This window comes from Pelodiscus sinensis, unplaced genomic scaffold (genome assembly GCF_049634645.1).
Source record: "Pelodiscus sinensis isolate JC-2024 unplaced genomic scaffold, ASM4963464v1 ctg94, whole genome shotgun sequence".
NCBI lineage: Eukaryota > Metazoa > Chordata > Testudines > Trionychidae > Pelodiscus > Pelodiscus sinensis.
The window spans coordinates 287186-422500 of NW_027465874.1; the positions used below are offsets into that span (position 1 = coordinate 287186).

General features: G+C 51.9%; 2 protein-coding genes and 2 long non-coding RNA genes across 4 annotated transcripts; 3 read left to right on the plus strand and 1 right to left on the minus strand.

Moving 5' to 3' along the window:
• Positions 1-7432: 7432 nt before the first annotated feature.
• On the minus strand, positions 7433-13614 carry KRT18 (keratin 18). The gene is made up of 7 exons (XM_075915914.1): positions 13146-13614; positions 10314-10396; positions 9734-9890; positions 9408-9572; positions 8987-9112; positions 8403-8626; positions 7433-7699 (listed from the first exon to the last, which is right to left on the minus strand). Exons 1-7 carry the CDS (start codon positions 13536-13538, stop codon positions 7570-7572), a joined length of 1278 nt encoding a protein of 425 aa, XP_075772029.1. The 5' UTR covers positions 13539-13614; the 3' UTR covers positions 7433-7569.
• A 45787-nt stretch (positions 13615-59401) lies between these two features.
• On the plus strand, positions 59402-78177 carry KRT8 (keratin 8). Its single transcript, XM_006118888.4, has 9 exons — positions 59402-59831; positions 63401-63609; positions 64960-65020; positions 65110-65205; positions 65934-66098; positions 71782-71907; positions 73316-73536; positions 75071-75126; positions 76422-78177. Exons 1-9 carry the CDS (start codon positions 59493-59495, stop codon positions 76610-76612), a joined length of 1464 nt encoding a protein of 487 aa, XP_006118950.1. The 5' UTR covers positions 59402-59492; the 3' UTR covers positions 76613-78177.
• Positions 78178-82906: 4729 nt separating this feature from the next.
• On the plus strand, positions 82907-85215 carry LOC102450697 (uncharacterized). The gene is made up of 2 exons (XR_012899152.1): positions 82907-83664; positions 84880-85215. It is a non-coding gene; the product is annotated as an uncharacterized LOC102450697 (long non-coding RNA).
• A 31644-nt stretch (positions 85216-116859) lies between these two features.
• Positions 116860-121424, plus strand: LOC142824211 (uncharacterized). Its single transcript, XR_012899153.1, has 4 exons — positions 116860-117169; positions 117460-118316; positions 118617-119473; positions 119774-121424. It is a non-coding gene; the product is annotated as an uncharacterized LOC142824211 (long non-coding RNA).
• The last annotated feature ends 13891 nt before the right edge of the window (positions 121425-135315 follow it).

Below are 135315 nucleotides of genomic sequence, written 5' to 3' on the forward strand. Positions count from 1 at the left end.
GAGCGTCCGTGCCAATCTAGACGCTCTTTTCCGCAAATGCTTTTAACGGAAAAACTTTTCTGTTAAAAGCATTTGCGGAAAATCATGCCAGTCTAGACGTAGCCATTCAGTTTTGTGCTAGGTGCAAAGGGCCCTAGTGTGGGTATAATACTCTGCTGGAAGTGGCACAGAGCAGATGGACAGAGCTACTAAGTGTCTTTGCAGCAGTGTGCCCCAGCAATTCTGAGCTCCCACAAAGGATTGTTGTCACTGTGATGTTCAGAACTGCACTGGCCTGAGCTGGGGCCTGCATCAGCCTTCACAGCCTCTGGATAGGAGTAGGGCAAAATGTGTCCCCTCTGTCCCAGCCCTGGTGCTGAGCCTGAGCGGCTGTCACCTTTACATGGCATTGTGTTTTCCATTGTGCGTGATCCTGGCTCCCAAGCCAACTCCAGAGTGTGAACAGATCAAGTGCTGGGCTCATCCCTGGACTGCCCAGCCCAGCCCAGCCCTGTCTGTGGACTGGGGCAAAGTGTGCATGCCTGACCCTAAAGAATGCAATGATATGCTCTTGGTCAATTTTCCTAATTCCCTCTCCCATCCCAATCCTTGTCCATTTCACTGTGAAGTGGGGAGGAAAGGGGTTAGCTGGCTGGATTCTTTCAGGACCAAATTCTCATCTAAGATTCCCCCCTCAGTACAAAGCACATATGGGGAACTGAGATCCTCCCTGTAGCACCACAGAGGAAATGTTTGGCTGCACACCCTAGTTTGTTATGGGAGAGGGGTTCTTGCACATTGGCCTGCTCATGCTGATTTTATAGAACATAAGGCAGCTATCCTTTGTCCTTGGATGGACCCCAGCAGAGCCTAGAGTGTTTGCCACAGGCGCTGGGGACGCTTCCTGGATTAGGTGCAGAGACATGAAATCTAATGCTGGCTTATTATTCGTTTCTCTACAAAGCTCGCTTTGTTGGGATGCTAGCTCTGTCCCTGGCACTCATTCCACCTCCTTTGCCTGATCAGTGCACAGCACTGAGCCAGGCAGTGGGGTGAGCTTCACTTAGCCCACAGAGCGGCAGGGTTTATCTGGACTGGAGACCCAGGACCACAGTGAGCCGGCAGAGATGTTTGCACAGTAAACATGTGGATCCCACACTGGCTGGGAATCCTGTGGCTCCAGGCAATTGAATAGAAATTCCTGTTTGGCTGAACATGAGCTGCTGAAACAATGAGGAGAAAGGGCCAAAAGCAACTGACCCAGCCCAGCCCTGAAATTCCAGGGGAATCCAAATATCTTGTGAGAACAGCACTCAGGCCCCAGCTAGAGCCCAATTCCCCTACCTGCTGGAGCATGATGGCCTTGGGTGATCTTTCGGTAGTCACCAGTCAGGCAGGTGGATGGGTGTGGTGGGTTCTAGGGGAAGGCGTGGACAGACACTTGCCCAGCTGCTGCTCCTGTGGGGATAAATGGAGGATTTAGCTCTTTGGAGACTGGCCAGTCCACCTACACCAGGTGCATTATGGATTCTCTTTAGTGTGTGACAGTGGCACTGGAAAGACACTGGGGGCAGCTGCATCCTCGGGGCTGGGGGAAGGCCCATTTAAGCCTTAGGCTTCTCTCCATGCCAGGCAAGTAGGGAGAGGGGCGGAAGGCAAGGACTCAGGCTCATAACAAGCCCCTAGCCTGTAACAGTCTCAGCCCAGGCCCCTTCTTGAAGGCCTGGCTTGTTTTGACCCCTGCCACGCCCAAGTGTTTGCACTGGGCATGGGACCCTGGGAAAGGACTGTGGGGGCCAGACTACCCCAGGGTGATGCTCAATCCCCCTCTAGTAGCTGGACTGAACATAGAGGAGTTTGAGCAGGACAGATGAGGAGAGGGAAGAGCTGGTAGATGCTGTGTGACTAGGCCATGGGGGGAAGACTCAGCTCCTAGGAGCCTGTGGGGTGGTGATTAAAGGCACAGGTGAGGTGTATGTGCCCAGCTTTGCCTTAATCTTCTTCCAGGTTCCTTAGCTTTCCCTGGGGCTGTCTAGACTAGGGAAATTTGCAACTGCACTAGTGCAGTGATACTACACTAGTGCACAATGGGCCTGTTGCAGTGCAGTGCACATTGGGGTGCACCGTCCTAGTGCAAAGCAGCATAGTACTTCTCCACTGGGCAAAGGAATGCTCGTCACCCCTTCTAGACAGGAGCTTCCTCCACTGCAGGTTATTGCTCTGGGCTGAGAAGGATGGTAATCCCAAGGGAATTTCCTGCAGAGAGGCAAGGTCATGAGGAGCCCAACCCTGTCCTGGGGCTGTTCTCAGGTGAAATGAGCAGCAGTGGGAGGCCATCAAGAGGAGCGATTAGAGCTAACTCCAGTGCCTGGCATTGTGGTGGTGTGACCTTCATCAAGAGTGGGAATTTCCAGCATTAGGCAGGGACTGCAGCCCCCAGAATACACACCAGCCCCTTGCCCATCTGCAGCAGAAATTGCAGCCCTGCTGGGGATTCTGCCCAGGCATGGGCATGCAGGGGATATCCCCCTTCCTCCCTTTCCCTCCTTCTCATTGGCCTTCCCACTCATGCATCGAAGGCTCACCCCTCCAGCAAGAACACCCGGCTGTCTTGCTGTGCTGGGGCACTGCCAGCTTCCTGGAATACAGACTGGCCTAGCAAGAGGGCAAAGGGTTCCTATGGAATCCAGTGCCACTAGAGACAACTCCCTTGACAATATACAATTCTGTCATGGGCACAATGCACCCCAAATAAAGCCAAATGAATACAAGGCCCTGAACAGAAAGATAGATGGGGCTCCTGGGGATGTAAATAGTCACATCCAACAATATTTTCCAAATTGGCCCCTAATTCTGAATGCCTCATTTTGGGGCTCCCAGTTTGAGGCCCTCCAGGATACCCATGCAATGGACTTTCACCCTGCCACCTAAGCCTGAAGTTTGTTGAGTGCTAGGGGTCTTCTGCACCTTGAAGTTTTAATCCATCTGTGAGCCTTCTTCCCACCGCCAGGCTCCGGCTTCAGTTTTCTGAAGCTTTGCTGGCTGAGTTGTCATTAAAGCAGTAACAGGCAGCATGTGCAGCAGGACATGTGAAAGCCCCTGGCATGTTTGCACCTGTTTAAATTTTAACTGTGGACTACTCTCCTGAGTGCCTGCTAGCAGGGAAATGTTTGGAGTAGGAAGGTGTGCCAACTTTTGCTCTCTGGGCAGTGCCATGAAAACTGAATTGCAATGGGGAAGCTCCCAGCACTGGAATCCTGGCAGGACACTGCTGTGGGGAAGCTCCCAACACTGGAGGTTCCTCCTGGGCACAGTGCACTAGATATGCCCAGAGAAGGACGCACAGGGTCCTAGGTTGGGCATGCATTTCTTAACCTTGTCTTCCCCTTATCTCTGTGTGGTGTGTCTGATCCTCCTGCCAAGCCGATCAAGCCAACTGCATCAAAGGTTTTTGTGTCTGGAGATAAGGTGGGAGCACAAGCGGCTTTTGTTTATATATTTTCCCCAAGGCAACGGAGTTACTGCTCAAGGTTATCTCAGCAGTGACTCACCCTTGTGTGAATGCACACACAAACACACACACACACACACACACACAGATCTCTCCCTTCTTCCAAGCTGGCTACATGGTCTCTGGGTTGGCACCAGTCTTTGTGCTGCTTCTTTACTGTCACAGTCTGCACTTTGGGGAAAGTCCACCTTAGCTTTGCTCATCCTGCTGCAGCTAGGCACCCCGCTCAGTGCAGGGAGCCTCCCTCATCCTATCCTGACAGAAAGGGGCGTGCAAAGTCCCCCATTTCAGTGGCAGAGCAGGGACCCTGAGCATGAGTCATGCCAGAGCAGCAGAGGAAGTGGGTGTCCTTGGCAATGACTCAGGCAGCCATGGGACAAGGCAGGGAAGTCTGGGTAACTGAATCATCCAGGACTCTGACCTCTTGGTGGGGGATCCAGGGCCTGAACCTCCTACAGGAGATGGGACCTCTCGGACCTTTATCATCCGTTCCTTGGCTAAATAGGGAATTCTCCCCTGGGCAGATGGACCTAGTTATCCCTGCCTTTGCTAGGGCCAGGATCAGAACCCTGGTGCCCTGGTACCCAGCCCTGTGCTGTAATCTCTAGCTCATGCTGTCTGGCCAACCCCTAAGGCTCACAAATGGCTTCAAAGTTATGCCATTACAAATAATTCTGGGATCTTTTCCTTGGCCATCTGTTTTTTGATCCCGCGAGTCACATTTCCAATATCTCTGTACCACAGGACTCCAGAAACTGGGGATTTAAAGCAAAGCTAGCATGAGACTTGGTCTTGCTGTGCCTAGCAGGGGAGGCCCAGCGGTCTCTTTTCTGCAAACACCATGGTTCCCATGCACAGAGGGGTGATATCAGTGAGAATTCCCCATTTGCCCAGGTTGGCTTCTGATCACCAGCCCAGAGCCCCTTTCCAGCACGATTTACCACAGTGTTATAGTTTGCATCTGTCCCTCACCCAGGGAGGAGGTGATAGTCCTCCCCCAAGTCCTTACACCCTCCATGTACCCCACCTATCCTGTGTTTGTCACCAGTCTTTCCGCGGTCCTGATTACTCCTCGTGGCCCCTTTTACACGGAGAGGGAAGGGAGTCCTGGGCCCTCTCTCACTCCAGGTCTCAGCCCGGGACCCTATGAACAGGCACTACGGTGCCCTGTTTGGCCGGTGGGGCCGTACCGTAACTCACCAGCCCGCGGGCTACTCTCAGCCCTATCCTGGGCTGCTTCCTTCCCTCTCAAGTGGCTATCCTGCTGCCCCGGGTTTCTCCTCCGTCCGCCAGTCGCGCTGACAGCTCCTCTCCTTCGCCGCCCTGACTCTCTCTTCCTCACTCTCCACTCCTCCTTGCCAGTCTGCGTCCCCTCTTTTCAACGCTGGCACCCTTTTCTCGGACACTGGTGCATGCACTGTCCCATCAACAGGGTTGGCATGCTAGGAAACCCCTGCACATGCGCACGCCGCGGCTGCCGAGCACTCCCGGCATGGCTGCCTGCGTCCTGCGGCACAGGGGCCAAGCACCGCTTCAGTGTGGCATGCGGGGCTTGCTCCATCCTGCCCTGCCACTCCATCACAGACAGCAAAAAGCCACCTCTCCCTAGGCATCACCCCCAGAAACAAATATTTGTTTCCAAGGGCATTGTATCCTGCTGTGCCCAGTCAGAGTTATTTTAGCTGCTATCCCAGAGCTAAGGGGTTCTCTCAGCTCCACCTTGGCTGCTCCTGCTGAGCCAGTGGGAAACAGAGATCCAGGCCCAGGGGAAGTGACAATGACTTGCTGGCATGAGAGATGGGGAGTTGTAGCACCAGACGGCCCAGGAATGCACCCAGAGGTCAGCTTGGAAGGATTAGATTTTGATCAGTAAATGCTGAAGAATGTAAGGTTCACTGCACACACAGTGATGACAAAGGCCTGAATACACACGCACATGTACACATACACTGAACCTATGCACACAAACATGCACAGCTGAGCCTGTGCATACACCTATGCACGCACACAAACACATGCATCCCGAGACTGTGCACATGACCATGCAGACACAAATACACGCCCAAGCTTTCACACACACATACACACCTTGAGGCTGAACACACACAGTTGAGCCTATGCACACACCCTTGTGCACACACACAGGCACACCTAGCCTACACACACACACAGGCATACTCAAGCCACTGCCATTCCAAAGTACTGGGATTGATGTGCATGCCCAGATGGGACAAAGTCCCAGATCAGTGAGGGGCAATGTAGGCTAGTGAGTGGCCCTCCTTCATCTCAATGGGTCTCAAGATTGTCGACCGGTCTCCCAGGATAGGGGTTTTGCTCACTGCATTGGTGTACCTAGAATTTGCAGGGGGTGCCGACTGAACCCGGTAGTGCTTTGTTTGAATGCCGAGAGAGTGCACGGCTCTCACAATGTTCATAGAATCATAGAATACTAGGACTGGAAGGGACCTCGAGAAGTCATTGAGTCCAGTCCCCTGCCCTCACAACAGGACAAAGCACCATCTTCTAGACCATCCCTGCCCCCCCCTCACCCTCACCCCTATTCCTATCCCACTCTGACAGCCCCCTCCTACACACTGAACCCCTCATAGAATCATAGAACACTAGAACTGGAAGGGACCTTAAGAGGTCACGGAGTCCAGTCCCCTGCCCTCAAGGTAGGACAAAGCACTATCTGTCCCTGATAGATGTCTAGGAGACAGGCATTACTGAGCTCAGCACCATGAGAGGTCTGGAGCCGGCACCCTCTCCCCGCAGCACTCCCCTCGGGAACCTGTTTCCCTATGCTAACATGAGAGGAGTTAAATCCATGAGCCCTACTGCAGGGCAAGTGCCAGCAATAATGGGCCATTCAGAGACACAGCTGGAGTCTGCCATCAGGGGGCAGGACAGGAACCCTACGGGAGGGAAATGGAAGGGTGAGTGCTTAGAACTCCTGCTTAATAGTTAAAGCAGGGGGGTGAGGCTCAGGACTCCTGGGTCTTATTTCTGACTATAGGAGGGGAGTGAAGGTTAATGGTTAATGGACGCAGGACTCCTGGGTTCCGTCCCCAGCTCTGGAGGGAGTCCTATGTAATTATATGGAGGGGGAGGGGGTTGGGTCTCTGAACTCTGTGGCTTTGGGAGGGGAGTGAGATCTGATGGGTAGAACAGGGATGGGTGGTGGCTTGAATTCAGGATTCCTGGGTTTTCCTCCTTGTTAGGGTACATCTACACTAGCCCCCTAGATCGATCATGGGAGGCTAATAAGGGTGACCAAAATTGCAAATCAAGCCTGGGATTTAAATATCCTGCGCTTGATTTGCATGTTTCCGGCCAGTCGCCATTTTAGAAATTGACTAGCCCGAAGTAACTGCCTGCGTCTACACGCGGCAGTGAAACGGGATTCCGATTTAAAGCCCTAACTCAAATTAGCTTGTATTCCTCCTGCAATGAGGAGTAACGGGAGTCCAAATTAGGGGCTTTAATTCGAACTACCTAGCCCATGCTGCGTGTAGCCACGGGCAGGGAATCCGAACTACCGGGCATTTAAAAATGGCGGCGCCCGGGAACATGCAAATAAAGCCCCGGATATTTTAACCCCAGGCTTCATTTGCAAGTTCGAATGACTACATTAGCCACCTAGTTCGAACTAGGGTGGCAGTGTAGACATACACTTAGGGAGTTAGTAGTTTGAGCAGGGGACAGGACATCTATCCCAGCTCTTCAAGTGACTGACTTTGAGCCAGTCACTTTAACTGTTGCAAATCTCAGTTTCCCATCTATATGACAGAGATAAGGCTATACCCCTACATGACTAGGGTGCCAAGCAACAGCACAGGAAGCTCTCTGAATGCCTTGAGCAAATGACCACTTCCCAGCCTCAGAAACAGCCCCTTCTCTCTCCTGCACAAGGCCAAACAGAGCCCAAGAGACGTGTCTGGCTCTGTGGCCAACTGCATTTTTTATTGAGCTCTGCTGACCAAGCAAGCAAGGTGGCAGGCAAAGCCCATTGCCTGCACCCCACTCAGGGCCCTGCGACACTGTAAGGGAAGTGAGCAGGAACCATGGGGTACATCTTCTCAGTGTTTGAGCACTTGGGTATTGCTGGTCTCTGACACCACCTTGCCGTCCACAATCTTCTGGGTGGTGGTGAGAACCCTGTGGGTGGTTGACGTGATGCTGCTGCTGTCCACCAGGGCGTCACTCAGGCTGTGGGGCAGAAGGAGGGAAGGTGAATGCTCAAGGGGCCATTCCAAGGTCCCTGATCCATTGCGTGCAACCAGAGATGGAGACCTGGGGCCATGCATACCTTGCGGGGGGTAATCAGGGAGCAGCCCATATAAGATCAATAGCCTGGGGTGACATCATGCCCTGGTGAGCATTAGCTCCTCCCTTCCATACTCCATTGGCACCCACTTTCCACATCCATGGCTCCCTGCCAGAAGCCCCAAATCCAGGGAACGTGGAGCTCCAGGGATGAGGTTTCCCTGGGAGACAGACTCTGAGGATCCCAGGCGTGTGATTGGTCCTGTGCTACTCCTAGAGGGACAGATCCCATTCCTGGTGGGGATTTGGGTCTAACTGTCCCTTCCCAACCTTTCCATTCCTTGGAGAAACTCAGGGCCCCATGGCCCAGAAACTGTGACCAAACACGTGGGAGGGTGGGGGCTCTTGGATGCATTGGTCAGCTCACAGTGGCTTTGCAGACCCCAACCAGCCCTGCTGGCAATTGCTATAAAGTGAGTGAGGGGTGAGATGGACTATCGTGGGGCTGGGTTTCCGTGGCAGAACAAATGACAAAGTGCAGGGCCCCAGGGTTAAATCCTTCCCTTCCCACTTCTAACACCAATGGAAGGAGTGATGGGGCACTGGAGGTGGAGCTGCTGCTCCAACCCAATGCACTCCCACTCACTTGAACTCCTCTCCACCTTCCAACAGCCGCCTGTAGGTAGCGATCTCCGCCTCCAGCTTGTCCTTGATGTTCAGCAGGGCCTCATAATCCTCAGCCTGGCGCTGGATGTCGCAGCGAACCTGAGTCAGCTCCGCCTCAGCCCGCAGGAGCTGCCCGTTCAGGTGTTCCATCTGAAGGGCGTAGCGCTGCTCCACATCCTGCAGGTTTGCCTCCAGGCTGGCTTTCTGCAAGTGGAGGAGAGGTCAGTGCCACGCCTCTGTGGGCACCAGCCACACCTCTTGGGAGGATGCCATGCCCCAGAGGCACTAGCTCCTCCCCTTTGGGGGGCAGTATCGGACAAGGGGAAGCTAGGTAGTGGCCTCCTTGAGGGTGAGGGGATCCCCTTTCCCTCTAACCAAGCTACCCGTCTGAGTTCTGGGGTCAGACAGAGAAAGACCTCTCCTTGTGCTGGGCGGGGGAGAGGCAATGGAGAACCCAGGCGTAGGGCTGCGGGAGGAGTGCGACAGGGAGAACCTGACCATGGTGCTGAGGGAGAGTCTAGCTGCAATGCTGGTGGGGGAGCAGGAGAATCGCGGGGAGCATACCAGATTGCGCAGGGACTCCAATTCAATCTCCAGCGTCTGGACGTTGCGGCGTAGCTCGGAGATACTGCTGCGGGCCACCTCGATCTCCTTTGTGTTCTGGGTGATCTCCACAGTGCTCTCGGTGATCTGGGGGGACAGGCCAAGTCGGTTACTTTGGGGTGGAAGCCAGCCTGAGCCAGACCTCCTGGACCCTGGCACACCTGGGCGAGATATAACTCCAGAAGCCCTGTCTCCATCACAGGCCAGACCGGAGCCCCAAATCAGAACCACCCCTAGTTCTGGGCTCATCCTGAATGTACCACCACACTGAAGGGTAGGATGTGCCCAAAGGGGTCCCCTTAGGTGGCCTGGTTTTTGAGGAGGGCAGGAAGTGGAGGATCCCTCCAGGGACAAGGCATGGCAGCACCAATACCCAGCTCACCATCTGGCTCCATTGCTTGTCCAGGTCCTCCATGTTCTTCTGTGCCAGGTTGTCGTACTGAGCACGGATCTCCGCCATGACCTTCCCCAGGTCCTGAGAGCGTGTGGCATCCACTTCCACCGTCAGCCCCGAGCTGGCAATTTGGGCCTGCAGGCTTTCTACCTCCTGCGGGGACATGCACAGCCCAGTGAGGTCGTTTGCCCTTTTGGGGGAAGAGACCTCCCTACCTCCCACCTGCCACCCCTAGGCTGCCTGTGGCCAGTGGTTAGCCTGGCTGAGCCACACAATGCAGTCCTGCCCGTGGGCACTGCCGCCTCTTAGCTTACGTCCTGGTGGTTCTTCTTCATGAAGATCAGCTCCTCCTTGAGGGACTCGATCTCGCCCTCCAGCTGCAGCCGGGCCATGTTGGTGTCGTCAATCACTTTCCGCAGCCCACTGATGTCGCTCTCCACCGACTGGCGGATGGCCAGCTCAGACTCAAACCTGCAGGTGAGCAAGACTCAGTGTTTGGGGACAGAACTCCTGGTCAGCAGGAGAGCATGGGGGTGAGAAGCGTGCATTTGAGGGCCAGAGCCTCTCCCCATGTGTGGGGTCAGGGTGTATTTGGGTGGCCAATCCCCACCCCAATAAAGGGGTAGTGGAGGTGCATTTAGAGGGGGAAAACTCCCTCTCCCATACGTGAGGGTAAAATGGGTTTGTGTGTTTGGAGGGCAGTCTGGGTGCCTGACCCCTCCACCTTCAGGGGTGCAATCAGCACAGCAGAGGTGCTGCACCCCTCCCATATACCCTGGGGAGGGCTGGGTCATGACCCTCCCCCACAGCTTTCCACCTGCCGGGACAAAGGGAGTCAGGGTGAAGGCTGGGAACCAGCCCAGTGACTGGATGTCTGCTTGGTGGGACGCTCACTTGACCCGGAAGTCATCAGCAGCCAGGCGGGCATTGTCGATCTGTAAGACAATGCGGGCATTGTCTACAGCACTGGCCAAGATCTGGGAAAGAGAAAGACACAGGGAGGGGGGGATCAGTAGGTGCAGAGAGTAGCCCTGGGGCTGGCTGGGTGTAGGGTCTGGTATGCACAAAGGGCTTGAGTTCTGAGCTTGCATGCCCCCAGGACGGCAGCAGGGACCCACCTCCCTGGCCATGTCCCCTGAGAGCCAGAGGGCTAACTCCCCTCCCTTCTTCGCCCAGGCTCTGATCTCCTGTGCCAACCCCTGCCGGGAACCTGTAACCTGAAGCTGCTGGACTCCTGCCAACCCCTGCATTGTTTGTCTAGCTCGGCTCAGGTGCAAGGCAGGTGCAGTTTGCACAGCAACGGGAAGATGAAAGTGCTTAAAGAGACATCACCCAGTCTATTTCCAGGTGCTCGACATCCAGAGATGAGCCCTAAAAATGGGACTAACCCCCAAATTGCTACTGGTGATGAGCTCAAGCGAGCCAGGGTGCCTGGCTTCTGTTCACTGGTAGGATCATCTGTAGGACCCAAGTGTTCTGGCTCCCATTCCCAGCTCTGTCACTGGGTGACTTTGGGTGGCAGTTAGGCCCAAAGTGGTCTAAAATTTGGGTACCCCAGTTCTGCAGAGCCCAACTGGAGACTGAGTGAACAACACAGGCCACTTTGTTGTTTGTGGCTGGCTTTCCATGCAGGCTCAGCGCCGATGACGCCCCTAAATAACAGACAGTTTTACAGGCCTGCCCCCCAAGTGCCGAACTCTTGCTGAAAATCCAGCACATCAGAAATCTGTGAGATCCCTGCCTCACAAAGGAGGAAACTGAGGCACTGGGTGGTGGTGCAACTTGCCCACAGTGCCAGTAGGAGAGCCAGGAATACAGCCCACCTTTTCAGTCCAGTGCTCTGCCCACTGAGCCATGCAGCCTTCGCTCAAGGGCCCCTTTCTATCAGCCTCCACCCCAAGGGTTGCAGGGCTGTAGGTCATTGGCCAATGAACTCACACCACTAGCCAGCACACTGATACTTGTACATAAATCAGTGGGTAAACCCAGCCTCTCTCTTTGAACTTCCAGCAGGACAGGTGTGGAAAGGTGTTTAGTCCAATGCTTAGAGCAGGTTGGGGCTGGGAATCCAGACTTCTGGGCTCTGTTCGCAGGCGTGGAGAGGAGCTAGTGGGTAGAGTAGGAGCTGGAAGCCAGGACTCAAGGGTTCTTTTCCCACCCTGGGAGCAGAGAGATTTGCTGTGGATCACAGGGTGGTCGGTCATGCCTTCCCTACCCCCTTGGGAGCCAGTAGCATTTTTTTCAGATGGGGATTGGCACTTTCCCTCCCTCTCTCTGTCTCCCTCCCTTTGCACCTTTTCCTCTTCTTTTTTAGAGGGGACGCTGCCACCCTGAACTCCTGTTCCCACCACACCTTTGCAAATGGCCTCATTATGTCTTTGTTCTGTTTGCCAAGGGTGACTCAGCCCAGCGAACAAACAGCTGCTTTCCCCCCATCCCTGGTCCCTCCCCACCCTGCATCTGGCCCCTCGGGTTACTCTGGGAAAGGGTTTTCATTCAATGCACAGTGCTCTGAACAAAGAGACAAATGTCCCTGAGATCACTGGAGGGTGGGGCTGGTTCCGGAAACATGCACACACAAAAAGTTAAGGAGACTAACCCAGCCCTAACAGCAGCAGTGTGGCCTAGTGGATAGAGCACTGAACTGAGACCTGGGTTCTGTCCCTCGCTCTGCCACGGAGCTTGGGCAAGTTGTGTTGCTTCCTATGCCTCAGTTTCCCCTCTGTTTTAGATGGTGTCTGTGCAGTGCCCAGCACAACGGGGCCATGACCAGAACAATCATTTGCTTTGAGGGAGGTGCCGAGATCCGCTCAGCCCCCCCCCTTGGGTGGGGGGGGGGCGGGATTAAGGCCTTGGTGCCTTCAAAGGGCTGTAGCTAGGGGAGCCATGGCAAAGTGGGATTCTGCCTTGCCACACCCGAGGCACATGGCCTATTGGTTACAGCTCCTCTGTGCTGTGCTGAAGGTCAGGCTGCTGTGCCGGGGAGGTTAATGAGTAACTCTTTTGCAATGCCACGATGGAGCTGGCTCCAGACTGCCACCAACTGCCTGCCTCCTCTGGGCCTCATGCTGGCTGAGTTCACCAGCATACCCCCCTCCCCAGCCCACTTGGTCCATGGGGTATTTCGGGAAAGACCAATGAAGCAGAAAGGGGCTTCTGGGTAGGATTCCTGGGTATTTAAGGAGCAAGTGCTGGGCTCCCCCTCCTGCTCCCCCCCCTTAATGGGCATTGTGCCAGGTGGGTGCTTTCGCTTGTTGACTGCGGCTTGCTTTGTGCGGGTGCAGAGAAACTCCCCAGCTGTCCCACATCCCAGTCAAAGCTGCCCGTTGCCTCCCGGAGCGTGGGGTTTCAGTTTTCCACCTGGGGGCATACAGGGGCCTGGATTGGGCCCCTCAGCCCCAGCCTAGTTGGGTGTGACATGCGCAGATGCTGCATCGAGCTAGCTGCAGAGGGACCTGGGGGGGGGGGGAGTCCAGGTGGGAGGGCTGCTCATGGGAGGAGGTGAGGGGCAGTCACTCCCCTTGCAACACATCCCAAAAGGGGGCAGGCTTGTTCCGAGGCTTTCCCTAGCAAATCCATGCTGCCCCCTGCCTCTTGAGGGTGTATGTGTGGGGGGGGAGGGTGTGCAGAGAGCTGGGATGCCCACAGGTGCAAGACCCCTTGGGTTCCTCATAGTGTGTGTGTGGGTCTTGTATGTGCTAGGCAGGGCAGGAACGAGCACCTCACCTGGTTCCTCAGGTCTTCTATGACCTCAAAGTAGTGGCTCCAGTCCCTGGCCTGGGGACCCTTCTTCTCCATGAACTCCCGGATCTGAGTCTCCAGCTGGTGGTTGGCAGCCTCCAGGCTGCGCACCCTGTCCAGGTAGGCAGCCAGGCGGTCGTTCAGGTCCTGCATGGTTTCCTTTTCATTCTGCACCACCCCAGAGCCGGACAGGGACAGGCTGTAACTCCCTCCGGAGATGCTGCCTGGGAAGCTGGAGCCTAGGCTGGTGGTTCTAGCCACGGAGATCCTGGAGCCAGAGCCCCCTGCCCCGGCATAGACGCTGGCAGCGCTGGTGGGTGTCATGGGCCTCCTGCCCACAAAGCTCGGAGCCCTGTAGCTGGATCTGTGGAAACTCATGGTGCTACCAGCAGGTGGGGACGGCCAGAGAGTAGAGTTTGCAGCAGCAGCGCAGTCAGTCAGTGCAGGGCTGGACTGGCTGCAGATGGAATTTGTAGCCAGGACCAGAGGAGGGGCCAGGGAGGGCCGAGCCACTCCCACCAAGGCTCCACAGCGTTGGCTCCCAGCTCCAGGAAGGTGTGGCTCCGCTGAGGCCTGCTCCTGGCCTTTGTTCGCACAGCCAGCTCACCTGAGTTCCTGCAGTGGAACCAGATACAGGCCTGGAGCCACCCACGCCTGTTCTGTGGCTGGCAGAGTTAACGGAGGGAAGTGTCCAGCCACGGGGGAGCTGCCATCGGGCTGGGCCGAACAAGAAAAAATCTAAGAGTGGCCAGGTGTCGGAGCAGTGCAAAGATGAATCGGGCACAGAGATGCCTGTTGCTGACCCCGGGAGCTGCTCTGGCCGTCGGCCTGCAAGTCAGCCCTGGTAGCTCCCCAGCGGGGTTTCAGAGCCATTTGCAACCTGTCCTGCCTTCTGTCATCAGCGCATCCAGTGTTTGCCCAGAACATGCCACAAGCCCCTTTCTGGCAGCCACAGTACTGACAAATGTTTTGCCAGGGTTTCCCAACAGCCTCGGAGGTGGGGGAGGGGGCAATCTGCTGGGGCTGCGCAGAGCGCCAAATTTGGAAGGTGCAAAGACAAAGGGAGCATAACAACCCCCATCAGAGTGGGGCATAGGGGTTACAGGTGACAGTGTGTGTCAGCCGAGAGCAGGCAGCAATCTCTCTCTAGCCGGTGTCTGTGCTCGCTTAGCTGGGATCTCTGCATGCTGACCTGGCATGCAAACGTGGTCCTCTCTTCATGCTAACTGGCATGCAAACATGGTCCTCCCTGCATGCTGACCTGCAAGATGGATATTTAGATCCAAAAAATGCACCCACTTTATGATACTCCTCCCAGCTGGAAGAGAGTCCTGACTTTTAATTGCAATCTGCTTTAACGGCTGACCACCACTCTTCCCAGAGCTGAGAAATCCAAGAATCTTGAGGTCCACTTCCTCCCTATGCTGCAACCACTAGATTCTCCTAGCTGAGCTGCGGGTGGAACCCAGGAATCCTGGCCCCCAGCTCTAACCATTATACCCTGTTTCTGGCCAAAGCCACATCTACAAGCCAGGAATCCAACCTCACTAGCTCACCTCTCCCCCACCTCCGCGCTCTAACCACTAGACACCACTGCCATTTCAGAGCTGGTAGCTGAGCTGAGCCTGCCAGCTGATTCAATCTGTCTGTCCAGCCTAGCCTAGCCCAGTGGAGAGAGGGGTGATCAGCCCAGACCCTGAGATCTGCTGCCTCCTGTGATCAAAGCAGGAGACTTGTGCACACACAACAATGTGATCCCGCTAGCCTGCAAATAAAGCAACAAAGATCTCCATGTAATAGCAGAGGGAGAGAACTTTTATCCTTCATAGCCCTGCTGCATTCCTGGCTTATCACAGCAAGGGCGAGGCACAGCCACACATCCGTGCTGTAGCCCTACATCTCCTGCAGGGCAGGCCATTCCCTCTCCTCTCCAAACCACTATCACCATTAGGTTGTCTGCGTTAGCCAGAACCGAGCCCATGTGCCTGCCCACACATGGCTCTACTTGTGGACAGCTGGGATTTGGCAAGTGGAATCCAGACTCACTTCTGCATGTCACAGATCTTTTGCCCTGTAGTTGGGATGAACTGAAACCCAGGAAACCCAGCCCAGACCCCCCCACAGTAGTTCGGGGGCATGTCCGCTCATCCAGATATTTGTTTAGTTTTACAACAGGCTACATGAAAGCTCTAGTGAAGTCTGTACAAACTGCAATTCCAGACAATGCCTTGTGTCTATTGTTCTTGTGCTATACACTGAAATGGAAGTGCAATAATTATGTTCCAATGGATTTAATGTATAATGCTATGGTAAAAATGAGTAAGGGAACAATTGTCAGGACTAGTGTGGCTGTGACCCTTCTGTATTTCTATGTTTGCTGCTGGAAATAAGTCGTTTTTAAATGAGGTGAAACTTTGAGGTAGGCAAGACAAATCCGGCTCCTGAAAGGGAAACTGTAGTCTGGAAAAGATGAGAACCACTGGATGATAGGGTTTGTTGCAATCTGAAGCAGTGTCTAGTCATGGGAAACAGCAATAGAGATGCAGTAAGGATGGACCAGGCTCAGCTACATTACAGAGGGTTAGCAATTCCAAAGGGATCCGTGAGAACTGCTCCCTGAACTAGAAAGAGACTCCAGATCTTCTCACTCTTCTCTAAGAGCTACCCAGGGGTCCTGACTCCCTGCTTTAACCTCTAGACCCCACTCTCCTCCGAGGAGTGGAGCAAGGACCCAGGAGTCCTGGTGCCCAGTCTTCCTGCTTTAACCACTAGACCCCACACCCCTCCTAGAGCTGTCACCCAGGAATCCTGTCACTTGGCTGGGTATAGCATAAGGAAATGGGGAGCACCAGCACTTTGGGATTTGTGGATAAAAGTTGCCATGGACAAATCAACTGTACAGACCTGTCGGGCCCCTTGTTCCCTGGCCATGGACTGTTTCTTTCAGCATATTCTTGTGTCTTACTCCAAGAAATGGAGGATTATTTACTCTATTATTTCTTTTGCAATCGCATTCAGAGGTGAGCAGAGTTAGGGCCGCTTGTGCTGGGTGCTGCACAAACACAGGCTGAAAGATAGGCCCTGTCCCAAGGAAGTCACAGTCTAAGCAGAGGCTGGAGGGGAAACTGAGGCACACTGAGGGCAAGTGACTTGCCTGTGGCCATTAGCAGAATCAGGACTAAAACCCAAGTGTCCTTACTGCAGTGTCCTCCCCACCCTCAAAGACCGGCCTGCCAAGCACTCCTGTTGTTCTCCCGCCTTGGAGAGGATGTTAGGACTTGGGAGAGGAGAGGAGCCCCTTGGTCCTACCTCGGGCAGCTGTCCTTCCACCCAGGACAGGGCAACTCCCTATCACAGCTCCTGGGCTTCTGGCCCTTCCTTCCAGGAGAGGATGCACAAACCAGATCCAGATTCCTGCGGGGGAGCAAAGGGAGCCTTCCCTTGGGGCAAAGATTTCCCAGCTGGATCAGTTGCACAGTCAGGTGATCCCACTCCTGATACGCAGTCTGCATGTCCCCCCGTTGGTGCATTTCCTCTCAGAGCTCCTAGCTGCAGCTCCTCCTGTCCATGGCCCTCCCTAATGCCTCGCCCATCTCTGTGTTTACAGCCCTCACATATTTGCAGCCTGCTCTCATGTCTCCCAAGGGCCAGTCTCTTAGCTAAATTAGATAGATTGAGCTCTTGATCTTTGACCCGAATCCTCCCTTAACTGTTTTCCTGCACAGCCTCTTTAAGCTCCCTCCAGCTTGTCAGTATCCCTGGCACTGAGTTGCCCAAAGAGAGGGCAGTTTCCCAGGCATGGTCATAGCAGAACTGTGCTGCATGGGACCCAGCCCCACTCTTCTGCACCAGACCTTTGTGCTTGGGGGTGCCTGGAATGAAAGGCAACCATCCAGGCACCAGCTGTCAAAGAGGGGCCTTTCGTCTGCTGCCTGCTCAGTGCCTGGCACAGGGGGGCACAGCCAGTGGTTGGCTGGAGCCCATAGGTGCTTCTGCTATACGCATATTGCTGCTTGAGGTCCCTTTGCCCCCTGCACGTGACCTTCGGTAAGTCACTTCCCCTCTTTTTCCCACCGCCTCGCCATTGCTGACTGGGACTGTGACTTTGGGCAGTCCGAGACTGTCTCTCTCTCCTCAGCTGTGCAGCACCTGGCCCATGGAGTTCAGGGGCTACAATCATACCAATGCTCCGTCTGGACCACCTTGCAGACCCATACAAAGCCATGGGGGCATCCCATGCATGGCCTTCCTTTGATTCTACCCAGGCAAACCTCACCTGCCTTTGTACAGAGCAGAGCACCATCGCTTGTGAGACTGTCTAGAACTGATCAGTCTCTCAGGGCCTTGCCCAGCATGCTGGCCTGCCGCTGGCTGATGAAGGAGCTGTTTTGAAGCTATGCCTTCTCTCATTCCAGCCTGCAGGCAGGGCACATTCCACAGAGGGAGGTTTATCTGTGAGGGGATCTGACCTGAGAGCAGATTCTCCACCCTGGAAGCGCCAGGGTTTAGTTTGTGTGTGCTCGCTTGGGGCTGCACAGTGGGACTCAGGCTGCAGTGTTTGCCCTGCATGGCAGAGAGGGTATGTTATTTCGAATTCACTTTCCTAGAGTCTACACAGCCAAACTGCTATTTTGAAATACATTTGAAACAGTGGAGTGCTTATTTCGAATTTGGTAAGCCTCATTCCACAAGGAATAGCGCCCAATTTGAAATAGCTAAATCGAAATAAGCATTGTGTAGACGCTTATTTCAAAATAGGGGCCCTCCAGCCCTTCCCAGGGTGCCCTGGTGGCCACTCTGGGCACAACCAGGAAAACTCTTCTGCTCCCCCACCCAGCCCGAGAGTCCTTCAAGGGGTAGACTCTGGCCACAGTGCCTGTGCCAGCTGCAAGCCGCCAGCACAGAGCCAGCAGTCCGTGCACCTGGCCCAGCATGAGCCAGCAACCCAGTGGCACCCAGCCCTCCACCGCTCCCCAGGAGCAGGCTGGCAGCTCCCAGGAGCCTGCCAGGGGCTGCAAAAGGTGGGCGCCTTCCTGGTCTAGTGCAGAGATCGTGGACCTCATTGAGATTTGGGGGGAGGCCTCCAATGTCCACAATCTCTGCACTAGACACAGGAACGCGGCTGTCTACAGGCAGATGGCTGACAGCCTGGCCACCAAAGGCCACATGCACACCCAAGAGCAGGTGCGCATGAAAATAAAAGAACTGAGGCAGGCCTATGCCAGGACCTCAGGGGGCAGCTCCCAATCAGGGGCTGACCCAGACCCCTGCCCCTATTAGGATGCCCTGGACCACATCCTGGGGGGTCAGGTGGTCATCGACCCTGGGGCAGAGGGCCCTGCCCATGACACCTAGGAGGAGGAGGAGGAGGACGGCCTGGAGAGAGCGTGCCCCGCACCTAGGACCTCCGAGCCATCCCAGCAAGCCTGTCGCCGGTGTCATCCGAGGCTGGGGAGGCCTCGACATGTGAATGCCATCACTGTCCCCTTATGTGGGGAGGGCGGGGGGAGAGGGAGACCAGGGACCGCGCCCGTGGGCCTTGCTGACCACGGAGCACGCAACAACCTGTGCATGTGCTGTGCCATCCTGGGCATTTGGCCCTGGCTGGTTGCCTCATAGGAGCCCTGCCCTGTTACCCCATGCATGTATGTATGAAGGCACATGACATGCTCCTGACCCCAGGGAGGGACACTGCACGATGCCCTCCCTCCACAAGCCCCCTCTACACAGAGGTAAGGCACATTTCCCCTTCCCCCCCGCCCCACACACCCATACTATATACAACACAGGGGCCAGCTCACACTCCGGTGCGGACACCTGCCGTCCTCGCCTTGCAGGGGGGGGCTGGGCTTCACCCACTGTGTCCCCAGGGAGAACTGACCACTTCTTGTGTTTCTGCACAGCCGCAGCAGCTGCAAGTGTTGGGTGCACCACCCTGCCCAGGACATCCTCCGGCACCTGGGCCCTCAGCAGGCTGACCTGGAATCAGGAGGAGTACCAGCGTCAGCACCTGGAGCTCCTGTGAAGGCAGATCTGCTGCCAGGAGCACTGGGTGCAGGAAGACCTGCAGCTGTGGTGGGAGAGCTTCCGGGAGCTGCTTGACCGGGGTGTGCCATCTGCGACCACCCGCAGACTCTGGTGCAGAGATTGCTGCTGCTCCAGCCCCTGCAGCTGTGGTGGGAGAGCTTCCGGGAGCTGCTTGACCGGGGTGTGCCATCTGCGACCACCCGCAGACTCTGGTGCAGAGATTGCTGCTGCTCCAGCCCCTGCAGCTGTGGTGGGAGAGCTTCCGGGAGCTGCTTGACCGGGGTGTGCCATCTGCGACCACCCGCAGACTCTGGTGCAGAGATTGCTGCTGCTCCAGCCCCTGCAGCTGTGGTGGGAGAGTTTCCGGGAGCTGTTTGACCGGGGTGTGCCATCTGCGACCACCCGCAGACTCTGGTGCAGAGATTGCTGCTGCACTAGTCCCTGCAGCTGTGGTGGGAGAGCTTCCGGGAGCTGCTTGACCGGGATGTGCCATCTGCGACCACCTGCAGACTCAGGTGCAGAGATTGCTGCTGCGCTAGTCCCTGCAGCTGTGGTGGGAGAGCTTCCGGGAGCTGCTTGACCGGGGTGTGCCATCTGCGACCACCCGCAGACTCTGGTGCAGAGATTGCTGCTGCGCCAGCCCCTGCAGCTGCCCCAACTATCGCTCTTCTTCCCACTCCTGCTCTCCCTCCCGCTTCTTCCTTCCCCCCCACCTGCCCCACCCTCCATACCCACTCGCCCTTCCCCCTCCCCCCAGGGATGTCGAGGTTCCCACACCTACAGTGCTGGGAGACAGGTGGACCAGCAAGACCCCCAACCCTGAGCTTCTCCTCCCTCTTCCTCCCCTTGCCTCCCCCTACCAGCTCCCTCCTCCCAGGTTTCCCCCTCTCTCCCACCCTCATTCCCCCCCCACCCCAGTTATGGTCAATAAAGAGAGTTTGTTTTTGGCAACACATGTGTTTTTATTGTACATCAGGAAGGGGGGTTAGGGAGGGGAAAGTGGAAGGAGGGGAGGGGGAAATGAGGCACAAGCCGTCAGTGGGGCACATGAGGCAGACTTTAGTCCTCCTCTGGGTGGAAGCTCTCCCGCAGGGCCTCCTGGATACGGACAGCCCCCTGATGAGCCTCCCATCCAGCAGCCGTGCGGGGATGCGCATAGAGGCCAGCCAAGTGGTCAGCCTCTACCATCCAGGCTGGCAGGAAAGCCTCCCCCTTCCGCTCACACAAATTATGCAGCACACAACACGCTATCACCACGTGTGGAATATTCCACTCAGAGAGGTCCAGGCAGGTGAGGAGGCATCTAACTTGGGCCTTCAGCTGGCCGAAGGCACCCTCCACCACAATGCAGGGCCTGCCGAGCTTGGCATTAAAGGCCTGTTGGGAGGGGTTAAGGTGTAGGGCTTCATGAGCCAGGGTTGTAGTGGGTAGGCTGCATCCCTCACCAGGCACACAGGCACATCCACATCCACATCCCAGACCCTGATGTGGCGGTCGGGGAAGAAAGTCCTGGCATGCAGCCTCTGGCACACAGTGGAGTTGTGCTTTGCCGGACCAGCCCATATTTATGTCCACGAACTGGCCCTGGTGGTCAGACACAGCCTGCAGGATAAGCGAGAAGTATCCCTTCTGGTTGATGTAAATAAAGGCCTGGTGGTCCGGGGCATGGATGGGGATGTGCGTCCCGTTGATTGCCACCCCCCCATAGTTGGGGAAGCCCAGGGCCCCAAATCCCTCGATTACCGCGTCCAAATCAGTGAGGCGGATGTCTCTGCGGAGCAGCACTCTATTGATGGCCTTGACCACCTGCAGAGGGACGCACATTTAAAACAAATAAAAGGAAGATCTTCTTCACATAGCACATTGTCACTCTGTGGAACTCCTTGCCTGAGGAGGTTGAGAAGGCTAGGACTGTAACAGGGTTTAAAAGAGAACTAGATAAATTCATGGAGGTTAAATCCATAAATGACTACTGGCCAGGCTGGGTAAGGAATGGTGTCCCCAGCCTGTTTGTCAGAGGGTGGAGATGGATGGCAGGAGAGAGATCGCTTGATCATTACCTGTTCGATTCACTCCTTCTGGGACACCTGGCATTGGCCACTGTTGGCAGACAGGGAACTGGGCTGGACGGACCTTTGGTCTGACCCAGTATGGCCATTCTTATGTTCTTATATGGCAGCTGTTCCAAACCCCTAATATTTTTGTTTTCCTTTTCCAATTCCAAGATATCCTTTTTGAAATGAGGTGACCACATCTGCCCACAGGAATCAAGATGCGAGTGTACTGTGTGCAACCAACAGGCATGGAAACCACTGACATGGGAGAGCCAAGTCTGTTCTACAGTCACAGTTAAGGGCTATAGGGTTTTAATTTCTTGGACACACTGGCTACGTCTACACTGGCCCCTTTTCCGGAAGGGGCATGTAAATTTCACTAGTCGTCGTAGGGAAATCCGCGGGGGATTTAAATATCCCCCGCGGCATTTAAATAAAAATGTCCGCCGCTTTTTTCCGGCTTTTAAAAAAGCCGGAAAAGAGCGTCTAGACTGGCCCCGATCCTCCGGAAAAAGTGCCCTTTTCTGGAGGCTCTTATTCTTACTTCAAAGTAAGAATAAGAGCCTCCGGAAAAGGGCACTTTTTCCGGAGGATCGGGGCCAGTCTAGACGCTCTTTTCCGGCTTTTTTAAAAGCCGGAAAAAAGCGGCGGACATTTTTATTTAAATGCCGCGGGGGATATTTAAATCCCCCGCGGATTTCCCTACGACGACTAGTGAAATTTACATGCCCCTTCCGGAAAAGGGGCCAGTGTAGACGTAGCCACTGGGTGCAGGTGAAAACAGGCAGAGGATTTATTGGTTCACACAGCTGGTGGAGTACTCATCAGAGGTTAACCCGCTGAGCACTAATTTAACCAAAACATACATTAGATTATATAGGTAGCAGATGGACGGAGGAGAAGTGATTTGATAGGTCTAGCAGTGGAAGTGAGATATGCACATAAGCCAATGGTCTCCAACAGTTACACAGCATCTCCGCCCATTACCAATTTAACATGTTATCACTAATACAAATAGTTATTCCTAACAAGCTAAATAAGCCAACATAAACAAAGGCATGTTGATGGTCATTTTGTTGGCCGGAAATATAAAGTGTCTCCCATGGGGGTGGTATTGCCTTGGCGTGATCTTTGGGATCCAAGCTTATTTTCTAGGAACAAAGCAGACAATGAAAAACAATCCCGCGCGGTTGTTTGGTTGTTTGGTACCAGCCTTATCAAAGTGAGGTCCTTTTGGAATGTGGTTGCCAGGGGAACCAGGGTCACAGTAACTGCTGTACTGTATGCTTCTCAGGCTTGGTCTGATACTTTCAGATTTGAGTTTGTCAGTTCTCAGCAAGAGACCATGGGCTGCCTCAATTTACCTACAGTTCCCCTCTTTTGACCTTAGGATTCTTCAACCCGCCAGGTTAAATGCAACAATTTAAGGGGTTTTAATTTACTCTGGAAGTGCCGGTACAGCACCAGCACTATTATGAATGTTATAATCGAAACTTCCCACATAATTTGACAAACACTATTCAAATCCATCCCAGTACTCCACCAGCTGTGTGAACCAATCAATCCTCTGCTTGTGTTTCTCCTTCACCTGCACCCAGTGTGTCCAAGAATTATTCCCAACAAGGGCAAACTGCCTTTCAGCTCATCCATGGTGGCACATGACTTGAGCCCCTAAGGTTATAGGATTAGTCCCTCCTGGTGGCAGCCATTAGCTACAAGTGGTGGCTGGTCTGAGGTGAACTGCTGGGAGGTGTGGGGGAGCCAGGGGACTAGATCTGGCACTGGAGAGCCTGTGTGGGTGCTTCAGCTCCCCTACTGCAGGTCTGGAACACCTGAACTATATTAACCTTGGCTCTGGTGTGGGGAGTGTCCTTCTCAGATGGGGGCCATTTAGTGAGGGGTTTTTAAACTTCTGATTTGTGTGCTACCTCTGACTGATTTTTCTGTGGGTCAGTGGCCCCAACCAAAAAAGGTTCCCTGGCTTAGGGGTTACACATGGATTTATATAGAGGCAATATGATATGTTCTGTCATACTATGGATCCTTTTCGTGAGGATTCTGTTTGCCATGGTCCATCCTATGGAGGGGACGGCTCTGAAAATATCAGCCCAAACATTGATGGAGCTGGCCCCATGCACCTGAATATTGGTGGAGCATGGGCAGCACAGGCCCATATAACCCGCCAACATGGACGTTGAGCCCATTAACCCCATGCCACCTGCTCCCATTGCCAGTCATATTAAACTGACCTTTTCTGTTCCACCCTTTGGAATCCCGCCAGCCCCTTTAACCAGCTGATTATCTGCCTGCTAACACCTGGGAATGAACCTAATCCAGCATGGAAAGCAGGAACTTGCTTCCACCTTAAGGGTTGGTGCATGCAACCCACTCTCTCTGCTCTTCAGATCCAGTACATGCTGGCAGCCAGCTGTCATGGGAGCTGAACAACGCATGGCTCCCCCCAGCCTCTATTCCTGGGGGAGTTGTTGACTTTAATGTATATTTTGGCTCCCCAGGCTAATGTACTAGGGCTGAGCACAATGCAGTCAGCCCTGAGCAGTGTGTGGGTGCCTGCTGCCTGCAGAACAGCGTGAAGGAAAAGGAATCCTGCCTAGCATCGCATTGCAGCTGGGACAGACCTGCTGGCTAAGTCAGGGCAGTTTGTATCCCTTGCTCATGCCAGATCAAGCAGAGGAAGGCTGGGGAGATGAGACTCGGCGTGCCATCCAGCCAACATGCAAGCCTCCACTTGGATGCACAGTAAGGTTTTGTTGGCCCTGGGCCACAGCAAGTGTCCCCCCCCCCCCCCCCCAGCCCCAGCACCGCCCACACCTTCAGCCTGCAGTCCCACCCTGTTCTGTTCCTTCCCCCCACGGTCCTGCCCCATTTTCATGCTTTGATTCTTTGGACAAACTGTCCCCCTGCCAGGGTCCTATGACAGCTGCAGGGAGCCAGTGCCCTTTCAGTCCTAGGGCTGCATCCTGGGCATTGGGCCACTGGGGCCTCATCTGCCCACCCTGTGGCTTCTGCTAGGGAGTGAAGCAGGGTCAGGGCTCAGCGCATCCTGCCTGCCTGTCACTTCTGCTGGGGAGCAGGATGGGGTGTGGAGACTCCCCCCAACCTGGTGCTTGTCTGCTGGGGGTACAGATTTTTCTGGCCCCTCTTATTATCTGTGGCCCCTGGGCACAGACCTCATGGATCCATTGTCTAGTCCAGCCCTGCTGAGATGGCAGGGTCAGTGCTGAGGCATGTCACTGCATTGCTTTCAGTGGCAAAGCTGGTGCACCTAGGCACATCCATATAGTTACATGGGTTTGCATGTGGCTGGAAATTTACTTTGCAACGCAGGGAGGGGCTGTGTCTAACTGTCATCGAGACCTGGGTGACCATGTGAGGGTAGCTTTCATTTATGGACAATTCCCTAGAAGTGATTAAATGGATCCTGGCTCATTTCCTGGGCATGCAAAGCCTGTTTGCTCCAGCCACTGAGTGATGAGTCAGGATGCTTATCTGGGTTCTAAAGGAGATGGTGCAATGTTGAAAGGCTGGGTTCTGTGCCTGGCTCTGGGACCAGAACCTCATGGGGGGGCGAAGGGTCTGGGTTCCGATTCCCAGCTTTACAAGACAGAGTGTTGTCCAGTGATTATCTTGGAGTGGGTTTGGGGGAGGGAGGTCTATTCCTTCCTCTGCCACTGAAGGCAGCAGGGCCTTGGGAAGTTACTTAATCTCTTGGTGATCTGTTGATTCCTCTTTCTAAGGCAGTAGTTCTCTATTTATTTATTTATTTATTTATTTATGTATTTATTTGTAGATCAAACCACTGAGGGTTTCAGTGAACCCCTTAATGATCTTTCTAAATGATGTCTATTCTTAGCTAACTATTGTCAAGCACTTGGGATAAAAGCGCTATTTGAAAAACCCTTAATAATGATTAACACTTGTTCCACAAATAAAAGCACACATCTCATATTTTAATATCAGTAGGGGGTTCTCCCCCGACCACACAGCTGAGGCTGCAAAGGAGGTGGGAAAATCGCCTCTTTCTCTGGCCACCACAGTCCTGCATATCCCAAATTCTCCAACTCCCTCTTCTCACCCCACTGCCCCTCACCTACCTGTTATTCCTTCCCACTCCCTCTGCCCTCCACCTATCTCTTATTTCCCACTTCCCCGTCTCACCTCATCTTGTAATCTCGCCACAGGAGAGTAGATTACAAGATTTGTCGAGCCCTGGTCATTAGCATACTCTGCTGCAAAAACTTGTCATGTAGACATAGCCATAGATGCATATGGGGATGGAGATACAGAGACATATGGACAGATGTGTGGGGATGGAGTTGACTCAGTGGTGGGCAATCTGTGGCCCGGGGCTGGCATGCGGCTCATCAGCATTCTACATGTGGCTCACAAGACATTTTGTTACCGTTGCCCATGGGCAGGGTTGCTAGATTCTGCTGGTTTCCGTCCACATCGTTTTTCCTGCCAGTGTTGGTAAAGAGCTACACACGTAAAAGAAGGGCATGTGAAATGAGGTGCGTGCTGATCACACACAACATTGACTGCGAGAGCCATGTGCTCCCTCTGCATCCAGTCACAGTGCTGCTCTGGTTCAATCGGCACCCCCTGCAAAATCTAAGTATACAAACACAGTTAGCAAAACTCCCCTAGCTCAGGAGACCGTCTTGGTTACAACGATCTTGCGGCCACGGAGACCAAGGAAGCCACTCGTGCGGCTCACTCCCTAGCCTAGGCTGCCCATCGCTGTGATAGATCAATATTGCTTTTCTTGGTGTGCTGTTCTTTTTCACCTTCCCATTTTTGCTTTCCATTAACTCCCTTCTGAAAACACCCAAACAGCCTGCCATAAAAACTGCCAGAGCCAGCTGCTTCAAAGGACGGTGCAAAAAAAGTGTCAGTTCTTCTCTACAGGAAATCTGTTCCTAGTCCTGGACCTGGCCCATGCCCTGACTCATGTATGAGTCTCAAAAACCCTCATATTTGTTGTCAGAATGACAGTATCAACAACCGGCCCTACCCTACCTGAGATCAAGGCCCCCCTCCTGCCAAGCAAGCGCAGCTGCATAGACAGAGTGAGAGACAGAAGCTGCCCTGAAGAGCTCACATGCTGAACAAAAGGTGGGATGGGGAAATGCAGCAGAGGGAGAGGGAGTGACTGAAGCCCCACACAGGAACTCAAGATAGGATTACACCCCAGACATCCCAAGTATCATCCAGTGGCCTACTTTGCCATGCTGCCTCATGGATCTAAGGGTCTGTCTACACTACAGAGTTAGTTCGAACTAACTTTCCTAGGCGCTACACTAGCGCTCCGCTAGTTCGAACTTAATTCGAACTAGCGGAGTGCTTAGTTCGAACTAGGAAAACCTCATTTTACGAGGATTAAGCCTAGTTCGAACTAACTATTTTGAATTAAGGGGTGTGTAGCCCCTTAATTCAAACTAGTGGGAGGCTAGCCCTCCCCAGGTTTCCCTGGTGGCCACTCTGGCCAACACCAGGGAAACTCTACTGTTCCCCTCCCAGCCCTGGACCCCTTAAAGGGGCATGGGCTGGCTACGGTGCCCGTGCCAGGTGCAAGCCTGCCAGCACCCAGCCAGCAGACCCTGCACCTGGCACGGCTCGAGCCAGCCACCCGATGCCCCCCAGCCCTCCCCCTCTTCTCGGGACCAGGCTGGCGGCTCCCGGGAGCTTGCCTGGGACTGCAAGAGGTGGGCACCCGCCTGGGCTAGTGCAGACATCGTGGACCTTGTCCACGATCTCCGCACTAGGCACAGGAAAGTGGCTGGGAGGTATTTGACAGCTGAGTGAGCTGCTCCTTTTGGGGAATAAACAAAGAACAAATCATTAGAACACTCCTGTTCTGCCCTACTTGGAACACAGTGGCAGGCTGCTGCTGCGGGGCGGGGGGGGGGGCTGGGAGAGACTGCAGTGCAGCTTTGACATTCATCAGCATGGGGAGCTCACAGAGCTCCGAGGAAATCCCAAGAAGTTCAGGGATCAGCTCTGCCTTCCCACAACACTGCACTGTGGGATGCTTACCCACAGAGCTTTGCTCTATCTGTGGAAAAAGGAGATAGCACTGTGGTCATGAAACATGGACAATGGGAGGCAGAAAAACCAGTTTGACCGGTTTTCACTTTTGGAGACTTTTGCATTGACGGCACTTTCGTCGCCAAACCTTCCCATAGCCTAAAGGGAGGAGCTAAAAAATACTTGCCATGCTAGTTTGAAGAGGCATATTAGCCAGAGGTGTTTGTCAAGAGTGTCCCTGAGTAAATCTTGGCCAGTGTAAATACAGCATGTTCAAACACAGTCTGTGTGGGGAAGAAGGCAGTGAGAGGCGGGGTCCATTTCCCTTGCAGCTGGCCGTCACCACTCATGGCAATGAGTTTAGACTTCTGCCTGCATGGATAAATATTGATTCATGGAATGGGTGAAAGGGAGAAGGGTGGCTGTGGAATTGAGGAAGGAGAATGTGTGATCAGCTCCCAGATGAAACAGCATTAAAAAGAGTAGGAGTGATGAAAGCCTTCGGTGGACAGAAAGCAGAGTGGGAGAGATTCTACAGTCATTACTACACTGATTGTAGGCCCTACACAAAGAAAGCTGCTCATGAATTTCTAATTACGGAGTGGCACAGCTCTGTTACTGTAGGACCTATAATAAGTGCAGATTAGTTTAATTTTTAAACGTTATTTGGTGATGGAACAGTCACTAATATATGGAAATATTGGGGCTGATTCTTCTTTTTACCTCAGTTTTCAATGGGTGCATATCCTTCCACCCGTTCTGCAGATAGGAAGACAAGATAAAGGGCATGGGGATGTAACTGCAGAAATAGCTGCCAGCAAAGTGCAAGGTAACAAGTGTTATTCAGGTGGATGCAGCATGGCCCCATGTGGATGGCAGTGGTGTTGAGTCTGGCTGACTCGAATGCTCTTTCCTGGCTGTGCCACTGATCTGCTGCGTCACCTTGGGCAAGTCATTGCACTGCCCTCATGCCTCAGTTTCCCCATCTGGCAAATATGGACCTTGTCTGTGAAACAGTTGGAGATGGAAAATGCTGCGTATGTTACCAGAGAGCTCTGCGTGGATACATTTGTATTGGCATCTGGATCCATAGCTGCAAAATCCACAGATTTGCAGGGCTCTATCCATCTAGTCTCCTGACAGTGGCCAATGCCAGGTACCCCAGAGGGAATGAACAGAACAGGGAATCAAGTGATCCATTCTGTCACCCATTCCCATCTTCTGGAAAACAGAGGCTAAGGACACCATTCCTGCTCATCCTGGCTAAAAGCCATTGATGGACCTATTTTCCATGAATTTATCCAGCTGTTTTTTGAATCCTATTATAGTCTTGGACTTCACATCCTCTGGCAAGGAGTTCCACAGGTTGACTGCATATTGTATTGAGATAAGTAATGTACATCACTGCCCCGCTCCCCTTTACCTTCCGCCATGGCGCTTGGTTGAGTTCTGTGCCGCTCGGCCGGGATGCCGTGTGGGGCCCAAATGGCCGTTTAGGCTCCGTGAGTGAGAGGCAGGAGGGGGAGGACTAAGGAGAAGAGAAAGAGAGAGAGTGAGGCAGGAGGAGAAGAGAGAGAGAGTGAGGCAGGAGGGGGAGGAGAAGAGAGAGAGAGAGAGTGAAGCTGGAGGGGGAGGAGAAGAAAGAGAGAGGTGAGGCAGGAGGAGAAGAAAGAGAAAGAGTGAGGCAGGAGGGGGAGGAGTCTTAAATACAAATGAAAATTTTTAATTATTAATGCAGAACTTTGTTTAAGAATGACTTACAATATAATTAAAATAAATATTGTCCAACTAAATTAAGTTTCTATCAAATTTACCCAATTCACATTTAATATGAAAATAGCTTTCAATTTGCGCATTTGATGCCTTTTTAAAATTTTTCTCCAAAGGGGGGGCCCCGCGAAATTGTGCTACTCTGGGCCCTGCAAAACTCTCATCCACCCCTGAGAGTGGTTGTATTCGAATTTTATCTGGCACCTGGGTGGGCCAGCTGGCTTGAGCTAAACTCAGCACAGAACTCATGTGAAAAGGTTTATGTATGTGTGGGGCCAGGACTTGAATCAGCAGCCACACAAGCTGTAACTTGCAGGCTTTTCAGTGTGTTTGGGGGAGAACAACCCCATGATGTCAGCTGGCTTCCTGCAACTCTGCAAAATCTATCAACAGGTTGAACCTCTGTAGTCTGCCACCAGCACCTGACCAGTGCTGAACCAGAGAATTTGCCGAACCATGGAGGAGGGGTCATTATTGTCTTGCAGCATGACCAACATTTCCACTGCTTACTGGGCTCTTGGACATTGAAGAATAAATGAGAGCTAAATAACAGTGCCAAGCACTGAGAGCCAGGACCGAGGCTGTATAACTTTAGAGCAGGGCTACTCAACACGTGATCCGTGGGCCACATGTGGCCCGAAGCCCGTTTGTTTGTGGCCCACGGTGCAGTTTGGGTTCACACGGGGCTCAGCATGTGGCCCGTGGGTGGGAGCCAAAACAAAAAGGTAGTCAATAGAATGGTCTGCTGCTGCTATCCGTTTTAGTAGTTACATTCCTGGCCTGTCATTGCTCATTAAAAGTGCTGTTATATTGGTGGAAATCAGGTCAATATTGCATTTTATTCATCTTAGCAGAACTGACTTAAATGGGGCCTGCATGTTGTGTAGTCTTGTCTTAATCTTTGTCTTCATGCCCATCAGTGTGAAAGAAGCTATTTGCATAGATATTTGCATGTATGTGCAACCACACTTAAGTTGCAGCCCTTGGCATGTTCTGTGAGTATCATTGTGGCCCCCAGAGCTTCCAAAGTTGAGTAGCCCTGCATTAGAGAGCCACAAGAAACTTGGCCACCCCCATGATAGGTGGGCACTTGACACATTAAAATGCCGGACCACGGATGCGGCCAGAGCAGAGAGTGGTGGACTAGAGAGGTTCAACCTGTAGTAGCTGTGGGTACTACTGTCTTTGGATGGGGGCTTCCCTGGCCCATCCCGGAGTAGGGAGATGAAATCAAGGAAGGAATAATATCTAGGGCTAGGAGGTTGGGGGAATAGTCTCCCACGAGGAGGTCTCTCTTTGGAAAAGGAATTTTTTCTTTGCAGTTATGGTGAGAGAGTGTGAGCCTGGAAGCCAGGACTCCCTCCTTCTAAGCTGTGAGGATGGCTCAATGTGGGGAAGGAAATCATGCCTTCTTCATGCCTCAGTTCCCCAATTCTCACATGGGGAAGATGACTGGCAACAAGCCTGAGGATCTGATTGGGATGCAAAGTTAATGGCAGGATTTGGGTCTGAGGTGCTGAGCTGATCCATTCTTGAGGGTTTTTAGGGACAGACTGGAAAGTCAGGGATGGTCTAGGGCATAGGGTCCCAAACTGGGGGGCATGAAGAAATTCCAGGGGGGGAGCGAGGCGACCCAGCCCCCCCCCCCCCCCCCATCAAGTTTTGCTGCCCTGTTCAGTTCCTTTTTTCCTTTTCCTTTTTTTGCTGCTATTGGGGGTGGGGGAGAGGAGAGAGGGGTTTTCAAAAATCAAAAAGGGGAGTATGATGCCAAAAAGTTTGGGAACCACCGGTCTAGAGGCACTGATGACTTCTTACTGTCCCTTCCAGCCTGACATTTCTATGACTAGAGGGGCAGGAGTGGTTAGGGGCTGGGTTTGTTGGTCATGTAAGGGAATATGTACACGGTACTTTCAGGACCCAGGGCACTAGGGGTATGTCTAGACTACACGGCTCAGTCGACGGATTATTTTACTAGACATAGGAAAATGAAGCGGCGATCATTTAAATTGCCACTTCATTTTCCTATGTCTAGTAAACTCTTCTGCATGGCTCTGTAGACGGAGCCATGTAGTCTAGACATACCCTAGAGGAGAGCCCTGGGGACAAGGGAAGTGGCTGTTATTTTTGGCCCAGCTTTGCACCTGTGGTCAGAAAGGTCCTTTTTGGTTACAGCTGCTGCTAAAACATCCCTTCTGCTCAGCTTGAGACGGGCTTCTTTCTGTGGCTGAGCTCATGGAGTTATCCCAGGGTGGACAGTGAGTAAGGACCATACCCACATGGGGTGAGCTCATTTCATGATGGGGCATGGTGGAGCCCAGGGAGTGGTCTTTGTCTGTCTCTGTCCCTGTCCCTACCCCTACCACATACTTCCCTCTCTTACTGCAATTAGGTCCCTCCCTTGGTGGTTCTGTTTCTCTCTCTGTCCATCTATTTATCTCTTGAGTGCCTGTCCATTCATCAATATGTCCATGTTTCTCCCTGTAGCCTTTTACCCACGATAGGTGAAAGCTGTTGCTAGCTCAGTTCCTTGCAAACCACATTTCTTGTCTCTTTCCCTCTCCTTAGCCAGTGCAGTTTCTTGGAAATGGGGCTGGGACGAGGGACTGACTGTCTGCTGCCCTGGGGAGAGATTAGCATGGCATAGGACGGAGATGATTCAGAGCTGCCCTGCTCCATTCCAGTGGAGTCACTGGGCACCTCTGATGTGTTATCTTGAGCGGTGAGGAATGTTAAGAACTTCAAAGTGCAATCTTGAACAATGGGCCAGACACAAGGGCTTTTCCAAGCAGCTTGCCCCTTGAATAGCTAGTGGGGGGGAGTGTGAATGCAGATTCCCCTGCTGCCTCCCCCCTGGGGGTTTCAAAACCCAGCCTTCGGGAGCTACGCCCTGGAGCTCAAAGGCCCAATGTGTGGAAAGGATAGGCGACCTATGCATGGAGGTGCGAGCCCTGAACTAAGACTGAAGGAACGTGTCTCCTTGGAAAACCCATTTGGTGGGGTTTTAAGAACTGTTTCTGCCAGAGCCCTCACTGAAGTTGGAGGAGGTGATCTGTGTTAAGCTTATCACATGCGTGCAGCATGCTTTCTTCTTTTGCAGGTGTCACCAACCAGTAGATCAGGATCTACCGGTAGATCTTGGAGCCTTTGACAGGTGATCCTGACTGGTTTGGCTGGGAGGCACTTCAGCTGCTCCTCCCCACACTGCCCTGCTGCTCCTGCCCAGAGCTGTCCCCGGGAGGCTCCCACTTGTTGTGCAGGGTGGGGTAGTCAGAGGCAAGGGGGTACTGATGTCACTCTGTCCCGCTCCCCTGTACCCTATCTTTACAGACTGAGGAGGGCAGGGCCTTGGTGAAGAGGTGGGTCGGGGGAGGGCCTTGAAGAGGTGGGTCGGGGTATTTGGGATTGAAGTAGATCCTGGAGTGACTTGGATTCAAAAAGTGATCTTGTGCTTAAACGTTGGGGACCACGGTTATGTTTTACTGGTTTCCCTGTAATGCCTTCACTTTGAGAATAAATGTGCTTGCAGCTGTGTGGTAGAATACTTGTGGGCATTTCTGCTTCGTATAAGAGAAGGCTGTGTCCGGCTAAGGCTGCCCATTTGGCTGGGAATAACACAAGTTAAGCAGGGAACTGGGTAGCTGGTTGGGAGGGAGAAAGGCGCTTCCCTGCCCATGAGAGGTAATGGCTGGGAGCCAGACCCCTTGCAGGGGATGCTCTTACTGGACTCTGGAGGGGAAATCCAGGTGCAGTGCCCTGACCTGTGACCAGCTCCGTTCAGATTGGGTCCCACTGGCATTTCATCGCCACAGAGGGCTAGCCAGACCAATGTGAGTGGATGGTGTCATGGCCCTGTGCACAGGGTCATGACCCCATGTGACTGTGCCTAGTGGCAATGCCCAGAGTAGGTAGCAAGAATCCCTGCTGCTGTCTCAGTGCAGAGCCTGCTTGCTCTCCAGTCCCATGTCACAATTCCTGTCCTTTAATCAATGGTGCAATATGCTTGGAAAGGTGCCAAGTGCACTTACAGGCTGTGGGGTGTCACATGCCCCCTTTACTCCCCAATTGCCCTGCCACTGGCTGAGGCTAAATCGACACTGGCATTGTAAAGCACCATGTGAGCCAGGCCACAGCGCTGGGAGCTGTGGCTACTCTTCCATAGAGCACCGGGAAAGCGCTCTCCTGTGCTTGTGCTGTGGCCACACTTTCAGTGCAGCGCTGCTGCAGTCGCGCCTTAAACTCTTACATGTAGATGCAGCCTAAGCACCGAAGTGGGGAGCGCTAGGGGACATTTCCCACTCTGCAAACGATCCCTTGAGCTTAGTGCCCTTCACGCTGCTCTGGCTTTATGGGACGGTGGGAAGGAGGGAGTGGCTCTGGCCTAAGGAAGTGCCAAACTTCGGCAGAGAACAGTGGCAGCAACCCCTTCCGCCACCCAGGCTGAATGTTGAGTCTGTGACCTGGAATAGGCTCAATACCAGCTCACTGGGGGTCTGTCTACACTACAGAGTTAGTTCGAACTAACTTTCCTAGGCGCTACACTAGCGCTCCGTTAGTTCGAACTTAATTCGAACTAGCGGAGCGCTTAGTTCGAACTAGGAAAACCTCATTTTACGAGGCTTAAGCCTAGTTTGAACTAGCTAGTTCGAATTAAGGGGTGTGTAGCCCCTTAATTCGAACTAGTGGGAGGCTAGCCCTCCCCAGCTTTCCCTGGTGGCCACTCTGGCCAACACCAGGGAAACTCTACTGTCCCCCTCCCGGCCCCAGACCTCTTAAAGGGGTAAGGGCTGGCTACAGTGCCCGTGCCAGGTGCAAGCCTGCCAGCACCCAGCCAGCAGACCCTGCACCTGGCACGAATCGAGCCACCCACCCAATGCCCCCCAGCCCTCCCCCTCTTCCCGGGACCAGGCTGGCGGCTCCCGGGAGCTTGCCCGGGACCGCAAGAGGCGGGCACCCGCCTGGGCTAGTGCGGACATCGTGGACCTCGTCCACGATCTCCGCACTAGGCACAGGAAAGTGGCCGGCTTGGGCAGGAGAGCTGCCAGCCTGGCCACCCAGAAGCAGGAGTGCATGAAAATCAAGGGGGTCCACTGAGACACCCGACCCTGAGCCCTGAGCTTACAATGGCTGTCCTGGGTCAGACCAAAGGTCCATCTAGCCCAGTAGCCTGTCTGCCGACAGCGGCCAACCCTAGGGACCTTGGAGGGGATGGACCGAAGACAGTGACCAAGCCATTTGTCTCGTGCCATCCCTCTCCAGCCTTCCACAAACCTTGGGCAGGGACACCACTCCTACCCCCTGGCTAATAGCACTCCATGGACCCAACCTCCATGACTTGATCTCACGTCCCTTTAAACTCTGTTCTAGTTCTAGCCTTCACAGCCTCCTGCAGCAAGGAGTTCCACAGGTTGACTCTTTGCTTTGTGAAGAAGAACTTTCTGTTACTAGTTTGAAGCCTGCTACCCATTCCTTTCCTTTGGTGTCCTCTAGTCCTTCTTTATGGGAACTAATGAAGAACTTTTCTGTAGACACCCTCTCCACCCCACTCATGCTTTTATAGACCTCTATCATATCCCCCCTCAGTCTCCTCTTTTCTAAGCTGAAAAGTCCCAGTCTCTTTAGCCTCTCTTCATATGGTACCTGTTCCCAACCCCTGATCAGTGTAGTTGCCCTCCCCTCTCCCAGCCTCTCTCTTCCCCTCTCCCACCTCCTTTTCCCAGTCTCCCCCAGTTTTGTTCAATAAAGACAGATTCCATTTTTGAACACAATTGTCCTTTATTTTGTACATCAAGAAGAGGGGCTAGGGAAGGGTAAGTGGAAGGAGGTGAGGGAGGAATGGGGCACGAGCCCCCGATGGGGAGGACTGGGCTGGCTCTGCGGGCTTCTGGGGGTGGAAGCTCTCCTGCAGCCCCCCAATTGCCCCCTCTCCCCAGATGGCAGCCTGCGGCAAGTGCAGCCGGTCTGATGGCCGAGTGGTGTGATGTGCCCAGTGTGGGTAGTCCGGGCACTCCAAGCCAGGACTGCTTTGCAAGCAGGGCACCCCTGAGAACTGTCTGTCCGGGGTGGGGGTCGGGACCCTTTAAGCGCAGCCCTCGGCTAGCCTGAGACAGCATCTCCACGCTGTAAGTCCTCCTCTGGTGCCCTGCCGGCACTGCTTCCGGCCATCCTTAAGCCCGGTTCAGGGTCCACTTAATGTGGACATGCTAGTTCGAATTAGCAAAACGCTAATTCAAACTAGTTTTTAGTTCTAGATGCATTAGTTCGAATTAGCTTAGTTTGAATTAACTAATTCAAACTAAGTTAGTTCAAATTAGCGCTGTAGTGTAGACATACCCTGGGACTATGGTGCTTGTGACGTAGTGGTGGCCTGTCTGCCTTCAGGGGGCTAGTCACAATAACACCATAGCCACTATTGGGATGGGGTGTATAGCACCCAGAGCTGGGAGCCAGCTAGTCCTGGCTCCCTCACAAACACTTGAGATCAGAGGGGAGTCACCAAGGCCAGCTGTCTGGAAATGGAGCACTGAGCTTGGGTGCTTCAGGGTCATGTGAGACACCTTGGGGGAGGGGAGGTGTTTGGGGGTGTCCCCAGCTCCCATGGCCTTCAACTGGTGTCATGGCTAGAAGAGGGGGGCTGGCAACCAAAATCCCCAGGTTGTGCTCTTGCCTCTGGGAGGTAGTGGGGGTTAGGACTCCTGGGTTCTCTGCTGATTCCAGGAGTGAAGGATGATTTCCTGGCTAGTGCCCGAATCAGGACTCCCAGATCTTCCGTGGTCATTTGGGGAGGGGGAGTCTTGGGTTCTGTACTCAGACCTGTGTGAAATGAGACGGATCACTTACCTGCTTCTTGCCTCTGTTTCCTCACTCATAATTCAGAGGCTTGTTTCTCACCCTGATGGCAAAGACAACTTAAACACCTGCAAAGGGTGTTGCCCTCTCCCGCGCAAAAGATGGGGGGGGAGGGTGCCCGAGCAGGTCTGTGGTTAGCCTGAGCCCAAATTCCACCCCTCTCAGGCAAGGGGGGGGAATGCTCCTTTGGCTGTAGCTACAACCTGCCTGGCTGCTGGCTTGCATGTTCCTGCACAATCTGCTTTAGGAAAGGCGCTCGCCAGGTGGACTTTGACCTGTGACTGCCAATCCCTGCTGGCTGCCTGTCCAGGGTGGGGCTGTGCAGAGTGAGCTAGGGCTCTGGTGTGGGAAAGGGTGGGCAGGTGGAGAGGAACTTCTATTGCAGTGGCTCCCAATCTATTACAATTTAATCTATTTCAATATATTAACATTTTATGGACCCCCCAAAAATATAGCTGTGCTTGCAGCCTGCACGTCCTCAGCCTGTTCTGCTTCCCAAGCCGTAAAAAGACTTAGCCCCCCAGAGTACTGCTGTTGAGGGATGTGCCTGCAGGCAGTATGTCTCAGCCCGCACTGGTTCCTGAGCTGCGAGAAGTGATGCAGGTTGAAGGATGTGCTAGCTGTGAGAGGTTCTGTACATTTCTTTTCATTTCTATTTTCAACTTTCCGTGGATCTCCCTACAGTACCATTGCACAGGTTGGGAACCACCGTTTTATTGCCTCCAGTTCTGGGGTGAGTGCCTCAGGCCCTGTTTGGTTTCACTGGTCAATGTCCTTGGAGAAGAGCAAGCTGATAATTCACCTCCACAGATGCCATCCAGGTGCACTAGAAAGTGCTCAGCCCTGAAATTCTGGCCTGCTGTCTGACACTAGTTGTCCCCTGCTTTATTGTCCCGTCCCGGGATTCCCCCCCGCCCCCTCAGTGCACTCCTGTGAGGTTAGTCATTGATGTGGCTCCAAGTCTGTTTACCCACAGGTGGGCTCCTGTGTACTTTCATCTCTCCCCTGCATGACTAAGGCCCAGAGGAAGTGGTGACTAAGCGGCAGTATTATTGCTCCATAACCCCGGGCTAAAGAGATAACCATGAGTGACAAAGGTGATATTGTTCCGTGCAGGTAGAACTAACTTTTTGTCTATCTTGCCCCTTTTGTCTAAGCTGCCGGGTGACTTTTACAATCATTAAAACACTATTAAAATGGGAGCCAGGCAACCTGGTTTGACCATTTGACTAGGATTTGCATGCCCAGAGGCTTCTTTCTGCTCTGGGGGCTAGGTGGGCAGGGAGCTTGTCAATGGAAGGGGAAAAAACAAGGTGGGGAAAGAACAGGCTGGGAAACAGGTGTGGGGGCACCCAGGGACAGGGGCAATGGATGCTAAAGGCAGGGGGAATGACAAGCCAGACATGTGGTCTATAGGGTTGCCAGGTGTCCAATTTTGAACCAGACAGTCCAGTATTTGAGTTTTCTGTTCGGGAAACAAACTGAGAAAATAGAAATGTCTGATATTTTCTCAATAAGTAGTAATGTAGATTGTGATGTAATGGCAAGTGTGTCCAGTATTTTTGTTGAAACCATCTGGCAACCTTAGTGGCCTGGAGCAGGGAGCTACAGGTCCATGCAGCATGTCACACATTGGGATCCTAGTTCAGGAGAAGGGCTCCTAAGTTCCTTGGCCAGGGAAAATGGGAGCAAAGGAACAGAGTGCCCTGATATAAGGCTGACTGTATTTCTATGCTGTGCCAGCTGTACATCCACACACAAGGCCTAGCTTTTGGGAGTGGGCTCATGTACCTGACCTGAGGGCCTACCTGCAACCATTAAGGTCCCACTCTGGTGATGCAAAGAAATACTGCAAACAGCTGGATGGGAGTTCCCATGGGTCAAAGGTCAGTGTAGTTCTGGCAGCTTTAGCCCAGTATACGGGGCAAGGCTGGTATGCCCTTATCTCACAATCCGGCTACGTCTACACTGGCATGATTTTCCGGAAATGCTTTCAATAGAAAAGTTTTCCGTTAAAAGCATTTTCGGAACAGAGCGTCTAGATTGGCACGGATGCTTTTCCGTAAAAGCACTTTTTGCGGAAAAGCGTCTGTGCCAATCTAGACGCGCTTTTCCACAAAAAAGCCCTGATGGCCATTTTCGCGATTGGGGCTTTTTTGCGGAAAACAAATCTGAGCTGTCTACACTGGCCCTTTTGCGCAAAACTTTTGCTCAAAAGGACTTTTGCCCGAACGGGAGCAGCATGGTATTTCCGCAAGAACACTGACTATCTTACATGAGATCGTCAGTGCTTTTGCAGAAATTCAAGCAGCCAGTGTAGACAGCTGGCTAGTTTTTCCGGAAAAGCGGCTGATTTTCTGGAAAAACTGGCCAGTCTAGACACAGCCTCCCTGACTGCGCTTAGGACAAAGTACAGCTAGGTCTCTGAGTTAACTGGGTGTATGGATTCTCTTAAATCAGTTTGAAACCTGGTGTGAACTGGTTGAGCCTGTACTGGTAACTTGCAAATTCAATCAATCTAGCCTGTTTTAAACTGATATCTGAAGTCCACATAGTGGTTTGCTCTACTTTTAAAATCCATTTGAGTTAAACTGCAGCAGACCTGTGTTGACACGTTCTTAGAGCAGCCCTGGCTCAGGGCCGGATTATGTCCTTCAGATAAACGAGTGCTTTACAGGGAGAAAAATGCTTGTAGCATCTCTGGCGTAGCTTATCCTGCTGAGCTCCACCAGCCACTCTGGTTAGGATTATCATCAGCGAGCAGCTGCTGTAGTGATTCCAGATTCATGGTGATTGAGCATGCGAGAGTGCAAACAGCCTTTCCTGTTGGTTTCCAAAGCCTGTGGCTAAACCCCATGCCCATCTACCACAGAGCGAAGTGGTGCTAGGTAAGGATGTTAAAACGCAATTAATTGACTAGTCAATAGACACTTCCGCATTTCTCCTTTGAAATGTACAAAGAGTCCCCGCTAGGACTCTTGTACATTTCAAAGGAGGAATGTAGAATTCTGTGTACAGTCTGGGGGCCAGCGGGAAGTCCCACTGACTCCGGGCTGCACGTGGGTGTCTGCTTTGAAATGCACAAGAGACCCCAGCAGGTCTCTGGCGTTTCAAAGGGGCAGCTGCCATTGAGCCTGCAATCAGCTAGGGACTCCCGGCTTATTCTGGGCTCTGAGCAGCAGCGGAACCAGGGTCAGCTGGAGACTCCCCAACTGACCCCGGGTTCTGGGGAAATGTCACACAGAGCCTGGGATCAGCTGGGGAGTCTCCAGCTGACCCCGGTTCTGCTGCTGCACAGAGCCCAGAAACCAGGGTCAGCTGTGGACTTCCCAATTGACCCTGGGTTCTGGGGAAATGCCACACAGAACCTGGGATCAGCTGGGGAGTCCCCAGCTGACCCCAGGCTCCACTGCTGCCCCTTTGAAATCTGGGGAGGCAGTGTTTTTAAAGGGGCAGCTACCTCAGCATTTTTAAATGGACAGCCACCGCACAGCTGACCCCGGGCACAGCTGCCACTTTGAAGTACCCCTTCCTCCCCCCCCTTTGCTCCCTCTATCTTATAGAGGCAGCAAGGGGCGGGCGGGGGAGGGGGGCGGGGAGAATTGACTAGTCAAAAGACCATCCAATAAGTAAATGCTTATCGGATAGTTGACTAGTCTTTAACATCCCTAGTGCTAGGCCAGTGGGTCCCCAGTCTGGAATATCCCCCCCATATAGCACACATAAAGCGAATAGGGGTCCTCCTTGAGCTTCTGTGGGCCCCAAGAAATTGCTTCATCTGCATATTCCTAGCACTGGCTCTGCTGAAGCTCCCAGGCAAGGCCATCGGACCAGATGCAGGATTTAGGAATCTCATAGGGGGAATGAACTTTGGTGCAAAGGACCCATTGCTGAGAATGAAATGATCTGACCCACTGTTGGCATCTGGCATGATTCACGCAAGGCACTTACTGGGCACAGTTTGCCTGTGCATTGTCAGGAGTGGCTGTGAACCAAGGCCCAGATTCTGGGCAGGATCCCACCCACGTCGGTGCAGCTCTCTAGCCAGTGACATCTCACCATGGTGCACCCAAGGCAAAGCTCTGAATGATGCATTCCACGCAGCTGGCACCAAGAAGCATGTCGCTTTTCTACTGCTAGGAGCAATGCTGGGCAAAATCAGCTCGGATTCCCTCCCTCCCCAGCAAGCACTCCAATCCTCCTCTCATTCCACATGGTTGGTTCCTAAAGTACTATATTGCTCCTTAAACCTGCCTCCTTAACTACCCTGCCCTCTGATCCCAAGAGAGCAGGTGGGGTTCCTGCAGGAGGCAGACTGGTGCCGAAGGTGGTGACTGGACATACTACAGAGTGGTTGATTATTATTCATATAATAGCACTGCAGGGCTCCCGATCGGACTCCAGGTCCCATGATGCTTGGTGCTGCACTGTGCAGCTGGTGAGAGCCCATTCCCAAGAATTTATAAACAAAAAGTATGTTTAGGTGCCTAATTCCCATGGGAGTCAGGAGTCTCGAGAACTTGGATGATCTGGGCCAAAGCCACTATCCTGGGGTCCTGCTGCAAGGCAGTGGCAAAGCGAAGAATGGAATCCAGGTGTCCTGAATGCCCAGCCAGGGTTTTAGCCACTGGAAAGGGCTGGGAGAAAGAAAACTGGTTCCATATACAGGACTATGTAGCACTTTAAAGACTAACAAGATGGTTTATTTGGTGATGAGCTTTCGTGGGCCAGACCCACTTCCTCAGATCAAATAGTGGAAGAGAATTGTCACAACCATATATACCAAAGGATACAATTTAAAAAAATGAACACATATGAAAAGGACAAATCAAATTTCAGAACAGAAGGGGGATGGGGGGGGGGGGAGTAAATGTCTGTGAGCTAATGATATTAGAGGTGATAATTGGGGAAGCTATCTTTGTAATGGGTAAGATAATTAGATTCTTTATTCATACCCAGGTGTAAAGTGTCGAATTTAAGCATGAATAACAGTTCAGAGGATTCCCTTTCAAGTGCAGTCTTAAAAGGCTTTTGAAGCAGGATGCAGGTAATTAAGTCATTGAGACAATGTCCTTTCTGGTTGAAATGGCAAGAAACTGTTTTTTCTTTATGATCCTGTCTAATATCTGTTTTGTGGGCATTGATCCTTTGGCGAAGTGTCTGAGACGTTTGTCCAATATACATAGCAGACGGACACTTTCGGCACATGATAGCATAAATTATATTTCTGGATGCGCAGGAATATGTGTTCTTGATCTTATAACTCACTTGGTTAGGTCCAATAATGGTATCAGCAGAGTGAATATGTGGACAAAGCTGGCAACGGGGTTTGTTACAAGGGAAGGTACCAGGGTTGGTATTAGTGTGGTATGTCCTGTGGTTGTTGGTAAGAATCATCTTGAGGTTAGGTGATTGTCTATAGAAGACTATGGGTCTGTCTCCCAGAGCCTCTTGGAGTTTAGTATCCTGTTCCAGTATAGGCTGTAGTTTATTGATAATGTGTTGGACAGGCTTAAGTTGGGGGCTGTAGGTGATGACAAGTGGTGTTCTATTGTTGGTTTTCTTGGGTCTGTCTTGAAGTAGATGGTTTCTAGGTATTCGTCTGGCTCTTTCAATTTGCTTTTTTATTTCTCCGGGTGGGTAGTTGAGGTTTATAAATGCTTGGTAGAGATCCTGAAGTTTCTGGTCTCTGTCAGTGGGATTAGAGCAGACGCGGTTGTATCAAAGGGCTTGGCTATAGATGATGGATCGTATGGTGTGTGCTGGATGGGAGCTGGAAGCATGTAGGTAACTGTATGAGTCAGTGGGTTTTCTGTAGAGAGTGGTGTCTAATTTTCCATTGCTGATTTGTACTGTGGTGTCCAGGAAATGGATCTCTCGTGTAGAATGGTCCAGGCTGAGGTTGATAGTGGGGTGTAGGTTGTTGAAATCTCTGTGGAATGTCTCCAGTGTTTCTTGGCCATGCGTCCAGATCATAAAGATGTCATCGATGTAGCGTAAGTAGAGAAGGGGTAAAAGGGGACGGGAGTTGAGGAAACGTTGTTCTAAGTCAGCCATAAAGATATTAGCATACTGTGGATTCCATATAGGAATCCTGACCTGCTTAGATCCCCTGGGGTTGGAAACCCACCTCAATCCATCTGCAAACTCCTATAAATGAAAGCTTCAGGGGGTAGCTAAGTTACTTTGTTACAGGGAAAAAACCAACAAATGGTATGGTAGCACTTTAGGCTATAAAGTGCTACCAGACCATTTGTTGTCCTGTAAATGAATCAGCCTCAGCTGCCCAGCTCCCAAAGGGTTAAACTTTCTAGGCAATACTCCCAACCCCCAGCTCCCTCCCCCAGCCCATAACCTGATGTCCCTGTACATTCCTGAGTGGTGAGGGCAGCTGGTCTGCAAGCCTCACCATCCCTGTGGAATTCACCTCCTCCCCATCTCTACCTTCTTTGCTTTGGGAACAGCGCAAAATGTTTCTGGAAACAGGCAAGAGCTTGTTCACCTACTGGAAAATGAGTAATTTGTCACTCATCTGCCATTATGTTCCTTTCAAAATGACAGTGCTGAGTAAAGGGCTGAAGAGACTTAGCCCCAGGATCTAGGTGTTCTCTCCAATCTAGCTCACTGCATGAAGTCCCTATGACCATAGGAACTGGAGGCCTCACAGTATTTATCCTCTTAACACTCCTGAGTAGCAGGGCCCCGCTTTTGTCCCCCATTACACAGATGGGAAACTGAGGCACAGATCTTACTTGAACACAGCGGAGTTGGATGCCTAAAGACCTTTGCAGCTCTGGCTATAAATCCTCTGCCCAGAGTCACAGAGAAAGTCAACAGCAAGCTCTATGCTTGTGCAGCCACACAGGTTCACATAAAAAAATTATTCTGTACATAGATAGAACAAGTTAAAGGGGCCTTTGGTTAACAGCAGAATGGGAATTTGAACCAGGCTCTCCAAAGTCTCAGACTAGCACCTGAAGAACTCCGGGTATGTCTACACTACAGCACTAATTTGAACTAACTTAATTTGAATTAGTTAATTCGAACTAAGTTAATTCCAATTAGTGCATCTAGATCTAAAAACTAATTTGAATTAGCATTTTGCTAATTCGAAATAGCACGTCCACACTGAGTGGACCCTGAACCAAAGTTAAGGTTGGCCGATACCAGCACCAGCAGGGCATCAGGTTAAGACTTAGAGTGTGGAGCTGCTGCCTCAGGCTAGCCGAGGGCTGTGCTTAAAGGGACCCGACCCCCACCCCGGACAGACAGTTCCCAGGGTTCCCCGCTTGCTTGTCTGTCTCGATGAGGGACAGCAAAGCAGTCCTGTCTTGGAGTGCCCTGAGTGCCCACACTCGGCACATCACAGCACTCGGCCATCAGCCCAGCTGCACTTGCTGCAGGCTGCCATCTGGGGGGGTCAATCAGGGGGCTATCAGGATCCAGGAGGCCCTGCAGGAGAGCTTCCACCCCGGGGAGCCCATAGAGCCACCCCAGTCCTCCCCATCGGGGGCTCGTGCCCCATTCCTCCTTCCATTTACCCCTCCCTAGCCCCCCTTCCTGATGTAAAAAATAAAGGACACTAGACCAGGTGGGCGCCCACCTCTTGCAGCCCTGGGCAGGCTCCTGGGAGCCGCCAGCCTGGTCCTGGGAAGAGGCGGAGGGCAGCGGGTGGCTGGCTCATGCCGTGCCAGGTGCAGGGTCTGCTGGCTGGGTGCTGGCAGGCTTGCAACTGGCACAAGTACTGTAGTCAGACCGTGCCCTTTTAAGGGCTCCGGGGCCGGGAAGGGGGCAGAAGAATTTCCCTGGTTTGGCCCAGAGTGGCCACCAGGGCAACCTAGGAAGGGCTAGCCTCCAACTAGTTTGAATTAAGTGGCTACACAGCCCTTAATTCGAACTATAGGCAGTCCCCGGGTTACGTACAAGATAGGGACTGTAGGTTTGTTCTTAAGTTGAATCTGTATGTAAGTCGGAACTGACGTCCAGATTCAGCCGCTGCTGAAACTGACCAGTGGCTGACTACAGGAAGCCCGAGGCAGAGTTGCTCTGCCCCGGGCTTCCTGGAATCAGCCACTGATCAGTTTCAACTGGCTGAATCTGGATGCCAGTTCCGACTTACATACAGATTCAACTTAAGAACCCCAGGCGTCCCCAAGTCAGCTGCTGCTGAAACTGATCAGCGGCTGATTCCAGGAAGCCCGGGGCAGAGCAACTTTGCCTTGGGCTTCCTGTAGTCAGCGCCGGTCAGTTTCAGCAGCGGCTGACTTGGGGACGCCTGGGGCAGAGCAGCTGGGGTGCTGCTGGGTTGCTCCAGTAGCGCCGCTCCTCGGCGCTACTGGACCAACCCAGCAGCACCCCAGCTGCTCTGCCCCAGGTGTCCTGATTCAGCCACTGCTAAAACTGACCAGCAGCGGCTGAATCAGGACACCTGGGGCAGAGCAGCTGGGGTGCTGCCGGGTTGGTCCAGTAGCGCCCAGAGCGGCACTGCGGGACCAACCGGCAGCGCCCCAGCTGCTCTACCACAGGCGTCCGGAGAAAAGCCTGGTCTGCTGGGGGGGCGGCGCACTAGCTGCACCCGCCCCCCAGCAGACCAGGGAGACGGGGAGCAAAGACAGCCGCGGCGCGTCTGGGCTGTCCCGCTGCCCGTGTGCTTCGCGGCTTTTCTCAGCGTCTCCCTGGTCTGCTGAGGTGGGCTTCCCCCCCTGCAGACCAGGGAGACGTGGAGCAGCTTTTCTCACCCCAGGGGACACGGGCGGGCGGCGGGACCGCGGCGCATCTGGGCGTCCCGCCGCTCCCATCCTCCGGGGCGAGAAAAACCCCGTTCGTAACTGCGGATCCGACATAAGTCGGATCCGCGTAACTCGGGGACTGCCTGTACTTAATTCGAACTAGGCGTTAGTCCTCGTAGAATGAGGTTTACCTAGTTAGAATTAAGCACTCCACTAGGTCTATTTAAATTCGAACTAGCGGTTTGTATGTATAGCCGCTATTAAAGTTAATTCGAACTAATGGCTGTTAGTTCGAATTAACTTTGTAGTGTAGACATACCCTCCCTGTTTAAAGCTGGACAAGTGTGAAGCCCTGCAGAAGACCATATAGGATATCATGCACTGATCTACTCAAACACTTCTCCATCCAAACACCCATTGCTGGATGGTATGCTGGTAATCCACTTTAATGTTCATCTGCATTGTTCTCCCTTGGGATGAACTGAAAGATCTGATAGGTCTCTTCCACTAGGACCCCAGGAAGGCCTCCATCACAGCCAATGTTGCCTCTTATTTTTTCCATCTACGTGCAGAATAATTTTTATGGGCAGTGGGGCATATACAGATTTGCACCATCACTAAAAACACATGTTGCTGGCTATTGGGCACTCTGCTAATCAGCTGGGTGGCATATTGAATCTCTCCTGGAAGGCTGCCCAAGTGCTCAGCTTACAGGGAACACTGGCCATAGCCTTTCCATGTGCCTGTCTTTGGCTTCTTTCATGCTATGATCCACTGTGACTTTGTGAATGCTTGGTGTGAAGATCCCCTGGACTTTCTTGCCTCTTTCCCTTCCTATTGTTTGGGGAGCAGCCTGCAGATGCTGGGGTAGCATAGATGAAAATTGCTTGTAATACCTTGCAGCTGTAGTTATGGCCCTCGTGAGGCTTAGGGCAGAGCTGTGTTTGGGCCAGATGCATCATTTTGCATGCTATCATGATAAAGAGGAAAACTGTGCAGCCTCAAACTTTGTCAATAATACTCAAGACAGACCACAATGAAGAAAGCTTCAGAAGAATAGCTGAGTTAGTCTGTAACTGGAAAAACTTAAAAAAACCAACAAATAGTCTAGTAGCACCTTAAAGAGTAACAAAACATGTAGATGGTATCACGAACTTTCATGAGCAAAACCTACTTCTTCAGATGAGTATTAAAAGTCCAGATCCAAGAATAAATAAGGGAAGGGGGCCAGGGGGAAGTGAATAGATTGTTCAAGTTACAAGAGACTGAACAATCTATTCACTTTTTCCCTCCCCCTCCCCCTGCTTCCTTTATTTATTCGTGGATCTGGACTTTTAATGCTCCAGTCACCTGAGGAAGTGGGTTTTGCCCACGAAAGCTCATGATACCATCTACATGTTTTGTTACCCTTGAAGGTGCTACTAGACCAGGGTGGGCAAAAGAGCCTCCACGGGCTGGATCTGGCCCATGGAGGCCCTTCAGCTCCCAGTCCACTTAGGGTCTTGGGGCTGGGAGCACATGAACTTCCTCCTGCCCTACCAGGAGCACGCAGTGCTTTGAAGCACCATGTGCTGCTCACAGAGCAGGAGGAGATGTCACGTCTTCCCCCACCCCAAGCCCTGATTGGCCAGGGGGGGTGGGAGAATGCAAAGCCTCTTCCCGCCCTGCCAGGGGCATGGGTGCTTAGTGGGAAGGGGGGTAAAGGGGCTCCCCCACCCCCAGACCAATCATGGGATGGGGAAGCTCAGAAGCATCCTGGCCCCACCCCTTCTGGGGTGGCCCAGAACCACGTCAAAAATTGTTGAAGTGGCCCCTGGCCAAAAATTACTGCCCACCCCGTATTAGACTATGTATGTTTTTCCAGCAATGAAGAAAGTCACTGTAGAAAACATTGTCTTGCCCCAGTATACAAGCAGCTTGATTCTCCTGATGCTTATCCCTGGCGCAAATTACGAGTAACTTAATTGTAATTAACAGGCATACACTGGGGTAGAATCACTGTCAAGTGAGATCAGAACAAGGCCCTTGTGCCTGTGCAAGAAGAGCATAAAGCATGACTGACAGTATCAATTTGCAGACATGCTTCCAAGGCTGAGCAGAATCCAACTTGCGTAATGACTTTCCTAAAGCGTATCTTCATCTTCTCCTGCCAACAGTGATTTTGGAACTGAATTGGAAGAGCAGGATAGGGACCTGGAATCTGTACCTATACTCCCCGGATTTTAGAGCTTTGAATGTCTTACTCTAGGCTGACGATCTTGGAATTGCTGACCCAGCAGCCTCATGGCTTGCTCCCATTTTAGTTTAGAGAGGCCAGGTTGATGTTCTACTTAAGCACTTCTATGACCCATGTCACTGCAGCACTTTAGACATGAACATTTGGAATTTCATGCCACTGTGCATTAAAAATCATAGCTTCTTAGCTGATTTGCCCAAAGTCACTGAGGAAATGCAAATCTTCAGGGTCACATTCCTTAACTGCAAACCTATCCCCCTGTTATCATGCCTGCTGCTATAGAATTCAAGAGACCATTTTGCAGAGGGCAGAGGCAGCCGGTCAATACAGGCGACCTAGGCAGTCACCTAGGGCACCAAGATAAACAGCCGTTGAGGGCTTTGGAGGCGGGGGCGCTGATCGCGCACTGATTGCACGTTTCACCTAGGGTGCCAGTTGCCAGCAGCTCGTCTAGGGCCGCTCCTGGCAGAGGGTATCCCTTTTCCTGGCTTCTTCAGCCCTGCATCCAGGGAATGAATACCTCAGATGTGGATGACTCCTTCCCAGGTTTCATCTGATGGATGCTCTTAGAGGTTCATAGTCTCAGAGGAGTAGCCGTGTTCATCTATAACTTAAATGAGTAGTTCTGTGGCACCTTAGAGAGTGACAAAATGTATCATGAGCTTTTGTGGGTAAAACCCACTTCCTCAGATGAGTTGAAGGGAAAGAAGAGAATCTAATATATATAACAGCACAAGCATTTACCTGTCCATTGTAGGACTCCTGTTAATGAGACTAAAAAAGTGGACTGAATGTGTCCTCTTCAAGCTCTTCATGTTAAACACATGCTTAAGTGATTGCCTGACTTGGGCCAGGGTTTTCCAATCAAGCCCACCCCACCTCAGTGAGTGGCAAGATTCCCCTTGGGTGTGACCACGGGTAACCCCACTGAAATTCACGGCACTGAGGCCTGGGCCAAGATAAGCCCCTTTCCAGACCTTGGCTGCAGAGTGCACATTTTTGCAGGCCTTGCTGGATAAAGCATAGCTTCACCCAGTGCAAACAAAGTTCTGCTGGGAGATAGGACCCTGTCCCAAAAGGCATCAGTGAAAGCTGCCGGCATTTTAACTGCTTTGCAATAAGGGGGCTGGGGTTGGCCTGTGCCTTTCTGAGCTTGCCTTTTAGAGCCTGAATTCTGGAGCAGAGACCCACTCAACCTGAAGCAGGTGAATGGAGCCTCCCCTAGACTTGGCTGCAGTGCCAGGATGCTAATGACCGGTTGTCCTAGCAATGGAGGTGGAGCACCAGGGGTGCCTGATAAGGAAAGGAAGTGGCTTTGTTCACCTAGCACTTTATGGCTTGTACTTTTACAGGGCTGATAGTTATGGGAGGCGCGCGCTGGGCGCTGGTTCATACTGTTATGCTGATAAGAAGCACACGGGATCAAAAGGGAAAAGACAATAGGCCACTTTTATTGGAAATATAGCGTGAAAAGCAGATGTGCACATACACATGGCCCTGATCATTACAGGGCATCCCCGCTATACAGCCAAGATATGTTCAAAAAAGTGGACATATAGCAAAAGGATGTAAAGTGGGAATTTTTTTTCCCTCGGCTGATTTCCATTTGTGTAAATTGGTATTTTTTTTAGTTTGTGCGACAGAAGAGCAGGTAATGGGAGGACTTAAAATGGAACAGTTCCTAGGCCTAGGCTTGCCGGTTAATCAGCTAGTTGACTACTCGTTGACATCCCTACTGGACACCTCTATATGATTGCTTTGAAATAGGGCTGTCTTCCACCGCAGAAAACCTTGCTCACCCAGCCATTTAGCTACATTTTAATTCACTGCAAAGGTGAGAATGGATTTGATCTCAAGCTCTGAAGATGTGGATTTTGCCCATGAAAGCTCATGATAGCATATATATATTTGTTAGTCTCGAAGGTGTCATAGGACTACTCATTTTCAAAATTAGAGGGGTAGCCATGTTAGTCTGTAAGTTTTCTTTAACCATCTTGAGCTCTGTTTCTCTATCTGGTGATAGTGGACAGGGTTTCCTTCTTACCAGCAAGCTATGACACTACAGTGTTTTAATGCAATGTAGATGGAATGTGAGGGTGTGACTTCCTGCTTTTCAGCTAAGGCTGCTTCTCTTTCAATCTGGCTGCAGACAAAGGCCTTATACCAGGGGTCTCCAACCTTTTTAAGCATGAGTTCACTTTTTGAATTTAAGTGCAACCCAGGATCTACCTCAGACCCAAATACCCTTGCCCTGCCTCATTCGTGCCCCTTCTCTGAGGCCCTACCCCTGGTCACTGTCTTCCTCCCTCCCTCCCCCATTCTTCCTTCCTTTCACCAAGCAGAGGGCTGGGACACAGACTCTGGTCTTGGGCTAAGGGATTTGGAGTGAGAGGTGCTCTGAGCTGAGCCTAGGGCAGAGAGTTGGGATGCAGGAGGGGGTTCAGGATAAGGCTCTGCATGTGAGTTTGGATCCAAGGGACTCAGGGCTAGGGCTTGGGTTGCAGGAAGGGGTTCATGATTGGGGCAGGGGTTTGGGACTCTGGCTCCAGCTGGGCACTGCTTACCTTAGGTGAATCCTGGACATGGTGCAGTGGGGCTAAGGCAGGCTCACCCTTGCTCTGGCCCTGCACCACTCTCAAAAGCAGCCAGCAAACTCCCTCCATCCCAAGCCCTGTGCCCTGCCCATCCATTCTGTGGAGACAGAATACAGGATGGGGGGAGGGGGGGCTCCCTGACATCAGCAGGCTTGCAGGAAGCGGGGGGAGCTCCAAGGCAAAGGGCAGGAGGTGTGTAGCAGTGGGGAAAGGGGCAGCTGAGGTGCTGTGCTTGACAGCCTCTTGGCCAAACCAGTCAGGCTCATCTGTCAGAGGCTCCAAGATCCACAAGTAGATCCCAATCTACTGGTTGGTGAGCACTGCCTTAGGCGTCAGGACTTCCACTATGGCTACAAAAAGGTCCTTATCGTTACACTACACACCTATGCCAAATTTTCCACTCCTCTCCTGGCACCAAATAAATATACAGTGGCATCCTGCCAGTTCTCATGTAGACAAGTTATCCTGAAGAATAGCATTCACCATGAGGCTTAAACTGAGATTGGGAAGTAGGGTGGGAAGGATTAGACTTTGTAGATAAATATTCATTTCCATTGATAGTGATCAAAATTCACAGCTAGACCACAGAGGAGTGCTCATTAGTGTTTGCTTTAAGGCTATTTACTTTTTGACATGGGCTGTTGACATTTTGTTTTAATGTTATACAGCGTTGACTTTTCAAATATGAACACCTGCTGTCAGTAAATAATTCCTGCTAGACCCCCATAGTCCTACCCTACCCCATAATTCACAACGGTTACAATTTAAATTGACAAAAGTAGGGGAAGAAAATGCCTAACGTTCCTTAAATTGTGCACAGTCACATTGACAAACATTAAAAAATGCTTCAAAATAAACATTGGTATCTGTGAAAAATCACACATTAAAATAAAAAAGTCTGCCAAGCCGAAATTGAAGTATCTGGGGGTATGTCTACACTACCCCGCTAGTTCGAACTAGCGGGGTAATGTATGCATACCGCACTTGCTAATGAAGCCCGGGATTTGAATTTCCCGGGCTTCATTAGCATAAGCGGGGAGCCGCCATTTTTAAATCCCCGCTGCTTCGAACCCCGTGTAGCGCGGCTACACGGGGCTCGAACTAGGTAGTTCGGACTAGGGTCCTATTCCGAACTACCGGTACTCCTCGTGAAACGAGGTGTACCGGTAGTTCGGAATAGGCACCCTAGTCCGAACTACCTAGTTCGAGCCCCGTGTAGCCGCGCTACACGGGGTTCGAAGCAGCGGGGATTTAAAAATGGCGGCTCCCCGCTTATGCTAATGAAGCCCGGGAAATTCAAATCCCGGGCTTCATTAGCAAGTGCGGTATGCATACATTACCCTCCTAGTTCGAACTAGGAGGGTAGTGTAGACATACCCTAGTTAACTATCTAGCTGGATTAGAGAGGGGAAGATGTGTGGGAATGGCTAGATAGTAGAGATGTGAAGGGTTAACCAGTTAAGGTTAACCCATGCGGGTTAACCCAGTTACCTACATGCCTGTTTCAGCCCCACAGGTGGCCCACCTTGGACAGGGACTGCACTGGCTGGGATGCCAGAGCAGCCCCTGCCTGTGGGGTGCCCTGACCCACGACAGGCAGGGGCTGCTCTAGCCTGATCGGTACAGCTCCTGTCTGCAGTGGGAGGCGAGGATGGGGGCAGGCATTCCAACCAGTGGCCTCCCCCCTCTCCCACCGTCAGTTGGTTATGTTAACTGGTTAGCCAATTCAACAGGATTTTACATCCCTGTTTTTGGAATGGTGTCAAGAGGTTTTCCTCAGGTTTCCCAGCTCTGGCAATTCCTTGCATTTTTTTGAAGCATTGTTGCTCTGCGGAGTTAAAGAGCTGTCAAGGGTCAGCCCACCCCAGAGGGGCACTTCAACTCAGAGCACAGTGATTTCAATACACAGCTGCTAACCTGTGCTGTTAGCTATAGCATGATGAGGCCAGAGGGGATGAGGGGTGTGTCCCTGCCCTGCCTCAGTTTCCCCATCTAAAGGTGACACTTCCCACTGCCGTCACATAGAGATGAGAGAGGCAAGGGGATTATTAATAAAGTGTTAGGGCAGCCATGTCCTTCGACCTGCTGCTGCCGTTCAACCTTACGAGCCATGGAGGGGGCTTAGAGTGATTCTGCAGGGCCCTGCAGTCTCCTCAGGCTGCACACACCTGCTCACCTAGCTGGGTGTAATCACTCTTGTGGCTGTCATTCTTCTTTGTTTCACTGACAAACTGAACAGTGCCATAAAAAGGAACAGGGATCTGTTGGACCGGTCCCACCCCATTCTAGGGGCACCGCACCGGGCTGGATTCCAAGTCCCACTCCCTTCCTCAGTTCTATCTCAGCAAGAGTGAAACATTTGTCTGAGTGGCAAATTCTTTCCTGATAAGAAAGGTGGGGGTGGAATGGGAAGGGATCTCCATAGCAAACCTTTTTCCCTGCCTTTCACGAGACATGGGTGCGGTAGGGGGAAGCAGGGCTCTTTCCTGGGGGGATTCAGGCTGCTATGGGGGCTGAAGTTTTCTCAGCATACGAGAACTAGTGAGGTAAATAGAAAGGAGCATAAACACTGCCAAATTAAGTGTAATAAGAAAAGCCAAAAAGGCGTTTGAAGAACAGCTAGCCAGAATCTCAAAAGGTAATAACAAAATGTTTAAGTACATCAGAAGCAGGAAGCCTGCTAAACAGCCAGTGGGGCCCCTGGATGATCGAGATACAAAAGGAGCACTTAAAGATGATAAAGTCATTGTGGAGAAACTAAATGAATTCTTTGCTTCGGTCTTCACAGCTGAGGATGTTAGGGAGATTCCCAAACCTGGCCCGTCCTATGTAGGTGACAAATCTCAGGACTTGTCACAGATTGAAGTGTCATTAGAGGAGGTTTTGGAATTAATTGATAAACTTATTTTAAGAGGAATAAGGGATCTTTTGGAAAAGGCTTTATTTTCCGAAAGATCCCCGCCTAGACTGGTGCTTTTTTCTGGCAAAGCTCCGAGCCGGAAAAAAGCGGCAGCCATGTTTATGCAAACATCCCCGCTTCATTCGAATCCCTGCTTCATTTGCAATTGCGATGTGTCTAATTTGCATCCCTTTTACGGAAAAGGGATGCAGTCTAGACACAGCCTTAGAGTTCTTTGAAGGGTCAACAAACGTGGACAAGTGGGATCCAGTAGATGTAGTGTACTTAGATTTCCAGAAAGCCTTTGACAAGGTCCCTCACCAAAGGCTCTTACGTAAATTAAGTTGTCATGGGATAAGAGGGAAGATCCTTACATGGATTGTTCCCTGTCTTTTAACCAGTTCTCAAAGGGCAGGAATTAATGATAAATTTTCAGAATGAAGAGGAGTAACTAGTGGTGTTCCGCAAGGGTCAGTCCTAAGATCAGTCCTATTCAACTTATTCATAAATGATCTGGAGAAAGGCGTAAACAGTGAGGTGGCAAAGTTTGCAGACGATACTAAACTGCTCAAGGTAGTTAAGACCAAAGCAGACTGTGAAGAACTTCAAAAAGATCTCACCAAACTAAGTGACTGGGCAACAAAATGGCAAATGAAATTTAATGTGGATAAATGTAAAGCAATGCACATTGGAAAAAATAACCCCCACTATACATACAGTATTCTGGGGGCTAATTTAACTACAACTAATCAGGAAAGAGATCTTGGAGTTATCGTGGATAGTTCTCTGAAAACGTCACGCAGTGTGTGGTAGCAGTCAAAAAAGCAAACAGGTTGTTAGGAATCATTAAAAAAGGGATAGAGAAAAAGATGGAGAATATCTTATTGCCCTTATATAAATCCATGGTACGCCCACATCTTGCATACTGCATGCAGATGTGGTCTCCTCATCTCAAAAAAAGATATACTGGCATTAGAAAAGGTTCAGAGAAGGGCAATTAAAATGATTAGGGGTTTGGAATGGGTCCCATATGAGGAGAGATTAAAGAGACTGGGACTTTTCAGGTTGGAAAAGAGGAGACTAAGGGGGGATATGATAGAGGTCTATAAAATCATGACTGGTGTAGAGAAAGTGAATAAGGAAAAGTTATTTACTTGTTCCCATAATATAAAAACTAGGGGGTCACCAAATGAAATTAATGGGCAGCAAGTTTAAAACAAATAAAAGGAAGTTCTTCTTTATGTAGCACACAGTCAACCTGTGGAACTCCTTGCCTGAGGAGTTTATGAAGGCTAGGACTATAACAGTGTTTAAAAGAGAACTAGATAGATTAATGGAGGTTAAGTCCATTAATGGTTATTAGCCAGGATGGATAAGGAATGGTGTTCGTAGTTGCTGTTTGTCAGAGGGTGGAGATGGATGGCAGGAGAGAAATCCCTTGATCTGTACCTGTTCAGTTCACTCCCTGTGGGACACCTGGCATTGGCCACTGTCAGCAGACAGGGTACTGGGCTAGATGGACCTTTGGTCTGACCCAGTGTGGCCATTCTTATGTTCTTATGATTTTTAGAGCCATTGTCAGGGCAGGCTGTGACAGAGGGGTCCCTCAGCCCCTGGCAAAAGCACCTCTTTCCTATAGATACTCAGTGCTTGGAGTCTCCCCCTTGCCAAATCCTCCCTGCTTTGTTTCTCTCCTCTGGCTGCTGCTTTCCTAGCCTGTGGTCCTATATGATTAGAGTTGTGCATGCAGGGCCAGATGCTGCACAGTGCCCTGTGCCCAGAGGCTGGCATTGAGAGCAATGGAGAATCTCTTCCACCTGGCTCTCATGAAAGCAACAGAGAATCCACCCCTGCAGTGAGAACAAGTGGGAATCCCCACTCCACTTGTTTTTAGTCTGTTAGGAGGCTAAACTTAAAAAACAACCAATAGTCTATAAAATGCTACCAGACTAAGAAAACATGGAGATGGTATCATGAGCTTTCGTGGGCACAGCCCACTTCTTCAAACATCCATCTAGCCATCCCTCCGTCTGTATGGGAGGTAGATCTTTATCTCCCTCTTACTACAGGCTGCTCCAAGGATGGATGGGGGGGAGCAACTAGCCTGGAGCATGCAGGTGCAGAAGATGTTGGCCATTGGATGGGGTAGGAAACAGCCCGGGGCAGGGAGCTGGACGGGTCCCCCATGAGCTCAGTGTGTTTTGGGCAGATTCCCTGCTGAGCTAGTGGTGAGACATGCCCACCACTGACAGGGCCCTGGGCTGGGGGTCCCCCTACCCCATCCCATTGACCCCTGGGGGGGTGCCTCCAATACAGTACTGATGTGGCTGCTGGGCCTTGCTGCCCTGCTGACAGTGACCATGAAGGCGTGGAACGATTACAGGTTGGAGCAACCACAGACAGGAGCTAAGAGGCTCCCCACCCTGCCTCCCAGGGAGCTGGACTTCCCATCCCAGGACAGATATCTAGATAGATGTGCATGGGGATGAATAGGTGGGGTGTGGGGTGTATGTAGATAGATATATAGCTATCCATAGATGGATTTGTATGGGGATGGACAAATAACTATGGTTGTAGATAGATGGATAAATGTGTATGAACATACATAAATAGACAGATGAATTAGATAGATGGAGGGAGGGGATGGATGAATAGGAGTATCTGGGGATGGATAATGCATGATGGATGTATAATGAATGTATAAGGGGAAAGATAGATGAGTCTCCACCAATAGAATCTTTGTTACAGTCACCAGCTGTTTTCTCCAGCTTGACTTTCCATGTGTTGTTTGTTGTTTGTGAAAAGATTATTTCCTGCCTGACCATAAAACAACAGTGCCTGAAATGCTGTCACTTAAGAGAAAGGAACAAAGCCCTGCTTGGTGTTGCTTTGCCCTCACCATTCCAGCCCAGCGCAGTCATTCCTTTTAGTGAGAGACAATTCCAGCCCTGAGGGGCCTGCCTCATTATCCTTTCACTATCTAGATTTTAATCCTGGTACTCACCAGCTGCCAAGAACATTCCAACCTGCTAGGCTCAGTCATCCCCGTGAATGAGCAGGGAGCAACAGGTGCAAAGGCCTTGTCCCATGCTTGTAAGTCTATTGCTAGGTTGTGTGTGCATGTGTATGCACACATGTATGTGTGGTGGGGACTGCACTCCATGCCAGTTAATGGGGTAGAATTCAATAAAGCTGTGAAGAATGTGAGCCATTCTAAAGGCTGGTGGGTAAACCTGTGGCTGATTTATGGAGCCTTCTTGGGTTGATCTAGACAAGTGTTTCTTAAACTTTTTAAGATGGAGGAACTCCAAACAATAATTTTTTTAATGAGAAACACCAAGGATTTTTTGTTGAGAGGAAAAAAAAAAAGAGGCTGGGGAAAAGTTATTGAGCAAAAAGGGGTGGCCATTTTGAATTCTGTTGTTCTCCGCGGCACACCTCCGACTGCCTCGCGGCACACTGGTGTGCCACGGAACACAGTTTAAGAAACACTGAACTAGACCCAAGACTGGGAATGGATTCAGAGAATGGGTTCATAGATCCAAGGGGCACCGGTCATACACTCCTCAAATCTGACAGCTCACACTCCTACTGCGACATGGGCACGTCCCCTGATCCTGAATCCACAGACCCAAGAATCTTAACTTTTCACTAGGCCATTGAGCAAAGCTTGAATGATCTAAGTGGGCAAATAGTCTGCCCTTTCCTTTAGTCTGATTTCCCCCTACAGGTAAATCTGATGAGTCACCAATCCATTGAGCACCCATGAGCCAAAGGTTGGTCTGACTCCTGGTTGCTTGTCGGAGCTCAGGAATTCCCCCCCCGGGGTGCATGTGGTTGGGATGGGGGATGGGGGTTGGAGGAGGATCTCCAAAATTTGAAGGGGTGGAGGAAAAGGATGGGGGAACATAGGGAATTGCCAAACCCAAGGTCCATCTAGTTCAGTATTCTGTCTCCAACAATGGTTAGATCAGATGCCTGAGAGGAACATGCATAAACCCTGCAATAGGCAGATGTCAGATAATCTGTCCCCGCATAGAGTTCTCACCCTTCTCCCTAATGGTTAGATCTCAACTGATACCTCAAAGCTCAAGATTTAATATCCCTTTCAAACACTTTCTGATAACTAGTGATTCTCTGACTCCTTCTCCCTGGCTGGAGAGACCATCAAGGGCTTTGGACACGATCACCATTGGGTGCCCCCTCTTCCAGTGAAGAGCATAGTTTTCCCAATGAAGATAGGTTCGCATGACACAATGCTAGAACTTGGCCAGCATGACTCCTCCTTGGGCTCTGTGGTTGAACGGCTGCTCTGTCTCTGGTCATGAGAACTCAAGAGATACTCACACTGAGGTGCAGGAGCTGCTAGAGGCTCTTTAATGTGTCTCCCACAGCTCTTTGCAGCCTATGCTATTAAAACACAATGTGATTGTAATTATTAGCCACTCAAAGTTAACAACAAATCAGGATGCTTTTACTGTGTTATTAACCAGTTGTAGCTGGTAAAATAATACGCCGTGATTTTGCTGTGAGAATCTCATGTATTTGCCTTTTTATACTGTGTAAATGTGACTACGGTAAATGAAACAATGAATCCACATGCCTGTGGCTCTTCTGAGTTCTGTTGGTTACTAATTTGGCTCCTGGACCACTGAGGGTCTCAGTATTGCTGTGCTAACATATCCTGTGCACTGGATTTGCTGGGATTTCACCACATTTACAATTAACTGTTCTGATCCTGGATGTTCTTGTAATCTATGTATTACTGGTGCCTTCCAGAAATCTTGGGATTTCATGGACTTTAAGCCCAGAAGGGACCAACCATGTAGTCTGACCATCTGCACATCACTGCCCAGAGAAGTTCACCCACCTAATCCTGTGGTAAGCCTATAACCTCTGGCTGAGTTACTGAAGTCCTCAATTCTTGATTTAAAGACTCCACTTCATTAACCCTACCATTTACACTAGTTCAGATCAGGGGCTCTGGAACATGGGGATCCAGGGTCCTGGGGGGGAAGAGGCAGTATGGGAAGAGGACCAGGAAAGGGTTGATGTCAGGGGTAGCCTCAAGGGGACGGGCAGCATGGATGCAGGGTTTTGGGAGAAGAGGCAGCGTGCTAGAAATGCCTTGGGAAGGGGAAGTGCAGGGGCATGGATTCAAGGGGCAGGGCAGTCCGAGGCAAGTGGTAGGGACATTGTGTGGGCGCTGGTGGCCCCCCCATTTTTAGGGACCTTCCACCACTCTGAGTTCAAACCAGCAGGTGACACCTGCTGCAGAGGAGAGTGAAAACCCGCAGAGTGCCTGCCAATCTGCCCTAAGGGAAAATTCCTCCCAACCCCAAATATGGCAATAACTTGCCCCAGATATGGCACTTGCTTGTGGGCCAGACCCGACCTGCCCCCACTCCTTTAATTTTACATGTGTTTGGATATATTTGCCCAACTTTGCAGGCATAAACCAGGCAGCATGCTGGAAAATGTCACCTAGCTTCCCCCATACAGTTGCCATTGCTTATCAGTCCTGACTGTAGCCTGTGGGAAGTTTTCTAATGAAATGTTTTTTTGCTGGAAGATGCAGATTTGTCAAACCAAAAACTTGGAATGGGAAAAGAATTTCGGGGAATTGCTTGGTTTCAAAAATGTTGAGGAAAAAATATTTGAAATGTCCCACTTTGTCATTGTCCAAACAAAGAATTCTGGTGGTCTGCTGCTATTTTGCAAGGTAAAAAGTAATTTTGCGAGCTAAAAATGTGCTTTGGGTTAATTTAAAATGTTCAAAAATCTCAAAAATTCTGATGAGACTGGAAAAGTTTTCCGCACCCAGCTCTAGCCCTGACCTGCTGTAGCCTCTGTGTTCTTCCAGTCCAGTCCAGGACACCCCTCCAAATCTGCCAGTAACCCCCAAGACTGGCCTACAGCACCTCTGTCAAGCCAGCCATGCATAAGAACTTGCACAGTTCCATCCTTCATTAACAATGGGGAGTTCTGTGGCACCCTAGAGATTAACAGATTTATTAGGGCATAAGCTTCCAGCCTGTGTTGTCTGCCATGCATGCTGCATCTATGTGTGGACACTTTTGTAGCTTGTGACAGTTCCTACCACTGGTAGGTTTGTGAAGCACATCTGTGTGACATGGTGCTTCCTACAGTGTCTACACTAGAGTGTATAGTCTCTACCAATGCTTCCAGTATTGCATTCGCTGGAGGAACTGCAGTGGTGGTGATGGGGAGCGGATGGTAACATAAATTCCCTGCTGCATGGAAGCCCTGAACCTCATGCGAGAGAGACTCTCAAATCTCAGGCTAGGGTTGCCAGGTGTCTGGTTTTGAACTGGACAGTCCAGTATCTGAGCTTTCTGTTTGGGAAACAAATTGAGAAAATATAAATATCCGGTATTTTCTAAATCAGATGTAATGTAGATTGTGATGTAATGTCAAGTGTGTCCGGTATTTTTGTTGAAACCATCCGGCAGCCCTATCTCAGGCACCTGCCACTGCAAAACACCTTATTGACTATCTCTCCTCTGCTGTATCCTTTTATGTTCTGGGCACCTGCTGATAAAACAAACCTTCACTCGTGTCTTTGGAGCGCACAGTTCTGGGGGTGTAAATATGTAATAAATCCAGCAAAGCCAGTGGTTTTCCATAATGGGAGCCCTAAGCGATTGCTTAGTCAACTTATGTGTAGGGCCAGCTCTGAGTTTACCCCAGTGTAGCAGACCAGAAGCTGTCTGGATATTTGCATTTCCTTCTCTATGGGAGTTCATGAGGCTGCTGCCCCCCTCTGGTATTTCTGCCAGGTGCTCCTCCAAACATAACAGGGAGGAGATGGAAATGACCATGCTGAAAGCTTTTTGGAACAAGTCTGATGCATCTGATTGTCCCTCTCTGGCTTTGAAAGGGTTAATGAGCTGGAGGGAACAGGTGTTGGCTTGCCCTGTTGTAGCCACACCCCTCCAGCAGCCTGCAGCCAGTGGGTGCCCTAGGTATGAAATCCCCACCCCCTGATGGCATGGCATATAACTCTGCACACACCCCATTCTGCTCTCAGCCTCCAGAGCTCTTCCTTCAGTTTCTGTGCTTGCCCAGCCGGTGTTGTTTCTTGTCGTCCTCCACTTGCCTGTCCAAAATGTCTGTTCTCATAAACAAAAAAAGCTACAGGAGCACCTCCTCCACTGCCCCTCGCTCCTTCAGCAGCCTTTCTTACACAGCGGGGCCTGTGGGCAGCACCAAAATCAGCTCGTCCTTCTCCAGCTATGGTGGGAGCCGATTCGGAGCAGGCAGCTTCCGAGGACCATCCATGGGCTATGGAGCTGGTGCTGGAGGCAGCATCACTGCTGTCAATGTCAACCAGAGCCTGCTGGCACCCCTTAACCTGGAGATCGACCCCAGCATCCACCATGTGCGGACACAGGAGAAGGAGCAGATCAAGACTCTCAACAACAAATTTGCCTCCTTCATTGACAAGGTGAGTCCTAGCTCTGTTGAGGCGAAGCTGGCATCTGCAGAGCTGGGTTGGCAGGGACAGAAGTGGGTGTGTTCCTAGGGGATGGGCAAAAGTCAACCAGATTTGCCCAGTTGCTGTAACACTTATAGGCTGGAAGGAGCTAGTCCGGATTCCATGCTCAATTATGCCCCCATGCAACCCACAGTGACCCAAGTGAGGTATGGCTGTGTGTGCTGTAAACATCTCTGGGTAATCTGTCCACCAGGTAGCATATAAAGGGAGCAGTGACCTGCCAGCCAATATCTTTGCAATCAAGGGGAAATCGGAACAGATCTGAAGGGAGAGCAGAGCCTTCTGAGCCACTATTAAGCCAAAGGCTCCTCCTACAGGTGTATGAGAATGTGTAGAAAAATTTCCTCTGCTTGTCTTAGCTACAAATGTTTTTGGTCATGACACCAGCTGGCAGAGTGAAAATGCCCCTCTCCCGGTGGTGAGGGAATGGTATGGAGCTAGAGTGCCAATGTTCCCCATTGGGACACCTACCAATAGAGGCACCTGTGCTGTCATCAAATCATTGGCACTGGAGAGCAGCTAGAAAGCTAATGGGGAAGTTGCCTGTACCTGGGAAAATGTGCCATCTTTCAAAACACTGGTGTTAAAGGGTGTGACTGGGAGGGCCAGGATAGGATTCTCCATTGTCTAAAAGCTAACAACTGGGGGCGGAGGGGCTGATTCTAGGTGCCCAGCTTTCAGAGGTGCCAGGCACTGGCAGCTACAGGGGTCAGCACCTCTGGATACTCCAGAGCCTGATTTTCAGAAATGGAGGCACCCAAAATTGTGGGGCCTAAAATAAACACAGCTGGAGGAACTCCCGAGGTAATGGAGTTGGGGTGAGCCAGAGGAAACCAAATGACTCTTTTCCTCCTCATGCCCCAGCAATCTTGGCTGGAACAAGAGGTATCCGCTTTCCTGCCCTCTGCTCCCACCACCCCTTGCCTGCAGTAAAGGCCCGAGGGGCTGTATTGAGATTCCTTCTCTTCTTCCTTACTTCCAAGGCCCTAGGCTGTGTCCAGACTCAGGTTTTTTTTAAAAAAAGGAGCCTTTTTTCGAAAAAACTTCACTTGCGTCTAGACTACAGCCGCGTTCTTTCGAAATTAAATCGAAAGAACGTGGCTTTTCTTTCGACGGCGGTAAACCTCATTTCACGAGGAAGAACGCCTTCTTTCGAAAGTGCTCTTTCGAAAAAAGGCATTCTTGAATGCCAACAGGCTTTTTAGAAAGAGAGCATCCAGACTCACTCGCTGCTTTCTTTCGAAAAAGCAGCTCGCTTTTTCGAAAGCTCCGCTTGCAGTCTAGATGCTCTTTTTCGAAAGAGGCTTGCAGTCTAGACGTAGCCCTAGTGCATAGCCATAGCACACTGGTCCCAGTCCCTTTCCAGATTCCTGCTCTCTGGCCTAGCATGGTTTGTGGGAAGTTCAGTTTAAAGAGGATGAGTGTTGCCCTTCCCCCCCCCCCCCGCCTCTAACAGGGGCTTTTGCTTCAGAGGCTGGTGCCCTGGAAAAGAGGCAGCTGCATTCTTTCTGCCCTTTTTCAGCAAGGGTTGTGAACACACTTGGCTGGAGGCAATGCTTGTCTAATGGCTCTGTAACTGTCTAACCAGAACCCCCACTCCACCCATCACTGTTCTGTGGGGGATTGGATTTGAACAAGCAGGGTTTATTGCCTGTTAGCAAAGGCTGTGTTGACATCTCTCTTATCTAGGGCTGGGCCAACTGCCTTTCTCTGTCCCACCCTTCCAGGAGTCCAAGGGTCCCTGCTGTGCTTCAAGGTTCTTACCAATCCTCTTGTGCCCCCTAGTCCAGATCATGTAGGATTGCAGAGAACTCCTGTCCACAGGTGGAAATCCAGAATCCTTCATGGCAACAGCTGCTTCTCCCTCTTACTAATTTGATGCCATGGTTTCTCTTCTTACCAGCTTCAGTGATGTTCTCCTATTTCCCCTACCTTGGCCACAGGACTGCATCATGCCCTTTGCTTAGCCTCATGCTAAGCGGGACAGCTTTTTGCACATGCTCTGGCTCTAGCGGTGTCCATACTTCTCCATGGGGGCTGAATGCTTTGGCTAGTTAAACCCCTAGTCTCCCACTGGCAAAGCTCCCATGGACTTTAATGGCTCCATGTCTGCAAGTAAAGGCTAAAGACCCTTCTGCCCATCAGTAGGATTGTGGATCTATGGTCCAATGCCTGGGTAACCCATTGTGGGGCATTTGTGACCAGTTGCTCCCTTTTCCATGGCCATCGAAGAAGGTATGGGTTGTGACTGCTTTGGCTCTTAGGTCAAGCCACAGCTCCTTGCACTTTTAGCTCTGAAGGTTGTTGATTCAATCCCTCCTATATTGACTAAGATGGCAGCTGTCACACTCGCTCTGGGAAAACTCCTTTGCTGTGAAGGGGAGTTCCATCAGTGTCAATCCAGAGTGACTCCACTTATTTTATTGGCGTTTTTTCTCACTTACACTGAGTCTACTTTACACCTCCAGAGTAGGAAAAATGGGCCTTGGTGTAAATAAAAATGAGGCACTATTTACTTATGGCTGAATTCTGCCCTCTGTTATACTAGTGTTGATCCAGAATCACTCCACTGAAGTTAAGAGAGTGACTCTGGATTTACTTTGAGAGCAGAATTGGACTCACCAGGGAAAATCACTCCCTCTGGGTATGTCTACACTACCCCACTAGTTCGAACTAGCGGGGTAATGTAGACATACCGCACTTGCAAATGAAGCCCGGGATTTGAATTTCCCGGGCTTCATTTGCATAAACTGGGCGCCGCCATTTTTAAATCCCTGCTCGTTCGAACCCCGTGCCGCGTGACTACACGCGGCACGGACTAGGTAGTTCAGACTAGGCTTCCTAGTCCGAACTACCGTTACTCCTCATTCCACGAGGAGTAACAGTAGTTCGGACTAGGAAGTCTAGTCCGAACTACCTAGTCTGTGCCGCGTGTAGCCGTGCGGCACGGGGTTCGAATGAGCAGGGATTTAAAAATGGCGGCGCACAGTTTATGCAAATGAAGCCCGGGAAATTCAAATCCCGGGCTTCATTTGCAAGTGCGGTATGCCTACATTACCCCGCTAGTTCGAACTAGGAGGGTAGTGTAGACATACCCTCTGATACCTGGACTCATCTCACAGTGCACACATACAAAGGCAGGATCAGTCCCTGTGGTCCAGAGTCACTTATATAAGAGGAACTTGAGTGCTTGCAGTGAAGCTACTTTGAATTTACATGAGTGGAGGGGGAGCAGAATCAGTTATTATAGGCCTGTTTGACTTTCCTTTTACACCTGATTCATTCCAGAAAACTCATGGGGAACACCATTGACTTCAGTGGAGATATTCCTGATTCATGTGGGTGAGAGAAGGATCCCCCCCAGTGGAAGACTAGTGGGGGATTTCAGGAGTATGAGTGGAAAGAAACCATCCCTGGCAGGCTGTAATTATCCTGGCAGGAAATTCCTGCCTCCCACATCCACGGCTGCTAAGCTCTGCAGATGTAATTGACAAACCTCTCTTCTCCTGCCCGCTCAGGTCCGTTTCCTGGAACAGCAGAATAAGATGCTGGAGACCAAGTGGGACCTGCTGCAGGGCCAGAAGACCACACGCAGCAACATCAACAGCCTGTTCGAGGCCTACATCAGCAACCTGCGCAGGCAGCTGGACGGCCTGGGCCAAGAGAAAATGAAGCTGGAGTCTGAGCTAGGCAACATGCAGGGCCTGGTGGAGGACTTCAAGAATAAGTGAGTGCAACCTAGAGCTGGGGGAGGCAAGCCCCAGCCCTGTCCCTTCTGCCTGAGACCCCACCCTTACTGCCCATGGCTGGCCCTTATAAGAGCCAAGCCCTCCCAATGTAAAAACAGCTCCCCCCAAGCATGGGTGACTCACTCCTCCTGAGCATGGGCGGTCCCTGGAGCACTTGTGGCACTGGGAAAGCTGGCAACACAGGGCTGTAGCCCAGGGCTGTAGCAGTGAGGGTCTGGGGGTGGAGAGTGGGTGGAGCCAGGCAGTTTGGGAAGGCATTGCCTTCCCCAGCCTCTTAGATCTGCTGCCCATGAGTGCAATTGAGGCAAAAGGGGAGTATGTGTCTTTGTGTGTGTATGTGTGGGGGGAAATAGCTTCCTGGGCTCTTCAAAAGGGGGCGGGATGTAGGAGGCAGGAATCTCCTACTGGGATAATTACAGCCTGCCACGGACAACTTCTTCCCACTCATGCTCCTGAAATCCCCTACCAGCCTCCCATTGTGTCCTGATCCTTCTCTCACCCGTGTGAATCGGTAGTGTTGCACAAGGAGGCTTTCAATGGCCGCATCTGTCACCAGCATACTGCCTCCTACAGGGCGTTCTTTGGATCTGGGCAGGTTATCAACATCTGCCTGACTTGTAGTCTGGGGAGGCTCTCAGCTGCTCTTGATGGGGGATGGTTGGGACTCTTTCTCCATCACTTTGGCTACATCTACACTGGCGGCTTCTTGCGCAAGAACAGGTGTTCTTGCGCAAAAACTTGCCGGGTGTCTACACTGCACGTGTGTTCTTGCGCAAGTAGATTTACAGTACAGCGGTGGAAAACAGGGCTTCTTCCAGAAGAGTTATTCCTCTCCCCATGAGGAATAAGCCCTCTAGCGCTAGAGCTCTTGCACAAAAGTGGGCAGTGTAGACAGGCAACATGAAATTCTTTCACAAGAAACCCCTATGGCTAAAATGGCCATCAGAGCTTTCTTGTGCAAGAGAGCATCCACACTGCCATAGACGTTCTGGGCAAAAGCACATGCAAGTGTAGACATAATGCTCTCGTGGAAGACTTTTTGTGCGCAAGAAGCTGCCAGTGTAGACGTAGCCTCCATGTTTTGACACCACTTCCCAATCCGACCCCACCTTGGCAATAGGCAGTGAGCACAGGTTCCCAAACCCATGCTGTCCTTTATAAGGTCATTGATGGGTGCCTGCTAAGGGGTCTGTCTGCTTCCTGGCATCTCTTAGATGGGTCTCTATATCCTCTGATGGTTGCTGCTTCTTGGTAGCATCCCTCAGAGTGACCTCCTAGCTTCTTGCCCCAGCCCTGCCCCAGAACTGACAGGTTTCTCCCTCCCACAGGTATGAGGATGAAATCAACCGTCGCACTGAGAAGGAGAATGAGTTTGTCCTGCTAAAGAAGGTGAGTCCGTGCTGCTCCTGGATTCAGTGGAGTGCTTGGGCTGAGAGGGCTCAGGTGTCTCTTACAGGGTCTGTGCTCTGCTCCCATAGGATGTGGATGAGGCCTACATGAACAAGGTGGAGCTGGAGTCCCGGCTGGAAAGCCTAACTGACGAGATCAACTTCCTGAGGCATCTGTATGATGAGGTTGGTGATGTCCCCCTTTGGTTCAATGCTGCAGCACTGGTCCTTTCAATTCCTTCCTGACTGGGAGGGGGAATCCCACTGAAAAACAGAGTTTCTGCAAAGATGAAGACAAATGTCTTCCTGCAGGAGGTGAGGGATCTTTAAAGGGCTCCCAGGGTGCTCCCAGGGTGCATGGTGTTTGCTCCCAGGGTGCATGGTGACTCTCCCCATGCCTGGAGAGACAGGCCATATCCCCTGCATCATCTGCTGCTGCTCCCAGCCTTTAAGGTGGGAGATCACAGCCGTCTGCTGGCAACATCAGTTGCAGTGGGTTCAGTGGCTGGGTGGGTCTGGATTAGGGTTACCATTGGTCCTCCGATCCCTGTCCTGGTGGATTTTAGAACTAGGAACCTATGTCCATGATTTAGTTTTGCCACCCTTAATTCTGCACTGTCTTCAGAGCTGGGAGGCTGGAAAGCAGCAGCAGCAGCAGCAGCTGGCTGGGTTACCAACTCTGCAGGAAGTGACAGCACCCACAGAAGTGAGGGTGGCATGGTAGGGTATTGTCACCCTTACTTCTGTGCTGCTGCTCGTGACATGCTGCCTCCCCCTCCATTTAGCAGTGGTTCCTATTTGGGAACATGAAATACGGTAAGCCTAGCCCAGGCCAGGGTCTGGGAATTCCAGTGGGTGTTCCAAGTTCTCCATGCTCCGTAGTGACAAAGAACTCTTCTGCTCTTCCCATTCAGGAGCTGCGTGAGCTGCAGTCCCAGATCAATGACACCTCTGTGGTCCTGACCATTGACAACAACCGCAAGCTGGACCTGGATGGCATCATCGCAGAGGTCAGAGCGCAGTATGAGGAGGTTGCCAACAAGAGCCGGGCAGAAGCCGAGAACATGTATAAAATCAAGGTGAGGTGCCGGTCTTTCCCTGGAGCTGCAGTCTCGTCTCTGAGTGTGCTGGCTGTCCTTGATGAGGGCAGGTCAGGGTGTGTGGTATTGCCCATGGGAATGTCTGTTGGGTGGCACCTGTTCCATTCCTCCCAGCTCGTGAGTTGAACATGCAAAGCCAGGGGAGCCGACAGCCTTGGACTACTGTCGGCTCCCCTGGCTTTGTATGGAAATTCCATCGACTACTCAACTAGTAAATTAACTGGTATTAAACATCCTTACTCTGGACTGCAGTGTGCCCCACCCCTGCAGTGCTCTGTTGGGTATTTACTGCTGCTGCGGCAACAGCACATGGTGAGAGCCCTGGGCCCTTTTTAATCACCAGGACCCAGGATAGCTGCCCCCCACTCTGTTGATAGGTCTGTGTGAAGCATCCTCTGCTTAGCAGGAGTTGCATATGCATGTGTAATTCTAAAATACAACCGGACTCACGGTATCCCTCTAGTGGCTCGTGTCACAGTTCACAGCAACTGCACCTGTGTTCCCCTCTGTGGTCCAGCAAGAACATCCACTCTTAAGCTCCTGGCTCTTCAGCCATCTCTTCTCCTGCCCCCCCAGCTCTATGCTGCCCATTCCCTGCACTGCCCCTGGACCCCAATCCCTCTGCCCCTCCTGTTCCCCACGTCCCATTCCCTATGCCCCCACCGCACCCTGCGTCCCTCTGGCTCTATGCCTCCCATTCCCCGCACCACCCCTTTAACCTCCCTCCACTGTTCCCTGTACCCCTCTGGCTCTGTGCTGTCCCCGCACCCTGTTTCCCCTGTGGGTCAGGAGTGAGGGGTGCCTGTCCATAGGGAGGGGCTGGACAGGGCAGGCAAAAGGCTGCTGTGATCCAGCAGCGAATGAAAGAAGGATTTCACTTGAAGCACCTTTGCCTTTATGGAAAAAAACAAATGAAAATGCTATTTGCTATTTATAGGGCTAAAATGCTGGGACAAAAATGAAAACAAACAAAAAAAACCCCATTGCATAATGCAAACGTGTAAAAGACAACAAAAAGGGGGGGGGGGTCAAAAATATTTTGCTTGGGGCAGCAAAAAACTTAGAGGGGACGGGGCTGGGCTGGACTGGACTGGACTGTGGGGAGGGGAGGAGAAAAATATGAGGAAGGGGCTTGTGCTCAGGGGAAGGGAGGGGAGCAGGTCAGGAGGAGAAGAAGAAGAAAGGGGAAGGCACCAAGGGACAGGAGTGCAGGAGACACAAATGCCAGGGGGCCAAGTGCAGACAATGAGGTAAAGGGCAGGAGGTGAGGTGTCAGTGGCAGGGGAGACAGGGTGATGCTGGGAGAGGAGAGAGTAAGGGCACTGGGGGCTAAAGGGGAGCAGGGGAGGAGCTGGGAGAAGGCTAGAAAGAAGGGGTGGGCATGAGCAAGGCAGGGATGGAGCAAGTCATGTGTGAGGGCACAGGAGCATGAGGGGAATGGGGGCAGAGGGTGGTGAGGGGGTGGGCATCAGGGAAAAAGAGAGCAAAGGGGGCAGGGGCAGTGAGGGAAGGGGGGGCACCAGGAGGGTGCAGTGCCAGGGGATTCTGGGGGTGAAGCAGAAGGGCAGACACCTGTGGGGGAGGGACCAGCACCAGAGGAAAGAGGCAGGGCAGGTGTGTAGAGGGAAGTGTTAGGAGAGGGGATGAGGAGGGGTAGCTCACATGATCAGAGTAGGGCTACTGGAGGAGTGGGCACAGGGGGGAGATAAGGGCTGGTGGAGGGGGGTAGGTCTCAGGAAGGCTGAGGGCAGTGAGAAGGGCAGGAGTCAGGACAGCAGGGGAGGGTGAGGGGTTGGGGGGCAGCAGGCAGAAAGGGAGCTGATGGAGCAAGGGGAGGAGACATGGCAGCAGAGAAAAAAGATAGAGGTTTATGAGATATTTATTAATAACTTGGGTGATATTTAATAATAACTTATTAGTAATTAGTGGTAGAAATGTAGCCGTGTTAGTCTGGTGCAGCTGCAACAAAAAAATAGGACTGTGTAGTCTTTAATGCTATACAGTCCTGTTTTTTATTAGTAATTACTGTTCTTGTTCTTATTAGGAATTTATGCTATAAAAAAACCCTACTTTTTCGGGGGAAGGGAGGTGAGTCCCTTTTTTGTCTGGCGAGTAGGGTTTTCCAGAATTTGTCGAGCCCTGATAATCCCAACTATACATACAATATGATGGGGACTAATTTAGCTATAACTACTCAAGGGAAAGATCTTGGAGTCATTGTGGATAGTTCTCTGAAAACATCCAATCAATGTGCAGTGGCAGTCAAAAAAGCAACTAGAATGTTAGGAATAATTTTTAAAAAAAAGATACAGAATAAGACAGAGAACATCTTACTGCTTCCTTATAAAACTATGGTATACCTACATCTTGAATACTGCATACAGATATCGTCGCCACATATCAATATATTGGCATTGGAAAAGTTTCAGAAAAGGGCAACAAAAATGATTAGGGGCTTGGAACGGGCCTGATATGAAGAGAGATTAAAAAGACTTGGGACTTTTCAGCTTAGAAAAAGAGGAGGCTAAGGGGGGATATGATAGAGGTCTATAAAATCATGACTGGTGTGGAAAAAGTGAACAAGGAAAAGTTATTTACTTGTTCCCATAACGTAAGAACTAGGGGTCACCAACTGAAATTAATAGGTAGCAGGTTTAAAACAAACAAAAGGAAGTTCTTCTTCACAGAGCGCATGGTCCGCCTACGGAACTCCTTGCCAGAGGAGGTTGTGAAGACCAGGACATTTACTGGGTTCAAGAAAGAACTAGATAAATTCATGGAGGTTAAGTGCATCAATTAGGATGGGTAGGAATGGTGTCCCTAGCCTCTGTCAGAGGCTGGGAATGGGTGACAGGAGAGGGATTACTTGATGATTCCCTGTTGTGTTCACTTCCTCTGGGGCATCTGACATTAGCCACTGTCAGCAGACAGGATATTGGGCTAGTTGGGCCTTTGGTCTGACCCAGTATGGCTGTTCTTATGTTCTCCCAAGGGAAGCTCCATCACTAGGAATATTTTAAAACAGACTGAATGATGGACTAGGAAGTGGCTTGTGAGAAACAAATTTGTCCTGGCAAGAAGATGGGACTTAAATAAACAGTTGCTAGAATCCAATACACATTGACATGAAAGCCTGGATTTGGGTATATAAGGATATGTCTACACTAGCCACCCTAGTTCGAACTAGGTGGCTAATGTGTCATTCAAACTAGGTGGCTAATGTAGTCATTCAAACTTGCAAACTTTGCATGTTCCCGGGCGCCGCCATTTTTAAATGCCCGGTAGTTCGAACTCCCTGCCCGTGGCTACACGCAGCACGGGCTAGGCAGTTCGAACTAAAGCTCCTAATTCGAACTACCGTTACTCCTCATTGCAGGAGTACTAATTATGCTCCTCCTCACCTCCAATTATAATAGAAGAGCATTTCCCAAGCTTCAGCATGTGTGTTCTCCCCACATGCTGGGGAGGCCAGGCGGGTTGTCATCCCTTTTTCACACATGGGGAAATGAAGCACAGATAGGCTGACTGACAAGTTGGGAACTGTGCCCTGCCCATTGGACCATGCTTCCCTTCTCTTTGATTGCCCTAGGTGGAAGCCTCACTCCTAAGGCCGAGTTTTGTGCAAGCAGGAACGGCGAGTGCTTGCCACACACCATTGGTACTTGCCACACCCTCTGGCAGTCCAGCCTTGGGCTCCCCTGCAGGTCAAGCATCATTCCAGTCCCGCCCAGAAGCACCCCACTGCCAGTTCTGTACTGAGCTCCTGCTCACACCGCCCGACCTGCAGGACCTGTGCTGTTCCACCCCGAGCAGCTGCCTCTAATACTGCAGGGGTTTGGCAGTGTACGCTTTTTGACTTTGTGTTAGGGATCTAAGTGACTAGTCAAGTACCCGATAAGCATATGCTATCAAAGAAAGGCTGTGGGGGTGAGGAGGAGCTGGGGCTGTGGGGAGTTGGCTTAAAAGCCGGTTCCCCCCAGCACCATTTTGAGGGGCAGGGAGAGGTAGAGGTGTAATGGGGGACCCGGCACAAGCTGGGATTCAGCTGATTCCTGACTCCCATCTGATCCCCTCCAGACGCTGCTCCTCTGCACAGGTGCGCCCGGTCCCCTCTACTGCACCTCTGCCTTTCAAGGCAGCTCTTAATACACTTTAAAGGCAGAGTTGCTGCAGGGTTAGCTCCCGGGACTGGGAGCTAACCCCGTGGCGGCTCTGCACTTTCCCCCTTTATCAACTAGTAGAGCAGTTGATGAAAATTCCATTAACTATTCAGTTGATTACATGCAATTTAACATCCCTACTTTGTGTAACCCACAGACCTGCTGGGTGTGGTGCACTGTCCCATCTAGTCAACTTACAGAGAGAGGATGAGTTTGCTCCTCTGCCTTAGTTAAGAGCCAGCTGGCTTTTAGCTCATGCAGTAGAGGCTTAGGCATTAAGCTCTAGAGGTCCCAGGTTCAGTTCCATCTGTTGGTGTTACATTTGCACAGAGTAATTCCACACTAGTTCCTCCACCCCAGGATGACACCCTTCGCTGCAGAGCTGACCTGAAATTTGCATAGCAGCATGCACGAGGCTGTCTAAACAGCAATATTAAGTGGCTGTCATTCTGGCTTCCCTCCCCAACATATGGAATATTTTCCGGTCTTGCAAAATCCTACTTCCTCTAAGGGAGAAGGATTTGACTGAAGGGGAAGTGAAATGCCACCAGTCTCGCCATTTGCAGTCTCATGAATTTTCTTGGCAAATTTGCATGGCTGATTAAAGCTACAAAAAATAAAGCCTTCCAGAGCAGTGCTGTGACAGGACACCAGGACTCCTGGTGGTAAAGAGCCAGGAATCAGCTGTAATGGTTATAAAGAGGATTTTTTTATTGAGGCTGCTGGACACAGAAACCCTGTTTGTCTCTCTAGCTCCCAGCCTCGGCCAGCATCTCTCCCCACACAGGATCTTCCTAAATCAGGGGTGGGCAATAATTTTTGATAAGGGGCCACTCCAAAATTTTGGTAAGTGGTCAAGGGCCACACTTTTCTATGGAGGGAGTGCGGGGTCTGAGACCGAGGTTTTGTACAGAAGGGAGCTTGGGGTAAGGGACTGAGGTGCAGGCAATGGTATGGACTCTGGGAGGGGTCAAGGGCACAGGAGAAGATTTTGGCCTGGGGGAGGGTGTGGAAGGGGGTTGAGGGTCTGGGAGGGAGTTGTGACCTGGGAATGGGGGTGCAACGGGTTTGGGTTATGACTTGGGGCAGGAGGGGGTAGTGGCCTGTATCAGGGAGTCGAGGGAAGGGAGAGGCTGAGGTATCAGAGGCAGGCACTGCCTAGGCGGTGCTTACCTGGGTGGCTCCCAGCCAGCAGCCCTGCAGGACCCCTGCAGGACAGGCTGCTCAAAATAGCTGAGAGATTTTGCTGTGAGGCAGGGGCTGCATGTGAACTTTTCCCCTCACCCCTAACTGGTGTGGACCTGCTTTGAAGTTACTGGCTGCTCCATGCCAGAGGGTCCTGGTGGGGCGGCTGTGGGCCAGATCTGGAGGCTCAGCGGGCCATATCTTGCTTGACACTGCCCTAAATCCTGGCCTGGATCCTGCAGACATGAAAGGGGGACAACTGATGGCACTGTACACATTGCAATGTACTCAGTTCCTTGTCTCTCCTTCCCGTGCAGTATGAGGAGATCAAAGAAGTGGCGGGGAAGCATGGAGATGACCTTCGCAACACCAAGACTGAGATCAATGAGCTCAACAGGATGATCCACCGGCTACAGTCAGAGATCGATGCTCTGAAAGGCCAGGTCAGAAAAGTGCTGACTTCTCCGAGGTTGCACCAGCCTCTTGGTTCCTCCTTCTGCAGTTATTTGGGGGCATGGTACCTGCCCTGGTGACCTGGGGAAAAGGTTCCCTTTTACCACACTCAGCTTGCCAGGCCATAGGTCCCTCTCAGTCCACCTAGTAGAGCTCGATTTGCAACTGCAGCTGTGGTGCAAGACAGCCCCATTCTCTAGTGTAGACAGGGAATTCCCCATGGTCTCAGCTGTGCCAAACCCTTGGGCTATTCAACTGGGCTGTGTCTAGATTGGCATGATATTATGGAAATGCTTTTAACGGAAAAGTTTTCTGTTAAAAGCATTTTCGGAACAGAGCGTCTAGATTGGCAGGACGCTTTTCGCAAAAGCACTTTTTGCGGAAAAGCATCCGTGCCAATCTAGACGCGCTTTTCCGCAAAAAAGCCCCGATCACCATTTTTGCAATCGGGGCTTTTTTGCAGAAAACAAATCTGAGCTGTCTACACTGGCCCTTTTGTGGAAAAGCTTTGCGCGAAAGGGACTTTTGCCCGAACGGGAGCAGAATAGTATTTCCGCAAGAAGCGCTGATTTCTTACAGTAGGAAGTCAGTGTTCTTGCAGAAATTCAAGCGGCCAGTGTAAACAGCTGGCAAGTTTTTCCAGAAAAGAGGCTGATTTTCCGGAAAAACTGGCCCGTCTAGACACAGCCCTTTAGTTTGGGCTCCTAGCTAATTTTCAGTCTCTGGGCCTGTTCTCCAGCCAATGTAATCAGTGGAGCACCACAGCTGTCTGTTTACCCAGGCTGTTGATCTGGTTGTGATCTCCCCAGCTCTTGTTTCTGTGAGCTCTCTGCCTGGGTAGTCACTTTCTCTCTCAACCTAGTTTCTTTCACAGCTCTCAAGACTAGCAGTGAAGCACCTCACCAGTCCCAAACTGCACACTAACTTCAGCCTGCACTGAAGAACGGAACAGTGCTTAGAAACAGGATCAGGGGCATGTGTTGGGAAGGCATTATGCTTGCAGCCCTGGTGTAGACAGGAGCCTGCTTCGGTTTCTTCCAGAGAGGTTTTCACTTCCCTGTTCCCCAGTGCTCTGTGGAGAAGCCTGTATGGTGGGAGAAAGCAAAATCTGAATAGGCTGTTCTATATGTTCCATGGGGTGCAAACTATCTGCAAAGCAGTGTGTGGATGCACATTGCTTATACTAGTTTGAAATGGAAGGAAACTGACCAGTTGCAAGCCCCTGCTTTGCCTGGGTGCAATGCGAGTACATGGGGGGGGGGGGCGGCTTTGGTGCAGCAGTATGGGTGCAAAAATGACTTGTAAATGCCCCAGCAGATCTCTCCTGTGAGCTTCCCTCTACTGCTCTGAGAAGGCTCCGGTTCTCAGTGGAAACTATCTTTTTTTTTTCCTCTCTAGCGGGCCAGCTTGGAGGCAGCTATTGCTGAAGCGGAGGAGCGTGGCGAGATGGCTGTCAAAGATGCCAAGGCCAAGCTGGCTGAGCTGGAGGCTGCCCTGCAAAGGGCCAAGCAGGACATGGCTCGCCAGCTGCGGGAGTACCAGGAGTTGATGACTGTCAAGCTGGCCCTAGATATCGAGATTGCCACCTACAGGAAGCTGCTGGAAGGAGAGGAAAGCAGGTGGGTGTGGGAAGCAGGCATTGTGTGCCATGATTGGATGGTTTCTCCTTCTATCCAGTGGGAGGCTCAATAAGAGAGCAGGAGTGGAGGGCTGGGATGCGGGGACACGACAGACCGGCCCATTGCTGGAACTTATCTCCAGTGTGCTGCATGTCTTTGAGCAAGGTCTATAGATTAACCCCGTACATTCTGACCCTTGTGCCCCTTTTAGTGCCAGCTTGCCAAAGGTCACCCGCAGTTGGGCTCTCAGCATTCTGAGTGCAAACTGGATTGATGGCCCTCAACGTATGGGCCCCCGTTTAAACGGGTTGTTTGGAAATGTGACTCAGGTTTGCTCTGGGTGTAACCAGTTTGAATACGTGGAGCCTAGGAGGGGCTGCGGGCACCTTAAGGAGCTTACATGGTACCTCCCCCATTACTACAGCTTCTCGTCATATCTGTTTTTCAGCGAGACTCCTGTGAATAATCTGTAATTGCGACGAGGAGTCCTGTGGCACCTTATAGACTAACTGAAGTGTAGGAGCATAAGCTTTCGTGGGCAAAGACCCACTTCGTCAGATGCATGTAGTGGAAATTTCCAGAGGCAGGAAACTTCCACTACATGCATCTGACGAAATTTCCACTACATCCATCTGACGAAGTGGGTCTTTGCCCACGAAAGCTTATGCTCCTACACTTCAGTTAGTCTATAAGGTGCCACAGGACTCCTCGTCGCTTTTGCAGATTCAGACTAACACGGCTACCCCTCTGATACTTAATCTGTAATTGATTCACAGACTCAGATACCTGAGATGCAGGAGGGGCAGTGCTGCCCAGTGTGGGGATTCTCAAACCCGTTTCATGCGGGGACCTCCATTTCCATACTAAGATACTGCCCCCAATCCCACATAGCTATATAACAAGGGGACTCTGGTCTCAGCCCCATGCTTGAGACCCCCTTATGTAGCATTTAACATAGGTGGGGTCTAGTCCTGCCTTCGCTACAGGCTCACTGGTTGGCCTCAGCTGGGTCAGTGGCTAATCTAGAAGGCAAGGACAACAATATTTGTAATAAGTCCTCTTCATCTAAGGCTTCACTCGTGTCACTTTCCGGCAGGCTACAGATGCACAGAAGTTCCCAGGGGAGCTGGGATGGAACTTCTACTTAAAAAATAACAGGCCTTTTTCGATGGAGCTATCGCTGCTGTTAGCAATATTGGGTTTGTGACACACACATGAACTGTTCTGATGCCATGTTGGCAGTGGCTTCCACATACCATGCAGTGCTGGTTTTGTCCTTCTCTGTGCCCCAACTCCATTCAGTACTTTGTGCGTTGCTAACTCCAGGGGTGGCCCGAGGCGGGCTGCAGCAGCTGGCACCCCAGGCAGAACGGCGCCCCCGCCTGCACGGCCCTTAACGGTATGACGTTGGCGTGTCATCATCATTGGGTACCCCGGGCACCCCGTTGAAGGCGGCGCCCTAGGTGACGGCCGAGTCAGCCTAAACTCACGGGCCGCCTCTGGCTAACTCATGTCATGCACTTTTGTTTGGCAGGCTGGACTCTGGAATGCAAAAGATGAGTATTCAGACCACGAAGAGCAGTTATTCGGGTAAATGCATTTCATTTAGTTTTGGGTGGGGTCTGGTCATGTGAGGCAGGAGGGTAGCACTTCGAACTGGAGCAGAGTCCCCCCTATGGTGAGGGTGGGTGCTGCTACTCGGAGAGAGTTTGACACATGTGAGCAGATCCACACAACTACGGACTAGACACATGGGCCGGGGAGGAGAAATTGGCCCCTTACAACTCACTTAGGGCCCTCGTGCTCTAACTTGAGTAGGAGCTGAGGGTGCTCAGTACCTTGCAGAGCTGGGTCTGATCCACCTTTCCCACATGCCCTGTGAGCGCACAGTCTTACCTGCACTGAACCAGATGCTTTGGAGAGTGATTTGTCTCTTCAGCAATGGGAGTCTGAGAAATGAGGGAAGGAATTAAAGGGTTAGATGATGTGTAATGACATCCTTTCTGCTTTTGTAATGGGGTGTCAATTAGAGGCTGACCAGTCCTGCCCATACTTTCTCCATCCTTTAGGGGATCTGGTTAGTGAGTCAGGACCACGTGTGGTCCTCACTCCATCCTGCTGACCGAGGTGCCACCACATAGCCCAAGGTCTAGACTTTCCCATTCCCTCCCTGCCTTGGTTCTAAAGTACAGAGGTACACTGCTGACGCAGCCATAGGTCTGAGCCAGGTTCGGTAGCAGAGATCAAGTTCTGTAGCCTTCCAAGGTCCTTAGCGCTCAATCCTTGGCTGCAGAGGCAACTGGTGAGAAGGGAAGGAGCGGGCGCTGTCATGTGTCTCCCCACCCACACCCAGGAAGAGATGAGACAACCCCTTGTGCTCCAAGCCCTGCCTACTCTGCCCTTGCTCTGCCCCTCCCTGTCTCACCTCTTCCCAGGGCCCAGGGGGCTAGTGGGGCTGTGCCATGAGGCCACGCTGCCACCTCCCTGCGCTCACCAGCAGTGACAGCAGAGAAGGTGCAGGATAGGTGGCTCCAACTCGTGTGGCATTGTTCTTTGGCCACATCACTCCTGGGGATAAGGAGATGGCCTCGGCATTCCCCAGAAGTGGAAGCAACACAGAGGGAGAGCCGAGCCCCCTAAGCTACAGCCACTTAGCCTGCACCTTCCCCATGCTGCTGCCGGCCCTCTGGCTTGCTAGCCCCCATGCTGGCTGGCCCTCCCTCCTTGGAGTGGTCCTACATGCACCCCCACAGGTCACCCATGCTTGATTGCCTTGCAAGCCCCCAGGCTGTGGGTTGAGCCATTCATGCAGTTAGCATTGCCCTCAGCTGGGAGTCATGTCCTGCATGGTCTTAGTGGTCCTCTGTCTTGCTCCTCTCCTGCAGGTGGGCTTGGCAGTGCATATAGTAGCTATGGGGGAGGATACAACAGCTCCTATTCAAGCAGCGGCTACTCCATGAATTCCCCCACGCTGGAGAGTGCTGCTGTCAGCAAGTCAAAGACCGTGGTGATCAAGAAAATAGAGACCAGGGATGGGAGGCTGGTGTCGGAGACTTCAGACATCCTGTCCAACTGAGTGGCCACTGGATGAGCCTCCATAGCTTATATGTGCCTTAAGAGATGAGTCTTTCCTAATCAGCAGAGCTACTAGGATGCTGGGGGAGACTGGGACAAGGGCAGAAACTCAGGATCCCCCACCCCAAACCTAGCAGTGTTTGCAAATTCTCTTGTGCTAATAAATAGATGAGCCGTCCAAGGCCCCCATGGCTTCCTCTGCCTGCCTCTTCCCTTCTTCAGGCATGAGGAGGAAGAGCTGAGAATCCACCCATCAGAGTCCCAGTGGCCAGGTTCCCACCCCTTTGTCCTTTGCTGTTCCATCCAGCACCAACTCAGCTTTGTGGACTGGATCAGGACTGGACCAAGTATTTCAACTGGTGTTGTCCAGAGCTGTTGAGGGGTCACACATGCACCCTGTGGGTCAGCCCACGTGGGCGGCTGCCAGAATGCCAATGTGGCATTGTGATAGCACTGGGACATGCTGCTAGCCTCATTGCCCAGGGCTGGGCTATCATCAGGCCCCTGGGCCGTATGTGGGGACTGGCAGCATGCCCCAGAAGTGGCGGGGCCTTAGGCAGAAGGGGTGAGGCTGGAGCAGCTAGCCCTCAGCGCCGCCCAGAGAGCACTGTCCCCTGGCAGCGATTGAAAGGGCCTAAGGCTCTGGCTGCTGCTATGGTAGCAGCCAGGACCCCCCAGGCCCTTTGGAATCCTCAGGCCTTGGGGGGTAGTTGCTCCCTTTGCCCCTCCCTTTTGGCGGGCCTATTGGTCCCAGACCAATTCCCTCAGTCTCCAAACACCTCTGGGTACTCAGATTGTTGTAAAATGGGGTCTTGACCGATCTCTCATGGCAGTGGTCCCCAAATGTTGGGGAGTGCCCCTGGGGGGTGCAGAGAAGTGTTCGGGGAGTGTGTGTATCTGGTCCTGGGACAGCCCTCACAGGAGACTGGAATGAGCGCCACCTTGCCCTATCGTATCCCATTCTGACTCTGGCCTTGGCCATTGTCTCTCAGCCTTGCTCCTTGCTGCAGTTCCAGCCCCTGGATTCTGGTCCCAGCATCCTGACTGCAGTCCTGTTCCCAGCCTTGGTTCCAGGGGGAGGGGAGGCATGGACCAAATAATGAGGAGGGTGTAACCCACTGTCTTATGGTTAGATGCCACTAGGCCCTTTTTACCCTCAATCCACTGCTTTGTGGCTCTTTGCATTGCCCTGAAAGAAGCGCTCCTCCCTGGGTGGCTGGTAGGGAGGAAAACAATGTCTGTCTCCCCATCAGCACCTAGGGGAGGCAACTGGTGTGGGAAGTTGTTGATCCTGTTCCCAGTGGGTCAGCAATAACAGCTTCTCTCTAGCCTTGGCAGCACCAATTTATGCTTTGTCAGCACAACTGGGAGCAAATCTTTCTGATGGTGTGATTCTTCCTTTCTCTTCCTCCTCCCCCGCTCCTTGTGTGCAGTGGGGGGTGTTGACTGTAAGCAGCTTCTTGCCTCCTTCTGCAGTACAATGTTCAGTTGGGCCCTTCTGCTTTCATTACCCTGCCCTGGAGGGCTTTGCCTTTTCAGTTCTCTCAATAAAGCTGTTACTAATAATTGTGGTGTCTATCTTGTTTCTGGTGCTAACTGTTGCTGAGAGATGGCTGCATTTTGTTCCCCTGGTGACATGGACTCAGTCCTTGTTGTCCTTTTGCCTGCCTGCAGGGGGCACTAAACAATTTATGATTCCAGAAGCCCTATTTGCAAATAAGGTTTTCATCCTCCAATACACCCAAGCAGCAAGCACTAGGTAATGCTTGAGAGTCAATAGGATCCTTCCGAAGAGCCAGAACAATCGCCTAATGGTTTCAAATACCTCTTCCCAAATTCTAGAAGGGATTTGTGTTAAGTTTTAATTGAAAAGCCAAACAAACAAGATCCATGCAAAAGTTCTTCCAGTTTTAAATGTACCATGTATTAATTAGTAAAACAACACAATTTTTGTTAGAAAAGTTATTGATCACATTTTCAGTTATCTACAAAACTCCAAGGCTATGTCTACATTGGCAAGATTTTGCACAAATACTTTTAACGCAAGGCTACGTCTAGACTGGCATGATTTTCTGGAAATGCTTTTAACAGAAAAGTTTTCCGTTAAAAGCATTTTTGGAAAAGAGCATCTAGATTGGCATGGATGCTTTTCGGCAAAAGCACTTTTTGCGGAAAAGCGTCCGTGCCAATCTAGACGCGCTTTTCTGCAAAAAAGCCCCGATCGTGAAAACAAAACTGAGCTGTCTACACTGGCCCTTTTGCGCAAAAGTTTTGTGCAAAAAAGACGGGAGCAGCATAGTATTTCTGCAAGAAGCACTGATTTCTTACAGTAGGAAGTCAGTGCTTTTGCGGAAATTCAAGCAGCCAGTGTAGACAGCTGGCAAGTTTTTCCGGAAAAGCGGCTGATTTTCCGGAAAAACTGGCCAGTCTAGACACAGCCTAACTAGACACAGCCTAAGAGTTTTTGCGTTAAAGTATTTGTGCAAGAGAGCGTCTACACTGGCATGTGCTTTTGCGCAAAAGCATCCGTGCCAGTGTAGACGCTCTCTTGCACAAGAAAGCTCCGATGGCCATGTTAGCCATCGGGCTTTCTTGCACAAGAAATTCATGTTGCCTGTCTACACTGGCCTCTTGCGCAAGATCAGTTGCGCAAGAGGGCTTATTCCTGAGCAGGAGCATCAAAGTTCTTGCGCAAGAAGCACTGATTTCACACATTAGAACGTCAGTGTTCTTGCGCAAGAACTCCCGACCAGTGTAGGCAGGCAGCATGTTTTTGCGCAAAATCATGCCAATGTAGACACAGCCCAAAAGAATTATGTTGTTAAAAGAATACTTTTCCTCCTTAAATCATTAACAGCTCCTACATAAAGTGGGGCACCCTAAGCTCCTGAACCCTATTTCTCCCCTCTATCCACTCCTCCAGTCCCATTATCTGATAGCGGCAGGGGGGGCTGGAGGGGTGAGAGGAGAACTGAGACAGAGCATCACCTGTGTGTCTCTCACAGTGTTAGCAGAGGCTGTCAAATAGTGTGCAAGCAGCATGAACTATGGCTGTGAACGCCTTACCCCTCCCCCAGCAGCCCCTCTTCCCCCTACAGCAGCTGTCACCTGCCTAGTTCCTAGAGGTATGCTGACCAGATGTCCCGATTTTTCCAGGACTGTCTTGAATTTAAATACTCTGTCATGGTGCCCCATCAAGTAGTGAAATGTCCTGGAAAGCCCTGTCTCCTCCCCCTACTGCCAGCAGGGCATGTAGGGCATCTGGACCGGCTTCCAATGGCATACAGACCCTCCCTCTCTGAACCGGATTGCCTCTGCTGCACGGGCTCCTGGTCCGGTGACCCCTTTGGGCCACCTCGGAGTCCCAGCAGGAGCTGTGCAGAGCCCACATGGGGTGCTGCAGGGTGTGCTCAGGCTTGGCAGGTGCTGGGACTGGAGCTGAGGCCTCTGTGGAACTCTTTTTAGAGCTGCAGTCTGGGTCCTCGCAGACAGCCCCGGCTCCAGTTGGAGTCAAGTGGCAGGCATGCGAAGCACATGCCAGCCAGGGCAGCCTCACGGCCTCCGCTCCAGTCCTGGCAAGTGGTCCTGCTCTGGGCACAGCTGGGGCAGGAGTTGCAGGGGCTTCTGGGGTCGGACCACAGGCTTCTGCCCTGCAAACTGCAAGGCAGAAGGTGAGAGAGGGGGCAGGGAAGAACTAAGGGAGGTGGGGCTAAGGAGACGAAGGGGCTTGTGCTGGGGGGGGGGGCAGGGCAGGAGTAGAGAGGGGAAGGTGCCAAGGGGCAGGGTGGAGGAGAGTCAAATGCCAGGGGGCCAAGAGACAATGAGGAAAAGGGCAGGAGGAGGGAGGGGAGGGAAGGTGACAGTGGGGGGAGAGGGAGGGGTGATGCTGGGAGAGGAGAGGGGAAGGACAATGGGGGTAAGAGGGAGGGAGAGGGGAGCATTGGGTGTCAGGAGAAGAGGGGTTGAAAGGAGGGGTGGGCATGAGGAAGGCAGGGGATGGATCACATCACATGTGAGGGCACAGAGGGGCATAAGGAGAAATGGGGCAGAGGGTGATAAGAGGGTGGGCACCAGGGAGGAAGAGGGAAAGGGCAGTAAGGGAAGGGGGAGGCAGCAGGAAGGTGCAGGTGTCATTGTGAGGGACATGGAGGAGAGGGACGGGCACCAAAGGAGAGAGGCAGGGAGGTGGGTAGAGGGAGGTATTAGGCGAGGGAATGGGGGTGGAGTAGCTACAGATGATCAGAGTGGGGCTAGAGGAGGAGTGGACACAGCGGAAGAGAAGGGCTGGTGCAGAGGAGGGGATGCAGGTCCCCAAAGAGCGGAGGGGAGTGAGAAGGGCAGGAGTCAGAACAACAGAGGAGTGTAAAGGGTGGGAGGCAGCAAGTACCAGGAGAGCAGTTGAGGGGAAGGGTGGAGACATGGCAGCAGAGGGAAAAGGGAGAAGTTTATAAGATATTTATTAATAACTTGGGTGCCACAGTGGCACACATCTGAACAAGCGCACATGGACTCAATTCTGGTGCACAAGACACAATTCGCTCCACCCATGGGAAGAAAATCTTAGAGGAAACACTTCCCTCAGTCTCTCCCCCTGAAGTTAATGCAGTGCAAGTTGGGTTAATGCAATTGATGGGGCTACTATAAGGTGGGTGCATAAATGGCTGGATAACCATTCTCAGAGAGTCATTAACTGTTCACAATCCTGATTGAAGGGTATAACAAGTGGGGTTCCGCAGGGGTCTGTTTTAGGACCGGGTCTGTTCAATATCTTCATCAACAACATCAATAGATGATGGCATAGAGAGCATGCTTATTAAGTTTGCAGATGAAACCAAGCTGAGAGGGGCTGCAACTGCTTTGCAGGATAGGGTCATAATTCAAAATGATCTGGACAACCTAGAGAAATGGTCTGAGGTAACTAGGATGAAGTTTAATAAGGACAAATGTGAAGTATGCCACTTAGGAAGGACCAATCCATTTCACACATACAGAATGGGAAGTGATTGTCTAGGAAGGAGTACGGCAGAAAGGGCTCTAAGGGGTCATAGTGGACCACAAGCTAAATATGAGCCAACGGTGTGACATTGTTGCAAAAAAGATTCTGGGATGTATTAACAGGAGTGTTGTGAGCAGGACATGAGAAGTCATTCTTCTGCTCTACTCTGTGCTGGTTAGGCCTCAGTTGGAGTACTGTGTCCAGTTCTGGGCACCACATTTCAAGAAAGATGTGGAGAAATTGGAGACGGCCCAGAGAAGAGCAACAAAAATGATTAAAGGTCTGGAGAAGTGTTTCTCAACTTTTTATAAAATTCCCCTTTAAAAAAAAATATAAGTACCGCCAGAGCCAGGCCCGCCCCCCGGCTCTAACCCAATGCCCTCCCCGTCCCACAGAGCCAGGCAGCGAACATATGGTAACCCAACTTTAGAAGTGCCTGCTCCCACCACCCGGCCCTGCGTTGGTGGCTTGTCTGCAGGGGGCAAGTGGCCCGCCAACACTGGGCTCGCTGCATGGGGCTGTGCACTCCCACCACTGCCTGTCGCCCCCCCCAGCGAGGTGCCCAGAGACAACTGCCAACCCTTCCCCCATTGCTACACCGCTGATCTCTGTGTGTGTGGGGGGGAGGGTTAGGGTTAAGGGTTCAGGTTCGAGGGTTAGGGTTTAGGGGTTAGGGTTTATGGTTTAGGGGTAGGGTTAGGGTTTAGGATTTGGATTTAGGGTTAGAGTTTAGGTTTGGGGTTAGGGTTAGGGTTTTATCACTGATGTAGCCCCTAACTGACGCACCCATTGGCCCAGGGTGAGCAAGATGCAGGTTGGAGCCGGCTGCATCTGGCCACTATTTATATATCCTGTTGCCCATGCCGCAATTTTCAGGTGGTGGCACAGACAGCAAGATCCTATTTCAATGGCTCATGGCTCCTGGTCACCGTGCTACCCTAGCAGGGACTAGAGCTGCAAGCCCTTTATATAGCCACAGCAATCCCAGGCAGCTACCAGGAAATGCAGTGGTGGAAGAGCTGGGAGCCTCAAGCCCTTTGCTGCGTTTTTACTTCAAAGCCTCCAGCTTCAGACAACTCTATGGGAGAGACTAGTCTCTAGCCCCTCCCTTTCCACTTCAGGCCCCACACCTTCTGGGGATGGACCTGGCCCACAACCACATACCAAAATTTATTGTGTCCGCCACTGTGAAAATTATTGCCCACTCCTGCCATAGGCCACAATAATTCTTCTGGGGTTCCAGGGTGAGTGGATTTCGTTAGTTCTCCTAAGTTCTGGGGTGGGGCCAAAAATGAGGGGTTCGGTGTGTGGGATGGGGCTGGCAGTGAGTGGAATGAGAGTGGGGGGTACAGGACCTGGGTGTGTGTGGGGGATGCAGAATTTGGATGGGAGGTGCTCTTGAATGTTTAGCTCTTTGCAGATCTGCTGTGTAGGGCCAAATAACTGAGGCTGAGGACCCTGGCTGTGAACGCCCAGTGCCAGCACCCACCCAGACTCAGCCTGTGAGCAAGGCCCCCCGAAACCCAAAGGGCTGGGAATGGCACCCCAAGGAAAGTGTGTGGGAGGGGCACAGCCTCTTCCCAGGGCTGAGAGGGGAGGCTGAGCAGAGGCAAGGAGGGGGCTGGGGCTGTCACAGGCCTGCCCAGCCCTGTTGCCAGGCCCCCCCACATCACACAGCCCAGAGGCGGGGTAGGGTCTGGCAGCCCAAAGAAGCATCCTCTGACTGCGCCTGAGGGCACGGCGAAGGACAGGGGCTTCAGCAGAGCGACTGCGCATGCGCAGCGCACCCTGGCTGGCCCATTGCGGGTCGGGAGCGCAGAGCAGCAGCGTCTGACTCAGCCTAAGGCCGGAGGGAGGGAGCAGACCCCGCCGCTGTCAGTGCGCATGCGCTGAGCTCCCCACATCTCGCGATCGGCTTCCTGTACGGGGCTTAAAGTCCAAGGGAGCGTCTGCGTCACTCCTGGCTGCTTCCGGTTGTGCTTCCGCTTCGAGGAGCGCCCGGCCAGGGGCCGAGTCCCTGCTGCTTATCGCGGTAGCGCCCGGCCGGGGGAGCAGAAGTGAGGAGGGGGCGAGGACGCGCCTGAGGGGCGGGGCAGAGTTGAGGGAGGACGGGGGGGGGGGGTTGATTTGGGGCGGGGCAGATACATCCCGGGGGAGCCGTGTGGGGCAGGTTTTGCCCTGGGACCCAAGAGCTGCATGTATGGGGGGGGGGGGGGGTCAGACATCAAACTGCACCGAGACGGTGCAAAAGTTTTATTTTTAAGGCAGTTCCCTGTTATGATTTGGGGGGTCGTTTCTCGGTTTTTGGCAGCAGACTGCTGGCCCTCCTGCCCATGGGACATTAGAGATTATGCTGGAGACAGGGGCAGTGTGCAAAGCCCCTCCCCCCTGCAGCTTCCCAGGAGCTCGTGGCACATAGAGCACAAGGTCCCTGCAGCTGGCTGCTTTTAGCAGGGTTCAGAAGTAGGGATGTTAAATATCAGTTAATTGAACAGGCAATTAACCTCATGAATTATCAATTACTTGACTATTCTATATCCCTCAGGGATGGGGTGGGCAGCCAGTGCTATCTGGCCCTGCTTCCCAGGAGCTCTCTGCTATTCCATGCTGCTGCCTGTGTTTAAAAAACGACTGCCTGTTGCCCAGCACTGCTGCCTTTGATACAGGTGGCAGCGGCCCCTGTCCAGGGTGGGTCTAAGCTCCTAATATACTGTAAATGCAGACCTGTAATGGGGATAGGTTCTGGACCAGGCACTAAGCCAGGCTGCTGGCCAGCCTGCTAAAACAGGCTTAAAACAGACAAAAGGAAATAGGTCTTTACAGACTGCTCAGTCAAGCCGTAAGGCTAAAAGGGTAACTGGATCAAAAAAATAAGAGAATTTCCTGGAGGACAGGTCCATCACTGGCTATTAGCTGTGATGGTCAGGGGTGCAAGCCCATGCTCCAGCTGTTCTTAAGTCTCCAGTTACCAAAATCATCAGACATGGCCACTGTTGGAAGACAGGATGCTGAGCTAGCTGGACCATTGGTCTGCCCCAGTGTGGCCATTCTTATGCTCTTCTATTTCTCAGGATAGTTGTGATATTTGGTGGCAGTTGGTTCAGCAGCTGTAAGGTGCCTGAAGGAAAGGCTTTTTATTTGGGATTTTTAGAATGACCTGTGTGTGTGTGTCCGTTGTAATAAAATCCTTACTATGCCAACTAGTAGTGGCAATGCCTTTGTAAGTGTGACACAATGAAATCTCATCTCACTTCTTCTTTTATTCCCTCCAGACATCCTTCCATCTGAAATGGAGAGGGATTGTTGGAAGTGGCTGTTGTCATATACACAGGGTGAGGGCCAAGGTGGTGGTTGTGTTTACATCTAGAGACAACTCACATATAAAAACTTCTTTGTAACACACAACTCAAAACATCCACTTATCAGAAACATCGCTGACCACCAGCCCTCTGATGCCTCATCTCAGCACATAAGATTCTCAGCACGTAAGATTCTCCAACCAAGGTTTAGTAAAGATCTCCAGATGTTTTTGTCCCACTCCGTTTTGTATTTTAGAGTTATGTCAGTGAAGTAGTCACAGATAGTTAAAGTTGAATTCAACAATCATCTCCATGAGCATTGGTTTTGACTGTTTTCCAGATATGTCTGTATTACTGGGCTGGAATAGCAAGGAATTCTAAAGCATGTTTCCCACACAATGCCACAACATGGCCAGGGATGGTATGGCTGCAAGGCTGTGTCTAGACTGGCAAGATTTTCTGCAAAATCATCTGCTTTTGTGGAAAAACTTGCCAGCTGTCTACACTGGCTGCTTGAATTTCCGCAAAAGCACTGATGATCTCATGTAAGATTGTCAGTGTTTCTGCGGAAATACTGTGCTGCTCCCGTTTGGGCAAAAGTCTTTTTCTGAAAGACTTTTGCGCAAAAGAGTCAGTGTAGACAGCAGAGATTTCCTTTCCGCAAAAAAGCCCCGATCGCGAAAATGGCAATCAGGGCTTTTTTGCGGAAAAGCGCGTCTAGATTGGCCACGGACGCTTTTCCGCAAAAAGTGCTTTTGCGGAAAAGCATCCTGCCAATCTAGATGCGATTTTCCAAAAATGCTTTTAATGGAAAACTTTTCCGTTAAAAGCATTTCCGGAAAATCATGCCAGTGTAGACAGCCCAAAAGTTTTGGGAATGTGAAAAGGTCACCATGGATGGGAGTAAGCTGCGTATCCAGGTGGGCTATTTTACACATTTTAGCTAGAGGTTTATGTGGAGGCAGTTTAATCTGCAAGGTGGTCACTTCCCATCCAGATTTGTCAGTTCGGAGTGTGGATTTTAGAAACAGGACAGCCTGAAATCTTTTATCCTCCCTCACACATGCTGTGCCATCTGAATTGGATTAAAGCAGTGGGATCCGGTGTAATCACAGAGAGAGGGAGCAATGCCGGGGGAGATTTTCTTGCCAATAAGAGTAATTTCTCACAGAAACATCGGACTGCCTACGTAGGTAAAATAACAAGCCAGAAATATGCCTCTAATAAACTTATCCTGCACTGATGTGATCCCAAACCAAAATCAAACAAACAATCCTGACGCTGCCCTGATCGCACAGTGTATGCTCACAATGCGGAACAGAAATGTTTTCACAGTCCAGCTTCCAGACACCCTTAACTCTCGCTGGAGGCCCAGGGAGAGCTTCCACAGATTTGTGGTGTATTAAACCCAGAGAAAGGAGTGCAGTGAGGTTGTATACCATGGTTCATCTCAGTCTCCCCCCCCCCCCCCCCCCCACCCCCTTGAGCTGGGCTCTTTCTGACCTTTCCCTGAACACTGCTCCCTTCACTTTGAGCTGAGGCATGGCTTTGCCTGCACTCATGCCATGGCCTTTCTCCTCTGGACTATGGCAGGGCTGTCTCTCACAGTAGCACATCCTCCACTGTGCGGTCTGGACCGGCTCCTCACCAATGCCACATCTTCCCCTCTTCTGCCAGGACATGGAAGGGAGGGAGATTTCCAAGGGTTTTAAATCTGTGCCCAGCCTCCTTCTTAACTCCCTGCCTGCAGAGTCAGTCTCTTTCCTCCATGTCTCTATTGCTTTGTTTCTGGGGGTGAAATAGAGGAATGACTCAGGTGCACAGGAGCTGCCTGGGATCCAGGCCTGTCCCAGCCAGATTGAAGCAGTATGAGGAAGCTTCCCAGCTGCCCCAGGGCTCAACTCTGCCTCTCACGTCTGGCTTTTCTCTCTCTGCAGCCAACGTGACTCTGGACCCGGACACGGCTCATTCCATCCTGCTTGTGTCTGAGGACGGGAAAAGTGTGAGCCGAGCAGACACGTTGCAGGATCTGCCTGACATCCCTGAGCGATTCGACACCAGTCACTGTGTGCTGGGCTCAGAGGGGTTCAGCTCGGGGCAACATTACTGGGTGGTGGAGGTGGGGAATGGGAAATACTGGGCTGTGGGGGTGGCCAGAGAGTCTGTGAGAAGGAAGGGACGGATCCGCCCCAGCCCCGAGGAGGGGATCTGGGCTATGGGGCTCCACCGGTGTGCAGGATCTATAAATCTGTACTGGCTTTACACCTCCATGCCAGCCAGATTGATCTCAAGCGATACGTTCAGGCGGATAGGAGTTTCTCTAGATTACGAAGCAAGGCAGGTGGCATTTTTGGATGCTGATTGGAAGTCCCTCTTGTTCTCTATCCCTCTGGCCTCTTTCAATGGGGAACAGATCCGCCCTTACTTCTGGGTGCAGGGATCCCCGCTCAGGTTATGTTCTTGAGATATGGGCTGGAGGTATGGGCCCAACCCCTATGACCCTGTAGGAGCCCGTCATCTTCCGGTCCCTTCACTGCCCCCTGCCAGAAATGGCAATATCTCAGCATGTCTTTTGTCATGTTGTTTGATTTTAAAGTGAGCAGACCTCACTGATGTACACATGGGAGGGTGTGTGCCCCACATTCTGTGCAAGGTGTCAAATGAAAGCTTTATGCTCTGCCCATTCTGCCCATGGCGAGTAGATTGCAACCTGGAAGAGAAGGGTTCGGGCGATCTGCGCAGGTGCAGATCGCCGGACAGCACAGCTGGTGAGCAGGGCTCGTTGCGGTTCGGCGAGCCCTGTGTATTTGTATGACTTTTGTATGTGGAGTTATGAATATGGGCTCTGTTCTTGTATTGTAAATATTCTATCTGGGAGGGAGCAATGGGCCTGGACTGCCTATTGTGAGGAAGGACTGTTCAGTGAATGGCTGTGCTATCTAAAAATGCAGAGGGGCAGCATGAGGATTGTCCTGAGACCTGGCGGGGGACCAGAGACTGAGCAGAGTGGCAACTGGGAGCTGTGCTTAGACACAGCCTGAGCGAGAAGTAAGTGTTTAAAGTGCCCTTCCTTAATGACTAGTCAATGGAAATTCCATCGACTAGGTTAACATCCTTAACCTAGACACAGCCTCTGTTTCTCTGAAGGTGGGTGACAGAGGAGGGATCCCGTGAAGATTACCTGTTGTGTTCCCTCCTTCTGGGGCATCTGGCATTGGTCACTATCGGCAGACAGGATGTTGGGCTTTGGTCTGACCCAATGTGGCTGTTCTTAGCACAAAACAATGCAAAAGCAATTAATAGAAGATTTATTATATTACAGTAATTAGGCCTAGTTCACTTACACTTCAACATATGCCACCAACAGTATCAAGCAGGAGGTCATGGTCCCTTTTACTCCCCCTCGTTGGGACACCATGCACTGCTGCAGCTGATGTGAAGGGTCTATTTACTTCTTGTTACAACAAGCAGGAGCTGTGGGTCAATTGTGCTCCCTCCCTACGATTCGTCTTACTAAGCCCATTTTATAGCAAAGCGGGACTTGGTCATTCAAATAATATTTAGCAACCAACTGCATATTATGTGAGAGACCTACAATGCCCAGTGTCCTTAATTGAGCTATATCCTGCTACTTCAGGATGTTAACCACACACACAGTTTTTGTAACGGTTTTATGGCTGTTATCTTGTACTTTTGCTTATCAGAATAGAAGTACCAGTACAGCGTTGATCGTCGTGTGTTCTAGATGCAGCCTCACTGTACCTGCATGATTATGCAAAACATTCCTGCTTCGGAATGCTTCCCCCACCTCAGCCTTGCCTATGTGCTTACATGCACCAGATGTGACAGATGCCTGGATTTCGCAGACATTGTTGTCAAGGCGGGGCTGTCGAGGCTTCCCTATGGTAATGTATAGAGAGCTGTTTTTCCAGGTGTACTGTCACAACAGATTTTTTGCATGAGACCATTAAATGTATGGGGAAGAGGGGCACGTTATTTCTCTTTTCCATCCACTGGAAACTGTGTCCCCCCTCCTGAAGGGGAGATATCCTAAGATCTCTGCAGATGCCCTTTTGCCCCATCTCTGTCCAGAGATCTCACAACAGGGGCAAGGCACTGAGCAGGTGGCTGAATTAAAAAGAGAAAAAGGCCTATGGGTGGCATGGAGAGAGATGTAGGGCATGAGCCTTCACAGCCCACCAGAAAGGGGTATGTGGTCTCCTATGTCAGGGCTGGGGTGCTGCAGTCTGATAGGTATGAGCCCTGCCCAGCTGGGCTGCGTGTAGAGGGGGGGGAGGGGGGTGCTGGTGTCTGTGCAATGCAGCGAGTGTTGGGGGGGAGTAGAGGGCGGTGGGGCTGATGTTTGCAGGGCAGAGGGAGCAGGGGGGTGGGTGAGAGGCGGGGGGGGGGGTGCTGGTGTCTGTGCAGTGCAGGGGGGAGCAGAGTGCGGGGGACGACAACCAAAAAGCCGGGACCTGCAGCTCTCTGCCGCTCCCCGCCGCCCACCCTGGGGAGTGGCTTGTGGGAAAGGTCGCGTGCCCGAGTCCGCAGCTCCCAGCGGCCATCACACAGGCGGTGGGGGCTCGGCGCTGATCAGTGGGGAAGGGGAGAGCGGAAGTGGCGTCACCAGTCTGTGCGGTGACCCCGGTGCGCCAAGGGATGGATCTCAATACGCGTGAGTCGCTCACGGCCAGAGCGATGCATCCTGGGACTTGTAGTTCTCACTGTGCTGCATCCGGGGGCGTGTCTGTCAGTCAGCCCCGGCCCTTCATAGCCCCGCCCCGAGCGGCGGCCCAGCTCGTGCTCTGCTCTCCCCGTGCCGTGTCCTGCCAGCCCAGGGCCCCACCTTCCCCCCGTTCCCCACCTTCAGCCCTCCTGCACCCCCATTCCCCCCACCCCCATTCCCCCAGCCCCCCTGCACCCCCATTCCCCACCTTCAGCCCCCCTGCACCTCCATTCACCACCTTCAGCCATCCTGTACCCCCATTACCCCTGCCATTCCCTCAGCCCAACCTGCACCCCCATTCCTCCCACCTGCATTCTCCCAGCCCAACCTGCACTCCCATTCCCCCCACCCCCATTTCCCCAACCCAACCGGTAGCCCCATTTCCCCCAGCCCAACCTGCACCCCCTCCATTCCCCACCTTCAGGCCCCCTGCACTCCATTTCCCCAGCCCAACCTGCACCCCCATTCCTCCCACCCACATTCTCCCAGCCCAACCTGCACTCCCATTCCCCCCGCCCCACCTGCACCCTCATTTCCTGCACCCCCAGTCCATTCCCCCATCTCAGCCCAACCTGCACCCTCATTCCCCCATCTCAGCCCAACCTGAACCCCCATTTCCCCATCTCAGCCAAACCTGTGCCCCCATTTTCCCCTCTCCAGCCCAACCTGCCCCCATTTCCCCACCCCCCATCCATTCATCACCCCTAGCCCAGCCTGCACCCGCATTTCTCCCACCCTAGCCCAACCTGCACCCAAGCCCAGCCTGCACCCTCATTTCCTTCAGCCCAACCTGCACCTCCATTCCTCCACCCCCACCCCCCAGTGCATTCAATATCCCCAGCCAACCTACACCGCCTTCTCCCCCCCCACCCCCTAGTCCATTCAACACCCCCAGGACAACCTACACTCCCATCAGTGCCCTCCCCCACCCCCAGCCATATTCTTATCCTTGGGGCATCTCACTTTCCTTCTTCTCCACAACACCAAAACCAAACCTGCACCCTTAGCTAATCCCTCCATTCATGGGGTCCATCAGTTCCCCCTTTTTCCTCCCTACAATACCCCCTAGTTTATCCCGACCTGCACCCTATCCCTGGTCATGGGATCTCTCAGCCCTGTTTCCTTCCTTCTCAATCTGCACACCCCTGTCTCGCTAGGTCTGCGACCTCTCAGCCTTCCTTATTCCTTCCTTCCTTTGCACCATCAAGTTGTACTCCTACCCCCTCGTTTCCCCTGCTTCTCAACACCACCATCCTGTCATATCCTTCCTGACATCGAGCCGTTGATCACTACCCGCAGGGCCCGGCCTTCTAGCCAGCTTTCTTTCCATCTTACTGTCCATTTATCCAATCCACATTCCCTTAACTTGCTGGCAAGAATATTGTGGGAGACCGTATCAAAAGCCGTGCTAAAGTCAAGGTATATCACATCCACTGACTTCCCCCATATCCACAGAGCCAGTTACCCATCATAGAAGCTAATCAGATTGGTAAGGCACAACTTTCCCTTTGTGAATCCATGCTGACTATTCCTAATCACTTTCCTCTCTTCCCCAAAATGGATTCCTTAAGGATCCTTTTCATGATTTTTCCAGGAACCGAGGTAAGACTGACCGGCCTATAGTTCCCTGGATCGTCCTTCTTCCCTTTTTTGAAGATGGGCACTACATTTGCCTTTTTCCAATCATCCGGGATTTCTCCAGATCTCCACGACTTTTCAAAGATAATGGCCAAAGGCTCCTCAATGACATTTGCCAACTCCCTCAGTACCCTTGGATGCATTAAGTCTGGACCCATGGATTTGTGTACGTTTAGCTTTTCTAAATAGTTCCTAAGCTGTTCTTTACCCACCAAGGTCTGTCCATCTTCATCCCATCTTGCGTCACTTAGCGCATTAGTCTGGGAGCCCACCTTGTCCGTGAATACAGAGGCAAAGAAAGCATTGAGTACTTCAGCTTTCCCCACATCATCTGTCACTAGGTTACCTCCTTCATCCAGTAGGGGCCCCGCACCCTCTCTGATCACCTTCTTGTTAACATGCCTGTAGAAACCTTTCTTGTATCCTTCACATCCTTAGCCAGTCACAATTCTATTTGTGCTTTCGCCTTCCTGGTAACCCCCCGGCATTCTCGAGCTATACCTTTAAACTCCTCCCTGGTCATTTGTCCAAGTTTCCACTTTTTGTAAGCTTCCTTTTTGAGCTTAAGTTCACCAAGGATTTCCCCTGTAAGACAATCTGGTCTCCTACCATGTTTGCCTCTCTTGCTACGCATCAGGATGGTTTCTTTCTGTGTCTTCAATAAGGCTTCTTTAAAATACTGCCAGCTGTCCTGGACTCCTTTCCCCTGTATGTTAGCATCCCAGGGGATTCTGCCCATCAGGTGTCTGAGGGAGTCAAAATCTGCTTTTTTGAAGTCCAAGGTGTGTATTTTACTACTCTCTTTTCTTCGTTTGGTCAGGATCCTGAAATCTACTATCTCATGATCACTGCTTCCCAGGTTGTCACCCACCTCTGTTTCCCCTATTAGTTCCTCCCTGTTTGTGAGCAGAAGGTCAAGCTGACCATTGGGTCCTGAGCAGAATAGCGGTGGGATATTCCATCTAGTTCTCTACCCTTCCACCCACTCACCCTCCGCCTTCCCTGTTCCTCTTCAAGGATCCCATCTCACAAGCAGTCCTCAAATCAGGAGGTTCAGTCCCTTCTTGCTTTAGGGAAGTAGAGGAGATCTTGAGGGACGGGGATTACTATTTCCGGTATTTCCTCATCTCCAAGGGCAGGCTCAGGCTTATCATGGATCTTTGAAATGTGAACATGTTCATAAGACAGTTCAGGTTCCGCATGGTTTACTTGGCTGTATCTCCATCATTCACATACACAGGAGGTTTCTTGGGTCTATTAGCAGCAGCTGCCGCTATCGTTCACCCGTCTTTCTGTTGGGCCTTTTCAAGGCATGGTGGTGGCTTCCTTTCTACACAAACATCAGGTATAGGTCTTCCTGTACCTTGACTGGCTCATCAAGCGCTGGTCCCAGGAACATGTCCACCAGCACATGGAACTGATGCAAGCAACCTTTGCTGCACTGGGGCTCATTTTCAATGTTTCCAAGTAAAAACTGGTCCCAGCTTAACAAATCAAGTTCACTAGGGCACTCCTAGACTCTACATGTGTAAAAGTCTCCCTGCCCAAATCTCACTTTTGGACGCTCAGACCTCATTCACAGTCTTCAAAGGTTCCCTACCACTACAGCGAAGAACTGTATGAGGCTCCTGAGGCATACGGCAGTCTGCATATTCATGGTATGGCATGACAAGCTTTGCCTCTGGCCTCTTCAGACCAGGTTCACCACTGTGCACAGACCAACATCAGTTCTCTGCTCCCTAGACTAGTGGCTGCAGCCCCAGCAGATGTGTGTGGGAGGTCCCTTCACCAGCCTCCAACCCTTCCCCTTTGGAGATGAATAAGAGTGCATCTGTGCAAGTAATGTATGCAGCAGTTATGGTCTCAGGCAGAACTCTCCCTGCACATCAATGTCAGGGAAATCAGGGTAGTTCATCTACAAGATCTTCATGCACCATCTAAGGGACCAGTGCAGTGCCATGATGGGACGGGCCAGGTCTGGGCACTGCTGAGGGTATCCACGCAGGGTGAATTGTTCAACACTAGGGCTCTTTACAACCCTTGACTCGAGACCTTTCCCAAATAGGTCACAAACCAGTCACACTGAGCGCTCCAGCTGCCAGTCTGGCCAGCAGGAAGCCTCAGGAGCAAAACCCCTCTGACACTCCAGCTCTCCCTGTGCCACAATCAGCCCTGGGCCTAACACACAGGTGAGGGGTTATAGAACCCAATCTCACCTACCCTGAACTGGTTCTCCTGGTCCCAAAAGACCAGCCACAGTTCCCAGTCAATTTACACTTTGGATCTTACCCACGAGATCATGCTGGGCCAGGTTTTAGAATCTAAAATCTAAAGGTTTATTAATAAAAGAAAGAAAAGGCGGAGAGTAAGTTTGTTAAAGAAAATACATGACATGCAGGCTCGCAGCAGAGATGTTACAAACTGCTATCTTGGAAGTCTCTGGTGTACATCCTATATCAGGATGGGTTGATAATCCTTCCTGGCTCGCTGGGACTCGCAAGGCTGCATCTGGGATCAGTGACAGAATTGAAGACAAGATGGAGTTTGCCTCATTGCACTTTATATCCATTCCTCGTACCTCCCAAACTGGAGTGGGTCACATGGCCAAGTGACCTATCCCTCTGTCCCATGCCAGCAGACATTAGATGTTGACTGGTTTGCAGGTTTCCACATGCATTCCTCCGGTATGTATTGGGCACCTTGAGAGCCATTGTCCTTAGGGCTGTGCTAGTTAGCATAGTCATTCATTGGCCATTCCTTCCTCATGACCTGCAGTCCAGGCCCAATACCAGCATAGAGTCCATATTCATAACTCCACATGCAGACATCATACAAATATATGAATAGCACATATAGAATCGGTAGAACATAAACTTGCATTTGACACCTCGCATGGCCCCCTTTGTACAGACTTTGGGGTAACCACCTCCTCGTGAGTGCAGCAGTGATCTGGCTGCTCCCCTTAAATCCAGTAATGTGACACATGCTGATGGACAACATGGCTGCCATGTCTATATAAACAAACAGGGCGGTGCTTGCTTCTCTCCCCTCTGTCATCCCCACATGGACCTGCACAGTTTCTTCATCCTCACTCCCTGATAGAATGTAGAGTCCTTCTCAGAATTCAGCAGGACAAGGTGCACATCCTTCTCCTTGTACCTGTGTGGTCCTGGCAACATTGGTTCACGACGCTGCTCAGCCTCTTGGTGGACACTCTAGTGGCCCTCCTTCTCTATCCCAACCTTTTCTCCCAGAACCACCCCAACCTCCTGTCCTTCCACCTCATGGCATGGAAACTGTGACTGAACCTAATGGAGCTTCCCTGCTCTGACTAGTTTGGAAGGCCCTCAATGCTTTTTTTGTGATGGAACTGCCCAGTACGCAGTACCGGCACCTTTAGTCGGAACTCAACAACTTTTCCCCTGGAGTACCAGCACCTTTTTTTTTTTTTTAAACAAAAAAAGCACTGTAGGCCCTGCTGGGCAATAGAAAACCCTCTTCTAGGACAACATATTTAGCCATGTGCAAGTGCTTCTCACTCTGGTCCTGCTAGGACACTTGACTTCAGAAGGCAGCCATGTCCTTGGTCCTGGATTACCTTTTGCACCTGAAGCACCCAAGGGTTGGCTCTTTCATCCATCAGGGTCTACTTGGCTGCCATTTTGGCCTTCCACCTGGGAGATGGCAAACAGATCCTTTTTTTGCTGATCCCACAGTAGGTTGCTTCCTCAAGGGACAGGGAAGGTTATACCCTCAGGTTAAACACCTACTCCCTCAGTGGTCCCTCAGTCTGGTCCTGTCCCGGTTCAGGTCCCTCCCTCCCTCTGCTTTGAGCCACATCCACCTATCCTTTGTCCTACCTCTCTAGGAAGATTACCTTCTATAACCTCAGCCCAGGTGGATTTCTGAGCTCCAGGCTCTAGACTCTGAACTTCAGTATACATATTTTTTTTCTTTTACAGGGACAAGACACAGCTCTGTCCCCACCCAGCTTTTCTGCCTAAGGTGCTCCCCCGCTTTCATGTTAACCAGGACGTTTTTCTGCCACAACTCCATGCCACTTGAAGTGAGTGGGCCCTTCATTCCCCGGATGTCAGGTGTTCCCTACCTTTCTATATTGAATACACTGAGCTGTTTTGTAAATTACCACCAGGTTTTATTGCAGTAGCAAAAAGAATGAGAGGACTGTGCGTCTCATCCCAGTAGCTGTCCTCCTGGATCATGTCTTTAATCAGGACCTGCTATAACTAGGCCAGTGTTCCTGCTCTGGCCCTGATAGCTCACTCCATGAGGGCACAGGCTTCCTTGGTGGCGTTCCTTGCATAAGTTCCCATTCAGGACATTTGCAGGGTGGCGCTGTGGTCCTCCATCCATACATTCGCAATGCAGTATGCCAGCAACCAGTGGACAAGGGCTGATACAATGTTTGGGAGAGTGGTTCTCCAGATGGCAGAGTATTGATCTCTAATCCCTTCTCCAAGTAAACTGCTCACAAATCACCTATTGGAATGCACATGAGCAATCAGAAGAAGAAGAAAAATGGTTACTTATCTTTGTAACTGTTCTTCAAGATTTGTTGCTCATGTCCATTCCAAATCCACCCTCCTCTGTTGGAAAGCCAGCAAGAAGGAAACTAATGGGGTAGAGGGTCAGCTGGGCCCTATATACTGTGCTATATAAGCTCCACTCCAAGCTGGCACTGGCCTGACAGGTACCACTGGGGGGAAAACTTTCCGACAATCATGCACGCTGCACGCACACACCTATTGGAATAGACATGAGCAACACATCCCAAAGAACAACAGTTACAAAAGTCCACTAGGGAGAGAACCTTCCAACGATCATGCATACTGCATACGCACACCAATTGGAATAGACACGAGCAACAGACCCCTAAGAACAACAGTTACAAAGGTAAGTGACTGGTTTTTCCAGGGCCAGAAGGAATCCTTGTGATCATCGCGCCTGATTACTTGTAAACATAGGCAATACAACGTTCAAAAGAATTCTTTGGGTGTGTTTTTCTAAAACCGTGGGGTCCAGCTAATTCTGATGTAGTAGCAATTCTAGTGGATGCTACTATAGTGAACTAACCACCCTCACCTGGCCAAATAGCCACCAGTGGCTAGCGTGTTGGACACCACGGTTCTAAAGGATGCCCTCATCTTGAATTTAAAAATCCATAACCCTTAGTTAGTTTCACTATTAAATGTACACATTAGAACCAGTTCAGAGTAGGGGGAAGGAGGATTGTTTAGAGATCCAGACAGGAGATGGGGATCCAGATGGGTGGCGGGGGGGGGGGAAGAGGAGACAGGGTCCCAGCAGGGTTGCAGTGGGCCAGGAGGTGGGGTGTGGGGTTGCTGGGCAGAGGCCAAGCCGGGGAAGGAGAAGAGAGGGGGGAGGTGGTAGGCGGGGGGGGGGTTGTGGGACAGTGGGTAGGGGCACACAGCTGGGGGGGGAAGACAGATGGGCAAGGGGGGTTCACAGGCGGGGGAGAGAATACATGCGGGGGGAGTGGGGTGGCTGGCCGCAGAGGTACACAAGGGGAGGAGGAGTTGCAGGGAGGTGCATGGGGGGGGGGTGTGGCTGGCCAGGGGGGCACACGGGCAGGAAGGGGCTGCACTCAAAGGCGAAGAAAAGGCTGCCGGGCTCAGCGTCACCAGCAGCGGCTGCCCCACACCACCCTGCTGGAAGCACCCCAGGAGGGGCTGTGCCTCAGGACTGCCCGCACAGAGCTCTGCGCAGCCATGCGCGGGGCTCCTAGCTTGAGGCAGCCTCTGCAGGGGTCCCCGCCTGCTCCTCCTGTGGGCCAGAATGCTACCCCTGAAAATATGCTGCCCCAAGTATGTGCTTCCTTTGTTGGTTCTTACAGCCGGCCCTGGTATCACTCATCTGTGTCACGTTAGAGATATGGAGAGTGGAATGGTTTATAGTTTTATATGTGCCAATGAAAGCCAGGCTGGGAGTAGGGTTTCTCGCCAGGAGGGAGGGTGTCTGGCCAGAGGAAGGGAGATGGGGACAGGGAGTGCCTGGGGATAAAGCTGGGGGGGTAGAGTATTGCCTTTTCCTCTGAAAAAGATTCTTATAAGCGTAACACCCTGCTGGGGGCGGGGTCCCATGGGGTTTGGGTCCATGGTGTCCTCAGGGGGCACCATCAGTGCGAATGATGAAGGGCTCTGTCCTCTGTCTCTGACTCATAGGGTTGCCAGGTGTCTGATTTTATCAACTAATTTTTCCCCCCACCATGTTTGGGATTTTTTTGTGAAGGTGTCTGGCAACTGAGTAGCTGCAGTTGTCCTATTGTGGAGCAGTCTGATGATGGAAATGAATTTCTGTGGACACACAGAACCCACACAGCATCTTCCACAGAGCAACACGATTGATGGAGTCAAAGGCCTTGGTTAGATAGATGAATGCCACAAAGTTTCCAGAAGCTGTATACAATGGCAACAAAAGTGCAATGTCAGGAAGATATCAGTCGTGCCTCATGTTGGCCTGAAGCCACGGTGACAAAGTGGGGATTGTATTCACTTTGTTGTGTTGCATATGAGTTTTACTGCCCTATGGTAACCCCGTGGGTATGCCTCAGTTTCCCAGGGCACGGCGCTAATACCTAGATGGTGACGAGGAGTCCAGGAGGGAATATAGCCAAGTAACACCTGTCTGCCTGGGAAGGAGAAAAAAAGGGCAGAGGAGGGGGTTGGGGCCAGGATGCTGTGTGTGGGAGAGTTATTCTCAGGGGCTTTGGGGTAAAGGGAGTGTCTCAGGGCACTGGGCCCAAGATGGATTGTACTGACCACTTCTGAGTTTCTGTGCTGACAAGTCTGTTGTGCACTGCATCCTAATCTACTAATAACCCTTCTGTTCTCCTTGCTGACTAAGAGTCTCTTCTCACTGTGGATGGGGTGCAGGGCCCTGTGGCTTCTCACACTTTGGTGACAGTTGTTCCTTAGCAAAGTGGGGAAGGTAGTTTATTAGAATCTGGGTCAGGATCTTCCCCAGCAGCAGAGAAAGGCCCATCACTCTGCAATTCCTGCACAAAGATTTGTGCCCTTTTTCGAATATGGTGGTAATGTTGGTGTTCGTGGAGTCATAGAATCTTAGGGCTGGAAGAGACCTCAGGAGGTCATCAAGTCCAGATCCCTTTCCAAAGCAGGACCAATCCAAACTAAATCAACCCAGCCAGGGCTTTGTCAAGCCAAGACTTAAAAACCTCTAGGGATGGAGATTCCACCACCTCCCTAGGTAACCCATTCCAGTACTTCACCACCCTCCTAGTGAAATAGTTTTTCCTAATATCCAACCTAAACCACCCCCACTGTAACTTGAGACTATTACTCCTTGTTCTGCCATCCGTCACTCCTGAGAACAGCCTCTTTCTATCCTCTTTGGAACCTTTCTTCATGTAGTTGAAGGCTGCTCTCAAATCCCCTCCCTATTTCTTCTCTTCTGCAACTAAATAAGCCCACATACCTCAGCCTTTCCTCATAGGTCATGTACTCCAGACCCCTAATCATTTTGGTTGCCCTCCGCTGGACCCTCTCCAATGCGTCCATATCCTTTCTATAGTGGGGGGCCCAGAACTGGACTCAATACTCCAGATGTGGCCTCACCAGGGGAATAATCACATCTGATGAAGTGGGTGTTTGCCCACGAAAGCTTATGTTTCAATACATCTGTTAGTCCATAAGGTGCTACAGGACTCCTTGTTGCTTTTGCAGATCCAGACTAACACGGCTACCCCTCTGATACTTATCTAGATTTGTGTTCCTAAAGTCAGGTGGATTTCTTCTCAATGAGCAGGTTTGGCAAGCACTTGGCAAAGTTTGTACTGAAACATTGTCCTACCAGCTTTAAATAATGTCAGTGGGGGTGCTCTCCAGGGGTGCTGTCCTGTGATTATTTTCTTCTTCCGTGATGGCACGCTGGACTTCTTCAGAAGTTGGAGGACCAGCAATGTGTTCCATTGCTGGGTGGTGTGGAGTGGACTTGATGGTATTTCAGAGGCTGTGATTTAGAAGGTTCTCAAAGTGCCCCTCCCAGCATTTTTCATGGCTGCATTGTCCTTGAAGAGGTAGAGCTATCCTGGGAATGTAAAACCATTGGGCCTTTGGAGCTTGGCCTATGGATAGCTTGTATTGCTTGATAGAAGCGTTTCATGTCATGAAACCCTGGATCTCAGAGGGTCCTTCTCTTGCCACCATTTATTTATGAAGTCACGTAGCCCCCTCTGGACTTTGCCCAGGTGATAAGGCTTATGTTATGGTTGGAAAGAAGAATCTTTTTGCCAGTTACAGGATGCAGTTCTTTTCTGTTGAATTAATGCTAGGATCCCCTCGTTTTTGCCAAACCAGTCTTGGTGCTGAGGAGTGGAACATCCTATAGTTTCCACACATGCACCATGAATGGTATTTCTAAATTGATAACATCATTGACATTCAAGAGCGCTGGTGCCAGGAAAGTCAGAGTTACTCAGACTGGTGTTGCTGGAAATCTTACAGCTGGCTTGACCTTGAAGTGCGTAGATATTACACTGCTTTCACTTAGGCTTGGGGTATTTGCAGGATGATGGAGAAAGCTGCAGGTGCATGATTGATCTTACCAGTCGACAGTCTGTTCAGCAGTGATCTGTACCTCTCATGGTTAGTGTCATACAGACATCAGCACAGTCTGAAGCTCTGACTATAACATGGTCAAGGACATGCCAGTGTTTGAAGACCACCAGAGGCATCCTTGGTCCAGTTTGTTACTCTGCCTGACAAAGGTGTTTGTGGGTGTGTCTAGACTACAGGGACTTTTTGTCGACAAAACTATACCTGCGTCTACACTGCCGCTGAGTTCTGTCAACATAATGTCGACAGAACTCAGCAGTTTTGTTGATGGCTGTAAACCTCATTCTACAAGAAATAACGCCTTTTGTCGACAGAGTTCTTTCAACAGAAGGCGTTATTGTATCTACACTGTACTTTGCGTCTACGCTGTCATGTCGACAAAGTGGCTTGCTTTGTCACCAGAAATGGATGTAGTCTAGACGCTCTTTGTCGACTGAAGCTTTGTCGACAGTATCTGTCGACAAAACTTCTGTTGACAAAAGCCTATAGTCTAGACGTACCCTGTGAGAAGCTAGTCATGCTTCACACTGTTTGCGGAGGAGAATAACACTGGGGTAGACATTTCCCACCCGTTCTTTGCATCATGCCACTCCAGAGTGGGAAGCCCTGTCCGACTTTGGCATTGAAATCTCCAGGAGGATGAGTTTGCCTGCCCTAAGCGTGGCTGCAGTTCTTACATCAAGTGTTTATAAAACTGCTCCTTGTTGCCTTCATCATTATCAGGTCTTGGGGCGTGTGCACTGATCACTGCGGCGTTGTCATAATCAGAAGGAGTGCTGACTAGCACCTGGTGACTAAGGGGTTAATTCAGGTACCTAGCAAAGATTTTGGCTTGGGGTGTTTGGGCAATCCACCAATAACAATGGCGGTAGGAATTTCAAACTCGAAGAGGGTTTTTTTTCTCTTTTTTTCTGAGATCTGAGCAGTTTCTCCCAGGTATTGAGGTAGATGGGAGGCACTTTCTCTCTCCAAGATCAGACTTCTTGAAATGTGTAAGTGGTAGGGCTGTCAAGCGATTAAAAAAATTAATCACGATTAATTGTGCGATTAAAAAATGAATTGTGATTAATTGAGCAATTAATTGTGATAGTAAACAATAATAAAACTCCAGCTGACTCTGGGCTCTGTGCAGTGTGGCCCCTTTGAAACACTGCCATGGCATTTCAAAGGGGGCAGTGCCGCACAGCTGATCCCAGGCTCCGTTCACACTGCCCCTTTGAAAGTCTGTGGCAGCATTTCAAAGGGGCAGTGCTGCACAGAGCTTGGGGTCAGATGGGGACTGCAGCTGACCCTGACTCCGCTTTGCACTGCCCCTTTGCAATGCCACAACAGCGTTTCAAAGGGAAGCACTGCATGTAAATGCCTGTGATTAACCCATGTTAAAAAAATTAATACATCAGTTCTGCCCTGCATGAATCACAGGTGTTAATCCGCGTTACTTGACAGCCCTAGTAATTAGGGAAAAGTTTAGATAGTCCATCAGGGTTTATTGTTTTCCTTGTTTGGGGGTTTGGAAATCATGACCCCGAGTTACAAACGTGATCTGTGCTTATGAACTGTGCATGTGTAACTCTATGGGGTCCAACTTACAAACGGAGTTACGACCAATTGCTTAGTCTGTAACTGGTTCGTAAGTTGGGAAGAGGCTGTAGTTGACTAGTCAACTAGTCTTCACATCCTTAGAATGGAGATCGACTGGAAAACATTGCCGGGCAGAGTGTTGGTTAAGTGACTCCAACAGTAGCGTGTAGATACAGACGCAAACCTGCCCCTTGCTCTAGGGGCCAAGCAAGCAGGGCCATGCACACACCTGCAGTGCTGGGGACTCCAGACCCAGGCCTGGCCTGAGGAGTGCACACAGAGGGGGTGTGACAGTCAGATGGTGCCATGGCAGTGCGTTCCTGCATGTGAGCATTTGGCGCGGTGTGTGGCTTTTACATGGGCATATGTGCATGATGTGTTCCAGTCAGACGGTGTCCTGGCAGCAGTGCCAGGTGGATACTTGAGACCCGCTCCTGGAGAGCAACACCCCTCACTTCCCCAGCCAGAGCCTGCAATGGCCCAGACAGTCTGAGAGGGCCAGAGGGAAGAGGCAGGCGGGACAGGGACTCGGGCTCAGGGCCCCACCCGTGACTGCAGCGGGAGCTGGCAGACACTGAGACGGACACACGCCCTCTCAGGGGGTCTCTTGTTTTGACAGTCACACATGGGAACCCCACTTGGTCTCCCATGATGCACTGATGCGGGCGGGGGGATTGTAACTCCTGTGGCGCGTTCTGGCATGAGGCAGGAGCTGTGTGTCTCACATCCCTTGCAGGGCAACAAACAGCAGTCACGTGGACGCTGTGAGCTCTAACAATGTAGCGTCATGCCAACATGTGTGGCGCGGTGGACACCCGTCCCACGGACTGCAAGTGACGTTTGCTCAGTCCACAGCCTGACAGCAACCGACTGGGAACAGTGACCGGAAGGTGCCCAGGTACGAGCGCTCAGCTGGTGCCAGGTCAGCGAGTGGTAGGCAGGAGACACGGGGCCAGGCGGGACGGGTTCAGACACGGGGTGCCTGGCTGGGACAGCGACTGGGCTTGGAGGTTTCCTGCGGCGGTGCAGCCAGCGTAGCCCACCAGCTCCCGTGGTACGTGGGGCAGAGGAAGGACAGCAGAGCGGAGGCTGGAACCGCTCCGACAAGGCACCACTCTGCTTATGGTTGCCAGGTGTCCGGTTTTGAACTGGACGGTCCAGGCTTTCAGCTTTTTCTTCGGGAAACAAATTGAGAAAATATAAATGTCCGCGAAAGCGGCAAGGACTTCTGTGCCACAGGACTCCTCGCCGCTTTTGCAGATTCAGACTAACGCGGCTACTCCTCTGATAAATGTCTGGTATCTTCTAAATCAGATGGAATGCAGATTGTGATGTCATGTCAGGTGTGTCTGGTATTTTTGGTGAAACCATCTGGCAACCCTAGCTCTGCTCCTTGCTTGGCCGGGGTTGTTCTGACGTCACAGGGAGCGGGTTCCCCAGGAAATCTGGGCGGAGGAGAAGTGACGCAGTGCAGCGGATTGCGGTCTGCGCCACCCGGCCCCAAGGGAGTGGCGGCGGGAGGCGGCAGCGAGGTCAGAGCGTGACGCTGCCCCGCCCGGATCTCAGCCCTTGGCCGCCCGAGTGTGCACCCCGCCCGGCCAGGCCGCTCCCCTGTAGCTCCGCCCCCAGCGCTGAGCCCCGCCCAGCCGGGCCGCTCCCCTGTAGCTCCGCCCCCAGCGCTGAGCCCCGCCCGGCCGGGCCGCTCCCCTGTAGCTCCGCCCCCAGCGCTGAGCCCCGCCCAGCCGGGCCGCTCCCCTGTAGCTCCGCCCCCAGCGCTGCGCCCGCTGCCTCGTGGCCCGGCTGGGTGCGAAGCTGCCGCTGCCCGCTACGAACAGCAGCGCGCTGCAAGTGACGTCATTGCCCTGGCGCGGTGCATGCAAATGATGGAACGCGGGGCACATTCTACCGGCTCCCGTCAGGCTGGAGCACTGAATGGTCCAGCGAGTGACACGTGGGTTCCAGGGTTTGTCGCGCACAGACGGGTCCCAGGCTCCGTCATTAATGGCAGGGGCGGGGCCTGGTCTGGGGGCGGGGCCACTGACTGGCAGGAACTCAGCTGGGACACAGAAGTGAGCAGCAGGAAACTCCTCACGGTCTCCGGAAAACCCTCGTGTGGCCCCTCTCGGCTTGTGAACCGGACGCAGCAGAGCCAGCCCCTCTCCCCAACCCGCCTCACGCTGCTCCTCTGCACTTTATAAGGCAACAGCAGCATCAGCCTCAGCCTGTCCCCATACAAGCCGGCTGGGAAATTTGGTGTTGCGGGGAGCAGACTGCATGGGGCGGGGAGGAGTTTGGTGGGGGGGGGGAGCAGACTGCACGGGGCGGGGAGGAGTTTGGTGGCGGGGATCAGACTGCACGGGGAGGGGAGGAGTTTGGTGGGGGGGGAGCAGACTGCACGGGGCGGAGAGGAGTTTGGTGGCGGGGGGAGCAGACTGCATGGGGCGGAGAGGAGTTTGGTGGTGGGGGGAGCAGACTGCATGAGGAGGGGAGGAGTTTGGTGGGGGGGAGCAGACTGCATGGGGCGGAGAGGAGTTTGGTGGTGGGGGGAGCAGACTGCATGAGGAGGGGAGGAGTTTGGTGGGGGGGAGCAGACTGCACGGGGCGGGGAGGAGTTTGGTGGGGGGAGGGGTTGCTGCGCGGTCTCCTCTCCCCAGGGGGGCGGAGCATCAGCGGCGGACGCTGCCGTCTCTGAGGCAGGAGCCCCGCCCAGCTATGGGGCGGGGCGGGATGAGGGACAGTAGGGAAGGTGGCCGCAGAGGCTTGTGGGAAACTGAGTGCCCCAGTCCGCAGCTCCCATCGGCCATTGCAGGGCCAAGTCAGGCCCGGCGCTGTTCGGTTGGGCGGTTGCAGCGGAAGTGACATCACAACGCGGCCTTGGATCAGGGAGCGACGGGGTTGGTCTCGCGCGCGTGTGACTCCCAGCGTGAGCGATGCATCCTGGGACTTGTAGTTCTCAGAGTGCAGCCTCACGGGGCATGTCTCTGTCCGCTCCGCCCCTATCATAGCCCCGCCCCTCCTCTCCCCCCTCCCGTCATAGCCCCGCCCAGCGTGTTCCAGCTTCTCCCGGCCCCCACCTGCATCCCAGGCCGCCCCCGCCGGGCTACTCAGGCCCCGCTCAAGTCTGCCCGTGCCCTCTGCACGGCCCCCCCCCCGCCCGACCTGCACCCCCTTCTCCCACCTCAGTGCATTCCACACCCCCAGCCCATCGTGCACCCCTTCCCCCACTCCAGTCCATACAACACCCCCTGCCCAACCTGCACCCCTTCTCCACCTCAGTGCATTCCTCACCCCCAGCCCAACCTGCACCCCCTTCTCAACCTCCAGCGCATTCCCCACCCCCAGCCCATCGTGCACCCCCTTCCCCCACCCCCAGTCCATTCTGCACCCCCTGCCCAACCTGCACTCCCTTCCCCATCCCCCAGTCTATTCCGCACCCCCAGCCCAATCTACAACACTCTTCCCCCACCCCCAGTCCATACAACACCCCCTGCCCAACCTGCACTCCCTTCCCCACCCCCCAGTCCATACAACACCCCCTGCCCAACCTGCACTCCCTTCCCCACCCCCCAGTCTATTCCGCACCCCCAGCCCAATCTGCACTCCCTTCCCCCACTCCAGTCCATTCAACACCCCCTGCCTAACCTGCAACCCCTTCCCTGACCACCAAGTGTATTCAACCCCTCCCCTCCCACGCAAACTGCCTCTCATGTGTTTCTCTCTTGTTGCTCTCTCGTATTGGCCAGTACGTTCTGTCTGTCTGTTTCTGTCTGTGTCTTTGTCCTTGCTCTGCTTCTGCCGTGTCCTTGTACAGGACACGTACAGACATTCCAGGTGAGCATCTCCACGGGTTAAGGGCCCAGGAGCTAATGGGAATTCTGCAGGTACGCCAGTCGCGCAAGGGAGAGCAAGGGAGAGCGGTGGTGCGTCATGGCAGACTGACTCAGTGTTGTTGTAATGGACCCGATACAGAAGGGCGGCGGGGGGGGGGGTCTAAAGCAGTGGTCTCCAACCTTTTTACACCCAAGATCACTTTTTAAATGACAGACCAAGCCAAGATTTACCGCCCTGCCCCTTCCTTGAAGCCCCACTCTCTCTATTCTCCTCCTCTCCATCACTTGCTATCACCAATCCTTCTGCTGCTTTTCTTTAAAAAAAACAATTCTTCTGTAGAATGAGGTTTTTCCAACATTTGGCCTGTCTAGACTGGACCAAATGTCAGAAAAAAACCCTTTCTTTTGGAAGCCACCTTATTCCTTGGGGAAAGAGGAATATAGGGGTGACCGAAAGAGCCTGATTGCTCTTCCACTAAACAAGCTGAAGAACAAACGCAACCCTGGATGCAGAAGAGTTTTTCTGGGATATCTCCAGAATCCTGAAAAACTCCTGGGCTACGTCTAGACTACATCCCTTTTTCAGAAAAGGGATGTAAATTAGACGTATCGCAATTGCTAATGAAGCGAGGATTTAAATCTGCCCCGCTTCATTAGCATAAAAATGGCTGCCGTTTTTTTTTCGCACGGAGCTTTGTCGGAAAAAAGCGCCAGTCTAGACGCTGATCTTGCGGAAAATAAACCCTTTTCCAGAAGAGCCCTTATTCCTACTTTCAAGGGTGCCAATGTAGACACAGCCCTGCAGTCTAGCTGTACCGCCGCTGGATTGAGAATCCCTCATTCTCTACGGTGGGAATGAGGGATTTGGGTGTGGGAAGGGGTGAGAGGTGCAAGCTCTGGGAGGAAATCTGGATGCAGGAGGAGGTGGAGAAGGGGACACTGGCTCGGGGAGGGGACTCCAGGCTGGGCAGTGTCAGGATACTAAGCAAGTCACAGGCTTGTGGATGTGAGGGTGCAGGAATTTGGGTTGGGGTATGTGAAGGGCTCAGGGCAGGGGGTTCCAGTGTTTGATAGGCTCAGATCTAGGGTCTGGGGAAGGGGGAGTGCAGGAGTGGTTGTGGCCAGATGGGGGCGTGACCCCAATTGGGGGTTTGTTGGCCAAACTTCATTTTTAAATAAAATACTATGTTAAGCACAAAAAGTTTCTACATTGTCTTTATTTATGAGAATGGCAGAGAACCTGCCTTGAGTCAGGGGTCACTGACTCATAGAAAAGTCCTTTGGGAGCAGGGGACACAGTACAGGGGAGGGGTGCTAGTGGGTTCTGGGACAGGGAACAGGGTGCCAGTGGGGGCAGGGAAGAGGGGGCAGAGTGCCAGGACAGGTTTCTGCAGCAGGGGACTGGGTGCTGGGGGGGACAGGTTTCTGTAGTGGGGAAGGCGGGGGGACAGTTTTCTGCAGTAGGAGACAGGGTGCCAGAGGGAACTGGTTTCTGCAGGGGGGGTAGGGTGCCAGGGGACAAGTTTCTGCAAAGGGGGGGAAGGGTTATACAGCGTAGTGGGGGGACAAGGGAGAGGGGGCAGGGGACAGGTTTGGGGCAGAGGAGAGGGAACAAGGTTGGGGGCAGGGAGTTCCCTACACCAGCCACGGAGGGAAGCCTCCGACCCGCGCTCCCTCCGGACTGACTGCAGGGCAGCCGGGCTGGAGTGAAGAGAAGCGGCTGCCCGGAGAGCTGGCCATGGCACTCAGCCAGGGTGCACCAAGCTCCACGTGGGCAGGCGCAGAGGAGAAGCCGCCAATCAGCTGGAGTGCGGGGCAGCCTCTTTCTGCTGGAAGCCACAGTCAGCTGGCTGGGGTGTTTCAGCCCTCCAGATCTCCCAGCTCCCACCATTCCTTGCAGCTACTCACCTGTGTTTTTGCTCAGTGAGTAGCTGCTCCTAAAATGAGGAAATCTAATGTAAATGTACTGCACAGGAACACAGTTCAGAGAGGGCTCAAGAGCTACTCTTAGACCCCCTGACATCTACCGGTAGATCACAATCTATTGGTTGGTGACCATGGGGCTAAAAGATAGAATTCCCGTAGCCACAGACCTTAGTGAGTGAGAGCTCACGCTGGACTTTTTCTGCCACCCTTTCAGGGGAATCAGTGTGGGGCCGTGGGCAAAGAAGAAAGAGTCCAAGATGAACTTGAGCTGCCTGGACGTGATTCTCGGAATTCTGGCTGCCTCTCATGTGTTTCTCTCTTGTTGCTCTCTCGTATTGGCCAATACGTTCTGTCTGTCTGTTTCTGTCTGTGTCTTTTGTCCTTGCTCTGCTTCTGCCGTGTCCTTGTACAGCACACTTGCAGGCATTCCAGGTGAGCATCTCCAAGGGTTAAGGGCTCAGGAGCCAACGGGAATTCTGCAGGTGCGCCAGTCGCGCAAGGGAGAGCGGTGGTGCGTCATGGCTGACTGACTCAGTGTTCTTGTAGAGGGCCCGATACATAGGCGAGAGGGGGGGAAAGGGCTAAAGGATAGAATTCCCACAGCCACAGACCTTAGTGAGTGAGAACTCAAGCTGGGCTTTTTCTGCCGCCTTTGCAGAGGAATCAGTGCGGGGCCGTGGGCGGAGAAGAAAGAGTCCGAGATGGACTTGAGCTGCCTGCACGTGATTCTCGGAACACGTGAAGGGTCCTCAGCGTTCGGCCTTCCCGTGGCTCTGTGTGAGTAAGAGATGCGTGCTTTGAAATCTTCACGCGTCCTGGCAGTAGCTTTCTTCTGAGGCAGAGAGCTTCCTGCTGGTGCACGGAGCCTGGTGGCTTGGGGACTGGTGAAGGGGAAGTAGGCAGTTCAACAGAGCGTGGATAGAGATTCAAGGCCTCCTTTCTCTCCGCGTTCCTGTAGTGGCAGCGGGAGGGGATGGCCGATGGTGGGAGGCTGCGGTGCGATGGTGGGAGGAGAAGCGATGCCGCGTCCTTTCGGACTGAAATGCTAAGTTGTTTGTTTGTTTGTTTGTTTGTTTGTTCCCCCTCTGCTGTGTTCGGTAGCGAGCGATAAGAAGTCAACCCTCCCGGTGTCCTCCCGTCTGGGGATGGAACGAAAACGAGAACAGCGAGCTCGGGAGCTTGGTCGAAGCGAGGCGAGAACCGTCTGGCTGGGAGCGGAGCAGCCATCGCTGACACGGAGATAAGTGTCGGGTGTGGTAATCTCTCGGCTTACGGCCCACTCGGGTCTAGGAAGGGAAGTCACGTTTGCTTAGACAGGGAGTCCGAGCGGAGGTTCCCGAGGTGCTTCCTTGGTTGTGGGAGAAACAGGGCTCCCGTTTGTCAGGGGTGCTGGTTTCTCTGGAACACGGGGTCCTTCTCAGCAGACGCTTGGCTCGAGGAGGAAGACGCAAGGTGGTAAGGTTTCTGGCTGCCACTCATGTGTTTCTCTCTTGTTGCTCTCTCGTATTGGCCAATACGTTCTGTCTGTCTGTGTCTTTTGTCCTTGCTCTGCTTCTGCCGTGTCCTTGTGCAGCACACTTGCAGGCATTCCAGGTGAGCATCTCCAAGGGTTAAGGGCTCAGGAGCCAACGGGAATTCTGCAGGTACGCCAGTCGCGCAAGGGAGAGCGGTGGTGCGTCATGGCTGACTGACTCGGTGTTCTTGTAGAGGACTCGATACATAGGCGAGAGGGGGGGAAAGGGCTAAAGGATGGAATTCCCACAGCCACAGACCTTAGTGAGTGGGAGCTAACGCTGGGCTTTTTCGGCCACTCTTGCAGAGGAATCAGTGCGGGGCCGTGGGCTGAGAAGATACCGTCCGAGATGGACTTGAGCTGCCTGGGTGTGATTCTCGGAACACGTGCAGGGTCCTCAGCGTTCGGCCTTCCCATGGCTCTGTGTGAGTAAGAGGTGCGTGCTTTGAAATCTTCACGCGTCCTGGCAGTATGTTTCTTCTGAGGCAGAGAGCTTCCTGCTGGGGCACGGAGCCTAGTGGCTTGGGGATTGGTGAAGGGGCAGTAGGCGGTTCAACAGAGCGTGGATAGAGATTCAAGGCCTCCTTTCACTCCCCGTTCCTGTAGTGGCAACGGGAGGTGGTGTCCGATGGTGGGAGGCTGCGGTGCGATGGTGGGAGGAGAAGCGATGCCGCGTCCTTGCGGACTGAAACGCTAAGTTGTTTGTTTGTTTTTTCCCCTCTGCTGTGTTCGGTAGCGAGCGATAAGAAGTCAACCCTCCCGGTGTCCTCCCGTCTGGGGATGGAACGAAAACGAGAACGGCGAACTCGGGAGCTTGGTCGAAGCGAGGCAAGAACCGTCCGGTTGAGAGCGGAGCAGCCATCGCTGACAGGGAGATAAGTGTCGGGTCTGGAAATCTCTCGGCTTACGGCCCACTCGGGTCTAGGAAAGGAAGTCACGTTTGCTTAGACAGCGAGTCCGAGCGGAGGTTCCCGAGGTGCTTCCTTGGTAGCTCCCGTTTGTCAGGGCTTTCGTTTGTCACGGGTGCTGGTTTCTCTGGAATACGGTGTCCTCCTTTGCAGACGCTTGGCTCGAGGAGGAAGACGCAAGGTGGTAAGGTTTCTGACTGCCTCTTATGTGTTTCTCTCTTGTTGCTCTCTAGTATTGGCCAATACGTCCTGTCTGTCTGTTTCTGTCTGTGTCTTTGTCCTTGCTCTGCTTCTGCCGTGTCCTTGTACAGCACACTTGCAGGCATTCCAGGTGAGCATCTCCAAGGGTTAAGGGCTCAGGAGCCAACGGGAATTCTGCAGGTACGCCAGTCGCGCAAGGGAGAGCGGTGGTGCGTCATGGCTGACTGACTCGGTGTTCTTGTAGAGGACTCGATACATAGGCGAGAGGGGGGGAAAGGGCTAAAGGATGGAATTCCCACAGCCACAGACCTTAGTGAGTGGGAGCTAACGCTGGGCTTTTTCGGCCACCCTTGCAGAGGAATCAGTGCGGGGCCGTGGGCTGAGAAGATACCGTCCGAGATGGACTTGAGCTGCCTGGGCGTGATTCTCGGAACACGTGCAGGGTCCTCAGCGTTCGGCCTTCCCATGGCTCTGTGTGAGTAAGAGGTGCGTGCTTTGAAATCTTCAAGCGTCCTGGCAGTATGTTTCTTCTGAGGCAGAGAGCTTCCTGCTGGGGCACGGAGCCTAGTGGCTTGGGGATTGGTGAAGGGGCAGTAGGCGGTTCAACAGAGCGTGGATAGAGATTCAAGGCCTCCTTTCACTCCCCGTTCCTGTAGTGGCAACGGGAGGTGGTGTCCGATGGTGGGAGGCTGCGGTGCGATGGTGGGAGGAGAAGCGATGCCGCGTCCTTGCGGACTGAAACGCTAAGTTGTTTGTTTGTTTTTTCCCCTCTGCTGTGTTCGGTCGCGAGCGATAAGAAGTCAACCCTCCCGGTGTCCTCCCGTCTGGGGATGGAACGAAAACGAGAACGGCGAACTCGGGAGCTTGGTCGAAGCGAGGCGAGAACCGTCCGGTTGAGAGCGGAGCAGCCATCGCTGACAGGGAGATAAGTGTCGGGTCTGGAAATCTCTCGGCTTACGGCCCACTCGGGTCTAGGAAAGGAAGTCACGTTTGCTTAGACAGCGAGTCCGAGCGGAGGTTCCCGAGGTGCTTCCTTGGTAGCTCCCGTTTGTCAGGGCTTTCGTTTGTCACGGGTGCTGGTTTCTCTGGAATACGGTGTCCTCCTTTGCAGACGCTTGGCTCGAGGAGGAAGACGCAAGGTGGTAAGGTTTCTGACTGCCTCTTATGTGTTTCTCTCTTGTTGCTCTCTAGTATTGGCCAATACGTCCTGTCTGTCTGTTTCTGTCTGTGTCTTTGTCCTTGCTCTGCTTCTGCCGTGTCCTTGTAGAGCACACTTGCAGGCATTCCAGGTGAGTATCTCCAAGGGTTAAGGGCTCAGGAGCCAACGGGAATTCTGCAGGTACGCCAGTCGCGCAAGGGAGAGCGGTGGCGCGTCCTGGCTGACTGACTCGGTGTTCTTGTAGACGACCCGATACATAGGCGAGAGGGGGGGAAAGGGCTAAAGGATAGAATTCCCACAGCCACAGACCTTAGTGAGTGAGAGCTAACGCTGGGCTTTTTCGGCCACCCTTGCAGAGGAATCAGTGCGGGGCCGTGGGCTGAGAAGATACCGTCCGAGATGGACTTGAGCTGCCTGGACGTGATTCTCGGAACACGTGAAGGGTCCTCAGCGTTCGGCCTTCCCATGGTTCTGTGTGAGTAAGAGATGCGTGCTTTGAAATCTTCAAGCGTCCTGGCAGTATGTTTCTTCTGAGGCAGAGAGCTTCCTGCTGGGGCACGGAGCCTGGTGGCTTGGGGACTGGTGAAGGGGCAGTAGGCGGTTCAACAGAGCGTGGATAGAGATTCAAGACCTCCGTTCTGTCCGCATTCCTGGAGTGGCAGCGGGAGGGGGTGGCCGATGGTGGGAGGAGAAGCGATGCCGCGTCCTTGCGGACTGAAACGCTAAGTTGTTTGTTTGTTTTTTCCCCTCTGCTGTGTTCGGTCGCGAGCGATAAGAAGTCAACCCTCCCGGTGTCCTCCCGTCTGGGGATGGAACGAAAACGAGAACGGCGAACTCGGGAGCTTGGTCGAAGCGAGGCAAGAACCGTCCGGTTGAGAGCGGAGCAGCCATCGCTGACAGGGAGATAAGTGTCGGGTCTGGAAATCTCTCGGCTTACGGCCCACTCGGGTCTAGGAAAGGAAGTCACGTTTGCTTAGACAGCGAGTCCGAGCGGAGGTTCCCGAGGTGCTTCCTTGGTAGCTCCCGTTTGTCAGGGCTTTCGTTTGTCACGGGTGCTGGTTTCTCTGGAATACGGTGTCCTCCTTTGCAGACGCTTGGCTCGAGGAGGAAGACGCAAGGTGGTAAGGTTTCTGACTGCCTCTTATGTGTTTCTCTCTTGTTGCTCTCTAGTATTGGCCAATACGTTCTGTCTGTCTGTTTCTGTCTGTGTCTTTGTCCTTGCTGTGCTTCTGCCGTGTCCTTGTAGAGCACACTTGCAGGCATTCCAGGTGAGTATCTCCAAGGGTTAAGGGCTCAGGAGCCAACGGGAATTCTGCAGGTACGCCAGTCGCGCAAGGGAGAGCGGTGGTGCGTCCTGGCTGACTGACTCGGTGTTCTTGTAGACGACCCGATACATAGGCGAGAGGGGGGGAAAGGGCTAAAGGATAGAATTCCCACAGCCACAGACCTTAGTGAGTGAGAGCTAACGCTGGGCTTTTTCGGCCACCCTTGCAGAGGAATCAGTGCGGGGCCGTGGGCTGAGAAGATACCGTCCGAGATGGACTTGAGCTGCCTGGACGTGATTCTCGGAACACGTGAAGGGTCCTCAGCGTTCGGCCTTCCCATGGTTCTGTGTGAGTAAGAGATGCGTGCTTTGAAATCTTCAAGCGTCCTGGCAGTATGTTTCTTCTGAGGCAGAGAGCTTCCTGCTGGGGCACGGAGCCTGGTGGCTTGGGGACTGGTGAAGGGGCAGTAGGCGGTTCAACAGAGCGTGGATAGAGATTCAAGACCTCCGTTCTGTCCGCATTCCTGGAGTGGCAGCGGGAGGGGGTGGCCGATGGTGGGAGGAGAAGCGATGCCGCGTCCTTGCGGACTGAAACGCTAAGTTGTTTGTTTGTTTTTTCCCCTCTGCTGTGTTCGGTAGCGAGCTATAAGAAGTCCACCTTCCCGGTGTCCTCCCGTCTGGGGATGGAACGAAAACGAGAACGGCGAACTCGGGAGCTTGGTCGAAGCGAGGCGAGAACCGTCCGGTTGAGAGCGGAGCAGCCATCGCTGACAGGGAGATAAGTGTCGGGTCTGGAAATCTCTCGGCTTACGGCCCACTCGGGTCTAGGAAGGGAAGTCACGTTTGCTTAGACAGCGAGTCCGAGCGGAGGTTCCCGAGGTGCTTCCTTGGTAGCTCCCGTTTGTCAGGGCTTTCGTTTGTCACGGGTGCTAGTTTCTCTGGAACACGGTGTCCTTTTCAGCATACGCTTGGCTCGAGGAGGAAGACGCAAGGTGGTAAGGTTTCTGGCTGCCTCTCTTGTTTCTCTCTTGTTGCTCTCTCGTATTGGCCAATACGTCCTGTCTGTCTGTTTCTGTCTGTGTCTTTGTCCTTGCTCTGCTTCTTCCGTGTCCTTGTACTTGCAGGCATTCCAGGTGAGCATCTCCAAGGGTTAAGGGCTCAGGAGCCAACGGGAATTCTGCAGGTACGCCAGTCGCGCAAGGGAGAGCGGTGGTGCGTCATGGCTGACTGACTCGGTGTTCTTGTAGAGGACTCGATACATAGGCGAGAGGGGGGGAAAGGGCTAAAGGATGGAATTCCCACAGCCACAGACCTTAGTGAGTGGGAGCTAACGCTGGGCTTTTTCGGCCACTCTTGCAGAGGAATCAGTGCGGGGCCGTGGGCTGAGAAGATACCGTCCGAGATGGACTTGAGCTGCCTGGGTGTGATTCTCGGAACACGTGCAGGGTCCTCAGCGTTCGGCCTTCCCATGGCTCTGTGTGAGTAAGAGGTGCGTGCTTTGAAATCTTCAAGCGTCCTGGCAGTATGTTTCTTCTGAGGCAGAGAGCTTCCTGCTGGGGCACGGAGCCTAGTGGCTTGGGGATTGGTGAAGGGGCAGTAGGCGGTTCAACAGAGCGTGGATAGAGATTCAAGGCCTCCTTTCACTCCCCGTTCCTGTAGTGGCAACGGGAGGTGGTGTCCGATGGTGGGAGGCTGCGGTGCGATGGTGGGAGGAGAAGCGATGCCGCAACCTTGCGGACTGAAACGCTAAGTTGTTTGTTTGTTTTTTCCCCTCTGCTGTGTTCGGTAGCGAGCGATAAGAAGTCAACCCTCCCGGTGTCCTCCCGTCTGGGGATGGAACGAAAACGAGAACGGCGAACTCGGGAGCTTGGTCGAAGCGAGGCGAGAACCGTCCGGTTGAGAGCGGAGCAGCCATCGCTGACAGGGAGATAAGTGTCGGGTCTGGAAATCTCTCGGCTTACGGCCCACTCGGGTCTAGGAAAGGAAGTCACGTTTGCTTAGACAGCGAGTCCGAGCGGAGGTTCCCGAGGTGCTTCCTTGGTAGCTCCCGTTTGTCAGGGCTTTCGTTTGTCACGGGTGCTGGTTTCTCTGGAATACGGTGTCCTCCTTTGCAGACGCTTGGCTCGAGGAGGAAGACGCAAGGTGGTAAGGTTTCTGACTGCCTCTTATGTGTTTCTCTCTTGTTGCTCTCTAGTATTGGCCAATACGTTCTGTCTGTCTGTTTCTGTCTGTGTCTTTGTCCTTGCTCTGCTTCTGCCGTGTCCTTGTAGAGCACACTTGCAGGCATTCCAGGTGAGTATCTCCAAGGGTTAAGGGCTCAGGAGCCAACGGGAATTCTGCAGGTACGCCAGTCGCGCAAGGGAGAGCGGTGGCGCGTCCTGGCTGACTGACTCGGTGTTCTTGTAGACGACCCGATACATAGGCGAGAGGGGGGGAAAGGGCTAAAGGATAGAATTCCCACAGCCACAGACCTTAGTGAGTGAGAGCTAACGCTGGGCTTTTTCGGCCACCCTTGCAGAGGAATCAGTGCGGGGCCGTGGGCTGAGAAGATACCGTCCGAGATGGACTTGAGCTGCCTGGACGTGATTCTCGGAACACGTGAAGGGTCCTCAGCGTTCGGCCTTCCCATGGTTCTGTGTGAGTAAGAGATGCGTGCTTTGAAATCTTCAAGCGTCCTGGCAGTATGTTTCTTCTGAGGCAGAGAGCTTCCTGCTGGGGCACGGAGCCTGGTGGCTTGGGGACTGGTGAAGGGGCAGTAGGCGGTTCAACAGAGCGTGGATAGAGATTCAAGACCTCCGTTCTGTCCGCATTCCTGGAGTGGCAGCGGGAGGGGGTGGCCGATGGTGGGAGGAGAAGCGATGCCGCGTCCTTGCGGACTGAAACGCTAAGTTGTTTGTTTGTTTTTTCCCCTCTGCTGTGTTCGGTCGCGAGCGATAAGAAGTCAACCCTCCCGGTGTCCTCCCGTCTGGGGATGGAACGAAAACGAGAACGGCGAACTCGGGAGCTTGGTCGAAGCGAGGCGAGAACCGTCCGGTTGAGAGCGGAGCAGCCATCGCTGACAGGGAGATAAGTGTCGGGTCTGGAAATCTCTCGGCTTACGGCCCACTCGGGTCTAGGAAAGGAAGTCACGTTTGCTTAGACAGCGAGTCCGAGCGGAGGTTCCCGAGGTGCTTCCTTGGTAGCTCCCGTTTGTCAGGGCTTTCGTTTGTCACGGGTGCTGGTTTCTCTGGAATACGGTGTCCTCCTTTGCAGACGCTTGGCTCGAGGAGGAAGACGCAAGGTGGTAAGGTTTCTGACTGCCTCTTATGTGTTTCTCTCTTGTTGCTCTCTAGTATTGGCCAATACGTCCTGTCTGTCTGTTTCTGTCTGTGTCTTTGTCCTTGCTGTGCTTCTGCCGTGTCCTTGTAGAGCACACTTGCAGGCATTCCAGGTGAGTATCTCCAAGGGTTAAGGGCTCAGGAGCCAACGGGAATTCTGCAGGTACGCCAGTCGCGCAAGGGAGAGCGGTGGTGCGTCCTGGCTGACTGACTCGGTGTTCTTGTAGACGACCCGATACATAGGCGAGAGGGGGGGAAAGGGCTAAAGGATAGAATTCCCACAGCCACAGACCTTAGTGAGTGAGAGCTAACGCTGGGCTTTTTCGGCCACCCTTGCAGAGGAATCAGTGCGGGGCCGTGGGCTGAGAAGATACCGTCCGAGATGGACTTGAGCTGCCTGGACGTGATTCTCGGAACACGTGAAGGGTCCTCAGCGTTCGGCCTTCCCATGGTTCTGTGTGAGTAAGAGATGCGTGCTTTGAAATCTTCAAGCGTCCTAGCAGTATGTTTCTTCTGAGGCAGAGAGCTTCCTGCTGGGGCACGGAGCCTGGTGGCTTGGGGACTGGTGAAGGGGCAGTAGGCGGTTCAACAGAGCGTGGATAGAGATTCAAGACCTCCGTTCTGTCCGCATTCCTGGAGTGGCAGCGGGAGGGGGTGGCCGATGGTGGGAGGAGAAGCGATGCCGCGTCCTTGCGGACTGAAACGCTAAGTTGTTTGTTTGTTTTTTCCCCTCTGCTGTGTTCGGTAGCGAGCGATAAGAAGTCAACCCTCCCGGTGTCCTCCCGTCTGGGGATGGAACGAAAACGAGAACGGCGAACTCGGGAGCTTGGTCGAAGCGAGGCGAGAACCGTCCGGTTGAGAGCGGAGCAGCCATCGCTGACAGGGAGATAAGTGTCGGGTCTGGAAATCTCTCGGCTTACGGCCCACTCGGGTCTAGGAAAGGAAGTCACGTTTGCTTAGACAGCGAGTCCGAGCGGAGGTTCCCGAGGTGCTTCCTTGGTAGCTCCCGTTTGTCAGGGCTTTCGTTTGTCACGGGTGCTGGTTTCTCTGGAATACGGTGTCCTCCTTTGCAGACGCTTGGCTCGAGGAGGAAGACGCAAGGTGGTAAGGTTTCTGACTGCCTCTTATGTGTTTCTCTCTAGTATTGGCCAATACGTTCTGTCTGTCTGTTTCTGTCTGTGTCTTTGTCCTTGCTGTGCTTCTGCCGTGTCCTTGTAGAGCACACTTGCAGGCATTCCAGGTGAGTATCTCCAAGGGTTAAGGGCTCAGGAGCCAACGGGAATTCTGCAGGTACGCCAGTCGCGCAAGGGAGAGCGGTGGTGCGTCCTGGCTGACTGACTCGGTGTTCTTGTAGACGACCCGATACATAGGCGAGAGGGGGGGAAAGGGCTAAAGGATAGAATTCCCACAGCCACAGACCTTAGTGAGTGAGAGCTAACGCTGGGCTTTTTCGGCCACCCTTGCAGAGGAATCAGTGCGGGGCCGTGGGCTGAGAAGATACCGTCCGAGATGGACTTGAGCTGCCTGGACGTGATTCTCGGAACACGTGAAGGGTCCTCAGCGTTCGGCCTTCCCATGGTTCTGTGTGAGTAAGAGATGCGTGCTTTGAAATCTTCAAGCGTCCTGGCAGTATGTTTCTTCTGAGGCAGAGAGCTTCCTGCTGGGGCACGGAGCCTGGTGGCTTGGGGACTGGTGAAGGGGCAGTAGGCGGTTCAACAGAGCGTGGATAGAGATTCAAGACCTCCGTTCTGTCCGCATTCCTGGAGTGGCAGCGGGAGGGGGTGGCCGATGGTGGGAGGAGAAGCGATGCCGCGTCCTTGCGGACTGAAACGCTAAGTTGTTTGTTTGTTTTTTCCCCTCTGCTGTGTTCGGTAGCGAGCTATAAGAAGTCCACCTTCCCGGTGTCCTCCCGTCTGGGGATGGAACGAAAACGAGAACAGCGAACTCGGGAGCTTGGTCGAAGCGAGGCGAGAACCGTCCGGTTGAGAGCGGAGCAGCCATCGCTGACAGGGAGATAAGTGTCGGGTCTGGAAATCTCTCGGCTTACGGCCCACTCGGGTCTAGGAAGGGAAGTCACGTTTGCTTAGACAGCGAGTCCGAGCGGAGGTTCCCGAGGTGCTTCCTTGGTAGCTCCCGTTTGTCAGGGCTTTCGTTTGTCACGGGTGCTGGTTTCTCTGGAATACGGTGTCCTCCTTTGCAGACGCTTGGCTCGAGGAGGAAGACGCAAGGTGGTAAGGTTTCTGACTGCCTCTCTTGTTTCTCTCTTGTTGCTCTCTAGTATTGGCCAATACGTCCTGTCTGTCTGTTTCTGTCTGTGTCTTTGTCCTTGCTCTGCTTCTGCCGTGTCCTTGTACAGCACACTTGCAGGCATTCCAGGTGAGCATCTCCAAGGGTTAAGGGCTCAGGAGCCAACGGGAATTCTGCAGGTACGCCAGTCGCGCAAGGGAGAGCGGTGGTGCGTCATGGCTGACTGACTCGGTGTTCTTGTAGAGGACTCGATACATAGGCGAGAGGGGGGGAAAGGGCTAAAGGATGGAATTCCCACAGCCACAGACCTTAGTGAGTGGGAGCTAACGCTGGGCTTTTTCGGCCACCCTTGCAGAGGAATCAGTGCGGGGCCGTGGGCTGAGAAGATACCGTCCGAGATGGACTTGAGCTGCCTGGGCGTGATTCTCGGAACACGTGCAGGGTCCTCAGCGTTCGGCCTTCCCATGGCTCTGTGTGAGTAAGAGGTGCATGCTTTGAAATCTTCAAGCGTCCTGGCAGTATGTTTCTTCTGAGGCAGAGAGCTTCCTGCTGGGGCACGGAGCCTAGTGGCTTGGGGATTGGTGAAGGGGCAGTAGGCGGTTCAACAGAGCGTGGATAGAGATTCAAGGCCTCCTTTCACTCCCCGTTCCTGTAGTGGCAACGGGAGGTGGTGTCCGATGGTGGGAGGCTGCGGTGCGATGGTGGGAGGAGAAGCGATGCCGCGTCCTTGCGGACTGAAACGCTAAGTTGTTTGTTTGTTTTTTCCCCTCTGCTGTGTTCGGTAGCGAGCTATAAGAAGTCCACCTTCCCGGTGTCCTCCCGTCTGGGGATGGAACGAAAACGAGAACAGCGAACTCGGGAGCTTGGTCGAAGCGAGGCGAGAACCGTCCGGTTGAGAGCGGAGCAGCCATCGCTGACAGGGAGATAAGTGTCGGGTCTGGAAATCTCTCGGCTTACGGCCCACTCGGGTCTAGGAAAGGAAGTCACGTTTGCTTAGACAGCGAGTCCGAGCGGAGGTTCCTGAGGTGCTTCCTTGGTAGCTCCCGTTTGTCAGGGCTTTCGTTTGTCACGGGTGCTAGTTTCTCTGGAACACGGTGTCCTTTTCAGCATACGCTTGGCTCGAGGAGGAAGACGCAAGGTGGTAAGGTTTCTGGCTGCCTCTCTTGTTTCTCTCTTGTTGCTCTCTCGTATTGGCCAATACGTCCTGTCTGTCTGTTTCTGTCTGTGTCTTTGTCCTTGCTCTGCTTCTGCCGTGTCCTTGTACAGCACACTTGCAGGCATTCCAGGTGAGCATCTCCAAGGGTTAAGGGCTCAGGAGCCAACGGGAATTCTGCAGGTACGCCAGTCGCGCAAGGGAGAGCGGTGGTGCGTCATGGCTGACTGACTCGGTGTTCTTGTAGAGGACTCGATACATAGGCGAGAGGGGGGGAAAGGGCTAAAGGATGGAATTCCCACAGCCACAGACCTTAGTGAGTGGGAGCTAACGCTGGGCTTTTTCGGCCACCCTTGCAGAGGAATCAGTGCGGGGCCGTGGGCTGAGAAGATACCGTCCGAGATGGACTTGAGCTGCCTGGGTGTGATTCTCGGAACACGTGCAGGGTCCTCAGCGTTCGGCCTTCCCATGGCTCTGTGTGAGTAAGAGGTGCGTGCTTTGAAATCTTCAAGCGTCCTGGCAGTATGTTTCTTCTGAGGCAGAGAGCTTCCTGCTGGGGCACGGAGCCTAGTGGCTTGGGGATTGGTGAAGGGGCAGTAGGCGGTTCAACAGAGCGTGGATAGAGATTCAAGGCCTCCTTTCACTCCCCGTTCCTGTAGTGGCAACGGGAGGTGGTGTCCGATGGTGGGAGGCTGCGGTGCGATGGTGGGAGGAGAAGCGATGCCGCGTCCTTGCGGACTGAAACGCTAAGTTGTTTGTTTGTTTTTTCCCCTCTGCTGTGTTCGGTAGCGAGCGATAAGAAGTCAACCCTCCCGGTGTCCTCCCGTCTGGGGATGGAACGAAAACGAGAACGGCGAACTCGGGAGCTTGGTCGAAGCGAGGCGAGAACCGTCCGGTTGAGAGCGGAGCAGCCATCGCTGACAGGGAGATAAGTGTCGGGTCTGGAAATCTCTCGGCTTACGGCCCACTCGGGTCTAGGAAGGGAAGTCACGTTTGCTTAGACAGCGCGTCCAAACGGAGGTTCCACTCCCGCAGTGCATTCCAACTTCCCGCTCACACAACCTGCACCCCCACCAGTGCTCTTCCCTAGCCCATACCCCCTATTCCTGGTGTCCGTCAGTTTCCCTTCTTCTCTCCACAGACTCAGAGCAACCTGCACCCCCAGAGCATCCCTCCATTCATGTTTCCATCAGCCCCTCTTTTTCCTACCTAGGACACTCCCCATCCCACACTCTATCCCTATCCCTACCTTTCCCCCATCTATAGGACCCTTAACCCCCGTTTCTGCCCTTCCTAACCCACAGTCCCTCCCCCCACACTCCCATCCCGCCTGCCATGTGACCCCCATCACTACCTTCCCCCCAGCCCTCCTTCCGCATGTAAGGACTCCCTCAACCACTCTCCTCTTCCTTCTCAACAACCCCCCATCCCAAGCCATCCCACACTCCAGACCCTTCCAGTCCATCCTCCCATCCATTGGGTCCCAGCCCCCTTCTCTTCCTTTCTACACCCACATCACATGGCAACCTGCACTCCTAATGCTGCCCTTCCTCCATCCATGCCTACACCCATACACGGTATGCGTGCTTTATTTTGTTTTGATAAACGACAGCAATCTCTCAACTGTAAAAGCTAGATTTTAATAAAACAAATGTAGTTTGTGTAATTTCTAACAGCAGGAGGGGAGCGGGGGAAGTTGTGCGTATGTTACTCCTCATTGAGAGGATGGGCAAACGTAGGAGCTTGCATTGTAGTGATTTCTCTCCCGCGTCAGATAATATTATTTTGGGTGTACTTTCCGGAGGGGAACTGCAATTGAGTGCTGGACAATTTCCTAGCTAAGCCTTACCGTAGAGAGCTGTTTGCAGATTCTGTTTTTCTACACTTGGTGCGTCCCAACCTAAGTCAGCAAAACAGGGAGAGGCAGGCAAGGCTAGTGGAGCAAGTAGTCTCAGTGAAATCCCAGCAATTCCGGTGGCATCCCAGAAGGAGGACCAAACCCATCAGAAGCTGGGCCTTTGAGAAAAGGTCTCTCCATGTACTGGGTAAGCTTGGAGGCCTCTCAAGGCGTACCTGCTCCCGGCAGTGCACTTACTCCGTTACAGAAATGCTAACAGTGACAGTCGGTGAATGGGATATTAGCGTATAGTCGTGTATACGATTAATTGATAAGCCTGGGCTTATCCGTTAATCCTGACAACTACACACGCTTCCCTCCCCCTTGCTGTCTCTAATAGAGTGTCAGCAAGGGCTGGGGGCAGGTGAGAGCCTGTGCGCGTGGGGAGCTGGCTTTTAAGTCATCGCCCCAGAAGCACCAGATCCCGCGGAGCTACGTGCTCCGTATCCATCGGTGCACTTCTGATACTGATAAGAACATAAGAATGGCTATACTGGGTCAGACCAAAAGGCCATCTAGCCCAGTAGCCTGTCTGCCAACAGTGGCCAGTGCCAGGTGCCCCAGAGGTGGTGGACCGAAGACAATGATCAAGCAATTTGTCTCCTGCCATCCATCTCCAGTCTTTGACAAACAGAGGCCAGGGGCACCATTTCTTCCTTCCCGCAGGCTAATAGTCTTTTATGGACGTAACCTCCATGAATTTATCTAGTTTTTTTTAAAACTCTGTTATAGTCCTAGCCTTCACAGCATCCTCTGGCAAGGAGTTCCACAGGTTGACTGTGCGCTGTGTGAAGAACTTTCTTTCATTAGGTTTAAGCCTGCTACCCATTAATTTCATTTGGTGTCCTCTAGTTCTTATATTATGGGAACAAGTAAAGAACTTTTCTATATTCATCTTCTCCACACCACTCATGATTTTATAGACCTCTGTCATATCCCCCTCAGTCTCCTCTTTTCTAAGCTGAAAAGTCCTAGTCTCTTTAGCCTCTCTTCATATGGGACCTGTTCCAAACCCCTAATCATTGTAGTTGCCCTTTTCTGAACCCTTTCCAAAGCCAAAATATCTTTTTTGAGGTGAGGAGACCACATCTGTACACAGTACTGAAGATATGGCGTACCATAGTTTTATACTTCCCCTTCTCCTCCTTCCCCTGGCTTCCCCCTTCCAGCTCCCTCCTCCCAGGTTTCCACCTCCCTTCTCCCACCCTCTCTCCCCAGTCTCCCCAGAGGTTAATCCCCACCCCTCAGTTTTCAAAAATAGAAACTCTCTTTATTTAACAACACACGTGTCATTTATTTTTTACATCAGGAAGGGTAAGTGGAAGGAGGTTAGGGAGGAATGGGGCATGAGCCCCCGATGGGGAGGACTGGGGTGGCTCTGCGGGCTCCTCGGGGTGGAAGCTCTCCTGCAGGGCCTCCTGGATCCTGACAGCCTCCCAATTGATCCCCTTGGATGGCAGCCTGCGGCAAGTGCAGCTGGGCTGATGGCCAAGTGCTTTGATGTGCCTCCAAGACAGGACTGCTTTGCTGTCCCTCATCGAGGTAGACAAGCAAGTGGGGAACCCTGAGAACTGTCTGTCCGGGGTGGGGGTCGGGTTCCTTTAAGCACAACCCTCGGCTAGCAGCTCCACACTCTAAGTCCTAATCTGATGCCGTGCAGGCACTGGTTGTGGCCAGCCTTAACTTTGGTTCAGGGTCCACTCAATGTGGATATGCTATTTCGAATTAGCAAAATGCTAATTCAAATTAGTTTTTAGGTCTAGATGCACTAATTTGAATTAGCTTAGTTCGAATTAACTAATTTGAATTAAGTTAGTTACAATTAGTGCTGCAGTGTAGACATACCCTAAGGGTGTGTCTACACTGTACCATTTTTCTGGAATAAGGGACATTATTCTGGCAGAACAACAGTAGCATCCACACAGCAATGCAAAAGAAAATTGAAACAATGGAGGGCTTATTCCTCAGGGAATGAGGTGTACCCGTGTCGGAAAAACGCCTCTTCTGAAAAAGCTTTTTCAGCAGCGGGTGAGTGACTGGATGCTCCACTGCTGCTATGTCAGAATAGCACCTCATTCTAAAGTTAGTCCTTTCCAGTGCATCCTGAGGCGCTAAATTGAGATAGAGCGTCCACACTCCCCGGAAGCCTCAAAATTACTCTGAGATAAGCTCCCCTAATGTAGATGTGCTATTTCCAAAATCAGCTTTTCCAGAAGATATCTTCCAGAATAGCTTTCTCCGAACGAAACTTGCGGTGAAGACATAAGCCTGCAGTGTAAACATACCCTAAGGGTATTTCAAAAATCACTTAGTGATTTCAAACTAAAGCTCCACACTGATTGAAGTGGTTCTGAGTGGCCTTAAATGCAATTCTGCATCCAGACAGGGCTTCGGGTCAGCAATTACTTCTAGGAGCTGCTGCTTGAGGCTATCTGAGACCCTTTCACCTGGCAGGGCAGGCTCGTGGGCCCATCCCACCCACCCTGGGAGCGGCCAAACAGCCAACATAGACCCCCCCAGGGATGGAGCTGGCTCCCACATTAGGAAGGCAGGAGAAGGTACCCACTGAAGGCAGGGAGACAGAGTGGGATCTCCAGTGAACTCAGGGATAGGGCAGGGATTTGTCTGGGGAGCACAGAATGGTGGGCTTGATCCCACCCCCCTCTGCCCACACCATCTGCCTCAGGGATGGGCCTAGGTCCTGTGTTAGAGAAGCGGGATAAGGGACCCTCTGAAGGTAGCAAAGTGACCCCGCTCCCGGTACAGCCATTTCTCGGGTGCTTCTCCTTTCCCTGGAGGGACAGCAAAGCCTTTGTTCTGACTGCTCCGGTTGCCCTTGCGGACACCTCAGCTTGCCAGTCGTGGAGCTAGAGGTGCCTCTGGGCACTCAATGGCCCTTAGCTATCGTGCTGCAGTTTCTACAGGCTGCCATCCTGGCCATGCAGGAATGCAACCACCAGCTGATTGTCTGGGAGCGCAGCTCTTCCAGCTGCACCACGCTGTGCACCGCTGCTTCTTGCGCTGGAGACTAGATCTGACGGGTGGGACCGGCTCGACATGGAGCTCTGGGATGACCAACAGCTGCTCCAGAATTTGTGCACGAGGAAGGAGACCTTCCTGGAGCTGTGTTCCTGGCTCTCCCCTGCCCTCACACGACGGGACACACGCATGCGACCCACATTCCCCTCTGGAGAAGAGGGTCACCATGGCCGTGTGGAAGGTCACCATGCCGGACAGCTACCGATGTGTCGGGAATCAGTTTGGTGTGGAAAAGTCGACCATCAGGGCCCACGTCGTGCAGGCGTGGCGCTCTCCAGCTAAGGTCCCGGAAGAGGGGTGTGAAGTGCTGGAATGGGGAATCCTAGGGAAAGGGTGGTTGGGGGTGGTGGAGAAGCCCCTTTCCCAGGCAATTTTTCAGTCCCACCCTCACAGAGCCCTGCCAGGGATAGGCTACGTAGGGGGTGGCTCCTGATATGTGTGGGCAGGGAAGGGGTGGGCTGGGGGTCCTGCACGGGGCTCAGGCACCCCAGTGATTCTCTGTTTGTTGGTCTCCTGCTACAGGTGGTGCGGTGTGATGGTGTGTTGGGGAGCCCCCGACCCTGGGCCCCCATCCCCAGCCAGATGTGTCTCTCGGCCAGCCAGTAGAGTAAAAGGGTTTATTTCTTCTCAGCGACACAGCATAGCATAGGAGAGATGTTAACACAGGAGCGAGGGCAGACAGCCTTAGTCCTCTCGTGGGGAAGGGGCTTCACCCCCTTTCTTAGTCTCGGCTGGGCTAGGTGGAGTGAGGATGTTTTAGACCAACTCAACTCCCAGGCCCTACCCCCCAGCCTGATGGGTGACCCTACCTCTCTTCTTTTGTCTCACCCTCTGGGAACAGCCTTATCTGCTCAGGCTGAGACTTAGGTGTCTGGGGCTAATACATGTGAGGAGTGACTCATTGGGAATCACACATAGCAACACAGCCAGGAGGGAACACCGGGTTACAAAGTAGACAGCACTCGCACTATGTCACATGCGGGCCATCGACACCATCCAGCTGCTCAGGGTCATCCACCTCAGCAACACGGAACCGTGTGGTGGTGATATTATTGATGGCACCCACATCCCTGCCCAAGCACCGACTACGCCAACTACCAGGCATCTATGTATATAAACCACGAGGTTACTTCTCCATGGTCCCACAGGCCCTCTCAACCACCGTGGGCAGTTTATTGACATTTTCTTAGGCTGGTTGAGGAAGGCATGTGACGCTTGTGTCTTCCAGAAGCTGGAGGCAGGCAGTTCATATCCCCCACCCTTATGATGAGGTCAGGGAATATACATGCAACTGTGCATTGTGGGGGATGTGACCTACATTCTGTTGCCCTGGCTCACGAAGCTTTACACCGGACACCTTGACCCTAGCAAGGAATGCTTCAATTCCCGGCTTGGCTGGGCCCGCCCTGTAGTGGAGGGTGCCTTTTCGTGTCTCAAGGTGAGGTAGGTATAGCTCCATATATTTATTTATATTAACTAAATATATGGAGCTATACATATCTCATAGACCTGGAAGGGACCTTGATAGGTCATTGAATGCACTCCCCTGTCCTTGTGGCAGGACCAAGTACCATCCCTGACAGATTTGCCCCAAATCCCATCCTTAAGGATTGAATTCACAACCCTGGGTTTAGCAGATCAATGCTCAAACCACTGAGCTATTCCTCCCCCCATAGGTTGAAATGTCTTGTCACCCGGCTGGATGTTGGGGAATGAAACATTCCCCCAAGTAGTGGCCAGTGTTCTGTGCTCTACAATATTTGTGATCCGAAGGGGGAGGTGTTCCTCCTGGGTGGGGGAGCAAAGGCAGGCCAGGTCAGCAGGCTCTTTGAACAGCTGTGCACAGCTGCCATCCAGCAGGCTCATCAGGTGGGGGTGCACATCTGGGAGCCCCTGAGGGAAAGTTTCTCACAAGGACACCAGTGACACGCTCCCCAGGATCTCCCCACTAGGGGCCTGTGCTTTGCCCCTCTTTGCCTTTCCTCTCTTAATCCTCCCCCTCCTCCCCTGCAGAGACAATAAAACTGACATTGTTTTTTGGAAACAAAGTGGGTGTGTTTTTTATTTGGGGTCAAAGTAGCTGGAGAGGGGCTGGGGAAAGAATCTGGGAGAGGAAAGTGGGTGGAGGGAGAACCTTTGAGGGTGAAGGAGGGGTAAAGAGAGTCTCAGAGTTCTACAGAGTACTTAAGATACTCAAGATACACAATTTGAGCTATACAAATTATTTCATCTCAATGCTATTTCAAAATGGCTTATTTCATCATTTGGCGCCGTCTACGTGATGCCAAATTTCAAAATAAGGTGCTCTAAGAAAACGTCCCTTTTGCCTCATAGAATGATATTTACAGGGACTTTGGAATAATGAATCCAAAAAAACCAAGTTTGCTGTGAAGATGAGGGGTTGATATTTTGGGATTCTTGGGTATATGGAAATAGCATTGCAGTGTAGCTGTAATGTTTGGCTATGTTCACACTGGGGAATTAAGGTATTTTGGGGGTTATTTCAAATAAAGTATTTGAAAATATTTTTCAAAATAGTGTGTTCCCACACCAGGGAAGCATCAAAATTTGTGAGAGGTAGGCTCCCTTAGTAAGGACATGCTACATAGCATATTCTAAAAGTCAATGTAGTGTAGACATACTTTAACAAGTATTTCAGAATAAAACCTGCCAAAATGTAATGGGGAAATGCTATTTCAAAATAGAGTAATTACAAGTCTTCTCTATCTGAGGCAGGCTTCCCTAAAGTGGATGTGCTACCTTGATTTAGAGCCCCAGGAAACACTAGAGCGTAATTACTTTAATGGCCCTAGGAAGGAGCTATTTGTAAATAGCGACAGTGGAGCATACACAATATTGCTATTTAGAAATAGCAATTTCAACAATGGCATTATTCTGGAACAATAAACTCTCATGTCACAAAAAATAAGAAGCCTGTTATTCTGAAATACTTTCAAAATAACGGGCTTCCCCTCTGGATGCTCACGTTACCACTTTTCTAAAGTGATGTCTTATAGACGTGCTGTTAGTTACTCCCCAGTGCTTCCTGGGACTCCATTTTGAGTGACTGTGGGGAGTACTTACTTTGTTATACAGCACAAGCCTTACATTGAAATTGACATGGGAAGTAAGATCATCTGAGCATATACACTGAATCCATGTCAATTTAAAACAGGAAATATTATTAGGGTAGAAATGCCCCATTCCGAAATACCTGCCCTTAGCAGAGCAACAGTGACACTCAGTAGTCATTGCCGGTAATGCACGTGTAATTCTGTAGCGCCTCCACAGTGACACTCGGTGGTCATTGCCGGTAATGCACGTATAATTCCGTAGCGCCTCCACAGTGCCACTCGGTGGTCATTGCCGGTAATGCACGTATAATTCCGTAGCGCTTCCACAGTGCCACTCGGTGGTCATTGCCGGTAATGCACGTATAATTCCGTAGCGCCTCCACAGTGACACTCAGTAGTCATTGCCGGTAATGCACGTGTAATTCTGTAGCGCCTCCACAGTGACACTCGGTGGTCATTGCCGGTAATGCACGTATAATTCCGTAGCGCCTCCACAGTGACACTCAGTAGTCATTGCCGGTAATGCACGTATAATTCTGTAGCGCCTCCACAGTGACACTCGGTGGTCATCGGCAGTAATGCACGTATAAATCTGCAGCGCCTCCACAGTGACACTCGGTGGTCATTGCAGGCAATGCACGTATAATTCTGCAGCGCCTCCACAGTGACACTCGGTGGTCATTGCAGGTAATGCACGTATAATTCTGTAGCGCCTCCAGAGTGACACTCGGTGGTCATTGCGGTAATGCACGTATAATTCTGCAGCGCCTCCACAGTGACACTCGGTGGTCATTGCCGGTAATGCACGTATAATTCTGCAGCGCCTCCACAGTGACACTCGGTGGCCATTTGCGGTATTGCGGGCACAATTCTCTAAGGCTGTATCTAGACTGTGTACATTGGCAGAAGAGGGCTTTTTCCCAAGCGGGAGCATCACTGTTCTTGCGCAAGAACATGGACAATCTTATAGTAGATCGTCAGTGTTCTTGTGCAAATTCTCGCAGCCAGTTTAGACAGCTGCCAAGATTTTGTGCAAAAGCAGCCACTTTTGCGCAAAATTTTGCCAGTCTAGATGCACCTTTAGGCTACGTCTAGACTGGCATGATTGTCCGGAAATGCTTTTAATGGAAAAATTTTCCGTTAAAGGCATTTTCAGAACAGAACATGTAGATTGGCAAGAATGCTTTTACGCAAAAAGTGCTTTTGCGGAAAAGCATGTGTCCCAATCTAGATGCGCTTTTCTGCAAAAAAGCCCCAATCGCCATTTTCGTGTTTGGGGCTCTTTTGCGGAAAACAAATCTGAGCTGTCTTCACTGGCCCTTTTGCTCAAAAGGGAGCAGAATAGTATTTCTGCAAGAAGCACTGGTTTCTTACAGTAGGAAGTCAGTGCTTTTGTGGAAATTCAAGCGGCCAGTATAGACAGCTGGCAAGTTTTTCTGGAAAAGCGGCTGATTTTTCCAGAAAAACTGGCCAGTCTAGACACAGCTCTGGGGAATAGTTATTTCAAAATAACAGGCCAATTCACGCTCACTCAATTTGTCCTGTGTCTGTTGCTAGTTGTCCTCCACGTACACTCAGTTTCCTCAGACTGGGCCTCGGGTTTGGGCAAGAGTAAGGGGTCTGGCTCTGGGTGAGGTTTTTGAGGTGTGTGGGTTGGGGCAGGGTTTTGTGGGGTGGGAAGGGGTGAGGGGGTTTGTGTTTACCTCCACTGTCTCGGGCCCATGGGACATTTGAAATGGAATGGCTCCTAGGTAATTGCTACTTTTGTCCTTTACCAGTGGTGCTGGGGTGGGTGGGTGGGTTTGTGTGTGTAGGGCTGGGTTGCCTTTAGAACTGAGCACTCTCCTAGCAGCTGCTGCTCCATACTTGGCCACCCATGTTCTAATTTGTGTCAGGATTGAGGTCTGAGACCTTTGTGTATGAAAATTAACTATTGGGGGAGGCAGTGGGGTCTAGAGGAGATGGGGGGAGGGAGTCTGAAAGGAAGCGTTGGCCAGTGTTGAACCTCACATCATCAGAGTACAAGTTCTCACAGGTTGCCATTTGCCCATCATATTGGCTCTGGGGGGCATGGTGGGTTTCTTGTTTGTATCAGGTGGCCTGGCACTATAACAGGGAACGACCCCCCCCTTCATCTTGAGAATGAGGCAGCGTGTATCCTCTCTGGCACCAGCCAAGTAATGTTTCCTACACTCTGCATATACTCCAGTTCAAACACCCTCTTCACTACATCTAAAGTAGCTATTTCAGCACCCAGTAGCTATGTATGCCCTGAGAAACCCTATTTCAGGTTCCTAAAAGGAAAACCTTGCCCCCAGAAAGGGGGGTGACTGTAGCCTCACCTGGTCACAGAGTTTGAATCTGTGGAGATTAGTATTTGTTAGGAGAAGAGATGATAAATCCTTCAGCATGAGCTGCTCTTGCTGCTGCTAATGTAGAAATGAAGTAAAGGGAGTCTGTGGCCTATGAGTCTGCATTTATACCTTCCTTTGGCCTGCAAGGCATGCTGGGATATTGAGGGGCGGAGCTTATGGTAGCATTTAAGCTGGGCATCTAGGCCTAGGGAGTCATTCAGCTTTGGGTTCCTTTGAGGAGGTGTAGCTAGGTACTCCTACGATCATGGTGAGTGTTGATTTTGGGTAACGCTGGGCTGTATTTTTGGTTAAAGTACCATTCTTCTGTTCTCATTTTTGATTTGTGATTTAATTGCATTTTATGTTATTTGTAGTGTATTTAATGCATGTGGGAAGATGATACAGGGAATTGTTTCCGATAGCCATTCTGCAAAACACACATCATTAGCATCGATAGGATTTCTAGAGTGTCTGCTGCAGAAGCATAGCAGTTTTCTGGCTGGGTTAGGCAGGGGCTGCTCTGAGACTACTGTAATGTGTAATGCAAGTTCTCTCTGATGCATTGTACTCGTGGGGCTTTAGATGACTGAACGTGAAAGAAAAGGGGAAAAAATATAGCTGAAGTTAGCAATCAGGTTTGCAGTCGGGTTTTATTTGCATTTGCAAGTATTGTCCAATTTTGTACGGATCGGTGTTGTCATTTTCAAGATGCGTGAATATTTGTATGCATTTTTCTCGTAGCGCCGTGAGTCCTCAACTACCGAGGGGAATGAGACATCGAGAGGGGAAACGCCCATCAAATCGTCCTAGTTAAGTATCTGCCAAAGGGTTTGATGACGAGAAGCATTCCTGCAGTTGCGTATTTTCGTTTTTGTACAGAAGCTCTCTAAACGGTGACCGTCGCTAATGGGAGTAGGAAAGGCATGTGGGTGGAAGGTCATTGTAGGAAGGGACCATGCATTTCCTCTGGAGGAAAGGGTGTTTCTGGGCCAGTGACCCATCTGTAGCTAGAGATGCTCCACTCTCAGTTTCCTGTCTGTTACACTGCACCGGGGTTGCATAATTGGTCACCGCTACTTTTTTCTTTCATCCTCTTCTGGGTGTCGGTTTTCTGCAGAGCACAAGAGCATCTTAGTTAACGATGGGCTACTGTGGCAGCGAGAGAGGGAGGATGAGCAGGAGTATGTAGAAGCTTAGCCATTTTCCGTGTCCTCAAAAGTGATCGAGGGGGAGGGGGTGCGGCAGCGGGGCACGGGGAGTGTATTTTGTAAAAGAAATGTCTTTTGTTAATGAAGCAGTAGGCGGTTGAAGTTTGCTCATGGGCAAGAATGGTACCGGATGTGGATGCCGGTCGTCACGTTCCAGGGAGGCTCATGACCATTCGTCAGGGAAGACATCACCGACCGAGGGACGATGACGTACGAGAGCGATGGCCTGTAGACAAAGGAAAAGAAGACCTCGAGAGTAGGAGGGAACATCAAAGTTAAGCGTCTTTCCGAGAGTCGGACGGTCAGAAGGATTTGTGAGGCTGAGGTTCATTGTTTAGGAACGGAAGTCCTGTCACACATGGCTATTGTCAAGAGAGATGGGAGCGGGGGGGTCATTATACGGAGGAAGTGAGTATTTCTCCCGAGAGAGCGATGCGCATGTTGTAGTAAAAACTAAGTATGCTTCTTCCCCTCCATTGCTTAAGCTCGAAACAGCAGGTATCGTTTAGCCAATTGCGTATGTCTAAGAAGCTGCTAAACTTTCTGCCAGGGAACTGAGTAAACTTGCAGTGACCAATCACGTTGTGACATGCTGACCAGAAGGAATGTGAAATCTATAAAAGTTTCAGCTCAGGCAATGCTCAAGGTCGACCTTGCTTTGAGCACTGAGCTCCTCGGCCCAACTTGTTTGCAAACAATAAAATAGAGTTGGACCCAGCCTGAAAGTGTGACTCTCTTCTTGAGCCAAATTGAACTAGCCTGCAGGGGACGAAACTAGCAATTTATGCAACAATGTCACTAGAGATGCATTGGGTTTGCACAAGCGATCACCACTATCTCTGTCTTTGGTTCTATATGTGGTTGTGGTTTTCTGAGGCAGATGCGAGCGTCCTAGCTAGCGAGAGGCCCCAGCGGGGTGGGAAATGTGGAGGGCTACGTTTAGGAAGCGAGTTGCATCTTTGTCATAGATACAAATGTGTCAGGGGTCTTTCGGGCTCTTGGTTATTTTAGCAAACGGAGAGCGATAACATAGCATTGTCGCTTTTAGCGATAATGCGGAATTTGTTGTTGACGTGCCACAGGAGGATTCAAGTACAGAGCCGAGGGAGCGAGGCACGGCAAGTCCATCCCGTTCAGTCCTCGCGGTTTGAAGCAACGGAGACGCAAGCGGAAGCGGCATAACCGGTGGCGTCCGTGAGGTAAGTGTTAAGTAAGAGCTTTGAGCGCAGCCTTGACCAAGGGAACGTGGCCTTTGCCGCGTTAGGTGAGGCGGGCTAATTGTGAAAGGGTCCTTGGTTAATTACATAAGTTAACTCGGATGCTGTTTTTCCACGCCTGTCATCGCTTCTAAGGTGGCGTGCCGTCGTCGGGTCATTAGCGTGGTCGTCATCACGTACGATCGAACGTGTCGAGTTTTGTCATTTTCTTCGAACAGATTGCAGACGTGCGATGTAGGTGTGGAGATGCGTCGGTATTATCGGAAGGATGGGAATAACGGCGACGAGGGCTGTGTGGAACGTGCGTGGCGCGGGGTGAGCATCGCGATACTAGTGTGGCGGAGTCTCGTGACGTGCGATTCTCGATGTAGTTATTTAAGGGTTTGTGGGGGAACGGGACAGAGTCATGTCAAAATAGATGCCATTTCTATAAATGTAACTGGCTTACAATAGTCTTTAGCGCATAGGCCATTTGTCACGTTAAGTTTTTGTCATCGTTGTAGGTTCTGCATCCAGAAGATATCTAATTTGGAGAATCAGTGATGCAGTTGGCGAGCGGGGGAATTTTTTCCCTCACGGAAGTGGATTTGATTTCACATTTGCAAGTTAAGTATGGCCATCGATCGTGGTGTTTATTTGTTGCGTGCGCTCTGCATTTCACTTGGGAAACGTGGTTCACTGGGCGCACGTCACTGGGGAAATTCACATGTGTTTTTTGGAAGCGAAGGTTTGCATTTGTCATATGTGCCTTAACCGTGAGAATTGTTTTTCATTTCTATAGGAAGCGTTCCCCGTCGGTGCGATGTGAAGATTTCGCCATGACCGGAGAAGAGTTTGGTGTGTCTTTGTCGGTTTGGAAGATGAAAAGTTTGCATAGGATTCACTTTCAGATTTGCAAGTTAAGTACGGTCCTGATCAGGGTTTTGTTTGTTGTGCACGTGCTGCGTTTTGCTTGGGAAATGTGGTTCACTGGGTGCATGTCACTGGGGAAATTCACCTGTGCTATGTTGCATATATGTGTGTTTTGGAAGCTGAGGTAGTTTGCGTTTGTCGTGTGCGCCTTAACCGTGAGAATTGTTTTTCATTTCCACAGGAAGCGTTCCGTGTCGGTGAGCTCTGAAGATTCGTCTGCGAACGAAGAAGAGTTTGGCTCATCTTTGCCGGTTTGGAAGATGTCGAGTTTACATAGGATTCGATTTCACATTCTCAAGTTAAGTACGGTTCTCGATCGGCGGTTGGATTTTGTTGCGCGTGCTCTGCGTTTCACTTGGGAAGTGCGGTTCACCGGGTGCATGTCACTTGGGGAAATTCACCTGTGCTATGTTGCATATATGTGTGTTTTGGAAGCTGAGGTAGTTTGCGTTTGTTGTGTGCGCCTTAACCGTGAGAATTGTTTTTCATTTCCACAGGAAGCGTTCCGTGTCGGTGCGCTCTGAAGATTTGTCTGTGAATGAAGAAGAGTTTGGCTCGTGTTTGCCGGTTTGGAAGATTTGCTTTCAGATTCTCAAGTTAAGTATGGTCCTCGATCAGGGGTTTTGTTTGGTTTTTTGTATTTCACTGGGTGCATGTCACTTGGGGAAATTCACCTGTGCTATGTTGCATATATGTGCGTTTTGCAAGCTGAGGTGGTTTGTGTTTTGTTGTATAGGCCTTAACTGTAAGAATTGTTTTTCATTTCCATAGGAAGTGTTCTCCACTGGTACCACCTGAAGATTTCTCTCTTATCGGAGAAGAGTTTGGTGTGTCTTTGCCGGTTTGGAAGATGTCGAGTTTGCATAGGATTCGCTTTCAGATTTACAAGTTAAGTACGGTTCTCGATCGGTGGTTGGATTTTTGTTGCGCATGCTCTGCGTTTCACTTGGGAAATGTGGTTCACAGGGTGCATGTCACTGGGGAAATTCACTTGCACTACACTGTATATGTGTGATTTTGGAAGTGGAAGTGGCTCGAGTTTGTCATATGGGCATTAACTGTGAGAATTGTTTTGTCTTTCTCTAGGAAGTCTTCCTCTGGTGCGATCTGAACATTTCTACGTGTCCGGAGAAGAATTTGGCGTGCCTTTGTTTTTGAAGATGTAGAGTTTGTGTATTTCTCACTTTGTGATTTGCAGCGTCCTCTTGTCTTGATGGCTAGTACCAAAGTTCTGAGTTGGCATTGTTAATTTTGACTTTTTGGTAAATGAACTTGACATATCTACCAATTGGGATTGTGAAAATATTAACGAAATTGGTAGTTATTTTGTGTGTTCTAGCCATCAAAGTAACAAGAGGGCACTGTAATGTGCTGTATGAGTTTTTGTTTTGGAGTGCTATATTTGATGTTTTGGAGTGCTATATTGTTTGATGTATTGTCATGCATTTGATGTATTGGAGTGCTATATCATTTGATGTATTGTCATGCATTTGATGTATTGTAAGTGCTGTATTTGTAAGAGGTGTAATGTGTAGTTTGGGTTTTGGTGAGATGACTCATTTTGTCATCCAAGTCATCATCACTGCAGTGATGATAAACCCTGATGCAGTGCAGTCAAACAGCCGCAAGGCTGACTTTTTTTTCAACTGTCAGCCTTCTGGCTGTTTCGCTGCACTGCACCAGGGTTGGGACTGTCCCGGACAGTCTTTGACTTAACTTTTTTGACAAGACGGTGTGAAGGAGGAACCATGCCGGCCATTTGCCAGGCGACATGTGGTTGACTCTGGATCACGAAAGCTAGAGATGCGGGTGAAGATATTGTAGAGGAGATGTTTTGATATGAGAAGGTATTGCTTGAAGTGTATATTCACCATGTCATGTAAGACTCTGAAAATGAAACTATTGTTCATGTCACAGAACTTGCCCAGTATTGGACACAGTCAAAATTCTGTAAGCTGTTGCTGTGAAAGGAAGCAATTTTGTTGCCAAATAAAATTCATGTGAAATCCTGCTGTGGTGTTGCGGTGTCATTTTCTGTAGCCTGGAAAGAGCAGAGACTGGGTCTATAGAAAAGATGGTTTGTTGACCTCAGCAAAACTTGGGCTTTAGGGTTTGGGCTTTAGGGTTTGGGCTTTAGGGTTTGGGCTTTAGGGTTTGGGCTTTAGGGTTTGGGCTTTAGGGTTTGGGCTTTAGGGTTTGGGCTTTAGGGTTTGGGCTTTAGGGTTTGGGCTTTAGGGTTTGGGCTTTAGGGTTTGGGCTTTAGGGTTTGGGCTTTAGGGTTTGGGCTTTAGGGTTTGGGCTTTAGGGTTTGGGCTTTAGGGTTTGGGCTTTAGGGTTTGGGCTTTAGGGTTTGGGCTTTAGGGTTTGGGCTTTAGGGTTTGGGCTTTAGGGTTTGGGCTTTAGGGTTTGGGCTTTAGGGTTAGGGTTTGGGCTTTAGGGTTAGGGTTTGGGCTTTAGGGTTTGGGCTTTAGGGTTTGGGCTTTAGGGTTTGGGCTTTAGGGTTTGGGCTTTAGGGTTTGGGCTTTAGGGTTTGGGCTTTAGGGTTTGGGCTTTAGGGTTTGGGCTTTAGGGTTTGGGCTTTAGGGTTTGGGCTTTAGGGTTTGGGCTTTAGGGTTTGGGCTTTAGGGTTT

What these genes read in the sequence shown, in the direction of transcription:
- KRT18 (XM_075915914.1), bottom strand. Translation starts at nt 13,538, where the DNA reads ATGAGTTTCCACAGATCCAGCTACAGGGCTCCGAGCTTTGTGGGCAGG. An exon ending in ACAAGCAATGGAGCCAGATG is followed by an intron (nt 9,113 to 9,407) that starts GTGAGCTGGGTA and finishes CTGTCCCCCCAG; the next exon opens with ATCACCGAGAGCACTGTGGA. An exon ending in GAAGGTGGAGAGGAGTTCAA is followed by an intron (nt 7,700 to 8,402) that starts GTGAGTGGGAGT and finishes TCTGCCCCACAG; the next exon opens with CCTGAGTGACGCCCTGGTGG.
- KRT8 (XM_006118888.4), top strand. Translation starts at nt 59,493, where the DNA reads ATGTCTGTTCTCATAAACAAAAAAAGCTACAGGAGCACCTCCTCCACT. An exon ending in TTGCCTCCTTCATTGACAAG is followed by an intron (nt 59,832 to 63,400) that starts GTGAGTCCTAGC and finishes CTGCCCGCTCAG; the next exon opens with GTCCGTTTCCTGGAACAGCA. An exon ending in GTGGAGGACTTCAAGAATAA is followed by an intron (nt 63,610 to 64,959) that starts GTGAGTGCAACC and finishes TCCCTCCCACAG; the next exon opens with GTATGAGGATGAAATCAACC.